Genomic DNA, 144,179 nt, shown 5'->3' with positions numbered 1-144,179 from the left:
CCTGGAAATCTTCCGGGCTATATCGCTATGGGCAGTGGAGCTCGTCCCGGAAAATTTCCGAGCATGCCACTCAGGGCTCATTCACACAGGCGCCGATGCGCCCGTGTTCCTGCATGATAAGACAGCCGCACTGCAGGTGCGGACGACTCTCCGCACCGCCAGAAGAAAGAACACATGACCGGCTCCATTGCAATGGATGAATGCAGATTCCTTTTAAGGCTTAACCCCTTGAGTGGCACGCCCGGAAAATTTCCGGGGCCGAGCTCCACTGCTCATAGCGATACTGCCCGGAAGATTTCCGGGCTATGTATCACTATGGGAGCTGCAGAGCACAATGCCACAAGCTGTGACAGTGTGTTCTGCCTGCACAGACCCACACAGAGCAGTGCAAGGGCTTTGAAAAACCAGCAGAAGATATTGCCGACATGTCGGCAATGTCCTGCTTTGTTTACAGGTTGCCATAGAGACCATCGGCTTGTCAGAAGCAAGCCGATGGTCTCTGTGGCAGGGAGAGCTGGTTGTTAGCTGTCAGAGGACAGCTAGGTACCTGCTCTTACAGCAGAGATCAGAGAAAACCTCCGATCTCTGCTGTGTTAACCCTTTACATGCTGCAGTCTATGTGACTGCAGCATGTAAAGGGTTGTCACTGCAGCATGTAAAGGGCTGTCACCATCGGACCCCCGGAATGTGATCAGGGGTCCTGATGGGTCCCTGTGGAAGTCCCCTATAGGGACAAAAAAAATAAATAAAAAAATAAAAAAAATAAAAAAAAAATAAAAAAAAATTTATTAAAAAAATTAAAAAAACACTTGTCTCCCTTTACTTTGTAAAAAATCAAAAAAACAATCACACATGTGGTATCCATGCGTCGTAATGACCCAGAGAAGGAAGTTAATACATTATTTAACCCCTTCATGACATGGCCCCTTTTTTTCTTTTTTCCCCATTTCTTTTTTTCCTCCCCCCTGTTTAAAAAATCACAACTTGTCCCGCAAAAAACAAGCCCTCATATGGCCGTGTCAATGGAAAAATGAAAAAGTTATGGCTCTTGAGACGCAACTGCAAAACTAGTTGAAATTCAATGATTAGACCATTTTAAAAAACCTGCCCTGGTGGGCACGACAGGGTGATAGGAAACCTGCCACTCAAGGGGTTAAAGGGGTTTTCCAGTGAAAAACTGTTGATGACCGATCATCGGGATAGGTCTACAATAGTAGATCAGCCGGGTCCGCTGCTCGGGACCCCCACCAATCAGCTGAGTGGGCACATGCTGTCAGCGCTTCAATAACACAGAGGTCAGAGTGGAATCCTCCGTGCCGACCTCTGTGTAGTGGGCGGCACTTATAACTGCAGGCACTGCTCTCATTGAAATCAGTGGGCACCGTGCCTGCGGTTATAAGTGCCGGCCACTATAAGGATGTCATTGCAAAGGCCTCCGCTCCGACATCTGTGTATTTGGAGCGGAAGTCTCCGCACTGACCTCCCATGTATTGGCAGGCACTTCTAACTTGTAACTGCAGGCATGTCTCCCATTGATTTCAATGAGAGTCGTGCCTGCAGTTACAAGTGGCGGCCACTACACGGAGGTTGGCGCAGAGGTCTCCGCTCCAACCTCTGTGTAATTGCGGTACTGACAGCATGTGTCCACTCAGCTGATCGGTCGGGGTCCCGAGCGGCAGACCCCGGCCGATCAACTATTGATGACCTATTCTGCTGATAGGTCATCAATAGTATTTCCCTGGAAAACCCCTTAAAGCCTTAAAGGGAATCTGTCACCTACTTTTGGACCTATAAACTAAGATTATGGGCTGATTCCGGTGATTTGAGTGATAGGGCTTAACTCCCCAGTCATTTCCTCGGTGTCAATGCGGTGTCAATTTAAACAAAATCGTGGCATAACTACAAGGATTTATGCTGAAAAAAGGCCTTTTAGTTGAAAAATATTTTTATCCATATATAATTGATTTCCAGATATGAGATTACTGGCATTATCTGGGAGAGGCATCATTACTTGAAGCATTAGATTTACGATTTATTATCCAAAAAAAGGAATGAATTTATTAAAAATAATCTATTAATTTGTACATTTTGAGCCCTGAGTCTGCTTCCCAGGCCTCTCCATCTGAAACAATACATTTGTCCAAATTTTTTTCCCATTGCTCAAAGCATTGTTATTGATGTTTTTTAGCACTTCTGCTGTTTTTTGTTTCACCTCCTCAACATCAGCAAAATGTTTTCCTTTGACGCTTCTTTTAACCCAAGCAAATAAAAAAAATTGCATGGAGCAACATTGCGTAAATACGAGGGGTGAGGCAAGGAAGTCATGCTGTTTTTTGCCAAAAATTGCTTAAAAGGGTATTCTGGTTACGCAAAGTTGCTGTCGAATGATAATCGAAAGTTATTTTGTGTCTATAGCTCTAAAAGCATTATCTTCTCCTGGCACTTCATAAGTGTTTATTCACAGGTTGCCCTGGATACGTCCTATAGGCAATCTAGCGCTATAGGTCGGGCGTGCTCAGTAGGAAGGACCAGGGATGGAGTTTGGTAATGTGTTGGATCTACAGTGCCCTTCACAGGTGATCAAGGGCAAAGTTACCTAATTAAGGTCTGATAAATTGCCCCTGCTTAACTTGCTGGGTTATTCCCAAACAGAGGATTCATTGCAGGAGTAATTGCTGCTAATAGTCATTTAACCCAAACAACAGAGTGACCATTGGAGCGTGGCGATGTGGGCTGGACTTCAAGTGTTTTTTTTTAAAGTGTGTGTGACTTAAAATTGGGTGACTTTAGAGTCAGGGGACTTTAGAAGGGAGTCACTTATATCTATTTACTGCCTCTTTGACTTGTTTAAATGACTTGATTTTTATCTGTACCATCCCCAATTACAATGTGCTCCATGATTGACACTGCCGTCCAGTGACATCTTGTGCCATGTATGCAGTCCTTGAAGAGCCGTTGGACGAAACGTGAGCATGTTGCGTATCTGGAAGCCTAAGTCTGCAGCTTGTAACTCTTAGATCCACTAGCAACCTGGAAAGTGGTTCGCCCATCACTGAGCCGGCACTCACTGGGGCAAATATGGGAATGGATGGTAGCATGGGAGTGCAGGATGATCAGGCAGCTAGCTGGGTGACAATTAGGAGGAGAGGTAGAAAATAAGGACAATTAGCATCTACCTCATTGGGTTTTTTTGCCTTCCCCTGGATCAACATTGGGGAGATAATAGGCTGAACTATGGACATTGGTCTTTTTTTCAGCTGTACACACTATGTTAGTATACATAAAAGTGACATATTGTTCTCGGCTACTTGTCGTATTTCTATTTCAGCATTTAATAACCCCTTTCCTCTAATAAAAAGTAAAATTTTAAAAAAAATTAGACAGAGGAAACCCAAGAATGAAGCAGCGCCTAGAGATTCAATGTGCTGCCTAATATCTCCCAGGAGACCATTGATGTAGATCATATTATAGATGAAGGAAGGACGTTAGAGGGACTGAGTAAAAGTCTAGATAGTTGTTTAAAAGGTTTAACCCATTCATAAGGGCTGACCTCAAAACAAAGGGCCCTTTTCTAAAAAGGACAAACTTTCTTTATTCCTTTCCCCAACAACAAGCAGCGAAGACAAAGGAGGCTGTTTTTGACCTCTCGCTCTTGAGCTTTGTTTGATTAACCCAGTCTGACAACAAATGGGTTAAAATGAGGCTGACATGTTACCACCGACAGGGCTGTATTACAGGCACATCTGCCATTCCTTCCACCTGTGCGAGATCCAGACTGGAATAGACAGTTGGATGAAATGAAATCTCCTCTTGTGCCATGTTTAAGGCTGAGGTGCTGAAATGCCCCATTCCTGGGTCGGGCTCAGCTTACACCGGCAGATGGGACATACTGTCCTGTGGTCATTAGATCATGGAGTAATCTCCAGCCACCTTGTACCTGCACACTATATTCCTAATACACACCACTACTTGGTCTTACTACCCTAACCAAACTATAAGAGGGTCATCAATGGAAAAATGGAAACAACGCAGGAACGTCAATCTGTTCTACTCATTTTGTAAAATAAATTATTTTTCTATTTTCTTTGCTCATTTACATATTCCACCGCGCTGTACAGATAGTCATTTAAGAGATTGCATGGTATGTAGTCTCTAATCTCTATCAATGGTGTAAATGGACTCATTTTCTGCTCACCCCATATACTGGCAGCTCATAATCATTTTAAGGCTCCTGATTGTTTTATCCATTTTCATATATGGATAGATCTTCCCGCCCCCCCATCAGCCGACCTCCCCCCAACATCTCCATATCAGTGTCTGGGACCATCATAACCCCAGACAGTATGCCCACTCTCTTGGGATCACATTGGATTCTGAGCTCTCCTTTACCCCCCCACATCCAAATTCTGGCCCGAAAACATGCCACCTACACCGCAGGAATATTGCTAAAATCCGTCCGTTTCTCACCACAGACATGCTAAAGACACTCGTTGTCGCCCTCATCCATTCCCGACTCGACTACTGCAATATCGGGACAATCCCTGATGCATGTAACTTCAGACGCGCCTTAAAAATGAACCTCTTCAAAGAAGCATAACAAACCTCCTGATCTAATCCCCCACCCCCACAATGAATGGCTGAGTGCTGCCTGTGATTGGCTGAGTGCTCAGCCAATCAGCACAGCCCTTTCAGGAGGCGGGGATTTTTAAATTATATTTCAAGTCCTTCCCCGAAAATCCTCGCTGCGGGGGTCGCCTGCAACCCACTGCTTTCAATGGGGCCTTCATCCTGCGGGGATGAAGGGAACCCCTGCCACAGCTGTCACAGATGTGGCAGAAGTCTGTGATGTAGTCCCTATGTTTTCAATGGGGCTAGCGCTGCAAGATTTTTTCACTGTGCTGTGAGGCTGCAGTGAAAAAAATGCAAATGAGTATGAAACAATTGAAAATCATTGGTTTCATAATCATCGCTCTTGCATCACAGGAAAAAATATCGCTAGTGGGTAGGCACCCTAAGAGTTCGAACTAAAATTGGCTGGATAAATTAACAAAAGTCTCGTCTGTGCCCAGATTTACCTTAGATCATACAATTGAAGCAACTAAATATATGATAACAAGATTTGCCAATTTCTGAGAAAACATTTTTATTTGCATATTTATGATATTTTTTAGGTCGGCTCACCATCTGATACACTATCCTACAACAGTGATTGGACACCCCAGCAGGAATCAAATTTTACCTTGTTTGTGAAGGACAGTGCAGAATGTTCTCATTTATTAACCCATTACAAAGCTATTGTTCTTAAAACAACAAAACCCATTATAAAGTGATTCAAAGTGTAAATAACCCCCCCTGACAGCGCGGCACACTGTTAAGAGTCAAGCTAAAGGGTAAAGCTACTTTTACACCAGATGACCTGTTGGCCGCAAGATGCTAGATAGATCGACCCAGCAAATCGTTCCTGTACTTTTACCCAGGAACAATTACTGCCAGTGAATCAAAGCAGAGCCCGCGGGGGATCGCTGTAGCCCACCCACCTCCATTCACAGTGAGCAGGCAGTTCATAAATGAATGACTGCCTGTTTACACGGGCCAATTCATAGTTCAGTTTTCTGCATGCAGAAACTAAATGAGGAGCGACCAACTTGTCGTTTGTCATTCAGTCAGTGCATACATTTACACGGAACGATAATTCCACTGATCGCGGGAATCTGGACAATTATCAACCCGCGTAACAGCCCCTTTAAGATATCTTTAAATGGGCCGATAGTCACCTGAATAATTGCTCAAATGTTTACACTTGGCCCCTAACAAGGCCCTGAGTAATAAGTTGTTCAATTATCGCTAGTCGTTCTGTTTCAGCCCAGTGAAATGGAACGCCTGCTGAGCGACTACTATGAGAGCCTCCAGTTTGCCGTGAATGGAGGGGGGCGAGCTGGAATGATCTCCGCCCATTCCATCTCCATTCACTTGAATGACTATTGTTCCTACGTAAAGCACAGGAACAATAGTCGCTGAAACAGCTTTTCACTGGGTAGTTGGGTAATGGAAGAACATTCTGGGGAGTGACGAATCACACTATTCCAGGTTCAAATCAGATGGACGTACTTGGGCATAGAGGATGCTTGGGGAATGCCTTTTGTCTGGGCATGTTGTGCCAACAGTTAAGTACGGTCTGGGGATGTTTTATGTGGCATGAGCTTGGTCTGTTGGTTGTAGTGGCAAGACCCATGAACACAGAGGCATATCTTGACATTCTAGATAATAATGTGCTGCCAACAAAGTGGCAATACTCTGGGAACAGTCAGCAATACTTGCAACAAGACAACACGCCTTGTCACAAATCCATCGTCGTTTTATGTTTGTTTGAGGATAGGGATGTTCCACAACTGAACTGGCTGCACAGAGTCCCCTCCTCAGCCCTCCTGAACATCTTTGGGACTAACTGGAACATTGGGTCAGGAAATATAAACACTATCCATTTTCTTTGAGAGAACTTACCAGATGTTTGCAGGATGAATGGAAGGAAATACCAGCTGAAGTGTAATAGATGTTAGCAGAAAGTATGCCACATAGAGTATCTGATATCATTAGGGCCAAAGAAGCCCCAAGTATTAACATATGTAAATAAATAATACTTTGCATTCTTGCTTGGGTGTCCAATTATTTTTGGTAAGAAAATATATATTCAATGATATTCCATGCCCCAAATCCTTTCAGGGGCTGAATTTCTCTAGGGCATAGACCATAGTAAGTTAGTAGTAATACGAACTCCATCAATGTGATGCCCACCATTTTTGCATTTATAAAAGGGGGTGCCAGATACCATTTCTAAATCCAGCCTTATTGGATAGTTGGAAGGTACAATGTGAGTGGGGTCCTACAGATCAGGAGGAACTCTATAGTGGGTGCTCTTGATGGCCACTACTTTGGTACTGGTGCATTATGTCTCCACCAGAAGTATGGGTGGAGGAGACATAAGTGTAGCTCGGTTGAGATGCAGGGGGATGGGTAGGTGACACCCACAGGTGCTGATTAGTTGATTTATGCTGTCACTTTCCCCGCTGGGCTCTCATCTGTTTTCCGAAACCCGCCTGCTGTCAGTGTCCCATCTCCGCTCCCATCTCCCCTTATGACCCCACTGTCAGTGTCTCATCTGCACTCCCGACCCCACTGTCAGTATAACCGCTAGCGCTGTCATCTGCGGCGGCGCTCCCGACCCGCTATGACTCTCCACCGCTGTGCTTCCGGTTCCACTATCGCTCTCCTCTCCGCCCGCCTCCAAGGGATGGATAGCCGGCTCACACCTCCATTCCCCACTGGGCCTCAGCCGCTGTATCCTGCTGCTGCAATAGCCGCTATGTTCAGCCGCATGGCCAAGGTAGAGTCAGACGCTGTCTTCTGCCGCTAGATGCATCATGCCACCTCCGTTGCCATGCCGGGTATCAGCTGCTACTGTCTTGTATATGGATCCATGGGGAAGTCAGCTGATGTCTTCAGCCGCGCTAGCCTGCCAGCTAGTAACAGTGAGGATGGGACAGCAGAGACCAGGAGCCAATCGGCAGAGGCGTGACCGGAGCTTCACCTCCAGCTAAGCCCGATCAAGCCCTAGCTTCCGGTGTTAAAATATTGCACCAAGACCCAGTTTGTTAACATTGTATGTTTAATTTTGTTCAATGATCCGTGCAGTTTCAACAGAATTCTTTAAATTTGCAAGTCCTTCAACTATATGCTTTCCAAAATATCACAAATTCTACAGAACCTATAAACCCATGGAGAGATGCAACCCATAAACAATTCAAATCAAAGGTTATTATCACACGTATGGAATAACACTTCTCAAGTCTCTAGTGAGAAATAATTATGGAAACCCCTGAGATGTGAATATTTACCTCCCCATAGTTTTTGGAGGACACATTGGATAAAACTGTCCTTAATTATTATGCAGTAAATGCTGTATGTGTGGACAGTGATTGCAAAGTTGGCCTATTAAAAGTACTCAGCTGACAGTTTTCTTAGTAGTAGATGACATGTTTATCACACCTTAGTATCGTAACACCTGAGCTGATATGGGCCACTTGTCCTTATTTATTAAACACGGCTAGTCAGACCACAAACAATGCCCAAGGTGGCTTATTAGTTAGCTCATTACCTTTGTCAGAGTTGCAACAAATGAGGACAACTGGTCTAATGACCATTGATGTGCACCCAAGAGTGCTACTACAGAGATGTAATTACTTATATGCTTTTGTAGAATAACTAGTAATGACTTTGACAGAGTTGTTGTTGACCAGTGGTGATCAAATATATACCGAGCCTGAATGTGTAATACATAAGTAATGATGATGGAGTTATAACATACTGCAGATTACTATAATGTATTAACCTATCATAGTTAAAGGGAAGCTGTCAGGTACTCTCTGCTGCCGTCAATGAGGGAAGCTGTCAGGTACTTTCTGCTGCCGTCAATGAGGGCAGCATAAAGTGGTAACAAACACGCTCATTCCAGTAGTCTTATGGGGAAATATTTAGTAGATTATGGGCACTTATATACAGTAGCCACTGGCGACAAATGAGTTTAGGTTATTCATGAGGCGCTGCTCGCCCCATCCACCTGCTGTGATTGACAATTTTGTCAACATGCAATGTAAGGGCAACTTCACATGGGTGATGCGATTTTCGCCTGCATGCGTCATCGGCCCAAAATCACATGAATGAGAGACAGCCACGACCAAGTCATGGCTGCATCTCTCGCTTTGTTGCCCGTTCAGACAGCTTGGCTGCATTGTTTATCCGCTGCAGTCTGGAATAGGGGGGCAGAGTTCAGCTCTGATAAACTCCCTCCCTCTCTCCACCCCTTGTTGGCTGATGGCAAAGGAAGGGGGTGGAATGGGTAGAGCTAGTGTTTTAAACTCCTGCCCCCTCTTCACCCCTTGCCGACTACCAGCAAAGTAAGGGGGCGGAACAGGGTGGGAACTAGTGTGTTAATCTCCCACCCCCTCGCTTTGCAGGCAGCCGGCAAGAGGCGGAGATAGGGAAAGAAGGGGGAGGGAGTTTAGCAGAGCTGCTGCTAAACTCCCTCCCACCTCCCATAGGAGTCTAAGGGACCGGCCGGCGTATTCTGGTCAAAAGATAGGTCCCGGCCGTAATGTGCACCATGTGCGCTATCTTTTCCAGTCCGGCCGATTTTACGCTCCAAAGAACTGCCCATCTGAACGAGTGCATTGAAATCCAATACTTCCAATGGTTACGATTTCCAGCCAGCGTTTTATCGCAGCAAAATTGGCGCAATAAAACGCTCATGTGAATAAAAGCTAATAGCTAGAAAAGTGTGAGATTACATATCTTATGCTTTAGGCCGCCAGCACATGGGTGGAAATCCCGCGGCGGGATTTCCCGCGGGATTTCCACCACTGAAAGTCTGCATAGGAGTGCATTACAATACGCACTCCTATGCAGACGGCCGCGGTTTGGTCGCGCGAAATCTCGCGCGGCAAACAAACCGCGGCATGCCCTATTTTTGTGCGGGGCACGCACTCACCCGGCCGCCGGCTCCGGTCTGCGCATGCGCCGGCTGCTCGGCAGCCGGCACATGAAAGAGCTGGGGCCGCCAGGCGCGGGTGAGTACGCGCTTGTCACTGCAGGCTCTCGGGTCGGGTCCTGCGGCGAGAATTCTCGCTGCCGGATCCAACCCGCTCGTCTGCAGGCGGCCTAAGGTAGATAGAAAATTGCTGCAGCTATTTTGGACAGTAGAAAATAGAGGTCAGAAATGCTATCTATTCTCCTTAGGGAGACGGTGAGTGAGGGGACTCAAAAGGCCATTCATGGCCCTCTGGGTAATATGCAAAGATTATTCCATCTCCTTTCTTTCTTTGCAAAATGGAGTGCAAAACTGACAGATCAGAGAGGTGGTAGAAAAGGACAACTGCAGGTAATAAACGCCCATTCTCTTGTCCCAGGACATGAACGCTCTTATGAATGCTCATTTACTTGACTGTCAGCCCATGTAGAGATGCACCGGATCAGCCGATGAACAAGCAAACATTTGTTCTTCGGCTGTTCAAAGCTATTGTGCAGACTAAAAATGAAAAAAAAAAAACATCCTCATTGCCGGGGTGTGTGCTGCCAAGAGCGACGAATCTCCATGCGGAACAAACAATCAAATAAACAACTGTTTGGTTCGGCCAGTGTGAAGGCTGGGTAGATAAGGACTAGACATGAGCGAGCATACTTGCTAAGGGCAATTACTCGAGCGAGCATTGCCCTTAGCGAGTACCTGCCCACTCGAGAGAAAAGGTTCGGCTGCCGGCGCGGGGGAGCGGTGAGTTGCAGCAGTGAGCAGGGGGAGCGGGAGGGGGGGGGGGAGAGGGATAGAGAGATCTCCCCTCCGTTCCTCCCCGCTCTCCCCCGCTGCTCCCTGCCTGGCGCCGGCAGCCGAGCCTTTTCTCTGGAGCGAGCAGGTACTCGCTAAGGGCAATGCTCGCTCGAGCAATTGCCCTTAGCGAGTATGCTCGCTCATCACTAATAAGGACTGATGTCATTGATCATTGCTCATCTACGAGAGCAGATCACTCCATGTAGAACAACTCTTGAGTCTCGGAAACCCCGTATGAGCCGCAGTGAAGAATATTCCAGAATATATAATGCCAGTTGTGTAGCTATGCTGACCATAAAACTCAAAATTGTAAAAACGAGCTGAAATGTATTTCATGAACTGCTGATCTAAGCAGCTGTCTCTATGTAAAAGAGCACTATGGCCGTAAAGACTGGGAGGTAGGGAAATATTGACTACACTCCAAGCCTAATAAAAGCTTTTAGAGCCCATTCCTTTTCCTGGCCAGCCTACATTGTTGTTAGAAGGCAACATAATCATGAAGCCACAAAGACAAAAACCAAAGCCCGGGGCGCATGCTGACACAATCACTCGTCCTCCGCACACTTTGCATCTTAATAGGGATTTACTAGGCTCAGCACGTGTGGAGCACACTCCCTCCATCAGCCCACCATGGGAAGGAAGAGCTCAATGATAATAGCACAGGATGTAGCTTCAAGTAAACAGAATGCCAAGCTGTGCATCGGGCCGGCCATTTACAGTCCAGATGTGCCTATCTGAATGCACAATATGTTACTGTATCGGTCCGGGCCACCAAATAAATCACCACAATGACACCGACAAAAAGAAACCAATCAAGCAAAAATTGGGAGAAGAAGAGGTTTTTGTTGTCTGTCCTGCAAACCCTTTAACTTGCTGAATTTCACGAAACTTTTTTCACACTTAAAATGTTAGAAAAAGTTAACCGAGCGATTTTGTAGGGTTTCTTCATGGCTACAAAAAAACTAGAATACAGCAGGGACTCAGTAATATCGCCAATCATCTACGAGAGCAAATCACTCCATGTAAAACAACTCTCGGGTCTGGGCAATCCCATATGAGCTGCAGTGAAACAAGTAACAGAATATATAATGGTAGTTGTACAGTAGAGATGAGCGAGCATACTCGCTAAGAGCAATTACTTGATCGAGCATTGCCCTTAGCAAGTACCTGCCCGCTAGGAAGAAAAGGTTCGGCTGCCAGCGGCGGGGAGCGGCGGGGGAGAGCAGGGAGGAACGGAGGGGAGATCTCTCTCTCTCTCTCTCCCCCCTGCTCACTGCCGTAACTCACCTCTCACCCGCGCCGGCAGCCGAACCTTTTCTTCCGAGCGGGGAGATACTCGCTAAGGACAATGCTCGCTCATCTCTATTGTACAGCTATGCTCAATAATATTGCTAATGTGCATTATTCACAGTATAGACTGTCTACTCTTCCACTGCTGGTATATATACTATTTGTGGGATATTTGGGTCATTTATGTTTCAGCTTTCTTAGTAGGGATCACAAACAACTGAGTTTGTCTTGCAGTGGGGATCAGCAATCCTATTGTCTTGATGACTGTGCAGATCCATGCACGACCCTGCTTACTGGCGCCTCATTTCTCTATACACACCGCACTCTTACAGAGACCACCTACGGCCTACGATTAGCCATGCATACAAGCCTCTGACCCGGCTAATCCTTCTCTGCCACTAAAGTCGAAGAAGCTGATCAGAGATCTTTAAAGAGACTATTTACCAAGTCAAACTGATTAATGCACATCCATATGTCCTGTACCGGCGGCATAATGCACAGTACCTCACTCACTTTTATCCCAAGTTTCCATTTTGTGAATCAAGTTATTTCCTCCACGATTGTCATGTTTTTGGGGTTTCTAAGATATATTACATGACTGTATATTATTTTAAAGTTACTTTAAGTTTTATTAGAAAAGGTCTTTACTTTAGGAAAGCAGTGACTTATAAGCAGCAAGCAGGATGGGGGGCTAGTTTCTAATATAGCTGTCCCTTGAGGCCTTATTGCATCAATGAAAAGGTTTCCAGGGTGGTGGGCAACAAGTGCATTGAAGAAGAGCGTAAGCAGGTTGTCTTGTTCAGGTAGTTGGCTTACATGCGCAGAAACTCCTATTCTAAGGCCCCCTGCACATGGGCAGAAATTCCGGGGCAGGATTTCCCGCAGAATTCCGCCGGTGGAAGCTGCAATAGAATTGTGTTAGCAAACGCAATTCTAGGCAGACGGACGCAATTTGTCCGCACAAAATCATGCTCAGAAAAAAAATCGCGGCATGCTCTATTTCTGTGCGGGCTAGCAGAGCCTCGCACAGAAATGTCACTCCCTGGCCGGTGGCTCCGCTCTACGCATGCGCCAGCAGCCGGCACATCAAAGAGCCGGAGCCGCGGGAGAGGTAAGTGCTGCGCTGGTCCCTGCAGGGGCTCAGGTTGGGTCCCGCTGCGAGAATTCTGGCAGCGGGATCTGACCCGGCCGTCTGCAGGCGGCCTTAATCAGTGTTTCTTCCCTCAAGTCCCCCAACAATTTATGTTTTCAGGATTTCCTTACTATTGCACGTATGATAAGTATTGTTAGTGCCTCAGAAACTGCTACAGGTGTTTCCTCAATAGAATATCACCAAATCATGACCTGCTGGTGGTAGTTAAGGACTAAAGTTGGCAATCATTGATCTATGCAGTAGGTGTTTCTGCACATAGAGATTTCTACTATGAGATAGCAAAAGTACTACCGTGTTTTCCTGAAAATAAGACACTGCCTTCTATAACTTTTTGCACCAAAAGAGGCACAGTGTCTTATTTTTGGGAGGTGTCTTGTTACTCACCTAGTAGCCGGCGTTCGGATTTGCTTGCGCTCGTCTCCGGCGCTGCTGCAGGCTTCCATGTAGTCTTTGGCGGTGACAGAGCATTTCTCCCTGGTAGCGGGGCTTGAATACCCTGTCACTAGCAAGCGATTGCTACGATTGGTTCATCAAGCGCGTCAGCCAATCAGAGGCGGCGCTCGATAAACCAATCACAGCCATTCATTGAATGACATCATTGAATGGCTGTGATTGGTTAATCGAGCACTGACTCGGCGCTCGATGAACCAATTAGAGCAATTGTTTGCTGGATCGCTACCAGGAAGAAATGCTCTATCACCGCCAAAGACTACATGGAAGCCATACAGCGCCGCCGCAGCCCAGCGCGAGGGACCCGAATGCTGGCTACTACTTTTCCCTGCAGTGTAGCTAGGGCTTATTTTCGGGGGGGGGGGGTTTATCCCCCCCCAAAAAAAAAAGAAAGAAAAAAATCTGGGTAGGGCTTATTATTGGGGTAGGTGTTACTTTCGTGAAAACACAGTGGTACTGAGCCTCACCTCAGTTTCTCCAACAACTTGCACAATGAATTTAAAAAAGGATGAATACATATGGTTAGTACAGAAGTGCCTTCTTCCTCCTAATACTCTCCTGTGGTGCCGCTAGCCTTAGAAATAGCAAGCCGTCCCAACGTCCAGTGATATAATCGGAAAGTATTTCATTTTTCCATGATTAGAACATGCTCACAATGCAAGTTGATAAAGTATGACCAGTGGAGTCGGAGTCATTCCACGGAATGGAATATCTTGTAAGAATGATTTCCCAAATATTATGCGATCATCTGATTAATTTGGTACAGAGGAGAGTTGGTTACTCCGTATGTTTTGTATCATAAAAGTCTTAATAATCAGATTAGTTCTTGTAAGAGACTCCATAATAACATGTTACTTCAATTCTTGCAGCCTCAGTTAGAGACACCCACCGGTGTCACATTAAGCTCCGCCTACTTATGAACACTTCATACTCTGGCTGGCCGAAACCTATCTACCTTATTATATATATATATTTGTTACACTTTTATAAGGCTTAAAGCTGTGGAAATCTCTTGTCCTGTATCATGTGTCATTATTCACTACTTGTTCCCACCCTAGCCCCGTAACATGTCTTCTTCTTTACCTTATATCTTTAGTATGTTAGATCCTAAAGTGATACAATATCTGGGTCTTCAGAGGATAAATGACGTCCAGAAGAACATCAAATGACTCATCCCAGTTACCACCACTTATAACACGAGGCATCTGTGTGCGATCCATCCTTGACCTTGACCACCTCGCAGACCTTCTTCTCACCACACTGCAGTTGAAGTATTTTCTGCCAACGAGTTTGCCCTTTGGGAGAACGTTTATTAACCTTGACTTGAATGTGGTCTGGAGCTGCCAGGCATGTATTATTCATCGTTATTCCACCCTCTAACCTCCCTCTCTATCTTTATTGATACAATTTACACCATACAATATTATCTTGAACTTCTGATCCACAAGCACTCCCCAGGTATTGTCCAATGGTTGACTCCAAGGGAGGGGGGGGGGGACTCAGAAAAGGAAGTCATATTGATTGAGACATTTTCATAAATTCTTTGTAGAACAGATTTACATAATTATATATCTGTTAGCTTGTGCTTGAAATATGTAGTAGAATTATATTTTATCTACGATTGCAAGAGCTACGGTATCAGTGTCCACTTTGGCAACATATAGGCCGCCTGCAGACGGGCGGAAATTCCACGGCGGGATTCCCCGCAGAATTTTCGGCTCTGCACGCCTGCATAGGATTGCATTACAATACGCAATCCTATACAGGCGCCCGCAGTTTGTTTGCACGAAATACCGCGCAGAAAACAACCCGCGGCATGCTCTAATTCTGTGCAGGGCTCGCAGAGCCCCACACAGAAACGTCACTCACCGGCCGCCGGCTCCGCTCTGCGCATGCGCGAGCTGCCCGGCAGCTGGCACATGAAAGAGCCGGAGCTGCGGGAGCGGGTGAGTTCCACGCTGCTCTCTGCAGGCGCTCAGGTCGGGTCAGGCTGTGAGAATTCTGACGACCCGGCCATCTGCAGGTGGCCATAGGGGGATGTAATAATAATCTTTATATACCGCCAACATATTCTGCAGCTACTGTATAAAACATTTAGGCAGGTGTGGAAAAAAATGCTGCAAAATAAGAATGCTTTCAAAAATAGAAGTGATAATAGTTTATTTTTGTTAATTAACAAAATACAAAGTGAATGAACAAAAGAGAAATTTAAATCAAATCAATATTCGGCATGACCACCCTTTGCCTTCAAAACAGCATCAGTCCTTCTAGGTACACTTGCATACAGTTTTTGAGGGACGTTTGTAGAGAGTTGTTTCAAATATTTTGGAGAGCTGACCACAGATCTCTTCATGTGACCCTGGACAGACTTGATGTTGAGATCAGGACTCTATGGGGACCATACCATCACTTCTAGGACTCCTTGTTCTTCTTTAAGCTGACGATAGCTCTTAATGACATTGGCTGCATGTTTGGGGTCATTGTCCTGCTGCAGAATACATTTGGAACCAATCAGATACTTTCCTGGTGGCATGACATAATGGGTAAGCATCTGCAGACACCATTAATCCTGACCAGATCCCCAACTCCATTTGCTGAGATGCAGGCCCAAACTTGAAAGGAAACTCCATCGTGCTTCACTTTTGCCTACAGACACTCATTATTATGGGGGCCTGTAATGGTAGTGCCATCTGGATGGTGGGCAACGAAACAGTTGGAGCTGCTTGTGCTTATTGGATAATCAGATGGTCCTCTCTACTGGTGGTTTGTTGAGGGTGTCCTGAGCCCGGTCACCTTGTGTGCGTGCCTTTACGCATCCACCGGTCCCAACACTTCCTAACAGTCTAGTAAGAATGGCCTAGGTGGCGGGTAATTTGTCAATACAACCATCCAGCTTCTCACAATACAATAATGTGACCCCACTCAAAATCTCCCGAGTGAAAACTCTTCCCTTCCGTCGTAGAGGCATGTCTAGTTGTTTACACAAGTGGAAAAAGAGGTCCACTACACACAAGGAGCCTCTGAGAGCCTTTTTTGTAGGCCAAGAGTTGAACCACTTTGAGGGCCTCAGGTGGCAAGACCATTCATCTAATGATGACACAACTCTAATCATTTGCATATTTACAGAAGATATAAGTACATGCCGAATTTTGCAGCAAAAGACAATTCCTTTTAGGTGTTTGATTGTTTTGACAAAGTGTGTATTTCAGATTTTGACTCATCGTTCCAGAGCACCTGCTGCCATGTTTCTACACTCCAGTCCATATGTTTTCATGCATAGTTGACTCTATTAGCCCTGTTTCTATGCATGAAGTCATGGCTTTTTGGCTGCAATTCTTCCATGAAGACCACTTCTGGCTAGACCTGTGAACAGTAGATGGGTGTACCTTGGCCCCACTGGTTTCTGCCAGTTCTAAGTGGATGACACTGCTGGACATCTTCTAATTTTGAAGGGAAGTAAGCATGACGTGTCTTTCATCGGCCGCATTAACCCTTTGCAATCCAATTTTGGATCCTGGGTTTCCTAGGGGCCGGGGCTTTCTCTTTCTGTCATTATACAATGGCGCCATCTGTTGGCTAGAGCCAGTACTGCAGTATGGGACATGCTGGAGAGGCCCCCGACAACAGAGCGGCCAGTAATCTACAGAAAGAATACCCTGCTGGATGTCTTCCGACATCGGAGCTGTACAGCCTTTAATCAGAATGTCTTTAGATGTCAGACAGTGGATTGGAAAGGGTTAAGTTTCCTTGGCCTAAGTGACTTGGAAGTCCAACCAGAGGCAGATTAACATTACCTACTTGTAGTGATGTCACCACAGCCCGTGCAGCGAGGTTACTCAATAATTTGTCATTAACTCTTTGAGAGTGCAATTGGGGAATGGAAACTGACAAATAGCTTCCAGGGGTCCACCACAAGAGGACTATCAGGTTGCATTGGGTACCTTTGGTTGAAGGAGTTGTAGAAGTTATGATTTTTTAATCACTGCTTAGAATATAATAACCTTTTTCTTTCTCAGTTGCCGGCCACTGCAGCCCTCTCCACTAGGCCTTGTTTCCACACTGTAGTGGTGATGTATGGTGGATGCAAAGAGCAACTATTTGATTATTGAACTCTCTGGTACTTGGAACACTACACAGTCATATTATACTTTATAGATATCACACCATTGGTAGGTTACTGTGTTGTTCAGCTTCTAAGGTGATGTGTGTGTGGGGCCCAATCCCTACGAAAGAGGTCCTAGGGCTCGCACGCACCTCTCAAGGGAGAATCAAACAAAGCCCTTTTGTGGATAAACTTCAGGAGATGGAAACCAAAGTTCTCTGCAGAAATTAGGGCCATGGGGAACTTTTGCTAACGAGCAAATTATAAGGTTTTTAGATGGCTTAGCCAATTCCAGCCATCTATTGAGTTGGATCGCCTTATAATATTGAAGCCTGTCTGACAGGTTTATTCCACCGTTTTTCCTCCTCTGGACCAACAGGCGATGTGGCAGAAAGTTTTCTAGACACAATAATGCACCATGCTACTTTATTTCATCTGAGATTTAATGCCAGATCTGCACCAGAGGCTGTGAACAGAGCCTGCGGGGCAGAGGTAAACATAGCATGAGACATACAGATGTAGCAAATGTTAACGCCTTCGCAACACGCGCCATACATGTACGGTGCAGCGGACCAGCAGTTCCCACATTGCATCGTACATGTATGAGACTGATATTATCAGGGGGCTCCGAATCTGAGCCCCTAGTAACTAGAGTAGGATCCCAGCTATAACTAACAGCCAAGGTCCCGTTGCAACCACCACAATGTGGTGATCCGAGTGATTTAACCCTTTAGATGCCACTGTCAATACAGACAGCATCTAGAGCAGTGGTGGCGAACCTATGGCATGGGTGCCAGAGGCGGCACACAGAGCCTTCCCTGCTGGCACACGTCGCCGTCAGCCGTTCACCATGTTAGTGAATACATACAGCTCTATAGATGGGAAAACAAAGTTTTGCCTCTCTGAATACAGCAATACAGAAAAATGTTTTTTTCTATGAAAAATGCTTTTATTGTCCCAAAGTAGCAAAATTAAAAATATATACAAATTAGCCAACAGCGTGAAACCTCCCACCCCCCAAGAAAAAAGTAATATCAGAATTGCGATTTTTTTTTTTGTATACCTCAGTTCCCAAAACTACAATAAGAAATTATCAAAAAAGTCACATGCATCCCCCCCCCCAAAAAAAATTATATATATATATATATACACACACACACACACACACACACACACACACACACACACACACACACAGAGGCGCGTAACTATAGGGTATAAGGAGGACCCAGGAGCCTTAGGGGGCCCATAAGGCCTCTCTTCTCCATATAGGGAGCCCAGTACTATGAATAAAGCATTATAGTTGAGGGCCCCGTTACAGGTTTTGCATTCAGGGCCAGGAGCTTCATGTTACAGCTAAATATATACATATATTATACACATATACACACGCATTGTACTTATATAGCATAGTGAACAGATTACATAAACAACAAGAAAACAATGCCAGAATTGCAATAAAAAACTGTACATTAACGGTAATAAACACTGAGTTTCATCTATCTGCTAACGTAACGGAAAAAAATATTAAAATCAAAAATCTGCAAGAACTTTAAAAATAGCACTTTTTAAAATGGGGTGATTTATGGGGGTTTCTCAGAATTGAGTTTAAAAAACTGAAAAAAATAGATTTTGAATATTTCCATCAAAATTGGAAAAATTGCCGCTACAATTCCACGCTCTCTGATGTCCAAAATAAAAGGATGCTTTAAAGATAGTATTAGCATCCAGCACACATATTATAAATGCTACTTAGTAAGCATCTGGTGGTGTGATTATCTCAGAATCTCTTGCATTCCAAAATATATAGGATTTGAAAAATGGGGCCTAGTCAGGAAGACCAAAACTGGCTGCAGGGGAGATAGGTTCACCTAACTACAATGTACACACAGTGCTGTGAATGGAGTTACCACAGTGCGCAGGTCATGTTAACTATTGCTACATCTGTAAATGCAGCCAAATTCACTTTTTTAGGTATACAACAGCTGAAAAAATATAATAAATAGAGATGAGCGAACACCAAAATGCTCGGGTGTTCGTTATTCGAAACGAACTTCCCGCGATGTTCGAGGGTTCGTTTCGAATAACGAACCCCATTGAAGTCAATGGGCGACCCGAGCATTTTTGTATTTCGCCGATGCTCGCTAAGGTTTTCATGTGTGAAAATCTGGGCAATTCAACAAAGTGATGGGAACGACACAGAAACGGATAGGGCAGGCGAGGGGCTACATGTTGGGCTGCATCTCAAGTTCCCAGGTCCCACTATTAAGCCACAATAGCGGCAAGAGTGGGCCCCCTCCCAAAAACTTTTACTTCTGAAAAGCCATCATTAGCATGGCATACCTTTGCTAAGCACCACACTAGCTACAACAAAGCACAATCACTGCCTGGATGACACTCCGCTGCCACTTCTCCTGGGTTACATGCTGCCCAACCCCCCTCCCCCCTGCACGACGCAGTGTCCACAGCGCACACCAAAGTGTCCCTGCGCAGCCTTCAGCTGCCCTCATGCCACACCACGCTCATGTCTATTTAGAAGTGCGTCTGCCATGAGGAGGAACCGCAGGCACACACTGCAGAGGGTTGGCACGGCTAGGCAGCGACCCTCTTTAAAAGGGGCGGGGCGATAGCCCACAATGCTGTACAGAAGCAATGAGAAATAGAATCCTGTGCCACCGCCATCAGGAGCTGCACACGTGGGCATAGCAATGGGGAATCTATGTGCCACACACTATTCATTCTGTCAAGGTGTCTGCATGCCCCAGTCAGACTGGTAATATGTACCTTAACAGTAACCGCGTTGGTGGTAATGTGGTGGTGACTGCGGACCTAGTAGCGCGGTTTTATTTTGTTGGTTTTCGGAATGTGGCCAGGATTAAGTGGGCCGTGGCGGGGGGATGGTGGGGGGGCTCTCTTGTAGTGTCGGTAAAGGTGAAATTCTTGGACTGCCACCAGACGAACCAATGCAAAGGCATTTGCCAAGAATGTTTTCCCTGTTGGAGGAGGAGGGGGATGTTTTTGAGGCACTACGTGTCCTCTCCACGTGTCCGTGGTTATATGCACCTTAACAGTAACCGCGTTGGTGGTAATGTGGTGGTGACTGCGGACCTAGTAGCGCGGTTTTATTTTGTTGGTTTTCGGAATGTGGCCAGGATTAAGTGGGCCGTGGCGGGGGGATGGTGGGGGGGCTCTCTTGTAGTGTCGGTAAAGGTGAAATTCTTGGACTGCCACCAGACCAACCAATGCAAAGGCATTTGCCAAGAATGTTTTCCCTGTTGGAGGAGGAGGGGGATGTTTTTGAGGCACTACGTGTCCTCTCCACGTGTCCGTGGTTATATGCACCTTAACAGTAACCGCGTTGGTGGGAAATGGCCTCGCCGCCATCATGTCTTTGGGTAGCCTCTGTTTCCACACCCCAGAGACATACCATTAGCAGCGGTATAGGCAGAGCCCATAATTCGTAACATTTCAGCCGTAGCATTAGGACAGGCCCCACTAACATATCACTAGCAGCATTATAGGAGGAGCGCAGTCTTCGTTCCATGTCAGCAATAGTAGCACTCAAGACAGGCCCCAGTAACAATTCCGAAGCAGCAGTATAGCGGGAGCGCAGTCTTCGTTCCATGTCAGCAAAAGTAGCACTCAAGACAGGCCCCAGTAACAATTCCGAAGCAGCAGTATAGCGGGAGCGCAGTCTTCGTTCCATGTCAGCAATAGTAGCACTCAAGACAGGCCCCAGTAACAATTCCGAAGCAGCAGTATAGCGGGAGCGCAGTCTTCGTTCCATGTCAGCAATAGTAGCACTCAAGACAGGCCCCAGTAACAATTCCGAAGCAGCAGTATAGCGGGAGCGCAGTCTTCGTTCCATGTCAGCAATAGTAGCACTCAAGACAGGCCCCAGTAACAATTCTGAAGCAGCAGTATAGTGGGAGCGCAGTCTTAGTTCCATTTCAGTAGCCTTAGTATAGCCAAGGCCCAAGTTACATTTATGTAGCTAAAGTGTAGGCCAACCCCACACACACTTCTGTACCATGAGTGCAGGCGAAGAACATACAAATTGCTATGATTACACTGTAGGTGAGGGCCCCAAAAAATTGGTGTACCAACAGTACTAATGTACCTCAGTAAACATTGGCCATGCCCAACCAAGATGGCAGGTGAAACCCATTAATCGCTTTGGTTAATGTGGCTTAAGTGGTAACTAGGCCTGGAGGCAGCCCAGTGTAACGAAAAATTGGTTCAAGTTAAAGTTTCAACGCTTTTAAGAGCATTGAAACATATAAAAATTGTTTCGAAAAATTAGATGAGTGAGCCTTGTGGCCCTAAGAAAAAATTGCCCGTTCAGCGTGATTACGTGAGGTTTCAGGAGGAGGAGGAGGAGGAATATTAGACACAGATTGATGAAGCAGAAATGTCCCCGTTTTGGATGGTGAGAGAGAACGTAGCTTCCATCCGCGGGTGCAGCCTACGTAATGCTTACGTATCGCTGCTGTCCGCTGGTGGAGAAGAGAAGTCTGGGGAAATCCAGGCTTTGTTCATCTTGATGAGTGTTAGCCTGTCGGCACTGTCGGTTGACAGGCGGGTACGCTTATCTGTGATGATTCCCCCAGCCGCACTAAACACCCTCTCCGACAAGACGCTAGCCGCAGGACAAGCAAGCACCTCCAGGGCATACAGCGCTAGTTCAGGCCACGTGTCCAGCTTCGACACCCAGTAGTTGTAGGGGGCAGAGGCGTCACCGAGGATGGTCGTGCGATCGGCTACGTACTCCCTCACCATCCTTTTACAGTGCTCCCGCCGACTCAGCCTTGACTGGGGAGCGGTGACACAGTCTTGGTGGGGAGCCATAAAGCTGTCCAGGCCCTTAAAGACTGTTGCACTGCCTGGGATGTACATGCTGCTCGATCTCCGCACCTCCCCTGCTACCTTGCCCTCGGTACTGCGCCTTCTGCCACTAGCGCTGTCGGCTGGGAATTTTACCATCAGCTTGTCCGCAAGGGTCCTGTGGTATAGCAACACTCTCGAACCCCTTTCCTCTTCGGGAATGAGAGTGGGCAGGTTCTCCTTATAGCGTGGGTCGAGCAGTGTGTACACCCAGTAATCCGTTGTGGCCAGAATGCGTGCAACGCGAGGGTCACGAGAAAGGCATCCTAACATGAAGTCAGCCATGTGTGCCAGGGTACCTGTACGCAACACATGGCTGTCTTCACTAGGAAGATCACTGCCAGGATCCTCCTCCTCCTCCTCCTCCTCCTCCTCCTCAGGCCATACACGCTGAAAGGATGACAGGCAATCAGCCGGTGTACCGTCAGCAGCGGGCCAAGCTGTCTCTTCCCCCTCCTCCTCCTCCTCATCCTCCTCATGCTCCTCCTCCTCCTCCTCCTGTACGCGCTGAGAAATAGACAGGAGGGTGCCCTGACTATCCAGCGGCATACTGTCTTCCACCGCCCCCGTTTCCGAGCGCAAAGCAGCTGCCTTTATGGTTTGCAGGGAATTTCTCAAGATGCATAGCAGAGGAATGGTGACGCTAATGATTGTAGCATCGCCGCTCACCACCTGGGTAGACTCCTCAAAATTACCAAGGACATGGCAGATGTCTGCCAACCAGGCCCACTCTTCTGAAAGGAATTGAGGAGGCTGACTCCCACTGCGCCGCCCATGTTGGAGTTGGTATTCGACTATAGCTCTACGCTGTTCATAGAGCCTGGCCAACATGTGGAGCGTAGAGTTCCACCGTGTGGGCACGTCGCACAGCCGTCGGTGCACTGGCAGCTTAAAGTGATGTTGCAGGGTGCGCAGGGTGGCAGCGTCCGTGTGGGACTTGCGGAAATGTGCGCAGAGCCGGCGCGCCTTTACGAGCAGGTCTGACAAGCGTGGGTAGCTTTTCAGAAAGCGCTGAAGCACCAAATTAAAGACGTGGGCCAGGCATGGCACGTGCGTGAGGCTGCCGAGCTGCAGAGCCGCCACCAGGTTACGGCCGTTGTCACACACGACCATGCCCGGTTGGAGGCTCAGCGGCGCAAGCCAGCGGTCGGTCTGCTGTGTCAGACCCTGCAGCAGTTCGTGGGCCGTGTGCCTCTTATCACCTAAGCTGAGTAGTTTCAGCACGGCCTGCTGACGCTTGCCCACCGCTGTGCTGCCACACCGCGCGACACCGACTGCTGGCGACATGCTGCTGCTAACACATCTTGATTGCGAGACAGAGGAGGAGGAGGAGGAGGAGGGTGCTTTAGTGGAGGAAGCATACACCTCCGCAGATACCACCACCGAGCTGGGGCCCGCAATTCTGGGGGTGGGTAGGACGTGAGCGGTCCCAGGCTCTGACTCTGTCCCAGCCTCCACTAAATTCACCCAATGTGCCGTCAGGGAGATGTAGTGGCCCTGCCCGCCTGTGCTTGTCCACGTGTCCGTTGTTAAGTGGACCGTGGCAGTAACCGCGTTGGTGAGGGCGCGTACAATGTTGCGGGAGACGTGGTCGTGCAGGGCTGGGACGGCACATCGGGAAAAGTAGTGGCGACTGGGAACTGAGTAGCGCGGGGCCGCCGCCTCCATGATACTTTTGAAGGACTCAGTTTCCACAACCCTATATGGCAGCATCTCAAGGCTGATGAATTTTGCTATGCGGACGGTTAACGTTTGAGCGTGCGGGTGCGTGGCGGCGTACTTGCGCTTGCGCTCCAACAGTTGCGCAAGCGACGGCTGGACGGTGCGCTGAACTACACTGCTGGATGGGGCCGAGGACAGCGGAGATGAGGGTGTGGGTGCAGGCCATGAGGCGGTAGTGCCTGTGTCCTGAGAGGGGGGTTGCATCTCAGTGGCAGGTTGGGGCACAGGGAGAGAGGCAGGGGTGCAAACCGGAGGCGCTGAACGGCCTTCGTCCCACCTTGTGGGGTGCTTGGCCATCATATGTCTGCGCATGGTGGTGGTGGTGAGGCTGTTGGTGTTGGCTCCCCGGCTGAGCTTTGCGCGACAAAGGTTGCACACCACTGTTCGTCGGTCGTCAGGCGTCTCTGTGAAAAACTGCCAGACCTTAGATCACCTCGGCCTCTGCAGGGTGGCATGGCGCGAGGGGGCGCTTTGGGAAACAGTTGGTGGATTATTCGGTCTGGCCCTGCCTCTACCCCTGGCCATCGCACTGCCTCTTGCAACCTGCCCTGCTGATGCCCTTGACTCCCCCTCTGAAGACCTGTCCTCCTGAGTAAGCGTTGCACACCAGGTGGGGTCAGTCACCTCATCGTCCTGCTGCTCTTCCTCCGAATCCTCTGTGCGCTGCTCCCTCGGACTTACTGCCCTTACTACTACCTCACTGCAAGACAACTGTGTCTGATCGTCATCGTCCTCCTCACCCACAGAAAGTTGTTGAGACAGTTGGCGGAAGTCCCCAGCCTCTTCCCCCAGACCCCGGGAACTTTCGAATGGTTGGGCATCAGTGACGATAAACTCCTCTGGTGGGAGAGGAACCGCTGCTGCCCAATCTAAGCAGGGGCCCGAGAACAGTTCCTGGGAGTGTTCCCGCTCCTGAGCAGGTGTCATTGTAGTGGAGTGAGGAGGCTGGGAGGAAGGAGGAGCAGCAGACAGAGGATTCAGAGTTGCAGCTGTGGACGGCGTCGAAGACTGGGTGGTCGATAGATTGCTGGATGCACTTTCTGCCATCCAGGACAGAACCTGCTCACACTGCTCATTTTCTAATAACCGTCTCCCGTGTGGACCCATTAATTGGGCGATGAATGTGGGGACGCCAGAAACGTGCCTCTCTCCTAATCGCGCAGCAGTCGGCTGCGACAAACCTGGATCAGGAGCTCGGCCTGTGCCCACACCCTGACTTGGCCCTCCGCGTCCTCGGCCGCGTCCACGTCCTCTAGGCCTACCCCTACCCCTCAGCATGCTGTATTACCAGTGATTTGATTTCACAGGCAGGAAATAAATTGGCGCAAGACTGCAGGCCAAATATAATTTTTTCCCTTTTTTGAAAACGAAAGGCCCCACTGCCTCTAGTGAATGAATAATCTAAGTTTAATAACTGTGCTGTGGCCCTGCTAATGTGTCACAGAACGTGAGGGTAGCAGAGTTATTATAACTCTGGCAGAGCAGGTATTTTTTTCCCAATTAAGGAAAGCAAATGGCGAAGCCAGCAGTAAAGTGTAGCTGGGTGCGTCTGATTTTTAAACGTTGCACACGCAGCCGACACGTACACACAGCCCTTAGGACGGACAGAGGCAGGACAAATAGATTTTTTTTCAGTTTTTTTCCACCAAAAGGCAGCACTGCGTATATTCAGTGAACATGAGAAGTTTAATAACTGTGCTGTGGCCCTGCTAATGTGTCACAGAACGTGAGGGTAGCAGAGTTATTAACTCTGGCAGAGCAGGTATTTTTTTCCCAATTAAGGAAAGCAAATGGCGAAGCCAGCAGTAAACCGTAGCTGGGTGCGTCTGATTTTTTAACGTTGTACACGCAGCTCACACGTGTCCACACTCCACAGGACGGACAGAGGCAGGTCAAATAGAATTTTTTTCACTTGTTTTACAAGCAAAAGGCCGCACTGCGTATATTCAATGAATAATAACTGTGTTGTGGCCCTGCCTACACAATTCTTTCCCTGTAGTATCAATGGAGGGTGCAATGCTCTGCAGAGGCGATTTTGAGAAGAAAAAAAATATGCAGCACAGCTAACAGCAGCCAGCACAGTACTGCACACGGTTAAATATGGCCCTAGAAAGGACCGTTGAGGTTCTTGAAGGCTACACTCACTCCTAACACTCTCCCTGCCTATGCAACACTTCTGTCCCTAATGCCGGGTGCAACGCTCTGCAGAGCCGATTTTGAGAAGAAAAAAAAATTGCCACTGCTAACAGCAGCCAACACACAGCTATCAGTGGCCCTAATAAGGACCTTTGGGGGTCTTGAAGCCTACACTAACTACAAATTCTTTCCCTACAGCAGCTCCGGTACAAACAGCACTGTCCCTCATCTAACTCACAAGGCATCTGAGGCGAGCCGCGGGAGGGGCCGACTTTTATATTCGGCGGACACCTGATCTTGCCAGCCACTCACAGCAGGGGGGTGGTATAGGGCTGGAACAACACAGGAGGAAGTTGTAATGCCTTCCCTGTCTTTCAATTGGCCAGAAAAGCGCGCTAACGTCTCAGGGAAGGAAGTGAAAGTAACCCGAACACCGCATGGTGTTCGTTACGAATAACGAACATCCCGAACACCCTAATATCCGCACGGATATCAAGTTCGGACGAACACGTTCGCTCATCTCTAATAATAAACCCTTATTTAGTATGAGATTGTTAGCACAATTTTCGCTATTCGATATACTGTGTGTTCCAAATTAGATAATATGTACAGGCCTGGAGAGCCTTTCAAAGACCACACGTCTGACCATCATGTGTCCCAAAACAGTCTGCCTTTATTCACGCGCGTAAAGTTTAAATAAAATTTCAACAGAGGAAGTGAAGTAATTTAGGATACAGTTACATTATTTAGTGAGCTGATAGGTCATTCTCAGAGGGAGGTATTTGTGAGGTAGCTTGTGATGTCATCCATCTGGGAGGAACTTCGGTGAGCATGCTCAGTTCATTCTTGAATTTGGTCTCATGAGAAGAACATCCTGTTTCTCCTCTCTGCTTGACCAAGAGACATTCCTAGATAGGTTTTTGCCCGTTAGAACCGGTTTGACCAGTTTATGGACACAGAGAACTGCTCCTCCAATTCTTGTGGAGGTGGGGGGGGGGTGATGTTCCCTTCCCCCAGAGGTTTACATTATAGACAAATATAGTATCTTTACAGTTGACAACAATACAGAAAATACATATAGGACATCCCCCACAAGATAAAGATTAGAGATGAGCGAGTATACTCGCTAAGGCACATTACTTGAGCGAGTAGTGCCTTAGGCGAGTATCTCCACGCTCGTCTTTAAAGATTCGGGGGCCGGCGGGGGATGGGGAGCGGCGGGGGAGAGCGGGAGGAACGAAGGGGAGATCTCTCTCTCCACCCCACCCCCCCCGGCTCCCCGTTGCAACTCACTTGTCACCCGTGCCGACCCCCGAATCTTTAGGGACGAGCGGGGAGATACTCAGCTAAGGCACTACTCGCTTGAGTAATGTGCCTTAGTGAGTATACTCACTCATCTCTAATAACAAACACCCATTATCTTTTATGCACAATGCTCTGTATTCGCTTGGCACAGACTAAGATAACTTTATTTGGAGAACTTCACTATACTTATTAACTCTTTTAATTGGGATGGATTCGAGGCAGCCAAGCTTCTTGTAGCTATTTTTCATGCCATTCAGCCAGTGACTGGAACATAGAACTTTACGCTGATCAATTAGTCATTGACCAAATTGCTGCTGTAAGAATGTCTCCGGGGAATGACTAACTAAAGCTCCAAATACTTTATGTAATGATGCTTTGTCCAAGAGTTAATAAAAGTCAACCTAAGGTTATTTTGTTTCACAATTCTTCTTAAAGGGGTGGTCTAGCGAAACCAAGTGGGTCTATACACTTCTGTATGGCCATATTAATGCACTTTGTAATGTACATCGTGCATTAAATATGAGCCATACAGAAGTTATTCCACTTACCTGCTCCGTTGCTAGCGTCCTCGTCTCCATGGTTCCGTCTAAATTCGCTGGCAGCTTGCTTTTTTAGACGCGCTTGCGCAGTCCGGTCTTCTCCTTTCAGCACGAGCCGCTTCAGTGTGCTCCCCGCTACAGCTCTTCTGCGCATGCGCAGATGAGCTGTCACTGCTCGGGAGCGCGCTGGAGCGGCCATTCTGTACCATCCTCTGTTAGAGGAAGGTGCAGAGCCGCCCAGCTGTCCGGAGAAGCCGCCCAGCTGTCCTGCCGCCCAGCTGTCCTGCCGTCCTGGTAAGTGATGGGCCGGGGGGGCTGCCGCTGCGCCGGGGGGGGGCTGTCGTCGCTGTGCCGGGGGGGCTGTCGTCGCTGTGCCGGGGGGCTGTCGCTGCGCCGGGGGGGCTGTCGCTGCGATGGGGGGGGGCTGTCGCTGCGCCGGGGGGGCTGCCGCTGCGATGGGGGGGCTGTCGCTAGGCCGGGGGGGGCTGTTGCTAGGCCGGGGGAACTAGCGCTGGGCCGGGGGGGGCTGTCGCTAGGCCGGGGGAACTAGCGCTGGGCCGGGGGGGGGCTGTCGCTAGGCCGGGGGAACTAGCGCTGGGCCGGGGGAACTGTCGCTAGGCCGGGGGGGGCTGTCGCTAGGCCGGGGGAACTAGCGCTGGGCCGGGGGGGGGCTGTCGCTGGGCCGGGGGGGCTGCCGCTGTGATTGGGGGGGGGGGGCGCTGCGCCGGTTACCTTCTGCCTGGCGGTGGGTGACTGGTCGGCCGTGTTCACTCCAGGGGTCCGGTCGGCGGCTGCGGGGCGTCTGGTTGCCATGGAGACACAGCTGGTAGCGTCTCGGGAGCGCGCACGTCGGGCTGCAGCAAGCGAAGGGAAAAGAGCCGGCGGCCATCTTGGGGAAACTTTTATAAGTTGCTGAAACGCTGGAACGGTAAGTACAAACCAGCTAGAAAAGTCATTTACAGGGGTAATTAGTAATGTTTGCTTAATTAGGGGGACTGGGCAAAAAAAAAAATTCACTGCTTCCTCGAGACATCTCCTTTAAGAAATAATTCTACATCTTGAGCCGTATTGCCCATAGCCGCTAATCTCAGATTTCACTTTTCAACCTCTGCTACACAAATACACCTTCCTACATATATCTATATCTGCATTTATACAGCACTGAATTACTAAAGTAGTATTGCATAGAAAGACCTCCATTATACAGAAGCTGAATTTTTAGTCCACCAGATCTTGTATATGTAAGGGACTCACCCAAATGGTTAATGTTGCCATAAAGACGGACTGGAGAGTTGGACCAAAATTGCCCCAAAATCTCCGCATGAGCCAAAATTTGCATACAATTTTGGTGCAACAGAACTGAGCATGATCACTGGCAACTAGCTAATTGGAAAATGCTATGATATAAAAGACAATTCCTGCAGCTTAGGAGGTGGGGCGGCATGCAGTAACTGTGAGAGAAAAAACAGAGAGATAGCTGAACTGAGTGGACATAGGACTGAGCTTGAGGGAGCTAGAGACAGTGCTGCCAAGACCGAGAGGAGCAGGATCAACCAATGTCAGCAGAGAGGCAGCAAATTGGAGTAAAGAGTAATGCTCCCAAGTCTAAAGAATGCTGCAGGTTCGCTTGGGTCGGTAGAAGTGATAACTCTCGTATATCCAATTGTAAGTGAGGCCAGCCTCAGCAAATATTCCAGGTGTGCACATCAGTAGGGTTAAAAATAGTTAGAAATCAGTCCTGCTGCAGTGGAATAGAGGCTCAACTGGGGAAATCAGACTGCTGATAAGTTTCTGTTTGAGACCTGGTCATGGACTGCAAGATTGTACCAAGGTGAAAATAGCATAGCAATTCTGGAAGTGTACAAATCTCAGATAAAAGAGACACTGTGATTAGAGATGAGCGAGCATACTCGCTAAGGGTAATTACTCGAGCGAGCATTGCCCTTAGCGAGTACCTGCCTGCTTGGAAGAAAAGATTCGGGGGCCGGCGGGGAGCGCTGAGAAATATCTGTAATATTGGAAATATCTGTAATACTGTTTGTAGTATGTGCTATATTACTGGGCTCCTTCTATTCCCTTATACAACTCTGTTTTATAGCTAATCCCAACTTAGGTACATGCTAACCCTTTGGAAACAAATCGTAACAGAATGGTTAGGCAGACTACAAAAGCAAGATATGACTATTATAACCATAGGGTCATCAGATAGTCCCCAACAGTGCCCAAACAGATGGCTGAGACTCAAAAGCTTGTTTGGCGAAATCACTTTCCACATCATTGACTGTCGCGCACCAGAAAGCAAAGCATTGCCAGCACGTGCCTTGATATTTGAGCGCTCCTGGCCAGGCTGCTGCCTTTTATTAGGTTATTCTCTATTATAGTGGCCAGTTCTGGTTAGTTTGTTGGAGAACATTAAATTACTTTTAGACTAAATAGGGCAAAACTTTCATTTTGCACACTGTGATGTCAGCAATGTCCATGTTCTGGTAAAATTTATAAATTACTAATGGTTTGGAATATATTTAAGGAATCCAATGTAATTAACGGAATGATTATCATGAATCCAAGTAGAAAACTAGGAATAACCTAAAATCTCCCTTTTTTAAATGCTCTGTCGTCTCTGTACTACCACTTAATAGCCTGGAGACCGGGGATATCCTGATGGTTTGTCCTCAGCCATGCAGATTATATTTCAGCTGTACATTTATATTGTTTATGTAGCTACAATTATATATTCTTACACTATAAGGAAAGATGCTTGTTGGTGTTTCTGCCCCCATATACATATCTATATTGATGAGTTGTATGGACTGTATGGCACCCATTAATGTTTATTGGGCCTCCAGAATTTAAAGGCCGTTGTAGATATTTTGCCTGTAGTTTCATATGTTGGTCGTGGTAGGGCAATGCTAGATTCAGGATGCAATGCAGCAGATGGAGTAACCAAAGTTATACAATATTGATTTACAAACACAGAAATAGAAGTGAACAATGGAACAGGAAAGAATAAGCAGTTGAACTTCCACCTTCGTCTATCTAAAAGACAATGTACTATCACCTCTAATGTAACAGTATCTTCTAAACAATATCATTGACACTATCCCAATATCATTGCAGTCTCACAGAAATCCAGGTAACAGAACATACATCACAGTTAGAGATGAGCGAGCATACTCGCTAAGGGCAATTATTCGAGCGAGCATTGTCCTTAGCGAGTACCTGCCCGCTCGCCTCTAAAGATTCGGCTGCCGGCGCGGGTGACAGGTGAGTTGCAGCGGTGAGCAGGGGGGAGAGAGGGAGAGAGAGATCTCCCCTCCGTTCCTCCCAGCTCTCCCCCGCCGGCCCCCGAATCTTTAGAGACAAGTGGGAGGATACTCGGCTAAGGCACTACTCGCTCATCTCTAGTGGATAAGTAAAACACTGCGTATACCCGCGAACACCGGCACATAATTTGATTTTAATAGCCATTTAAATCAGGGTAGGGGTAATTCCGCCACCCATGTCAATGAGCGTTGCCAGTATTTACGCAGACATTCAAGCGAAAAACACTCCGTCACTGTGCAACTACGTTGTGCATTTTTGCGCTTTCGCTTGTGTGAAGCCGCTCTTAATACAAAACCAATGACTGATATATATATAGGACTTACCATGTGGATTGAGAAACACAACAGGACTCCGAACCCACTGAGTGTCTCCAGGTAACCTTGTGAACCTTTTGACATTCATTGAGACATGTTATTTTAAGGCACTTACAACTGGTGCGTCCTCTGAGATCAGACTTACCTGGTGAGCACCTTTCTCAGATGGAATCGGAATTATACATTAGAAGAGGGGAACAACAACCCCTTCTGTTATGGAAATGGAAACCCAAAGAAATGACCAGAAGAGGAAACCAGAAGCTTTATCAAGGTCTTTGTTAGGGAAGGGTCCTGAGCTTTTGTTTCCCTGTTGTGTCATCGGTTCACAGAATACAAGCACTGTACCCTACCTGCCATTTGGAGGAGAAGACAATAACCTGCAGTTTCCTTTTATACCCTAAATAACTTCTCTAACTACCCCATATTGGGCACTGTACTCCAATCAGGATATCAGTAATACGATACTTGTACTCTAAACGTCTGCAGGTACAGCACTGTGCAAAAGTTTTAGGCGAGTGTAGAAAAACTGCTGCAAAATAAGAAAACTTTCAAAAATAGAAGTCTTAATAGTTCTTCGGTCAATTAGCAAAATGTTAAGTAAATGTACAAAAGAGAAATGTAAATCACATCAATATTCGGTTTGACCGTCTGTTGTCTTCAAAACAGCATCAGTTCTTCTAGGTACAATTGTACACAGTCAAAATAGTCCGGCGTGTATACGGTGACCAAAAAGATAGTTCTGGAACTGTTTTGGCCAATATACGCCGGCGGGTCCCACAGACTCCTATGGGAGCAGCGAAAGAGAAGGGAGGGGGAGTCTAACGCTGCTGCAAAGCCCACAGGTGCCTCTATATCGGCATTGGAAGGCATCCTGAGGATTTTGGCAGAGCGAGGGTTTTCCAGGGTGCGCAGTCATGTGAACAGACGAGAAAACACTGGCCGTGATCGCGGAAAAACGCTCCGTCGCCATTTATCCGCCCGTGTGAAAGAGTCCTAAGGGCAACATCTGCATGGAGGGGAAGGCCTCTTTCACATGAGTGTAAAAGGCACACCATATTAGCTGCACAAAAAAGAAAAAATTGCGACTAATAGAAGCAACGGATTCCTATGGAAGTATTCAGCCAAAATGATTTTAAGCGCATTAAAAAAAAAAAAAAAACAACAATCACACCTAAAATCATAGGACACGCGTGACTGAAATCCTTCACGCTGCAGGGAACTGCAGGTGCGGAGATAGTACCTGACCTATCTGTGGTGCGTGCTGCGCAGGACTTTCCATAGACTCCTATGGGAGCGGTATAACACACATCACGCGGCTGCCGATCGCGTGAACGGCCAATTTCACCGCTAATTAAGCTTGGGACCTAATAACTGGAAATCGACGTGCACGTTATTTTTCGCACAGTTAGCCGCGATTTTTGTGTGCAGGTAACTTTGGCGTGAATTTCACACTTGTGTGAATGAGACCAAAGGCTGTAACCCTGTGGACAGCCCTGGGAAAATAAGACAGCTGGCCCTTACTAGGCTTTACTAGCCAATCAATTCCACGGAAAGTGAGTAATATGCGCGCACATGTGATCAGGCACCTGAGCGCAAAAATGACAGTACTAAACGCCGGCACGTTCTCACCAGCCGGAGTATCACCATCTCAAACCCTTGTTCATGCACACATACAGTGAGCGTACGTACGGATATGTTCGTCTGTAGAAGCCCTAAATCACAGCTGTGGGGGGGATCAGTAATCCTCCTGTCCTACTGCATGGCTGTACTACAATACGAGGAAGGAAGACAGTGAACAAGACTGCCTCCTTGTGGCTGTCCAGCTAACTGCTACTGAGTTGCACTCCTGCTTACTGACTGCGCCACAACAGCAATTATAATCGATCGCCGTTCTTTTATCAAACACGTAAGGGCTCGCTCACGGGGGCGTATATGGGCCGCATATAACGCACGGATTTCTCACCTGCATATTTGCTGTTTATGGCGTATTTTATGCATGTACAGGCGAATTTGCTTCATATGCTAAATCTCCATAGCCTATATTGGTCTATATTACGCATCAATATAGGACATGTGGCGTTTTTTCATGTGTATCATTCGCTCGTGAAGAAGGTTATTGCGCGCTGAGACTGCCTTCACACTGGAGAGAAAATCGTGGGGTTTTCGAGCGATGCGAGAAAATGCAGAATTCTGAAGCCCACGCTCTTCAATGGCTTCATTCCCATCTGCGAGATCCGTAAATCACGGCGTGCGCCATCTTTCAGTGTTTTGCTATTTATTCTCACCCATTTTCCATATGGAACCTCCGCTTTTCCGCATCACAACGCACAAACTTTTGATGTGCCTTACAAACATCGCAGCTTTGAGGAGGTAATCAGGTGAAAAAAGGGCAGAAACCCCTTTAAATTCATCAAGGTACAATCTAAACTCGACCAAAACAGACTCTGAAGTAACCGCGTTGTTCGCAGGGGGGTCAGTCCAGTTATGACAGGAGCCAAGCCTTCTATTGAGCCAAGCCCTCTATGTCCATCACAGGACCATCTCAGACCCCATGAAGCACTTTGTTGCACTTCCCCTCGTTAGCTCCGTCACCAAATGTGCTTTTTAATCAATATTTTAGGGATTTTAGTGAATTGTGCTTAGGGGACTCTATATTATAATACAGATGACATATGTTCTGAGTTTATCGTATTGTTTCTTGACTCTGGTGCTCCTTTTCATTGATCTACTTCCTAAGGGCCCACTTACATGACCGTAGGTGTTTTCTGTGCACCCGTCGGCACCGCAAAAATACCTGAGGGCTCTTTCCTACGAGTGGATATACTGCAATGCCGTTTTTACGGCCGCTCTGTATAAGCGCCTGAATGGGCGATCCTCCATGATCGCTGCCAGCGTTTTGTCGTTCATTCACACACCTGCGAACATCGTTTTTAGTGAAAAAATACCCCACACCCTGGAAAACCCTCGCTCTGCCACAAACCTCGGGAGGCCTGTATAGAGGCACCTGTAAGCTGGACATTGGATGCTGCTTAGCTGCCTCTCCCTTCCTTCTCTTTCCCGGCTCCCATAGGACTCTATAGGACCCGCCGGCGTATATTGGCGAAAACAAAGTTCCAGAACTATCTTTTGGCTGAGCGTATATGTTCTATTTTACAGGCTGCCGACGTATTTATGCCTGCATTGGAAACTAATGCTTCACATGGGTATTGTATATGTTCCCAGGCGTGAAAACGCAGCGTATAAGCGCTCATGGGAATAAAGCCTGAACGACAAAGGGCCCGGAGCATATACTCCGAGGCCACAATGCCGTGGGGCCTGGGGAGACATTTCCTCTTCCCTCCCCGGCTCATCTCCTCCCTTTTGGACGTTTGCAATGGAAGGCATTGGGGCAGGGCTAAGCTCCAGCCCCACCCCACCTCTTGTACGCAGCTAGGAATGACAGTGGGCAGCGCTTAGCTTTGCTCCGCCCCACCCCCTCCCATTGCAAACAGCGGCCAGGGACAGAGAGGAGAAGAGAAGGGGAAGGGAGTTTAGCAGTCACGCTGCTAAACTCCCTCCGACCTCCCTTCTCTAGCAGCTGTCATTGGCTTCCTTAGGGATCTATGCAGCTGCCGCCGCTGGCGTGCGGGCACCCGGTTTGGTGCTTTTACGCCGCAGAGATACGTCCCTGTGCACTGATGCATTGTAATGCATCAGAGGAGCAGCATATTTCGGCTGGGCGTGAAAACCCGACCGATATACGCCCGTGTGAATAAGCCCTAATGTTTATACTATTTTGTAATGTTTATACTACATTGTATGAACTCATCAAAAGAACAGCAGAACATCGACAAGGTCTAGGATTATACAAGGCTGCCACCTAGTGGGAGAAAATGAGATGGCACCACATGCTGTAATGATTTGTGGAAAATATTTATATATATTTGGCAACTCCTATGAGCCCTTAAAACGGGCGAAAATCCCGCCAGTCAAAACGAAACCATTGAAAATCGTGCCCGCAAATTGGGAGGAAATCACCGTCATCTGTTTAAGCCCTGAGAGCAGTCGGCTGGGGAACAGCAGGGAAGGTTAGTAGAATGCTGCTCTCACACAGGCGACGTTTTACAGCATTTTCAAGTGCGTCCGACTGCATTTTTTAATAAAATAGAGTAGACAGCGTTTGAAAATCACCGCATTAGAGACGCTTCGCTCGACTGCCCATCCGAGAAGCCCCATTCATATCAATGGGGAGTTTTACAGCGTTTAGCGCATCTTTTGAAACACCGAGGTAAGCGCTGAAAAGACGCAGTGTGAGAGCGGCCGAAGGGCTCCTGCAGACAAGCGATTTGGCGCACGTTTTCATTCACACAAAATCGCTTGCACAAACTGCAGACAATCGAAGCCACTGATTTCAATGTGATACGTGACAAACTCAATTTTTGGGCGCGTTCGCACACCCGAGGCGCCATACGTTTCTATGCACTGAATTGCACAATTTTGCGGTGTTAATTGATAACACTGGGGACTAATTAGTCTGCACAGCCGTTCAAATCACAAAAAGTACAGTATATGGTGCTGCTATGCACGCAAAAGCATGTGATAGCGCTCCCTTGAAAGCGCAGTCACGTCGCGCTCCTGCGAGCGGATGTACGACTCCTCGTCTTCAGGAGCCTTATGGGTAGCTTCACACGACCGTGTTTGCGCAGGTATCTGCACATGTAAAATCTGTGCGAGCAAAACAGAGAAAATACTACCTACTGGCGGTATTTCAGTGGGTGCCTTCTCATGACCTGCTTTATTTTCCTGCGTTTTGCTCACCAAGGGCCCATTGAAGTCTGAAATGTGCAAATGCACAAGGGGAGGCATGAAACACTGCACAAAATTCAATGAAAAAAACACATCTAGACCTCGTTAGGTTAATTAGCCTTTTAATGCACGGAAAGGGTCTGTCACGAGTGCGCAGGAGCCGGGCCTTCATGCGCAAAGAGTACAATAATATGTGCAGACGTGTGCAAAAAAACCTCATCAAACCTCATTCATGCGCAAGCATGTTGCTCTGTAGCGAGTATTTTTGCCCATTTGCTCGTGTGAAGCCGCCCTAAGTGTCACCCCCTCAGACAGCAGTTTCTACGAGCCCATAAACTTAGTTTATGGGGCTCATGGGAGATAACAGGTTCCCTTTAAAACCATGTAACATTTATTGTAGCTAAGTGTACAAAGTGTTGCTGTTTTAACTTCTATTATATGGAGCCTGTGGATAATTGTATTTACCAAGTTGAGATTAATATGATACGTCCCTATACTAACTTCTGAACAAGCCGCACTGGGAGCTCCTGCCGTGCACCCCCAGAATCTGGGTAGTCCTGCACCCCCTGGACCACATCCATTTCCCAGGACGAAGATAAAGGTTTCTCTTAAGCGAAAGGAATGGACAGAGGAGTTTCCTCAATTGGGAGACCACCACAGAGGCCCACACCACCCGGAGCTCTAGTGTCGCCTACTTCGCCGCGGGCCAGAGGACTACCAGGATCCGTGGGCTTACAGCTGTCACTAGTACTTACTAGCTCACCACGGACCTTCTAATTGCTGGTGCTTCAGGAAGCGGGCTCTGCCAGGTCAAGACAGAGGCCCTGCTAGCCGTAGGATCCAGCGGGAGTCCTATGAGATGACGGTGAAGGGAACCGTGGGTCTCCCGCCCCAGGTGACCGGAGGTGGCGGCATCCCTGGATCCGCACTGTTGCTTACCTGTGGAGGCCTTCCAGAGAAGAGTAGAGGAGCTGTGGATCACTCCTGGAGGAATCAACATCCGTACTACACAGGAGGTGGTGAATATGGTGCACTGCACACTGACTTCTCATAAAGGCCACACTCACCTTGACCCACACCAAAAGTCTACCCCAACCCTCCAACCCACTTACCTAGCTGCAGGATCAGAAGAGGAATCCCATTTAATAATAATAATCTTTATTTGTATAGCGCCAACTTATTCCGCAGCGCCATCTAATAAAATAGACCCCCATTTGGAGAAAGGGGGTGAAGAAAAAAAGAGAGAAAAGAGAATATCCAGTAAGCTTATTCAAGCACCTTCCAGCCTCTACTGCCACCTAGTGGTTCAAGCCAATATAACATCCTACAGTAGTAGAGCAGATCACATCTCCTCTCATTCAGATTAGAAGGTTAAAAAGGTTGTCCAATATATAAAAGCAACAACACTTGGATAGACTCGGCTAATTTATAAATCACATAGCGGTTATTCTGACGGTATATTGAAACTGATATTGATTTTCCATATTTGGAAATTCTACACCAAAAACAGATCCAATGCCAATAGGGCTTCCTATGTAATTTAACCTCCCATACCCAGACAAAACCCACACAATTTTGTCCCCCGGAGGAGCACAACGGTTCAAGGAGTTCCAGTAACCATCTTTACAATTAGACTCTCTGACCCACTCGTCAGACACCTGACCACCCATGGGACTGCCTAGCAATGAGAAACGTTAACTTCCCTTTCTAAGCTCCTCTTCACTCTGTTTTAGGACCTGAACCCACGACCTCTTGTGTTCCAGTTGGCAGCTCTCTCTGCTAGGCCATCCAGGACTTGGACAGTCCCCTTGCTGAAACCTAGCCGTGTTCTGTATTTCCTGTATTACCCTCTTTTCCTGCCCGAGACCCAGGCCACAGCTGAATATGTTACGGAGAACCTAGCCAGAGGATTTATCCGTAAGTCTTCATCTCCTGCCAGAGCAGGTTTTTTCTTTGTCAAAAAGAAGGATGGATCGCTATGGCCTTATATTAACTATCGTGGCCTGAACGTGATCACAATTAGGAATAAATACCCTTCACCCTTGATCCCTGAGTTAGTGAGCGAGATGAGTGTAAGACAGCTTTCAATACCCGAAACGGACACTACGAATACTTGGTAATGCTCTTTGGTCTGGTTAACGCTCCAGGCGTCTTTCAGGAACTTGTTATAGAAATTTTCAGAGATCTCCTTCAGCAATGTGTCGTTGTGTATTTGGACGATATCTTGATTTTTTTTTCCCCAGATATACCCTCGCATCGGAGGCAGGTTTTCACGGTGCTCCAGCGATTAAGGGAGAATAGTTTGTTTACTAAATTGGAGAAGTGCGTTTTTGAACGCGAGTCGCTTCCCTTTTTGGGGTATATAGTCTCCAAACAGGGTTTGTTGATGGATCCTGAAAAAGTCTCTGCAGTACTGAATCCAGCGATTCCTGGGCTTTGCAAACTACTACCGACAGTTTATCCCACACTTCTCCTCCCTGACTGCTCCCACAAGTAAGAGAGCTGATACCAAACAGTGGTCCCCGGGGGCAGAGTCTGCTTTTCAAGCTCTAAAGGTAGCCTTCTAGTCTGCCTCTGTGCTGCACCAACTGAATGCTACAAAGCAGTTCTTTCTGGAGGTCGATACACTTCTTCCTCGGGTGCAGGAGCAGTCATACTGCAAAAAGGGGCATCTGGCAAGAAGATGACATGCGTTTTTTTCTTGGTCATTTTTCACGGCAGAGCGGAATTACTCTATAAGGGGCCGCGAGTTACTGGCTATCAAGATGGGTCTGGAATTTTGGCGGTATCTGCTGGAGGGAGCCTTGCATCCCATCGTAATTTACACCAACATCTGACATATCTTCAGACTGCACAATGGCTCAACCCCTATCAAACTCGGTGGGCCTTGTTTTTTGAAGGGTTTGATCTAATATTGCATTTACGGCCTGATGACCAAAATATTAAGGCTGACGCACTATCCAGAGCATTTGAATGTAACGACACTGAAGAGGCTCCACAATACATCATTGAACCTGTCAGATTGGGGACCATAGCTCCTGTTCGGGTTTAGGATATCCTGCCAAGAGGTGTCCTATCCTGGGGTCACTGTTCTAAATTAGCTGGTCATTCTGGGCAATGCAAGATTAGCGAGTTTATTAGCCGTCGGTACTGGTGGTCGTCCATGATAAAGGATATCCTCAATTTCATGTCTTCCTGTACCTCCTGCACCCAGTGTAAACCACAGAAACTGAGGCCCGCAGGGCTCTTGTGTCTATTACCCATACCGGGGATTCATGGCAGCATATTGCCATGGACTTTATTACAGATTTACCTTTGTCTAGTGGCTGTACTGTAATATGGGTAGTAGTGAACCGATTTTCTAAAATGGCCCATTTTAAGCCTCTGTCCGGTTTGCCGTCCGCCAGTCAACTTGCCGAGAAATTCATTGATCACATTTTCCTCCTCCATGGTTTTCTTAAGCATATTGCGTCAGATAGAGGTGTACCATTTACCTCTAAATTTTGGAGATCTCTTTGTAAATTGATGGATATATCATTAGACTTCTCTTCGGCTTATCACCCACAGTCTAACAGGCAGGTGGAGTGTACCAATGCAGATCCTGACCAGTTATCTCTGCCATTTTACCAATGCTCACCAGGATGATTGGGTCAGTCTTCTGTCCTGGGCGGAGTTTTCACTTAACCAGCATGTCAGCGACTCCACGAAGACTTCTCCATTCTTCATAGTGTATGGGCATCAACCCAGAGTTCCCCAGACATTCTCCACGACTTCCGAGGTTCCAGAGCAGCTTCTTCAGCAGAGAGTTTTGCAAAGATTTGGCGATTGACTTCTCCAGATTAACCAGGAGACCAAAGTTAATCTGAAGAAGTTAATCGCTTCCATGAAGAGGTTTGCTGATTGCGTCTGTCCTCCCCACAGTTTGTGCCAGGGGATAAAGTGTGGCTTTCCTCCAAACATATAAGGCTGAAAGTTCCATCTTATAAGCTCACCCCACGATTTTTGGGTCCGTTTAAAGTGTTGGAGAGAATTGATTCTGTATGTTACAGGCTGCGACTCCCACCCTCCCTGCGTATCCCCAACTCCTTCCATGTGTCTCTCCTTAAACCACTTATGCTCAATAGATTTTCCAAAAATCCCAGACCAGATGCCACTCAGGTTAGTTTGGAGAACATCTTTGAGGTGAATAATATTCTTGATGTTAAAAAGATCAGGAACAAAACCTTTTACCTAGTGGATTAGAAGGGTTACCGACCGGAGGAGAAGTCATGGGAGTCATCTGAGAACATTAATGCTCCACCTCGGATTCAGAAATTTATGCGGAGAACCGGAGAACCATATGTGAATGAACCTATTAAAAACAATGGGGTCCAATTTCTGTGTATTGCACGTGTAAATATGCTCATGTGAATGTGGCCTTAAGGTGACTTGCATTGGGGTAATTAACCATTTAAGGACCTAGCGCTGCAAATTTACAGAGCTTGGTCCTGGGCTTTAATCCCCCTTGATCGCAGGAACACGGCGTGGGATTAAAGCCTCTGCTGCTGCAATCAAGCAGGACGTCGGGTTGTCAGCTGTTTGTCACAGCTGAGAACCCGAAGGAGAAGGGAGAAGCTGTTTTTAACCACTTGTGCCTTTTTCTTTCCCGGGTACATAGCACTCAATGAGCGCAATGTACTAAATAGTGAAAGTGTAAGTGTAAATTCCACTACACGAGTCAGAAGCCCCTTGTTACAGCAAAGCTACAGGGTCCCAGCAGACCCTGATCAGCTCTGCCATTGACTATTGTCACTACAGGGGGATGTTTTCCCTGTAACTGGGCCTCCTATGGATGCATCTTCTATGGATACCCAGCTACAGTGGAAAAGTATATGATGATAAAAAAAAAAAAAAAACATGTGAATGACCCCCAGATGTCTTATATGACGTCATGGAGGACAGAGATGGTAAAAAAATAGTTAAAAGAATAAGTAAGAAAAAATTACAGAATAAAATACAAAAATAAACATCAAAAAGAAAATGACCCAAAGCTGACGCCAATCAAAACTGTTACTATATGCGCCCTGTAATCCGAAACCATACAGGTTATATATCAAAATGTCTGCAACAAAGGAGGAACCCGTTCCCATACTTTATTTTAGCGTAAATATACTAATTTAAAAAAGCAACTATAAATGTTAAAGAAAATCTTTTTTTTTTAGCTTTTACCCCCAATAAAACTAAAAAACGGGAAAAAAGTCAGTGGAAAAGATATAAAAAGAAGTAGCCCTATGTCATAGCAAATAAAAACGCAGCAAAAATAATTTTGGTAGCTGAATGAACAAAATAGGACAGTTAAACCACCACATGGGTAAAATCCCTAAAAGTGTCTGGTCCTTAAGGTACAAAACAGCCTGGTCATATATGGGATGTCACTGGCTGCTGCAGCCAATCTCAGACCTCCGCATTTTCACTCGGCTCAGCCCCAGCTCCTGGAGCGCCCACTGGCATGACCAGCCGGGTCCATCCCCATAGCCGGCGCCTGGAGTGTTTGGACTTAAAGAAAAATCTTACATTTTTTTCTGCCAGCTCCAGGGAAGGTCAGCGGGGGCAGATGTGAGCTCTCTCCGGCCTCCTGATACTGCCCCCGGGCACAGGTGCAGCCATCACCGGCTCTTCCCCTCTTCCACCCCAAGTAGTCCTGCCCATCCGCCCGTGGTGATGTTTCGTTAGTCCCCCTTTTGGACGCGGAGAGACCACTGGGGGATAGCAGCTGCCTTTAGTCCGCCTCCCTGGAACTCCAACCCAGCATGGGGGCCCTGGATTTTCCCCATCCCGGTTATCACAACCTGCATTTTCACTCGGCTCAGCCCCAGCTCCTGGAGCTCCCACTGGCATGACCAGCCGGGTCTGTCCCCATAGCCGGCGCCTGGAGTGTTTGGATTTCAATATTTTTCTTGGTCAGCTCCAGGGAACGTCAGCGGGGGCAGCTGCGAGCCCTCCCCTGCTGATACTGCCCCCGGACACAGATGCAGCCATCACCCCATTGCCATCACTGGCTCTCCCCGTCTCCTCTCTTCTACCCCCAGTAGTCCTTCCAATCTGCCTGTGGTGAGTTCAGAGATGGATTTTGACATTATTGTTTCCAGAGGCGTGATGTATAAGCCTTTACACTGGCAGTCGTCTGTCTCACTGAAATGTATTTAAGCCCACAAGGGCACTCCATCAGATACACTACATTTTCGCTGTTACAGGATAGCCTTTGTGTAAGGAGGATCTTTCCCCCTTCTATTGTAATTTCTTTTCTTCGGTGTGCAATAAATGAACAGCATTCGCATCAAGTTTTGTTACATTTATAGACTCTCTGATTAATTAACTAATTTCAAAGATCACAGCCTATCTAGACCTTTCAGGAAGACACACGACTGCCAGTGTAAGGCCACATATCCACTAGGACATTCGGGCCCGCGCAGATTCTCCATGCAAAATCCTGCAGCGGGTCCCTCCTTTCCCGCAGACATAAGGCCTAAAAATTGATTTTTCTTACCTGTCCGGATGCAGCGGATCTTCCCTCCGTCGCAGCCGAATCTTCTTTCTTCGGCCCAGCGGATGTACTAGGCACATGCGCCATGCACTCTTTTTTTTTTTTTCTTTTGAACTCCTGCTCTCCCGCGCCGGAGAGCAGAAATTCAGCAGCGGGCGTGCCGTGGATACGGACGGCTTCCATAGGCAGAAATTGGAGCATGCTGCGGGTAATTTCCCGCACATGAGATCCGCGTGGCAGGTAAAAAAAAAAAAAGACATCCGCAGGTATTTACTTACCTGCAGGTGTTCAATGCATCCCTATGGCCGCGGAAAACGGTGGGATATCACTATCCACGGTTAACCCACTGAGCGCCGGGTGAGTTTGGTTTCTCACTATTAGATTGATTTTTCTATTATTTCCTAAGGCGCATACCTCATTGTTTATTTCTCTCACTTAATTTAGGTGATATTCAAGGGGCACCATAACCTTATTAATCAGGTATGCCTAATTATTGTTCAACGCATCAGAGAAGAAAATGAGAAACACTCAGGTGATGTTTCCAAGCTCTTCTGTTTTATTGTTTCAATGCAAGAGGTTATATAAACTGGCATTCCCCACTAAGTAAACAATTCAAAGTCTATAGCATGTGTGATGCTTCCTTCTTAGTAAAGCATTACAAAGGTTAATTATGGCAAAGCTGCATGCTCAACACCTGGGCCCCTTTTAGTAAAATTATAATGTGTGTCTTTAGCACATGTACTTCTTGCTATGCACACGACACTACTGCATAAAATATAATTCAATACTTTCACAGAATGAAAATATACTTGTGCACAACCCTTAAATTGTGGTTGACAATTTAACTGGCATCAAATGTACGTTTATACAAATGAATGTACGTTTGACAAAGGGAGATGATTCCAGGCCTTAATCTTATCCATAAACTTTCATACCAATGGAAGCACATTGGCAGAATTATACTCTTGAGGCTTAGAAGATACCCCAACTCCCAAATATTTGAATTCTTTCACTATTTGTAGTTGTGTATGTTCCAATGAATAGTCCATCGGCAAGGGATCTAAAGGAAGCATTACAGATTTCCCCCAGTTAATAGGGAGATCCGGCATCTTATCACAAATGGACATAATAGGACCATTGATCTACTAAAATCACCTCTATGCAACAGATCATCTTTATACAGTGAGATATGTTCAATTTCTTCATACTGCAATCCAACTATATCAGGTGATTCCAGGGGCTCAATTGCTAAGGCAGAGATAAGAGGCGACAGGGGATGCCCCTACATTGTACCTCTCTCCAACACCATCCGTCCCGAAATGCAACCATTCACTCATCCTTGCCCTTGAATAGAGCAGTTTAACCCATGACAAAAGTTCTCTTATCAATCTGATCTTGTGAAGAACAGCCCACACAATTCCACTCTACCCTGTCAAAAGCTTCGGCAGCATCAAGTGAAAACACAACCCTGCTCCCACAAACCGTCTGAACATATAAACTACCTGCCTCGCTAAATACATTGGGTGTATATATACTTTACATATGGATTCTGGCTTTCAATTCCCCGTCATTGCTACAAGGCTTGTATAAAGAGTCTAACATTGACTTGCAGAAATGCTGCCTTCCAATAGGTGGCGCTGTAGAGGTATTGTTCCATCTCCCTTACTTGCATATTACCCAGAGGAGCATGGATGGTCTTATAAGTCTCCTCACTCACCTTCTAGCTGCTCTCCCCAAGGTCAAAAGATAGTGTCCCTGGCCTCACAGGCTTATTGCTAGCCAAGGCAGAACCCTACTGTACACTGATAAAGGGCAAACCCCCGAAAAACAGCTGTCTGTGTATGGATTCTGGCTTGGATTTCAATTCCCTGTCATTGTTACAAGGCTTGTATGAGGAGTCTAACATTGACTTGAAGGAATGCTGCCTTCCAATAGGTGGCGCTGCAGAGGTATTGTTCCATCTCCCTTATTAGCACATACTTTATTAGGAATGGTGGAGCTGTGCTCATTCCAGCACAATGGCTTATGCACACTGATTCATAGAAACCAATATGCCCATGTTAACTACCGCATACATGACACTAGTCACTGACTGCTATCAGTGGTACTAATATACTGAAAGCACCACAATCAATAGTGAGTAGATAAATGCTTACAGCATAAATCTGAAGCTAAAACATAGTACTAGACCTCCCCCCGACATGGTTCACCAGACAACTGCCATCCTCAGGGGTACATGGAGCTGTCCAAACAGTTTTCGGTGTGACACCAGGTGGAGGTGGTTTAGCAGGAACTCTATGAGCCCTTTCCACAGCAAACAAAACCAACAAAGCCTCTTCCCCAATAGTTTGATTCGGCCATCCCTCAAAAAAATTCTCATGGACGCACTCCTCCCACCTTTTCTTGAACCCCACCAGTTGAAATTATTTCTTCTTAGTCTATTTTCCAGATCATCTGCTTTATACTACAAAGTACGGATAAACTCCTCACATTTACTAATTGCATCCTGCATAGGCACATTTTTTTTCTTCCATTTCATTAATATGTGACTCTGCTTTAGACAATCTTTCAGTAACTTTCTGTAAATCATGTCTTGTAAATCCAGCAACCTCTTTCAGGCTACCAACCTGAGCAGAAAGGGCAGCCAAAACAGCTTTTAGACACCGCTAGAAAAACATTACATAAAGTAGGTTCATTATGTGTATCATTTTGCATATCCACACCATAGGCTTGTGCTGAAATGGCCTGCGTAATAGTATATGCAGAGGCAAATTAAGCAGATGAAGCATATAAAATAGGGCCATGTTTACCCATCTCAATCACAGGGTGAGATAACATATTAGGAGGGGGCAAATCCAGTTGTAGATGTTTCATGAGCATCTCCTTTCGGAGTTGAACAAGCAAATTCCGCCAACCTGGTCATTGCAATTCTGGTTAAACAACAGGCAGGCCTCACAACAAACCAACCTCAGTCACCACTGCTCCTCCGCTTCCCCATTATAGGAACCATGGTGCAGTACAACCAAAGTTCCAGGGACCAGCAAGGCAACCGGCACAGCAGAGTTAGAAACACAGCCTCATGAAGAAAGCCAAGCTAGCATGACAGGTGGGAGCTTTCCTGGTGTTTCCACTGCTTACATCAGGGTCTTGCAAATGTAATTTTCTTTAGTTTGTGCAGAGGAGAGAAAGAGGGGAGACCAGTGGCAACAGAGAAGATCTGCAATTCGCCTCTACAGCCCCCTGTCCCAGGGGAGGAGTGACATTAATTTTTGTTCATGTTACCACCCAAATAAATCAGAAAGCATATTTGCTCTCCTATTGTCCTGTATGGGGTTTTTCCAGAAAAGGAGTGAAATGATGAGGACTTCATCCTCTAATGGCTTCTCTACACTGTTTAACCCTGCAGATGCTGCAGTCATTGCTGAAAATTTTAATGTTTTTACAGAAGAAGAAAAAAAGTTTACCTGCATACATCAGGTGCTTGCAAATGTCTTTTTTTAGTGTGTGCAGAGGAGAAAGGGAGGGGATACCAGTGGAGACAGAGAAGATCTGTGATTCCCCCTTTACATCTCCCTGTCCAAGGGAAGAAGTGACATAAATGTTTGTTTATGTTATCACCCAAATCAATCAGAAAGCATATTTTACTCTCTTATTGTCCTGTATGGGTTTTTTCCAGAAAAAGGAGTGAAATGATGAGGACTTGCTCCTCTACACTGTTTAACCCTGCAGATGCAAAGTTTTTTTTACCTTTACTCAAGGCTTTAAAAATATTGAAAAAATGAACACACACAACTGGTATCGCCACATATATAACAACCTGTGCTATAGAATTTTACATTTATCAAGCTCAGAAAATTCCATAAAAATGAAATCCAAAATAGCCGTTTTCTGATCATCTCTCTTGCTTCCTCTAAGCAGGAATAAAAAATAATTTTGAAAAATCGCATATACCTTAAAGTGGTACGAATATTAATGACAAGTTGTCCCACAAAAGCAGGCCCGATACAGCTTTCGAAAGAAAAAGAAAAATACTATGGTCCTAGATTTTGGCGTCAGACAAAATTTTTTATTTTTTTTTTCACAAAAATAAGTCTTTATATTGTGCAAAAGTAGTAAAACAGAATAAAACCTCCATACACTGTGAATGCCACAAAAAAATAAATCACAAAAAAGAAATTGCTATTTTCCATTGCCAGCAGCAAAAAACAATAAATAAAAGTTTTTCAATACATTATATGCACCCGAAACGGATTCCCATAAAAACTGGGTCTGATCCTGCGAAATACAAGTTGTCATACAGCTACATTGATGGAAAAATAAAGTTATGACTGCCGGGTCACAAAAGGGAGAACGACAAATACATTTACAGGAGACATAAAATAAAAACCTACAATAAAAAAAGTGAGTTTTGGGGGGTTTATCCAGTTTTAATGTGATTTTTTTGGGGGGTGGGGGTAATCTGGAGGGCGATTGTTCCATCACTTTAGGGTTTTGTGAGTCCGGTCTAACATGAGAGCAACAACATAAAAAGATATTTATATACAATAGGTAAAAAATGACTAATAAAACACGAGCAAAACAAGTAAAAACACAAAGAAGCAGCAACATTGTTTTTATTTAAAAATGTATTATCAACGTACACACACAAATATACATATATATACACACACACATATATATATATATAAAATCAGTGAGAAACATCCCTGACTGTTCATATATCCTCGAGAACAATGCTTAAAAAAGCAAGAACATAACAAGCCCCTCAGGCCAGTGAATACACAGTGACAACTCTTAGGCCCAATGCCCACGGATTAGAATTGCGGATGATGCCCAGTTCAAGCCACTTGTAGGAAAACATGGCGTCCGCAGCTGAATTAAAGCATGCGGATTAGTTTTGCGGACCTTTGGGTGCAGGAATCAAACTACAGCATGCTCCATTTCAGTGCGGTTCCTGAACGGACGGCTTCCAATGAAGTCAATGGGAGCCGAACGACCTGCCGCCCGTCCGCAATGCCAATCTGCAGCCCAGGTTGTGCGGGAAAGCAGGAGTTTAAAAAAAAATATAAAAATTATTATATATATATATCTCAAACTCTACCGCACATGGGCAGTGGCACTTCCACTCACATCCGTAATAGAGAAAAAAACCTGGACGGGTGAGCAGGGTCCTCGGCTGCGCCAGGGTCCTCTCTCTATTTGGTCTCCTGTTATACGTGGCTTCCTGGGTTTGCCAAATGAAGGTCAGGGGATCCCTGTTATTTCGACCCCCCCCCCATGTTGGATTTATGCAAATAAGGAAGATGGAATAATACATCTGCAGCGCCACCTAGTGGATGGCAGCATTCCTTCAGATCAATGCCTTTATACAGGTCTGTAGAGTAATGATTATGCAATAAATGTCTGAAGCAGGAAAACGCCTTCAGACGCAGTGGGTTCACTGGATTTTTCATTTAAAAGGGTTGTTTGGGGTGTTTTCTATTGATGACGTATCCTAAGGATAAGGACAGGTTACCAATAGTGTATCTGCAGGGGTCTGCTGCTCGGTATCCTCGCTGGTCGCTAGGTCAGCTATCAGTGCTGGAAGCAGATAGCACTGTCAACCTTGCAGTGGCCCGGGTTGGTACTACATGTACGGCTCCCACTGAACTCTAAATCTGCAGCACGTCTACTTATGCTGTGCATTTGTCTAGTGGCTGTACTGTAATATGGGTAGTAGTGAACCGATTTTCTAAAATGGCCCATTTTAAGCCTCTGTCCGGTTTGCCGTCCGCCAGTCAGCTTGCCGAGAAATTCATTGATCACATTTTCCTCCTCTATGGCTTTCCTAAGCATTTTGTGTCAGATAGAGGGGTGCCATTTACATCTAAATTTTGGAGATCTCTTTGTAAATTGATGGATATATTATTAGACTTCTCTTCGGCTTATCACCCACAGTCTAACAGGCAGGTGGAGTGTACCAATGCAGATCCTGACCAGTTATCTCTGCCATTTTACCAATGCTCACCAGGATAATTGGGTCAGTCTTCTGTCCTGGGCGGAGTTTTCTCTTAACCAGCATGTCAGCGACTCCACGAAGACTTCTCCATTCCTCATAGTGTATGGGCATCAACCCAGAGTTCCCCAGACATTCTCCACGACTTCCGAGGTTCCAAAGCAGCTTCTTCAGCAGAGAGTTTTGCAAAGATTTGGCGATTGACTTCTCCAGATTAACCAGGAGACCAAAGTTAATCTGAAGAAGTTAATCGCTTCCATGAAGAGGTTTGCTGATTGCGTCTGTCCTCCCCACAGTTTGTGCCAGGGGATAAAGTGTGGCTTTCCTCCAAACATATAAGGCTGAAAGTTCCATCTTATAAGCTCACCCCACGATTTTTGGGTCCGTTTAAAGTGTTGGAGAGAATTGATTCTGTATGTTACAGGCTGCGACTCCCACCCTCCCTGCGTATCCCCAACTCCTTCCATGTGTCTCTCCTTAAACCACTTATGCTCAATAGATTTTCCAAAAATCCCAGACCAGATGCCACTCAGGTTAGTTTGGAGAACATCTTTGAGGTGAATAATATTCTTGATGTTAAAAAGATCAGGAACAAAACCTTTTACCTAGTGGATTAGAAGGGTTACCGACCGGAGGAGAAGTCATGGGAGTCATCTGAGAACATTAATGCTCCACCTCGGATTCAGAAATTTATGCGGAGAACCGGAGAACCATATGTGAATGAACCTATTAAAAACAATGGGGTCCAATTTCTGTGTATTGCACGTGTAAATATGCTCATGTGAATGTGGCCTTAAGGTGACTTGCATTGGGGTAATTAACCATTTAAGGACCTAGCGCTGCAAATTTACAGAGCTTGGTCCTGGGCTTTAATCCCCCTTGATCGCAGGAACACGGCGTGGGATTAAAGCCTCTGCTGCTGCAATCAAGCAGGACGTCGGGTTGTCAGCTGTTTGTCACAGCTGAGAACCCGAAGGAGAAGGGAGAAGCTGTTTTTAACCACTTGTGCCTTTTTCTTTCCCGGGTACATAGCACTCAATGAGCGCAATGTACTAAATAGTGAAAGTGTAAGTGTAAATTCCACTACACGAGTCAGAAGCCCCTTGTTACAGCAAAGCTACAGGGTCCCAGCAGACCCTGATCAGCTCTGCCATTGACTATTGTCACTACAGGGGGATGTTTTCCCTGTAACTGGGCCTCCTATGGATGCATCTTCTATGGATACCCAGCTACAGTGGAAAAGTATATGATGATAAAAAAAAAAAAAAAACATGTGAATGACCCCCAGATGTCTTATATGACGTCATGGAGGACAGAGATGGTAAAAAAATAGTTAAAAGAATAAGTAAGAAAAAATTACAGAATAAAATACAAAAATAAACATCAAAAAGAAAATGACCCAAAGCTGACGCCAATCAAAACTGTTACTATATGCGCCCTGTAATCCGAAACCATACAGGTTATATATCAAAATGTCTGCAACAAAGGAGGAACCCGTTCCCATACTTTATTTTAGCGTAAATATACTAATTTAAAAAAGCAACTATAAATGTTAAAGAAAATCTTTTTTTTTTAGCTTTTACCCCCAATAAAACTAAAAAACGGGAAAAAAGTCAGTGGAAAAGATATAAAAAGAAGTAGCCCTATGTCATAGCAAATAAAAACGCAGCAAAAATAATTTTGGTAGCTGAATGAACAAAATAGGACAGTTAAACCACCACATGGGTAAAATCCCTAAAAGTGTCTGGTCCTTAAGGTACAAAACAGCCTGGTCATATATGGGATGTCACTGGCTGCTGCAGCCAATCTCAGACCTCCGCATTTTCACTCGGCTCAGCCCCAGCTCCTGGAGCGCCCACTGGCATGACCAGCCGGGTCTGTCCCCATAGCCGGCGCCTGGAGTGTTTGGATTTCAATATTTTTCTTGGTCAGCTCCAGGGAACGTCAGCGGGGGCAGCTGCGAGCCCTCCCCTGCTGATACTGCCCCCGGACACAGATGCAGCCATCACCCCATTGCCATCACTGGCTCTCCCCGTCTCCTCTCTTCTACCCCCAGTAGTCCTTCCAATCTGCCTGTGGTGAGTTCAGAGATGGATTTTGACATTATTGTTTCCAGAGGCGTGATGTATAAGCCTTTACACTGGCAGTCGTCTGTCTCACTGAAATGTATTTAAGCCCACAAGGGCACTCCATCAGATACACTACATTTTCGCTGTTACAGGATAGCCTTTGTGTAAGGAGGATCTTTCCCCCTTCTATTGTAATTTCTTTTCTTCGGTGTGCAATAAATGAACAGCATTCGCATCAAGTTTTGTTACATTTATAGACTCTCTGATTAATTAACTAATTTCAAAGATCACAGCCTATCTAGACCTTTCAGGAAGACACACGACTGCCAGTGTAAGGCCACATATCCACTAGGACATTCGGGCCCGCGCGGATTCTCCATGCAAAATCCTGCAGCGGGTCCCTCCTTTCCCGCAGACATAAGGCCTAAAAATTGATTTTTCTTACCTGTCCGGATGCAGCGGATCTTCCCTCCGTCGCAGCCGAATCTTCTTTCTTCGGCCCAGCGGATGTACTAGGCACATGCGCCATGCACTCTTTTTTTTTTTTTCTTTTGAACTCCTGCTCTCCCGCGCCGGAGAGCAGAAATTCAGCAGCGGGCGTGCCGTGGATACGGACGGCTTCCATAGGCAGAAATTGGAGCATGCTGCGGGTAATTTCCCGCACATGAGATCCGCGTGGCAGGTAAAAAAAAAAAAAGACATCCGCAGGTATTTACTTACCTGCAGGTGTTCAATGCATCCCTATGGCCGCGGAAAACGGTGGGATATCACTATCCACGGTTAACCCACTGAGCGCCGGGTGAGTTTGGTTTCTCACTATTAGATTGATTTTTCTATTATTTCCTAAGGCGCATACCTCATTGTTTATTTCTCTCACTTAATTTAGGTGATATTCAAGGGGCACCATAACCTTATTAATCAGGTATGCCTAATTATTGTTCAACGCATCAGAGAAGAAAATGAGAAACACTCAGGTGATGTTTCCAAGCTCTTCTGTTTTATTGTTTCAATGCAAGAGGTTATATAAACTGGCATTCCCCACTAAGTAAACAATTCAAAGTCTATAGCATGTGTGATGCTTCCTTCTTAGTAAAGCATTACAAAGGTTAATTATGGCAAAGCTACATGCTCAACACCTGGGCCCCTTTTAGTAAAATTATAGTGTGTGTCTTTAGCACATGTACTTCTTGCTATGCACACGACACTACTGCATAAAATATAATTCAATACTTTCACAGAATGAAAATATACTTGTGCACAACCCTTAAATTGTTGTTGACAATTTAACTGGCATCAGATGTACGTTTATACAAATGAATGTACGTTTGACAAAGGGAGATGATTCCAGGCCTTAATCTTATCCATAAACTTTCATACCAATGGAAGCACATTGGCAGAATTATACTCTTGAGGCTTAGAAGATACCCCAACTCCCAAATATTTGAATTCTTTCACTATTTGTAGTTGTGTATGTTCCAATGAATAGTCCATCGGCAAGGGATCTAAAGGAAGCATTACAGATTTCCCCCAGTTAATAGGGAGATCCGACATCTTATCACAAATGGACATAATAGGACCATTGATCTACTAAAATCACCTCTATGCAACAGATCATCTTTATACAGTGAGATATGTTCAATTTCTTCATACTGCAATCCAACTGTATCAGGTGATTCCAGGGGCTCAATTGCTAAGGCAAAGATAAGAGGCGACAGGGGATGCCCCTACATTGTACCTCTCTCCAACACCATCCGTCCCGAAATGCAACCATTCACTCATCCTTGCCCTTGAATAGAGCAGTTTAACCCATGACAAAAGTTCTCTTATCAATCTGATCTTGTGAAGAACAGCCCACACAATTCCACTCTACCCTGTCAAAAGCTTCGGCAGCATCAAGTGAAAACACAACCCTGCTCCCACAAACCGTCTGAACATATAAACTACCTGCCTCGCTAAATACATTGGGTGTATATATACTTTACATATGGATTCTGGCTTTCAATTCCCAGTCATTGCTACAAGGCTTGTATAAAGAGTCTAACATTGACTTGCAGAAATGCTGCCTTCCAATAAGTGGCGCTGTAGAGGTAATGTTCCATCTCCCTTACTTGCATATTACCCAGAGGAGCATGGATGGTCTTATAAGTCTCCTCACTCACCTTCTAGCTGCTCTCCCCAAGGTCAAAAGATAGTGTCCCTGGCCTCACAGGCTTATTGCAAGCCAAGGCAGAAACCTACTGTACACTGATAAAGGGCAAACCCCCCAAAAAACAGCTGTCTGTGTATGGATTCTGGCTTGGATTTCAATTCCCTGTCATTGTTACAAGGCTTGTATGAGGAGTCTAACATTGACTTGCAGGAATGCTGCCTTCCAATAGGTGGCGCTGCAGAGGTATTGTTCCATCTTCCTTATTAGCACATACTTTATTAGGAATGGTGGAGCTGTGCTCATTCCAGCACAATGGCTTATGCACACTGATTCATAGAAACCAATATGCCCATGTTAACTACCGCATACATGACACTAGTCACCGACTGCTATCAGTGGTACTAATATACTGAAAGCACCACAATCAATAGTGAGTAGATAAATGCTTACAGCATAAATCTGAAGCTAAAACATAGTACTAGACCTCCCCCCGACATGGTTCACCAGACAACTGCCATCCTCAGGGGTACATGGAGCTGTCCAAACAGTTTTCGGTGTGACACCAGGTGGAGGTGGTTTAGCAGGAACTCTATGAGCCCTTTCCACAGCAAACAAAACCAACAAAGCCTCTTCCCCAATAGTTTGATTCAGCCATCCCTCAAAAAAATTCTCATGGACGCACTCCTCCCACCTTTTCTTGAACCCCACCAGTTGAAATTATTTCTTCTTAGTCTATTTTCCAGATCATCTGCTTTATACTACAAAGTACGGATAAACTCCTCACATTTACTAATTGCATCCTGCATAGGCACATTTTTTTTCTTCCATTTCATTAATATGTGACTCTGCTTTAGACAATCTTTCAGTAACTTTCTGTAAATCATGTCTTGTAAATCCAGCAACCTCTTTCAGGCTACCAACCTGAGCAGAAAGGGAAGCCAAAACAGCTTTTAGACACCGCTAGAAAAACATTACATAAAGTAGGTTCATTATGTGTATCATTTTGCATATTCACACCATAGGCTTGTGCTGAAATGGCCTGCGTACTAGTATATGCAGAGGCAAATTAAGCAGATGAAGCATATAAAATAGGGCCATGTTTACCCGTCTCAATCACAGGGTGAGATAACATATTAGGAGGGGGCAAATCCAGTTGTAGATGTTTCATGAGCATCTCCTTTCGGAGTTGAACAAGCAAATTCCGCCAACCTGGTCATTGCAATTCTGGTTAAACAACAGGCAGGCCTCACAACAAACCAACCTCAGTCACCACTGCTCCTCCGCTTCCCCATTATAGGAACCATGGTGCAGTACAACCAAAGTTCCAGGGACCAGCAAGGCAACCGGCACAGCAGAGTTAGAAACACAGCCTCATGAAGAAAGCCAAGCTAGCATGACAGGTGGGAGCTTTCTTGGTGTTTCCACTGCTTACATCAGGCTCTTGCAAATGTAATTTTCTTTAGTTTGTGCAGAGGAGAAAAAGAGGGGAGACCAGTGGCAACAGAGAAGATCTGCAATTTGCCTCTACAGCCCCCTGTCCCAGGGGAGGAGTGACATTAATTTTTGTTCATGTTACCACCCAAATAAATCAGAAAGCATATTTGCTCTCCTATTGTCCTGTATGGGGTTTTTCCAGAAAAGGAGTGAAATGATGAGGACTTCATCCTCTAATGGATTCTCTACACTGTTTAACCCTGCAGATGCTGCAGTCATTGCTGAAAAAATTAATGTTTTTACAGAAGAAGAAAAAAAGTTTACCTGCTTACATCAGGCGCTTGCAAATGTCTTTTTTTAGTGTGTGCAGAGGAGAGAGGGAGGGGATACCAGTGGAGACAGAGAAGATCTGCGATTCCCCCTTTACATCTCCCTGTCCAAGTCAAGAAGTGACATAAATGTTAGTTTATGTTATCACCCAAATCAATCAGAAAGCATATTTTACTCTCTTATTGTCCTGTATGGGTTTTTTCCAGAAAAAGGAGTGAAATGATGAGGACTTGCTCCTCTACACTGTTTAACCCTGCAGATGCAAAGTTTTTTTACCTTTACTCAAGGCTTTAAAAATATTGAAAAAATGAAAACACACAACTGGTATCGCCACATATATAACAACCTGTACTATAGAATTTTACATTTATCAAGCTCAGAAAATTCCATAAAAATGAAATCCAAAATACCGTAGCCGTTTTCTGATCATCTCTCTTGCTTCCTCTAAGCAGGAATAAAAAATAATTTTGAAAAATCGCATATACCTTAAAGTGGTACGAATATTAATGACAAGTTGTCCCACAAAAGCAGGCCAGATACAGCTGTCGAAAGAAAAAGAAAAATACTATGGTCCTAGATTTTGGCGTCAGACAAAATTTTTTTTTTTTTTTTTTACAAAAATAAGTCTTTATATTGTGCAAAAGTAGTAAAACAGAATAAAACCTCCATATACTGTGAATGCCACAAAAAAATAAATCACAAAAAAGAAATTGCTATTTTCCATTGCCAGCAGCAAAAAACAATAAATAAAAAGTTTTTCAATACATTATATGCACCCGAAACGGATTCCCATAAAAACTGGGTCTGATCCTGCGAAATACAAGTTGTCATACAGCTACATTGACGGAAAAATAAAGGTATGACTGCCGGGTCACAAAAGGGGGAACGACAAATACATTTACAGGAGACATACAATAAAAACCTACAATAAAAAAGTGAGTTTTGGGGGGTTTATCCAGTTTTAATGTGATTTTTTTGGGGGGTGGGGGTAATCTGGAGGGCAATTGTTCCATCACTTTAGGGTTTTGTGAGTCCGGTCTAACATGAGAGCAACAACATAAAAAGATATTTATATACAATAGGTAAAAAATTACTAATAAAACACGAGCAAAACAAGTAAAAACACAAAGAAGCAGCAACATTGTTTTTATTTAAAAATGTATTATCAACGTACACACACAAATATACATATATATACACACACACATATATATATATATAAAATCAGTGAGAAACATCCCTGACTGTTCATATATCCTCGAGAACAATGCTTAAAAAAGAAAGAACATAACAAGCCCCTCAGGCCAGTGAATACACAGTGACAACTCTTAGGCCCAATGCCCACAGATTAGAATTGCGGATGATGCCCAGTTCAAGCCACTTGTAGGAAAACATGGCGTCCGCAGCTGAATTAAAGCATGCGGATTAGTTTTGCGGACCTTTGGGTGCAGGAATCAAACTACAGCATGCTCCATTTCAGTGCGGTTCCTGCACAAACGGCTTCCAATGAAGTCAATGGGAGCCGAACGACCTGCCGCCCGTCCGCAATGCCAATCTGCAGCCCAGGTTGTGCGGGAAAGCAGGAGTTTAAAAAAAAATATAAAAATTATTATATATATATATCTCAAACTCTACCGCACATGGGCAGTGGCACTTCCACTCACATCCGTAATAGAGAAAAAAACCTGGACGGGTGAGCAGGGTCCTCGGCTGCGCCAGGGTCCTCTCTCTATTTGGTCTCCTGTTATACGTGGCTTCCTGGGTTTGCCAAATGAAGGTCAGGGGATCCCTGTTATTTCGACCCCCCCCCCCATGTTGGATTTATGCAAATAAGGAAGATGGAATAATACATCTGCAGCGCCACCTAGTGGATGGCAGCATTCCTTCAGATCAATGCCTTTATACAGGTCTGTAGAGCAAAGATTATGCAATAAATGTCTGAAGCAGGAAAACGCCTTCAGACGCAGTGGGTTCACTGGATTTTTCATTTAAAAGGGTTGTTTGGGGTGTTTTCTATTGATGACGTATCCTAAGGATAAGGACAGGTTACCAATAGTGTATCTGCAGGGGTCTGCTGCTCGGTATCCTCGCTGGTCGCTAGGTCAGCTATCAGTGCTGGAAGCAGATAGCACTGTCAACCTTGCAGTGGCCCGGGTTGGTACTACATGTACGGCTCCCACTGAACTCTAAATCTGCAGCACGTCTACTTATGCTGTGCATTTGGATGGTGGATTTCAGCCTCTAAACACAAAAGTTGAAACATGGTGCAAAACTGCACCAACTACAGATTTGGCCGCACTCCTCATTTTTTGGCTGCACACATAATTGGGATGTGCTGCCAACAAACATGTAAACAACTGGCTAATCACAAGTACCGCGTTTCCCCCAAAATAAGACAGGATTTTATATTAATTTTTGCCCGAAAAGGTGCTAGGGCTTATTTTCAGGGAATATCTTTTTTTTATTTACCAAGACTGCTTTTTTGAGGCCCTTCCCACTGCTCTGCAGAGCCCCGTCGCAGTTACCGCGGTCCTTGGCCGCACACAGAGGATCACTTCCTGATTACGAAATTCATAAATCCCGCCTCCACGAAGCGAAGACTGTGATTGGTTCTTTGAGCACCTCATTGATTGGTTCTTCGAGCACCATGGCTCAGCCAATCACAACCATCGCGTCATGGAGTCGGGATTTATGAATTGACTAAGCGACGGCTCAGCTAATTCATAAATCCCGCCTGCTCGATGCGATGGCTGTGATTGGTTGAGCAGCGCTCAAAGACCTAATCACAGCTATCACTTCCTGGAGGTGGTATTTATGAATCCCGTCACCAGGAAGTGATCCTGTGGGGGCGGTTGAGGACTGCGGGAACCACACTGGGGCTCTGGAGAGCAGCGGTAGGGACCTGGACTAAGCCTGCTGAGTAATGTATTCCCATTGCCTTTTTTAAATAAAATGTAACTAGGGCTTATTTTCAGGGAACACCGGTAGTATATGACTTCATGCGGCCATTCATTTGGGCGATACCCGTCCTGTGTGTAGGCTTTAACAATAAGTGCTGACTGACTTTATATTGTTGATCGGAGCTCATATGGGAATTGGTCTGCTTGTCTAAAGGGAACTCCATAAAGAACAGACAGCAGCATGAAGGTTAAACTGAGCTATCCAGGTTGTACCTGCAGCAGTCTGCAATGCATGCGAGAAGCATTTCCCCCTCATACACCGCTCCCGCGGGGGGCACATACTTAACACTCTAAGCTGTTCGTCATGTTCTGAAAAACAAAGGAGATATATTCTTTGCCCGGTTGGAGAAACGGGTCATCCCAATCCTGCCGCATGGGAAGGTGTTTCCACTGCATCAGTTCAGACATGGAAATGTTCTTCTCCGCCTTGTTGCCCCGATGACCCCTCCGAGGCCCGAAATTATCATCTGTAACATCACCTGAAACGAGAAAGCAATAACTCTGTAGATGACAAGTAACAGCTGATGAAACGAGTCGGTGTGGACCTTGTGATCGCCCGCGCAAGACATCCACCATGGTCACACAGGAATCAGAGGTTTTAGGAAAGTAGAGCTTAAATCACTGTATAGGGAAAAGTTTTTTCAACTTTCGAATATACTTAGTTTTGTATTCTTTACCGTTTCAATACTGCTGTCAGCAGTCAATGAATAGAAGTTATGTACATCCAGAGGCTGAAATCCTGTGCTGATCACATCCAGCTACAGGGGTCTAGCTATAGCGGGTGCAGAGATAACAGGTGTACCTGGACCCTGGTGTTGGCAAATGGTCTCTATACCACATAAAGGGACACTAGTATTATAAATGGCACATGGTAGATAAGGGGGTGGGGGGGCTTGGAAACAGGAGCTTCACGTTTCGCCTCTGTCCAGCTGACAAGGGTGCATGGCTTCCTTCAGTCTATCAGATCTCTGTCCTATTAGAAGCCATGTTAGTTGGACTTGACTAGGACAAGTCTCTGGATAAAAAGGAGAATGTTTGCATTCACTGACAGCAAGCAGAAATATGATCATTAACTGAAAAGGATATTAAAAAGTTGCAGAACTGTAAAATGCTTTTTTTTTGTCCGACTCGTATAAATGAAGCTTAAAGGGGTTGTATCCACATTGTACGGAGCGGGATTGAATCCAGATCCCGCTCCATACAAACCCCGAACCTCCATGACGCAACTGTACGCTCTGTTGTGTCAAGGGGTTAACACCGCTATAGAGGAAACACAGCTCTTGACGAGCGCAGCAGCCCCCTTCATTCTGAGGTTCTGCGTTGGTCCTGGTTGTCGAATTCCCGCTGATCAGGGAGTGATGGCAACTCCTACAGATACTGCATCATTCGGGGTACAGTGCCCGGGTCAGGGGGTGTACTACTAGTCCACTGTATAAGGACCCCCATACAGGCGGTTGGTGATCAATGTAAATGCCTACAGACCCCTGCTGACTGCTGGGTTGTACCTATCGATGTGTCACTCACAATCAGTGGCGATTCCCATAGGTTTACAGCGAATCAACCGCGGCGTGTAGGCGCTGTCAGCCAGCAAACCTTTGCCTTCTTAGGGCTCACTCAGACGTGTGTTTGCTGCGTATTACATGCTTATTTTTTACGCATGTACCGTGTTTCCCCGAAAATAAGACAGTGTCTTATATTAATTTTTGTTCAAAAAGGTTTAACTTTTTTACATGTATAGCTGCCTGGACACTATTTAAATTGACTTTTTTAATTAACTGTTGGCAGGGCTTAATTTTGGAGTAGGGCTTATATTTCAAGCATCCTCAAAAAGCCTGAAAAATCATTTTGCATCCTCAAAAATTCTGAAAAATCATGCTATGTCTTATTTTCAGGGAAACAGGGTAATATGCAGTTTGCTGTAGATACAAATGCGCCGTGCGTATTTACAGGATATTCCACGTTTCCATAGCCTATAATGGGCTTATTTCGTGCACCAATATCGGACGTGCCGTTGTTTTTTTTTTCATGCGCCTAATATGTGTATTAGAAAAACGCAGGTCTGATTGGTCCAATGTAAATCGATGGCCTTTTAGCGCCGAGTGATATGCTGTAAATATACGCCCTGTGAGCGCCCCTAAGGATTTTGCAGCAGATGTTAGGCGTTTTTGTAACCACCTGGCATCCCTTCGGGGATGAAGCGATCCTCCAGCAGTGGCTGTCAATCGTGATGGAGGATCGCAGAGCGTCTCCCATTGTTTTCGATGGGAGACCTGGCATCACACTCCCGTAGGATGCGGTGCGATGCTGCCGCCGGCCCCGTTGGAAACAATGGGCGAGACAATGCCCGAAGATAGGATGTGCCGCAGTTTTTTTCCTGCACTTTGATGTGGGAAAACATCGCTCCTGTGTTTGACCCCATCCAAAACTTGTGCGGGATTCGGGAGTCTCGCAACGCACAAATCTCACGCGATTTTCTCTCCTGATGCAGATATGCTGGGAATCACGTCATTCACTAGTGTTTGCTCCCATTCTGTAGGGAGGACGACGAGGGATCTCGCTGCGGGTGAAGTCATGGGTGTACCTGGATCACCTGTGTGTGCGCAGTCACATTCCAGCAGGTCGTGGGTTACGCAGTCCGAGTTTTCATGCAGAGTGAAGAGATCTCGGAGTTCGTCCACAGAAAATCGAATATGTTCCGACTTCTTGGCCAAATCAACCACCGCTCCGGAGAGCCCCTGCTTACTGATCTGCCGCTGGTAGATCTTCTCCTCTAAAGTACCTGCAAGAGAATGGCGGTGGATGGTCAGGGGTACATCTGTTTACCCAGCTAAGGGCGTATTCCGACATGCGTATATTGGCCGGGTTTTCACGGCAGGCCAATATACGCTGTCTCTCTCCGCAGGGGGAGGAGGCGGGCCCGGAGCAGTACACTGAGCTCCCGCCCCCTCTCCACTCCTATTTGCAATTGGAGGGGCGGGGCAGAACTTAGCTCCGCCCCCTCCCAATGCAAACAGCAGCGAGGGGCAGAGAGGGGGCGGCCCACCTCCTCCTGGCCCACCTCCTCCACCTGTGGGTAGAGACACAGCATATATGGGCCGGGCGTAAAAACCTGGCCGATATACGCACGTCGGAATAAGCCCTAAAATATAGTGGTTTTCATGCATGTATGATGCATTTTTTATACAAAAATGTGCGATTTACACCAGATTTACGTCCGTATTTCACACTGTGAAAAAAAACAAACATTTGGTTCCATAGCAAAATACATAAAAAGAAATGGACCGCGCTCACCTGGCATGGAAATCCGATGCATTTTTTCACATAGTCCTATAAAGTAATGGCCAATTCCTAAACAAGAACCCCCTAAGAATAGGACATGCCGGACTTCCTCAGGCCTCCCTCACACCGGTGTTGCTGAAAGTGCCGCGATGTAAATTGCTGTGTTTTACTTTTGTTTGGGCTGCAGCATCGCGCCGGCATTCAGCATGGAGGAGCACTAAACTCCTAAAAGTAGATCACGCACCGCCGGAAGATCGCAGCGCTAGAGCGGCTGTGTGAGCGGGCCCATTGAGAACAATGTTGTACCGCGATTATGGAGTCACACATGCAGTTTGCTTTTCTCGTACCGATTGTCTGAGGGAGAACAATGGCTGCGCGTTTCATGTTTGTGCAAGAATTCTGCAAAAATCCCCTACTGTTCTCTATGGGAGCGTTAAAAAAAACCCATCGCAATCACATACCAGGTGTGCATGCAAGTTCGGTGCACCCGCAGCGCCACCTATTGGAAGGCAGCATCCTTGCAAGACTTCTTAGACACGTCGGTAGGTCTCTCGCTAGCCAAGCCAGAAACCTACTGCATACTGGTGACGGGCAATCACTCCGAAACAGCTGTATGGTTTCTGGCTTTGGCTTACAATTCCCAGTCATTCTTACATGACTTGTCTAAATAGTCCAACATTGACTTGCCGGAATGCTGCCTCCCAAAAGGTGGCGCTGCTGAGTTATTGCTCCATCTATCCATTTGCATTGTTTGGGACACCCTGTATTGCATACACTTATACTGTACATAATCCATTACACCTGAAGAGGCTGTGATCCCACCCTTCAGGTGATAAGCTTACCTGTGGTCAGGAGGCGGTATATATGTACAGTACGCTGCTGACCGTCTCTCCATACACGAGCCATTGCCTGCAATGGAAAAGGCAGACTTCAACATTTAGTCATAGATAGGATGCCAATGTGATTATCTATAGACCAATAGGAATCTGTGCTTGGTGTAACGCAGACATTGCCCAGTTATTCTTTAATTCGCTCTACAGGAACTTCTTCAATGCAGTTAATAGGCCTGACCGAGGGCAGAAGAAGGGAGTGTGTGCGCAGAACTTCTCCCAGTGTTAATGGACTGCTGCTACAAGCACTGCAAGGCATAAGGATGGGAGAACAGCGACACCTGCTGGCGGATGTTCATATAACGCCACAATTGTCATCTTTAAGAGGAATGTATCGGGTTTATATTTCAATGTACCGCTGCCTGCGATGACGACGACATAACGGTTGGGGAAGTGCTAGACTATAATTAGGCTCAGCAGACAGAGTGAAAACTGCAGGATTACAGGATTTAAAAAAAAAAAAAAAAAAAAACAACAGCAAAAATTCGTTACTGTTTAACCCCTTAAGGACACGGCCTATTTTGGGCTTAGGGACACAACGGTGTTTGGCGGATTTTCATCTCTATTTTTCAAAAGCCATAACTATTTCATTTTTCCGTCACCGCGGCCGTATAAGGGCTTGTTTTTTGCGTAGCGATATAGACAATATTGTAAAAAAACTTTTATTTTTTTTTATAACAGGAAGGGAAAAACGCATCAATTCTGCCATAGATTTTTTTCTTTTTTACAGCGTTAATCATGCAGCATAAATGACACGATCCATTTTTTCTGCGGGTCGGTACGGTTACAGCAATAGCAAAATTGTTATTTTTTTTAGGTTTTTCCCCTTTTCTGCAATAAAAACCCTTTTTTTTTAAAACAATTTTTTTTCTAAATCTCTGCATTCAAAGTCCTATAACGTTTTTATTTTACAATGGACGGAGCTCTGGGGGGTTATTTTTTGCGAGACGAGATGTAGTTTTTATTGGTACCATTTTGGGGTACATATGGCTTTTTTGATGACTTATAACGTTTTTGGGAGGCAAAATGAAAAGAAAAAAAAAAGCATTTGCCTCAGTTTTTTAGGATTTTTTTCTTTTACCGTTTTTTGCTGTGCAGAATAATGTATTGTACACGTTGTTACAAATACAGCGATGAAAACATTTTTTGACACTTTTTATGTCCCTGTGGGGGACTTGTACAATCACACCTATGATCTCTACGATAAAGCATTACAGGACTTCTGTCCTGCAATGTCTTATCACTTGTTATAGTGATCATAGGCACTGGCAATGCAGGACTCCTGTAGCTGGCGTCCTGTTGCCATGGCAACTTGTCGGGCTTTCCGCAATTTCATTTAAAGGAGAGCACATAGAAGGCGAGTGAGGAGACTTATAAGCCATCCATGCTCCTCTGGCAAATATGCAAATAAGGGAGATGGAACAATAGCCCTGCAGCGCCACCTATTGGAAGGCATCATTCCTGCAAGTCAATGTCAGACTCTTTATACAAGCCTTGTAACAATGACTAGAATTGAAAAACAAGCCAGAATCCATACACAGACAGCTGTTTCGGGGTGTTTGCCCCTCATCAGTGTGCAGTAGGTTTCTAGCTTGGCTAGCAAAAGGTCTGTGACGAGGGTCAGGAACGCTCTCTTTTCTCCTTACGGAGAGCACCTAGACGGTGAGTGAGGAGACTTATAAGGCCGTTCATGTTCCTCTGGGTAATATGCCAATAAAATACATTTCATATAAATAAAGAATTTGTTTCCCATTTCAAATTTTATGACTGGGAGATCTGCCTAGTCACGATACATCCCTCATTCTTGTATGACTGTAGATTTACCATTCAGGGCTCCTATAAAGGTGTGTCCCGCCGACTGATGAATACAGTTTACATCTGACGTGCTGAACACAACGATCAGGATCGCCAGAGGTTATTTTTAATATCCTACAAGGCCCCAGCTTACCAAAAGAGGCAAAAACAGTGAAACATAAGAGCGAGCCAAAACAGCAGATCCTGCGAACAAACCTGTAGGTCATTGGCTGGATTCCAGTCAATGTCATAGAGAATGAGATGGCAGGCTCCCACCAGGTTCAGCCCCACGCCACCCGCCTTGGAGCTAAGGAGGAAGATGAAGTCCGATGAATACTTGCTGTTAAACCCGTCCACAATTTGCTGCCTGTGTGCGACCGGCGTCTGTCCATCCAGTCTGGTGCACTTATATCCGTGCTGCTGACACACGTCTTCCAGTATATTGAGGGTCTGAGTATAATGCGAGACCAGAACCACTCTGCAACATACAGCAATCCAAGAGTTAGTCCGAGACGGTTAAACCTCCTTATAGCAAGTAATTACATTACAATTTTGGAGCGTTATTTCCCCTACCTTTGTATTATGCCGTTCCTCTGTTATTCCTCCGGGAAATTAATGAATATGAATTTATGACAGCTGGGGGGTGGGGCGACCCTATATTGTCTGACCCCATCCAATCAGAGCTGTCAGTACAGGGACACGCCTCTTTCACAAGGGGGAATAGTAATACCTAGTTGTCAATTTATTCAGCAATATTTCAGGAGGAACAACAGAGGAACACGGCCGAGTTATGAGAAAGATGCTCCAGGATTGTTATTTTATGGGGATGCAAGTATTTACACGCAGATCCGTTTAGAGGGGTGGTAGGTCCTCGTTAATTACGGAACTAGGCTGGCTGATCAGCTCCCTAAGATGCCCAACATGTCCGGCATGCACCATCCTAGGAGCCTTCTGAGTTGTTTAGGACTGCTGACAGGGCCGACAAGACAAACGTTCTTGCAGCCTTGATTATACAGAATTACAAAAAGTCCTGTTTCTTATGCCGCCGGCTCACGGCCGGGTTGGATCCACATGCGGGATTCCCATGCGTACCTGTCCGGATTTTTTCTGGTCTGTGCTGCAGATGTGGCGGCGTCGCGCTGGCGCACATGGACAGTACAGATGACACCGCACCATCGCTAGACGATGACACCGATTCCGCAGCCCATCCACCGAGATGCTACGGACGCGCTGCAGATCGGACGGCTTACATGGACTTCAATGAAAGCCGCCCGCGCTAAAATAGGACATGCTGCGATTTTCCCTCCGCGAGCGGTAAATTGCAATTGATTTCCGCTCGTGAACAGGGAAAAGTGATTTTCTAAAGCTTATCTATGGGCAGTATTTGCTGTGGAATCCAGAGGCGGATGCCGGCTTCGAATTCCGCAATGCAAATCCACCCCGTGTGCACTGGGCCTTAGGCAGGCTTCACGCAGCCGAGAAAACTGCGTGAGATTTGTGTGTTGCGAGACGCGGGAATACGAACCCTATTCTTTTAAATGGAGTCATACACATGAGCGGAGTTTTCCTGCACGGCCCCGCAATGTGATGCGGGAAACGAATTGCGGCACGTTGTATCTTGCCGCACGTTCTCGCGTCGCAGCGCACAATGTTTTTGAAGGAGTGTGCCAGGTGAACGTGAAGCGATGTCTTTCATTGTTTCCAACTCTGCGATCCCTCTCCCCCGAAGTGATGCGAGGCGGTTCTGACATTCGGCCAGTTTCACATGCCTTGGATTCGATATGGTTTTCGCTGTAGACTCTGCGCCAAAATCTGTATTGAACATAATCATTCACATCCCGGCCGAACTTCACAAACTATGGAAAAGTTCCGGTGCAAAAAGTCGCCGACTGCCGATCCGCACAGATTCTGCATTAACGAACCGGTGATTAGCCTCCAATGAGACCGGTCCTTGTGAGGAGCGGCAGCAGCAGACATCCGAGTGCGGCCCTAAAGGTCTGCCACAGACCTTGTGCCAACATACACGTCGCAATGTACAAACCCAAGACATAGGGAGATAAGCTCAGCGGGAAGGACAACCTGCACTGCTTGGCCGCCGTACGGGCGCCTGTTGGATCAGGATTTGGCACTTTTTCTATAGTCACAGAATACAGATTACCCTTATCTACTCCACAGAGATATATAAAACACCAGTAGGAAGCCCGGAGCGGCGGCTGTAATATATATACATATAACATACATACACACAATGCTCCGGGCGAACCAACATGGGGGTCCCTTTGTTGTCTCATTCTCTCGGCTTGCGCAGCTCAGCGCTCCTCTTTGCTATTATATATTTGAGGATGTACCAGGATTTCGATAGACTTTAGGGCTCATGCCCACGGCCCGGGTTGGTTTGCGCCTGCGAAATCTCGCAGCGGAATCAGACCCGGAGCCCCCCAGGGACCCTATACTCACCAGTCCGGATCTGCCGCGAGCGTGTCGGCCGGCGAGCACACACAGTGCAGCACATGGCGCACCGGCACAGGAGTATGACGTTCCCACAGCACGGAGTATCGCCGGACAGGCGGCTTCTATTGACTACAATGGAAGCCGTCCGTTTGTTTTTCCGCACAAATTAGAACATGCTGCGATTCTCCCCCGTGAGCGGATAAATCGCTGTTAATTTCCGCTCGTGGGCAGGGGAGAATCGTTTTACACAGCAACTATGGACAGACATTGCTACGGAAATCATGGCGGGTGTCTGACCGCGGCGGTAATCCATCCGTGGGCATTCAGCCTTAGCTTGGAATTTGTGAAATCTAAATTTGCGCCACTTGTCTGTACGCGAGGCCTAATGTTTTTGTAGGTGATGAGGGAATGTGAGGCATAGCCTGTAGTGGTGCGTAATGCATATACATGAGGGCCGAGCTGTGCTGATAACAAACCACATCTGGGATAGATAGATAGATAGATAGATAGATAGATAGATAGATAGATAGATAGATAGATAGATAGATAGATAGATAGATAGATAGATAGATAGATAGATAGATAGATAGATAGATAGATAGATAGATAGATAGATAGATAGATAGATAGATAGATAGATAGATAGATAGATAGATAGATAGATAGATAGATAGATAGATAGATAGATAGATAGATAGATAGATAGATAGATAGATAGATAGATAGATAGATAGATAGATAGATAGATAGATAGATAGATAGATAGATAGATAGATAGATAGATAGATAGATAGATAGATAGATAGATAGATAGATAGATAGATAGATAGATAGATAGATAGATAGATAGATAGATAGATAGATAGATAGATAGATAGATAGATAGATAGATAGATAGATAGATAGATAGATAGATAGATAGATAGATAGATAGATAGATAGATAGATAGATAGATAGATAGATAGATAGATAGATAGATAGATAGATAGATAGATAGATAGATAGATAGATAGATAGATAGATAGATAGATAGATAGATAGATAGATAGATAGATAGATATGAGATAGATAGATAGATAGAGACATGAGATAGATAGATAGATAGATATGAGATAGATAGATAGATAGATAGATAGATATACACACAAACATTATATATATATATATATATATATACATATATATATATATACATATACATATATACATATACATATATATATACACACACACATACATCTAATCTTACATCTTAGCCTGATGTGTGCAGTTTGCTAACAAGAGATCTTTGCCCTCATGTATATGCATTACATTTTTCATCTGATATATATATGTATATGATGGAGAGCACCCCTAGCAGAGTGAACACAACTATAACAAAGATCAGACTGGCAGAGAAAGAGCTTATTTCAACCGCGAGTCCGTAGAAACACTAAACTTCTCTTTAGAAAGTACATCTCCATGCCAGCACACCATAGACAAGCCTGGTATTAGCGTTCTTAAGGCCGCTCTCACACAGCGTTTACCAGGCGGTTCAAACACCCACTAAGCACACGTCCCAAGCCTCCATAGACTTCAATGGGGCTTCTCAGACAAACGTTTTAGCAAATTGTTTGTAAGGAGCGGTGGCGTGTCTTCTTAAGGAGAGCACCAAAAGGTATGTGGAGACACCTTGGGGGTGAGTGGGTCGGAGAGCACCCAAAAGCGGTGTGGGGACACCTAAAACGTGAGTGAGGAGACTTATAAGGCATCGCATGCGGCTTTAAGGAGACCTACCAAAACAATGCACAGGGCACTACTTTACTGTACATTAAAGTGTGAGAATCGTTTTTTAACCCTTTCCAGTCCAATGTCGGGCCTGCCCCGACATCATCATTTTCCTCCACAGCTCCGATGTCGGGGCAGGCCCCACACTGCAGTGCTGGAGTGGATCTGCACCCGATCGTCAGACACATCGGGTGCAGATGCACTCCTGCACTGGTCCTCATCGAGGACCCCCGAGGAGAAGGCAGAAAGGGTTTTTAACCTTGTCTGCCTTCTCCTTTACACATTACATAGCGCTCAATTAGCTCTATGCAATGCATAGAGATTCCGGCCGGCGATCATGTGACCGCCGGTGTCACCAGACCCCCAGCTGTCACATGAACGCCGAGCCGGGGGCCTGCACCGTGGGGGAACCTACTTACCTGTCCGGTGTCTTCCGCATTCTCCCTTCTGTCTCCGGGCTCGGCGATCATGTGACCGCTGGATGCCACCTGACCCCAGCGGTCACATGATCGCCGAGCCGGGAGGCAGAGGGAGAATGCGGAAGACGCCGGACAGGTAAGCAGGTCCCTCCACGGTGCAGTGAACACCTGCACCCTCCTGAACTCTGTCAGTTCAGGAGGGTGCAGGGAAAATGAATTTTTTCTCACCCATTCTCCCCAGCTCCAATTTATTTGGAGCTGGAGAGAATGGGTGAGAAAAAATAAATGGATTGAAAAAGGGTTAATGTCTTATTTCTAGGCTGAGAGATGACTACTTGGGCGTTCTAGGCCTAAAGCCCAAGACTGCACTACTGAGAGAGTCTGCTTTCTGCCAGTTGTAATGTTGCCATGGAAACCTTGTATAGATTTAAAAATTATAATAGGCAACAATCGCTACATGTATCCAAGACCAGTCACCAGGAAGGGGTCGTGTTGTCAGTAGTGCAGCCTCAAGCTTTGGGCCTATAACTTCCAGTATTCATATCCCAGCAAAGAAGGTAGAGCTTAAAAAAAAATGCATTTCCTATATTTAATGGACACTGACGAGCTTTTACTAAGGCGGTCCTGGCAAGTCTTCTTAATCTGTGAGCCGCTCACCTCTCTAAGGGACTGCGCTCCTTTATAGCAACTAACAGTTTGGTTAAAACCTGCAGTTTTCCAGATTCAGGCCCAGAGACTGGACTAGTGCTATAATCATGGGGAAAGAGTTGGGCCAAGGCTTCATAGACGCTCCGCTCCTCACAGCCCGCACCGCTGCTTTTATCCTGAAAGAAGAAGGATAGTAAAGAAGTTAGAAGATCTCCAAGTATTTCCTAAGAAAATGAAACTCCTGCAACATGTGATGATCTATTATCACTGCCGGCATCACTGAGCTCTGGATCCAAGGATGTACAGACACACATTGTTCTCCAGTGGATCACAAAAAGGAGAATTCACAGAAAAGCTGCCCTGGCCGAGATCTTGCGGCCGGCCCTGCGTGACATTGGCTGAATGCTTGGCAACAACCTGTCACTGACAGCACCAGGCACTACCTGTCTCAGCAGAAGCACAAACGGACCACTCCCCTGAGGCAGCGGCCACACAATGATAGCTCCTCTGTCCTCCTCCTACCGTAAGGGGGCCTTCACACTTGTGATCTTGATATCGCAAGCTCTGACTCACAACCTGAAGGTTTCGGGTTCAATCTCCGCTTGGTTCAAGTAGCCGGCTCAAGGTTGACTCAGCCTTTCATCCTTCCGAGGTCGGTAAAATGGGGTAACAAAAAAATTACCTGAAAGCGCTGTGGAATAAGTCCCTGCCTCCAATATCACATGTCAGTGAGTGACAAGTATGTGAACCTTTGCTTCCAGCATCTGATGTGACTCCCTTGTGCAGCAATAACTGTAGTAGTTATTGATTAGTCGTGCACATCCGATTGGAGGAATTTTGTCTCATTCCTCTTAACGAAACAACTTTAGTCCTCTTATGTTGGCGGGTCCCCCGCCCTGCTTTTTTCCTGTCACTGCAGAAAGCCCGAGTGGTCACGTCTTACAAATCCCTTGCTGTGTAACGTGTCTCCCCCCCCCCCCACCACACACACACACACACACACACACAGCTGCTCTTTCCTAGACAGGAGAGCAGACTAGGGGAGGGGCTGATAAGTTTACTCTAACAGGTTTTGCAAATCTATCAGTCCTCCAATCTGCAACTCCTTGAAAAAGAATACAAGCAACTAGAAATTTGAAAGACAAAAAGTCTTCCAAAGAGACACTGATTAACCCTTTGCAATCCAATTTTGGATTCAGGGTTTCCTAGGGGGTTTTCTCTTTCTGCCATTATACAATAGCGCCATCTGCTGGCTAGAGCCAGAACTGCGGTATGGGACATGCTGGAGAGGCCCCTGACAACAGAGCAGCCAGTAATATATAGTAAGAATACCCTGCCAGACATCTTCCAACATCGGAGCTGTACGGCCTTCAATCAGAATGTCTTCAGATGTCAGACATTGGATTGGAAAGGGTTAAAGAAAAAAAAGAAGGGGGTGCAAAGGTGTACATAACCTTTAAATAAAACATGTCTCCCACTCACACCTGATTGTCATCCCAGTGATTAAAAACACCTGACTAAAGGCCCATTTAGACAACGATTCTTGCTCAAAATTCGCTCAAAGCCATCTTCTGAGCGATAGCCGTTGCGTCTAAATGCACGGACATCGCGCAATTTTCATGCACGAGTCATTTTTCGCTCAATTCTTGTTTTCTAGGATTGAGCAATGAACTCTTAGCAGCGATGCAGGCTGTTATCGCAGTCGGCAGCGCTGATAAGATTCTTTCAGCTCGTGTCCTACTTCTAAGTGTGAAAATTAGGTCAAATATAAGCAGAAAATTCTGAAGGGATCACAAACTTTCAAGCACCACTTTTACATGCAGCAGTCAGGATAAGGCTGCTTAAATGCAGTGTAACTTCAGCTCTGCTCACAACAGATTCTGTGTCTACAATGGTGGAGGGCGGCATATCTTACGGTATAGCTATCTGGGGGGGATACATTACTAATAGGCTTCCATTATAAAAACTAACAAACCTACAGATGTAGCTAACGTAATGCATTCTATTGGAATGTGTGAAGCTGGATGGTCCCATCGACGAATTGCCCACCACTGGCCGTTCTGACCAGACTATTAGGAGGTGTTGGGACCAGTGGATGTGTGAGGGTGCGTACAACCGGGCTCAGGACAACCCCGACAAATCACCAGTAGAGAGGAGCGTCTGATCATCTATCAAGCATGAGCAGCTCCAATTATTTTGTTATCCGTCATCCAGAGACAGGAGGCGCTATTGTTACACCCCTGTGCCTGACGGATCCATTTTCAGGTGCTTGGCTGAAGGACATTTGGTCTCACGGCGCCCATTGCATGTCTTGCCTTTGACCCCCACCGTCGCCTCCGATTGCAGTGGTGGTGTTAATAACGAAACTAGACTGCTGCAGAGTGAAATCGGGTTGTCTTCTGCGATAGATCCAGGTTTAGTTTGGGCACTGATGTGTTCGTATCTGGAGACCTCGGGGTGAGCGCCTCAATCCTGCCTTTGCTGTGGAGCGGCATACTGCCCCCTGCTGGTCTGATGACCTGGGGGCATCGCATAAGACAGTCAAGTCTCCCCTAGTAGTGGTATGAGGCACAATGACAGCTCAGCGATATGTTCAGGACATCCTGCAGCCACATGTGTTCCTCTCATGGTGGCTTCCAGCAGGATAATGCTCGGCCGCACACACACAAGGGGGTCCCAGGAGCCCCCACAACACTGTCACACTTCCGTAGCTGCCCAGTCGCCAGATTTATCACCAATAGAACATGAATGGGACCATCTGGGACACCAACTTCGACAGCCAACGAGTGCACGATCTAGAGTCAGTTACAGCAAATGTGGAGCGATATGCCGCAGAATAGCGTACAGAACCTGTATGCCTCCATGCTCATCTGTATCACATCTAGCATCCAAGCTAGAGGCGGTATAACAGGGTACTAGTGCCTTCATGCTGGCCTGTATCACATCTAGCATCCAAGCTAGAGCCGGCCCAAAAGGGTACTAGAGCCTCCATGCCCTCCTGTATCATATCTAATATCCAAGCTAGAGGCGGTATAACAGGGTACTAGTGCCTTCATGCTGGCCTGTATCACATCTTGTATCCAAGCTAGAGGCGGTACAACAGGGTACTAGAGCCTCCATGCCCGCCTGTATCACATCTTGTATCAGAGCTAGAGGCGGTACAACAGGGTACTAGAGCCTCCATGCCAGCCTGTATCACATCTAATATCCAAGCTAGAGGCAGTACAACAGGGTACCAGAGTCTCAACGCCGGTCTGTATCGCATCTAATATCCAAGCTAGAGGTGGTACAACAGGGTACTAGAGCCTGCATGCCCGCCTGTATCACATCCTGTATCCAAGCTAGAGGCGGTACAACAGGGTACTAGAGACTCCATGCCCGCCTGTATCACATCTTGTATCAGAGCTAGAGGCGGTACAACAGGGTACTAGAGCCTCCATGCCCGCCTGTATCACATCTTGTATCAGAGCTAGAGGCGGTACAACAGGGTACTAGAGCCTCCATGCCAGCCTGTATCACATCTAATATCCAAGCTAGAGGCAGTACAACAGGGTACCAGAGTCTCAACGCCGGTCTGTATCGCATCTAATATCCAAGCTAGAGGTGGTACAACAGGGTACTAGAGCCTACATGCCCACTCGTATCACATCTTGTATCCAAGCTAGAGGCGGTACAACAGGGTACTAGAGCCTCCATGCCTGCCTGTATCACATCTAATATCCCAGCTAGAGGCGGTACAACAGGGTACTAGAGCCTCCATGCCAGTCTGTATCCCATCTTGTATCCAAACTACAGGCGGTACAACAGAGTACTAGAGCCTACATGCCCACTCGTATCACATCTTGTATCCAAGCTAGAGGCGGTACAACAGGGTACTAGAGCCTCCATGCCAGCCTGTATCACATCTAATATCCAAACTAGAGGCGGTACAACAGGGTACCAGAGTCTCAATGCCGGTCTATATTACATCTTGTATCCTAGCTAGAGACAGTACACAGGGTACTAGAGCCTCCATGCCCGCTTGTATCACATCTAATATCCCAGCTAGAGGCGGTACAACAGGGTACTAGAGCCTCCATGCCCGCCTGTATCACATCTAGTATCCAAGCTAAAGACAGTACACAGGGTAATAGAGCCTCCATGCCCGCCTGTATCACATCTTGTATCCCAGCTAGAGGCGGTACAACAGGGTACTAGAGCCTCCATTGCCCTCACGTATCACATCTTGTATCCAAGCTAGAGACAGTACACAGGATACTAGAGCCTCCGTGCCCGTATCACATCTAATATTCCAGCTAGAGGCGGCACAACAGGGTACTAGAGCCTCCATGCCCACCTGTATAACATCTTGTATCCAAACTAGAGGCGGTACAGCAGGGTACTAGAGCCTCCATACAAGGGGTCAGTTCTCAATATTAAATTATCCTTTAGCTCCAATATTGTAATCTCTTACTTATATCAATGTTACAATCACACAGGGAAAGTTTTATTTAATTCTCATAACTCTATGTGCTTGATTTTTGTTTTTGACAATGAGTGTATATGGAGTATATACAGGTTCCCTTTTCATGGAGATCTCTGTATACAATAGTGCAGCAAATGACACTATACCATACAGGTGAATTAGGTATAAGGACCTCCAGAAGCCCAATGCAGGCCAGAGGGACACCCTTTTGGCCTCTGATGCATAAATAGTGTATAGGGCCTATGGATACAATTGCCACATGTGCCAGAAGAGCTCCTGCTACATAGGTCAGTCAGTGAAAGGCAAAAGAGAAGTCAACATTGTAATTACTGGGGAGGTAAAGGGAAGACCCTGCTGTGACTACTAGGAAGCTGTGATGAGGGTGGGGCGAGACAAGTTCTCAAGTATCCAGTGGTTCGGAATGTTTGTCACTTATTAGAGACCCGCTGCTATTTGTACACCCATACATGTACAACATCCATGACTGCGGTACATCTCACACTGACCTGGATGGTTTTATAAAGCAAACATGGGTGGTTACAGAGTTTCTTCAGTGCCCCGATGCACACGAGGTGAGGACTGCCCTCCGCCGCGCCTTGCAGGCAGCACTTGACTAGGCGAGAGTTCAGAAGTTTCTTGTAAAGTTCCAGCTGGGGTGCGGAGGGTTTGCAGAAAACAATGCTTTCAATTTTAGGAGGGAGGAATCTATTGATAACCTCCTGGGTTCTTCGCAGTATAAACAGACCCGTTAGACGCCCGAGTTCTGCCGCTCTTTCCTCTCCTAATTTTTTTTCTTCCTAGAAAACAAAACGCATTTACAAAAAGATGTTTTTAAATAAATTGGAAATGATACTTGTTTGTGAAGACTTAAAAGGATTGGAGAAAAAAGGGGGTTGTTTTTTTAACAGCGCCCCCCTTGCCCATAGGTTGTGTCTGGTATTACAGTTCAGATCCATTCAGCCAGATTCAGACGCTGTAGATCTCAGATGTGGGAACCTGGAAAAGACTCCTCATCTAACTGCAGATCATATAAAAGCGGATGCGACTTCTGCACACACTTACTTTATTTGCTGACGGCTCGCGGGATCTAATGATTGGTTCCTCATAAATCTTTCTGTAAGTGGATAGTGAGCCGAGGATTCCTGGATTAACAAAGTCGATCAATGCATAAAACTCCTGGAGATCGTTCTGAACCGGCGTGCCTGGAAGAGAGTTCATTGCTACTATTTGTATCGAGCATTGGAAGTTACAGGAATATATATGACTATGGCCCCCCGCACACGGGCGGAAACTCCATGAGGGGGTTTACTGCAGAATTTCCGGCCGTGCCCACCTGCATTACAAAATGCAATCCTGGGGCAGATGGCCGTGATTTGTGAAAACACACGGGGAAAACAAATCGCTGCATGTTCTATTTCTGTGCGGGTCTCACAGAGGCCCGCATAGAAATGTCAATGGTGACGGGCCGGCTACGCTCTGCGCATGCGCCGGCTGGCCAGCGCATAGCAGGAAGCAGAAGACACCGGGAGAAGGTGAGCCACAGGCCTCTACAGCGGCACAGGTCCGCATCCCGCTGCGAGAATTCTTGCAGCGGGATCCGGCCCGGCCGTCTGCAGGCGGTCTATGTGGAAGTGGACGCCAGTGGATGTAAACTATTACTAGTGAATGTGCTCACTGAAGTAATCAGTACTCTGTACGACGTTCACTGGTGATCGTGTTGCTATAGAACGGTTTAGACAATGTAAGAGATGAACATTACGTGCAGCTGGTTTTTTCTCCTCTACTTTTTTGTTTAACTATGGGATTTGGCTGTGGGATCTTCTATTCTCACACACAATACACTGCAATACTCCTGTGTTGCAGTGTATTATTGCCTGCCAGTGTCATCAGAAAATGGCCTACTGTATAAATCAAGTTTTTGCTTCAAGAATTGTTTTTTATTTTTGATGTCCCAGTCTATCTTTGTGCAACTTTCACACCGACCACAAAGCCTAATATTAGGCTGAGACTCTCTGTTCTGCAGAATAAATGTTGGCGCAGTCATCTCATTAACATCACACAGAATGAGGATGGCAGCTAACAGATAATATATAGATAACACAGGATCCACAAATTAACAATAGGTGATGGTCACGGCTCACCTCCTCTCCCTCCCTGCACAATGACCTCTGCACAGGTCACAGAGCATGCCCACAACCCTCTCAAATAGAATAAAATGGGTCCCCTCCTGTCCATTGTATGAGGCTGCTGTAAAGCATCTCTAAATGCTGTTAACGGCGTCTCAGGCAAGATGGCGGATGCATACAATTGAATGAAAAAAAATCTACAATCAGAAAATCTGTCATCCTCCTGACTGTATACTTGTGGTCTGTAATTTATTTAGGTGACTAGAGCATACAGAAGGTAATGGCAGTGTCTTCCCAGCAGGCAGAGATGGTACTGGCTCTAAACTGGTCATGTGATGCTATGCTGATTCAGAATGGGACTGCTAGAAGAGCACAGAGGAAGAGAAAGCAGGAATAAATCTCAGAAACAGGATGGTGCCCAATAAGTACCAGACAGGAGGCAGCACTGTATGGAAGTGACTGCAATATTCATAGCAGATGTCCAGAGTGTGACAGAGAATCAGGTGAGGGGGATGGCAAAATGTCCTTTAAGTAGACTATAAGCAGTGTGGAGATCAACCATGTTTATGGTAAGACTGTAGTCCGTATGAGATAGGAAGAGTGCTGGAGGGACACTATGTTTCCCACAGAATGCTGTCCCTTCATGTATCAGACCCAGAAAATATCTCTCATCCAGGAAAATCACAGACTGGTAGAGTTGGAAGGGACCTCCAGAGTCATCGGGTCCAACCTGCTCAGTGCAGGATTCACTAAATCATCCCAGACAGATATTTGTCCAGCCTTTGTTTGAACACTTCCATTGTAGGAGAACTCACCACCTCCCATGGTAACCTGTTCCACTCATTGATCACCCTCACTGGCAGAAAGATTTTTCTAATATCTAAAAGCTGGATAAGATACAAAGAATCCAGGAAGTATGGTTTCCCTAGCGGAGCATAGTCTGCTCTGGACTGGATTGTTGTGGAACAACGGGTAGGTTGGCAGTGGAAACCGTTGCTCCCTTACTTGGCTTAGTACAGGGTTTTCCGGTGCAGCTGTGAGGAATCGGCTCCTCATGGAGCTATAGGTTGGGGCACTCAGAGCACTGGGGGGCTGAAAGCCAGAACTCCCCTTCCTCTCAGGAAAAGAAGCTACCACATAAGGTATTGAGAATATGGTATTGAAGGTTTGACAGGTGGTTGGTGGAAAGCCACCGGTACAGTCAGGTTGACAATTATTTATTTAGTGCTGGGCAACGGGGTTTTATTTTCTGTACGTGCCTGAATATAAACGGCTATATTTTCCTGCATTCTGGCTGCCAACAATAAAGCCCCATCTGATCTGTATCCTGGTGTCACTGTCCGCAACCACAACTTGCCCACCGCACTGCGCTAAACCTCCTCATCAGTCTTCAGACCCGGGCTGTCGTAAAACTCAAAGGGCTATGTACAAGTAAGCCAAGGCGAACCTGACCTGCTTGACTGTCCTGCTCTATCATAAGAATTGCCCTGTAAGCAACTATAATAAAACATACATACTGTATATGAAAATTGCTAATCGTGATGTAATTCTCTGACACATAGGGAGCCGCTAAGGCGAAACGCGTTAACAGAAAGGCTTGCAACAAATAGAGAAAAGCTACCAGACAAGATGATTCTTCTGCTGCAAGACAAACTGCTGAGCGCTGAAGTGGTTTTTATGGAGCTGTTCTTTAGACGATGGCCCTCGTCGCAGATGATGAGGTCAAAGCTCAGATTCTGCAACGGCTCTAAAGAGCGTAGTAACATCTCGTAGCTGATGATGAGCACCAAGTACAAGGGAGAAACAAGGAATTCTTCCACTTTGTGATCCTGGAGAGAAAGACACAAAAAGCTTCATTGCTACTATGATCATAAAAAGCCTAAATACTAGAGATGAGCGAGCATACTCGCTAAGGGCAATTGCTCGAGCGAGCATTGCCCTTAGCGAGTACCTGCCCGCTCGAGAGAAAAGGTTCGGGTGCCGGCGCGGGGAGTGGTGAGTTGCGGCAGTCAGCAGGGGGGAGAGAGGGAGAGAGAGATCACCCCTCCGTTCCTCCCCGCTCTTCCCTGCAGCTCCTTGCCCGCCGCCGGCACCCAAACCTTTTCTCTTGAGCGGGCAGGTACTCGCTAAGGGCAATGCTTGCTCATCACTACTAAATACGTCACACAAAAAGTGTCAAGGAGAAGCTACCATCCCTCCCCAAAGCTCAGAGCCCCTGCCCATGGCACCACTGGGTACATACAGTACAGGTGCGACCAATGTCCGGATGGTACTGTGTACATGCATTCAGGTGCAGAGAGAATTTTTTTGTTTTACCTTCTACGGTTTTATTTCTAAGGCCAGCCTCACAGATAACTCAGCAAAGTTCCGCGACTTTACTTTCCTGTTTGGAGGCCTCTGACAGCAACTTTGAGAGCATGCAATCACTGATGAGGTGCGCTAAATGCAGAAAATGGAGCAGACAGCGCTTGAAAATCGTGGGGCTGGAAAACGCTCGAGCGTGTCTGAGAGGCTCCATCGAAATCGATGGAAGCGTTTTGAACGCCGCGGAACTTCTTCTGACCACTATGCTGAACCTTACAAAATTAGTTATTTTGGGAATATCTTAAGGCCGGGCTCACGGCAAACATATCTGGCAGCGTGCGGGCTGCAAGGTATATGTGCACAGCATGCAGCCATGTACTATCTTTAAGCATAACAGGCGCCAAGATAGAACATGCTGCGATTTTTTTTTTGCGCATGTATTTCGCGCAAGTCGTGTCAGCGGCAACATGGTCAGCTTTGGGTTAATGAGGCCGGTTAAACATCTGCGTTGGATCCTCCAGTCGGAGGTCCATTGCAGATTTGTCTCAATACGCGGTTAGAAAAAGCATGAAGTGTTTTTTTCTTCCGTAAATAAGCGGACGCCTGAGTGGAAACCAGGCGTTCGGCGCTCTTCGGTTCTGTCCTAAAACTGAGCCGTTTGGACATAGGGATGCTCCTTTCCCGCTTCCCGAAAGAAGCAGGAAAACGGACCCCAAGCGTAGGTGTGAAACCACCCGTACGGATTTACATAGACTGATCGAAATCCTACAGAGAGGCCATTATTACAGGGATGATCATCACCTGATCAACTGCAAATACTCTCATTCTCTCGGTTCCCAGCCACTTCTGAAATTCCTTCCTCCAGTTCTTAACCAGGCTCCCTGGGGTAACAATCAGAGCTTTCTTCAAGACAGGCTTCCCTCCGTACGGACCCTGGCGAAGAAGAGTCCAGATCAAAGAGATGCATTGAAGAGTTTTGCCTAAGCCCATCTCATCAGCGAGAATAGCTCCAAACTGCCCGCTGACCCTGTGTGAAGGAAACGCGATAATTAAAAGGTGCTGTCCAGTTTAGGAAGCCCATTTACATACATCTTACGAGGGAATGCTGCCGTAAATCTATGGGGTCTCATGTTCGGGACCCTCATCTCTTACCTCATGCCCATTACACATTCGTAAAGGAACAGAATCCCTTCCTTTTGATGGGGTCGTAGGTGGACCACCACATATGGATCCACCACCACATCGACAACGGGATAGCCGCACTTATTGAACACTTGTTGGTGATACTTCGATGGTCTTGGCATTACTATGGAGTCTTCAGGAAGAGAAAACAAATCACTAGGAGGAAATACCAGTTTACGACACGGAAGTTACATTCTATATACAATGTTCATATGTAGCTTTATAGATACTTTGTTTCCATCCCCATTCAAAAAGTTAAATTCGTTGCTTTCGAATTACCAGAGTGCGAGTGCAGTGCATTGTGGGAGCTCGGATGAGAATTACACTGAGACCTCTGCTATACCTTGTATACTTGTAGAAAACATAAAGCTTACTTGTCAGAGGAAGGAAACTTTAGGACAATCACATAACGGTGTATATATAAGACTGGAGAAAACCCGAAGGAAGTAACCCAAAAGTCAATACAAAAAGGGGGTCAAAATATTAGCTTTTCAACTTTTTATTAAAATTGGAACAATTTAGCCTCAATAATCTCAGTGACAGGATAGCTGGACTCAGGGGGCATAACTATAGGGGATGCGGTTGCACCCGGGCCCAGGAGCCTTAGGGGGCCCATAAGGCCTCTCTTCTCCATATAAGGAGCCCAATACTATAAATAAAGCATTATAGTTGGGGGCCCTGTTACAGGTTTTGCATTGGGGCCCGGGAGCTTCAAGTGATGTCTCTGTGCAGCATGGTTTAGGTATGGGTACGGGTACAGATACTGATAGGGGTTGGGGCAGCTCACCTTTTGCATCAGGGCCCCTGAGCCTTTAGTTACGCCCCTGGCAGGACCTATGGCGTGTATTCCACCCCCGACTGCAAGAATGCTCTTGCCATGCTGCCCACAATCATGTCCTTAGTCGTATTGACTATATATTCAGATCCCGCTTCCTTATTCCCAAAAATTGACTCCACAGAATTCCTTCCTAGAGGAGTATAGGGTCATTTGCCAATTCGAATGATTCTGAGAAACCCTGGTCTAGTTGTCCCTAGGAGATGGCAGATACATCTGTTCTGGCTCTCACTGCTTAGCCCAAATGATCGTATACCGGACCAGATCCAAATATATTATGAGGCACAGAGGCCGCTTTAGATCCTCAATCTCTTATTACAAAAGGCTGTGGCGCGAGAGGGAGAACTCTTGGCAGAACAGCGTCAATCACTGGAGAGAGAATGGATTGCCGATCCCTCTGACGCTAAAAGAAACAGATGCTTGCAGATGGGCAGCGATTATTTGAGGGAGAAGGCCCAAAGGAATCTCTTTTCACCCGCTGTTCCCGGATTACATTCCTTTTGTTCTGTCGGCGGGGCTGACAGCAGAGAACAGCTGATACAATGCAATCAGCTCTACCCAGGGAGAACACAGCGTGCTGTCCTGCTTATCAGCTGTTCTGCTGAACGACTGTTTTCAAGCCGAACTGAAGACCATCGTTGGGCAGAAAACTGAAAGATAATCATTGTGTGTAAATATGTCTATCACTCGAAAGACGGCTTTTGAGCGATAATAGTTGTCTCCAAATGGGCTTTTACTTAGCAGACATAGTATTTCCTGAGCTACAAGACACTCATAAATCCCTATTAGACTCCCGTATTACGATGGAAGACATTAAGGAGGCAATGAAGGATATGGCTAAGGACAAGACCCCTGGACTGGACGGTCTGCCGTTGGAGGTCTACCTACAATATAAAGAAGGAATCGTGCCACATTTGCTTTCTTTATATAAATTTATGTTTGAGATGGGCCATCTCCCGGAATCGACGTCAGAGGCTGGTATAGTGCTCATTTTAGGACTGTGGCTCGTATAAGCCCATCTCTCTAATAAACACTGACTATAAAGATCCTTAAGACGCTCGATTCTGTTGAGTTGCCATATTTAATAGAGGTACTCTGGAAATTTGGATTTGGGGACTCATTTGTTAAGTGGATCTCTATTCTGTATAGCTCTCCGGTAGTCATGGTAGTGTTGAATGGCCTGACTTCCACCTTCTTCTCCCTGCATAGTGGCACCCGACAGGGCAGTCTGCTTTTCCCCCCTCATAGAATCATAGAATGGTAGAGTAGGAAGTGGCCTCCAGGGTCATCGGGTCCAACCCCCTGCTCAGTGCAGAATTACTAAATCATCCCAGACAGATACTCACGACCTCCCATGGCAACCTGTTCCACTCACTGATCACCCTCACTATCTAATATCTAATCTGTGTCTCCTCCCTTTCAGTTTCATCCCATTGCTTCTAGTCTTTCCTTGTGCAGATGAGAATATGGCTGATCCCTCTGCACTGTGACAGCCCTTCAGATATTTGTAGACCGCTATTAAGTCTCCTCTCAGCCCTCTTCTGCAAGCTAAACATTCCCAGATCCTTTAACCGTTCCTCATAGGACATGATTTGCAGACCGCTCACCATCTTGGTAACTCTTCTCTGAACTTGCTGCAGTTTGTCTATGTGGTTTTTAAAGTGGGGTGCCCAGAACTGGACACAGTACTCCAGATGAGGTCTAACTAAGGAGGAGTAGAGGGGGATAATGACCTCACGTGATCTAGACTCTATGCTTCTCTTAATACATCCCAGAATTGTGTTTGCTTTTTTTGCTGTTGCATCACATTGTTCACTCATGTTCAGTCTATGATCTATTAGCATACCCAAGTCTTTTTCACATGTGCTGCTGCTTGGCCCAATTCCTCCCATTCTGCATATGCTTTCTTCATTTTTTTTGCCCAGATGTAGGACTTTGCAGCCATTTATGACCACTCTGAGTACGATCTCTCAGCCAGTGGTGAATCCACCTAACAGTTGCCTTGTCAATCCCATATTCGGTAATCTTTTCAATAAGTATGGTATGAGATACTTTGTTGAATGCTTTACTAAAGTCAAGATCAACTATAGATACCACATCTTCCTGATCAACCCAGTCGGTGATTCTGTCATAGAAGGAAATTAGATTAGCCTGGCATGACTTGTTTGTTACAAACCCATGCTAGCTCTGGTTAAATTACTCCATTCTCATCCAAGTACTTGCATACATGCTGTTTAATAATTTGTTCAGAGATCTTCCCTCTCCTGTTTGCTATTGCCATAGAGCCTTTGGCTCTAACGATTCGGCAACATGTATCACGCAATGGTGTTGAAATCGGATCTAGAGAGGATAGGACAGGTTTGTACGCACGATATAATACTATATACACGTCACAACCTAGGTACACTTTACCACTGGCTATTTCTCTGATAGATGGTTTGGGGAGATTTTCAGGCCCACACATTAATTGTCATAAGTCCACCTTTATGCCCCTGAGACTCGAGGGTTGCCGGATGGGAGAAGTATTCTGCAATCCTCAGGTCACTCCTCAGTTTAAATATCTCAGGATCTATATCTGGGAATTACCACATTGGAGCATCTATATATTTATGGGGTATTAACCTCCTTTGAAAAGTTGCAGCAACTTTACCAGGACTGGCTTTTATAGATTCTTGCAACTCCGACCCGTTCTTGCGACAATTCCCAGAACCCAGGCAACCTTCCTCTCTATACCCCCTGATAGGCATAATGCACACTCAAGGCCCCAGGAGTCTGAGGTCGGTGTTGTATACCCATCTACTGCACTCCAAAATGTCTAATATGCCAATGACTGTGATGGAGAGAGCTCATCTCTTCCCTCACCGGTGAGAACTGGGATGCCATAATGTCTTCATATACCATGGTATCACCAGCTGCAAATAATAAATTAACGCAATTGCATATACTTCATCAGTGCTATCTAGGCTCTATAAAATGAATAGGGTATCTACCAACCAATGCCACGGCTGCCTGGCACCTGGCACAAGTTTTAATAATTTAATAGGGCGCTGCCCAGACATCTACGCATACTGGGTGGAGGACAAGGAATTCTTAGGCCAGCTAACGGGAATACCGGTTCCATTTGACCCGGCCATAGGTTTGCTGGGTATTTTGGATGTGGAGCACTGGCAATTCCATGATCGGGGATTTCTTACTAAGGTATTGTTTCTGGCCCGCAGGGATAGCTTTACGTTGGATGGACAGACGACCCCCATCGCTGTCAATGTGGCAGAATATGCTTAATTTCACCCTGCTGTATGAAAATATAGTCTATAAAAACAGAAAGTGTCCGGAGAAGTTTGGTATGGTGTGGTTGGACAGGTACAACCTTCACACGGGGTCTGTCCCAAAGTTTACAGAATGGAGCGGTGTCTAGGTCTGCCCACTGATGTGGGCGCCGACTACTGAACTCTACTGACACCGGAGACAATTGAACGAACACAGTGTATTTATATATGTGCTGTGAGCGATGTACTTGTGTATCTTTCCCTTAATCTTGTGGGGTTTACGATGCAAAGTTATCCATTCATGTACTGGATGTTCATTGGTCAATAAAACGAGTTAAAAAAAAAAAACAATGTAAACTTATTAAAATCAGAACAATCCTCCCAAAAATGTAACTTTTTTTTATTGTTGAGGTTTCATTTATGTCTCCAGTACATGCAGTTGATGTATAACTGAGGTTTCTTAAGTGCATTTTAACCGCTTAGTGGCATAACTCATTGTGGCCATTGAGAGGTTTTCCAGGTAGCGCCCGTCGATATACATCGGGGGCGGAGCGGATACGCTGTTCAGAGCCCTGTGCAGTAACTGGCGGCTTGTAGTTCCAGACGTTCCTCTCAATGAAATTAATGGAAGCTGCGTCTGTAATTACAAGCGCTGCTCCCATTGATTTTATTGAGAGCTGCGCATGTAATTAGAGCAGCGCTTCCGCTCCGACCCCGGTGTATACTGGCGGGCGCTACCAACTGAAAACGCAGCATTTTTAGGAGCGCACGTGTGAGCGGGGTCTTATTTCTTCTCTCCTGCACTTTTTATCATCTATCTTACACCACATCATAAATTAGCTGATAAAAAGGTGCAGAAGAGGAGGGAGCAGAGGAGGTCGTTGTTCCCCTCCGGCTGCCATGGCAATGGGTTTTGAGACCTCGTTCTTTGAAAAACTTATTAGATGCTTTAGTGAGCACGGCCTGTATAAACATCCAGGATCTGCCATTGCAACAGAGAAAAGCGGTTGCATCTCCCCGTGCACTTACACATGGGACAACACAGCCTATTCCCATTGCCCAAGCATAGGTCAGTATGAAAATGGGATTTCAGGATTTATGTATAAAAAAAAATGAGTATTCCTTTGTGATGCTCTCTCATACTTGAATTGAAACATTTGTTATGTACAGTACATAAACCGTATCCAGACCACTGCTATGTCCGCACTTCAGGAGAGCTGCAGGACTAGAACAATGCCTGAGTCTGGTTATCAGAAGTTTCAGCCTGTTGCAAAAAGTTGTGTACTTGTCTCTCCCGATGGAACAAATCCTGATGTAAGCAATCTATTTCCAAACTTACGTCTATATCTTGTGTATGTATGTATGTATGTGTATGTATGTGTATGTATGTGTATGTATGTATGTGTATGTATGTATGTGTATGTATGTATGTATGTGTGTGTATGTATGTGTGTGTATGTATGTGTATGTATGTATGTGTATGTATGTATGTGTATGTATGTATGTGTATGTATGTATGTGTATGTATGTATGTATGTATGTATGTATGTATGTATGTATGTATGTGCGCATGATATTAAAATAAAGAGTCAGCAGACATTGGGAACATTTAGCTTGGCATACTTGGTGCGCTGGGATCGTGTCGGGGTCGGCAGTTCTGGATCTCTCTTGATGAGCCGCTTTCCTTGCTTCTGTCTTTCGCTGGGTTGGTGAAGGGTTTCAGTGGGACGTGATCCGTAGGTATCTGGGTGGAGGCCATCACTGCTGCGTGGAAGCATCTGCCGCTGGTGTAATCTTCTGCTGACACGGTGCCCATCACCTCAATCTCCTTCCCACCAATCATCAATGTGTGGCCTTCTTCCAAACCCTCCAGATCCTTCAGCTTGTACCCGGACCCTGGGAAGAAAACCTCTATATTCATACAGGTAGAAACCACTGTGCCCACTATACTGAATAAAGTGGCCGTAGTGAGTGGTCTATCACCGAAGACATGGCGTAAGGGTGGCTTGGCATGACCATATTAGCGCACACAACACAGATAATGGAACCCATTGATTTAAATGGGATCATCCTCATGAGCGTGTTGTGTGTGCGTGAAAAAAACGCAGCAGGTCCTATCGTGTTTTTACGTCCTGTAGCAGCAGGACATGTATGAAGGGAGATCACGCGGTGATCTCTCTCCGTACATTGCGGGCGCCAGCTGCTTATTACAGCCGACATCCGCCGGCAACAGCTTCGATAAGCCATGCAACTCATCAGAGCCGTTAAGCCTTTAAATGCCCTGAATGATGTTTGGGGGCCCCAACAGCCCCCCCGTGACGAGGTTGCAGGGAACCGTGCGAGTGTCATGGCACCCGGGCCCTTCTGAAAGGCCCCAGGGCCATCATGGCAGAATGCATATCAAACCGTCCCAGTGGGGTGGCTTGAGAGACTGCCTGCCCTATCGCAGTAGGATGTCATGCAATGGCATTATCATATTGCAGGAGCGATCAAAAGCATCACAAGTTGTTTTCCCCTGTGGGGAATTAAATTTAAAAAAAAAAAAAAAAAAAAAGGAGAAAATAAGATCAATAAACTTTACTATTAAAAAAAAAGTTTTAACCCCCCCCCCCTCTGCCATATTTCTTATTAAATAATCTAAATAATACAACAAAATACATATTTCTTATACATTGTGGCACCCGTGAAAGTCCGAACAAAGTAACGCATTATTTACCCCGCACTGTGAACGTCCTCAGAAAAAATAAAACAAGGAACGCCAGAAATGCGCTTTTTTTTGGACACCCTGTCTCCCAGAAAAAAATTTAATAAAAAGTGGTCAAAAAGTCATATGTATTCCAAAATGGTACCAACACAAACTACAGGACGTCCCGCAAGAAATGAGCCCCCGCACAACTAGGTCGACAGAGAAATAAAGAAGTTATTGGATACAGAAGATGGCGGTAGAAAAGAATTTTTTTTTAAAAATCATCTTTAAAAAAAATACGATAAAATACAAGTAGTTCAGTAGTAGAAACAAGACGCACTGAAAGATGGCGGAATTTCATTTTTTTCCCATTTCTCTCCACTTGGAATTTTTTTTTACGTTTTTCAGTACATTATATATACTACCATTGAAAAATACAACTCGTCCAACAAAAAACAAGCCCCATACAGCGATCTCGATGGATAAAGGAGTCATGATTTTTTTTGAAGGGAGGGGGGGGGAAGCGAAACCGGGGGGAAAAAAAAACTTGGTCACTAAGGGGTTAAGAGCCATTTACACGGGACGATTATTGCTCAAAATTCGTTCACACGAATGACACTGAGCGACAATCATCCTGTGCAAATGCAAAAAAAAAATCATTCACTGTTCATTCACGTCTCGTTATCAAGGAGTTTCAGTCAACATAAAAACCCATTGCAGGATCGCGGGATTCCCGCTGCGTGTAAACGCTCCCTGATCAGCGCTTCATACAGAATGAGAGGCCCGCGATCCAGCGGTGATCTCTGCCTGTCTAAACGCTCTGCACAAGCGCCAACAACCTTAGCGGTGACATCGGCGCTCGTGCAGACGTTTAGACGACTGTCGTCCCGTGTAAATGAGGCATTACACTACAGTGAATAGTCATCAGCTAAACATTCCAGTTACAAACGCGGCCATCGATGTATTTAATGATGTGCATTGACGAGAACAATGGCGCACATTATAGCAGAAACCTACACTAGCTGGGAGCTGCATAGGATTCTATCTGGCACACGGAGATGCCGCCCGATGCAACTAATAATGTATTACTGAACACGCAAACCTCTTAATGAGTTCGCTGGAATTAGCCTGGAGCAAAGTTTACTTACTGGCGTATAAAATGCTGGTTTTAGTGAATAGGCCCCACTGTGCCTGAGAAAAGTCAGAAGGACTTGCGGTCATCAGAATTTCTCAGCACTGCAGCCTCAGAACATGCTCATATATGCTACTAGCTGAAGTACCCGGCTTCACCAGAGTTAATCTGGAACAGGTGTTTATCTGTTGTTCGCATGGAAAATTTTACGAAGTCATGATTACTTCAGAGGAACCGAGGGATAAAATATGTATATACAGAGGAGTGCAAGATTCTCCTCAGACTGCATGTACTGATGCCCCTCTGCAGAATGTGCCACCCCTCCCACTCTCATCACTTTTTACACTTAGAGGTAACGACACGTTTTATTCAAATTTAACCTCAGACTGGAGGTTACAAAGTGTAAACACAGAGGAGCGTTATATTCTCCTAAGTATATACGCACGGAGGGGAGGCAGATCCCCCTGGGTATATACGCACTGAGGGGAGGCAGATCCCCCTGGGTATATACGCACGGAGGGGAGGCAGATCCCCCTGGGTATATACGCACGGAGGGGAGGCAGATCCCCCTGGGTATATACGCACGGAGGGGAGGCAGATCCCCCTGGGTATATACGCACGGAGGGGAGGCAGATCCCCCTGGGTATATACGCACTGAAGGGAGGCAGATCCCCCTGGGTATATACGCACTGAGGGGAGGCAGATCCCCCTGGGTATATACGCACTGAAGGGAGGCAGATCCCCCTGGGTATATACGCACTGAGGGGAGGCAGATCCCCCTGGGTATATACGCACGGAGGGGAGGCAGATCCCCCTGGGTATATACGCACTGAGGGGAGGCAGATCCCCCTGGGTATATACGCACGGAGGGGAGGCAGATCCCCCTGGGTATATACGCACGGAGGGGAGGCAGATCCCCCTGGGTATATACGCACGGAGGGGAGGCAGATCCCCCTGGGTATATACGCACTGAAGGGAGGCAGATCCCCCTGGGTATATACGCACTGAGGGGAGGCAGATCCCCCTGGGTATATACGCACTGAGGGGAGGCAGATCCCCCTGGGTATATACGCACGGAGGGGAGGCAGATCCCCCTGGGTATATACGCACGGAGGGGAGGCAGATCCCCCTGGGTATATACGCACGGAGGGGAGGCAGATCCCCCTGGGTATATACGCACGGAGGGGAGGCAGATCCCCCTGGGTATATACGCACGGAGGGGAGGCAGATCCCCCTGGGTATATACGCACGGAGGGGAGGCAGATCCCCCTGGGTATATACGCACGGAGGGGAGGCAGATCCCCCTGGGTATATACGCACGGAGGGGAGGCAGATCCCCCTGGGTATATACGCACGGAGGGGAGGCAGATCCCCCTGGGTATATACGCACGGAGGGGAGGCAGATCCCCCTGGGTATATACGCACGGAGGGGAGGCAGATCCCCCTGGGTATATACGCACGGAGGGGAGGCAGATCCCCCTGGGTATATACGCACGGAGGGGAGGCAGATCCCCCTGGGTATATACGCACGGAGGGGAGGCAGATCCCCCTGGGTATATACGCACGGAGGGGAGGCAGATCCCCCTGGGTATATACGCACGGAGGGGAGGCAGATCCCCCTGGGTATATACGCACGGAGGGGAGGCAGATCCCCCTGGGTATATACGCACGGAGGGGAGGCAGATCCCCCTGGGTATATACGCACGGAGGGGAGGCAGATCCCCCTGGGTATATACGCACGGAGGGGAGGCAGATCCCCCTGGGTATATACGCACGGAGGGGAGGCAGATCCCCCTGGGTATATACGCACGGAGGGGAGGCAGATCCCCCTGGGTATATACGCACGGAGGGGAGGCAGATCCCCCTGGGTATATACGCACGGAGGGGAGGCAGATCCCCCTGGGTATATACGCACGGAGGGGAGGCAGATCCCCCTGGGTATATACGCACGGAGGGGAGGCAGATCCCCCTGGGTATATACGCACGGAGGGGAGGCAGATCCCCCTGGGTATATACGCACGGAGGGGAGGCAGATCCCCCTGGGTATATACGCACGGAGGGGAGGCAGATCCCCCTGGGTATATACGCACGGAGGGGAGGCAGATCCCCCTGGGTATATACGCACGGAGGGGAGGCAGATCCCCCTGGGTATATACGCACGGAGGGGAGGCAGATCCCCCTGGGTATATACGCACGGAGGGGAGGCAGATCCCCCTGGGTATATACGCACGGAGGGGAGGCAGATCCCCCTGGGTATATACGCACGGAGGGGAGGCAGATCCCCCTGGGTATATACGCACGGAGGGGAGGCAGATCCCCCTGGGTATATACGCACTGAGGGGAGGCAGATCCCCCTGGGTATATACGCACTGAAGGGAGGCAGATCCCCCTGGGTATATACGCACGGAGGGTAGGCAGATCCCCCTGGGTATATACGCACGGAGGGGAGGCAGATCCCCCTGGGTATATACGCACTGAGGGGAGGCAGATCCCCCTGGGTATATACGCACTGAGGGGAGGCAGATCCCCCTGGGTATATACGCACGGAGGGGAGGCAGATCCCCCTGGGTATATACGCACGGAGGGGAGGCAGATCCCCCTGGGTATATACGCACGGAGGGGAGGCAGATCCCCCTGGGTATATACGCACGGAGGGGAGGCAGATCCCCCTGGGTATATACGCACGGAGGGGAGGCAGATCCCCCTGGGTATATACGCACGGAGGGGAGGCAGATCCCCCTGGGTATATACGCACGGAGGGGAGGCAGATCCCCCTGGGTATATACGCACGGAGGGGAGGCAGATCCCCCTGGGTATATACGCACGGAGGGGAGGCAGATCCCCCTGGGTATATACGCACGGAGGGGAGGCAGATCCCCTGGGTATATACGCACGGAGGGGAGGCAGATCCCCTGGGTATATACGCACGGAGGGGAGGCAGATCCCCCTGGGTATATACGCACGGAGGGGAGGCAGATCCCCCTGGGTATATACGCACGGAGGGGAGGCAGATCCCCCTGGGTATATACGCACGGAGGGGAGGCAGATCCCCCTGGGTATATACGCACGGAGGGGAGGCAGATCCCCTGGGTATATACGCACGGAGGGGAGGCAGATCCCCCTGGGTATATACGCACGGAGGGGAGGCAGATCCCCCTGGGTATATACGCACGGAGGGGAGGCAGATCCCCCTGGGTATATACGCACGGAGGGGAGGCAGATCCCCCTGGGTATATACGCACGGAGGGGAGGCAGATCCCCCTGGGTATATACGCACGGAGGGGAGGCAGATCCCCCTGGGTATATACGCACGGAGGGGAGGCAGATCCCCCTGGGTATATACGCACGGAGGGGAGGCAGATCCCCCTGGGTATATACGCACGGAGGGGAGGCAGATCCCCCTGGGTATATACGCACGGAGGGGAGGCAGATCCCCCTGGGTATATACGCACGGAGGGGAGGCAGATCCCCCTGGGTATATACGCACGGAGGGGAGGCAGATCCCCCTGGGTATATACGCACGGAGGGGAGGCAGATCCCCCTGGGTATATACGCACGGAGGGGAGGCAGATCCCCCTGGGTATATACGCACGGAGGGGAGGCAGATCCCCCTGGGTATATACGCACGGAGGGGAGGCAGATCCCCCTGGGTATATACGCACGGAGGGGAGGCAGATCCCCCTGGGTATATACGCACGGAGGGGAGGCAGATCCCCCTGGGTATATACGCACGGAGGGGAGGCAGATCCCCCTGGGTATATACGCACGGAGGGGAGGCAGATCCCCCTGGGTATATACGCACGGAGGGGAGGCAGATCCCCCTGGGTATATACGCACGGAGGGGAGGCAGATCCCCCTGGGTATATACGCACGGAGGGGGAGGCAGATCCCCCTGGGTATATACGCACGGAGGGGAGGCAGATCCCCCTGGGTATATACGCACGGAGGGGAGGCAGATCCCCCTGGGTATATACGCACGGAGGGGAGGCAGATCCCCCTGGGTATATACGCACGGAGGGGAGGCAGATCCCCCTGGGTATATACGCACGGAGGGGAGGCAGATCCCCCTGGGTATATACGCACGGAGGGGAGGCAGATCCCCCTGGGTATATACGCACGGAGGGGAGGCAGATCCCCCTGGGTATATACGCACGGAGGGGAGGCAGATCCCCCTGGGTATATACGCACGGAGGGGAGGCAGATCCCCCTGGGTATATACGCACGGAGGGGAGGCAGATCCCCCTGGGTATATACGCACGGAGGGGAGGCAGATCCCCCTGGGTATATACGCACGGAGGGGAGGCAGATCCCCCTGGGTATATACGCACGGAGGGGAGGCAGATCCCCCTGGGTATATACGCACGGAGGGGAGGCAGATCCCCCTGGGTATATACGCACGGAGGGGAGGCAGATCCCCCTGGGTATATACGCACGGAGGGGAGGCAGATCCCCCTGGGTATATACGCACGGAGGGGAGGCAGATCCCCCTGGGTATATACGCACGGAGGGGAGGCAGATCCCCCTGGGTATATACGCACGGAGGGGAGGCAGATCCCCCTGGGTATATACGCACGGAGGGGAGGCAGATCCCCCTGGGTATATACGCACGGAGGGGAGGCAGATCCCCCTGGGTATATACGCACGGAGGGGAGGCAGATCCCCCTGGGTATATACGCACGGAGGGGAGGCAGATCCCCCTGGGTATATACGCACGGAGGGGAGGCAGATCCCCCTGGGTATATACGCACGGAGGGGAGGCAGATCCCCCTGGGTATATACGCACGGAGGGGAGGCAGATCCCCCTGGGTATATACGCACGGAGGGGAGGCAGATCCCCCTGGGTATATACGCACGGAGGGGAGGCAGATCCCCCTGGGTATATACGCACGGAGGGGAGGCAGATCCCCCTGGGTATATACGCACGGAGGGGAGGCAGATCCCCCTGGGTATATACGCACGGAGGGGAGGCAGATCCCCCTGGGTATATACGCACGGAGGGGAGGCAGATCCCCCTGGGTATATACGCACGGAGGGGAGGCAGATCCCCCTGGGTATATACGCACGGAGGGGAGGCAGATCCCCCTGGGTATATACGCACGGAGGGGAGGCAGATCCCCCTGGGTATATACGCACGGAGGGGAGGCAGATCCCCCTGGGTATATACGCACGGAGGGGAGGCAGATCCCCCTGGGTATATACGCACGGAGGGGAGGCAGATCCCCCTGGGTATATACGCACGGAGGGGAGGCAGATCCCCCTGGGTATATACGCACGGAGGGGAGGCAGATCCCCCTGGGTATATACGCACGGAGGGGAGGCAGATCCCCCTGGGTATATACGCACGGAGGGGAGGCAGATCCCCCTGGGTATATACGCACGGAGGGGAGGCAGATCCCCCTGGGTATATACGCACGGAGGGGAGGCAGATCCCCCTGGGTATATACGCACGGAGGGGAGGCAGATCCCCCTGGGTATATACGCACGGAGGGGAGGCAGATCCCCCTGGGTATATACGCACGGAGGGGAGGCAGATCCCCCTGGGTATATACGCACGGAGGGGAGGCAGATCCCCCTGGGTATATACGCACGGAGGGGAGGCAGATCCCCCTGGGTATATACGCACGGAGGGGAGGCAGATCCCCCTGGGTATATACGCACGGAGGGGAGGCAGATCCCCCTGGGTATATACGCACGGAGGGGAGGCAGATCCCCCTGGGTATATACGCACGGAGGGGAGGCAGATCCCCCTGGGTATATACGCACGGAGGGGAGGCAGATCCCCCTGGGTATATACGCACGGAGGGGAGGCAGATCCCCCTGGGTATATACGCACGGAGGGGAGGCAGATCCCCCTGGGTATATACGCACGGAGGGGAGGCAGATCCCCCTGGGTATATACGCACGGAGGGGAGGCAGATCCCCCTGGGTATATACGCACGGAGGGGAGGCAGATCCCCCTGGGTATATACGCACGGAGGGGAGGCAGATCCCCCTGGGTATATACGCACGGAGGGGAGGCAGATCCCCCTGGGTATATACGCACGGAGGGGAGGCAGATCCCCCTGGGTATATACGCACGGAGGGGAGGCAGATCCCCCTGGGTATATACGCACGGAGGGGAGGCAGATCCCCCTGGGTATATACGCACGGAGGGGAGGCAGATCCCCCTGGGTATATACGCACGGAGGGGAGGCAGATCCCCCTGGGTATATACGCACGGAGGGGAGGCAGATCCCCCTGGGTATATACGCACGGAGGGGAGGCAGATCCCCCTGGGTATATACGCACGGAGGGGAGGCAGATCCCCCTGGGTATATACGCACGGAGGGGAGGCAGATCCCCCTGGGTATATACGCACGGAGGGGAGGCAGATCCCCCTGGGTATATACGCACGGAGGGGAGGCAGATCCCCCTGGGTATATACGCACGGAGGGGAGGCAGATCCCCCTGGGTATATACGCACGGAGGGGAGGCAGATCCCCCTGGGTATATACGCACGGAGGGGAGGCAGATCCCCCTGGGTATATACGCACGGAGGGGAGGCAGATCCCCCTGGGTATATACGCACGGAGGGGAGGCAGATCCCCCTGGGTATATACGCACGGAGGGGAGGCAGATCCCCCTGGGTATATACGCACGGAGGGGAGGCAGATCCCCCTGGGTATATACGCACGGAGGGGAGGCAGATCCCCCTGGGTATATACGCACGGAGGGGAGGCAGATCCCCCTGGGTATATACGCACGGAGGGGAGGCAGATCCCCCTGGGTATATACGCACGGAGGGGAGGCAGATCCCCCTGGGTATATACGCACGGAGGGGAGGCAGATCCCCCTGGGTATATACGCACGGAGGGGAGGCAGATCCCCCTGGGTATATACGCACGGAGGGGAGGCAGATCCCCCTGGGTATATACGCACGGAGGGGAGGCAGATCCCCCTGGGTATATACGCACGGAGGGGAGGCAGATCCCCCTGGGTATATACGCACGGAGGGGAGGCAGATCCCCCTGGGTATATACGCACGGAGGGGAGGCAGATCCCCCTGGGTATATACGCACGGAGGGGAGGCAGATCCCCCTGGGTATATACGCACGGAGGGGAGGCAGATCCCCCTGGGTATATACGCACGGAGGGGAGGCAGATCCCCCTGGGTATATACGCACGGAGGGGAGGCAGATCCCCCTGGGTATATACGCACGGAGGGGAGGCAGATCCCCCTGGGTATATACGCACGGAGGGGAGGCAGATCCCCCTGGGTATATACGCACGGAGGGGAGGCAGATCCCCCTGGGTATATACGCACGGAGGGGAGGCAGATCCCCCTGGGTATATACGCACGGAGGGGAGGCAGATCCCCCTGGGTATATACGCACGGAGGGGAGGCAGATCCCCCTGGGTATATACGCACGGAGGGGAGGCAGATCCCCCTGGGTATATACGCACGGAGGGGAGGCAGATCCCCCTGGGTATATACGCACGGAGGGGAGGCAGATCCCCCTGGGTATATACGCACGGAGGGGAGGCAGATCCCCCTGGGTATATACGCACGGAGGGGAGGCAGATCCCCCTGGGTATATACGCACGGAGGGGAGGCAGATCCCCCTGGGTATATACGCACGGAGGGGAGGCAGATCCCCCTGGGTATATACGCACGGAGGGGAGGCAGATCCCCCTGGGTATATACGCACGGAGGGGAGGCAGATCCCCCTGGGTATATACGCACGGAGGGGAGGCAGATCCCCCTGGGTATATACGCACGGAGGGGAGGCAGATCCCCCTGGGTATATACGCACGGAGGGTAAAACAGATCCCCCTGGGTATATACGCACGGAGGGGAGGCAGATCCCCCTGGGTATATACGCACGGAGGGGAGGCAGATCCCCCTGGGTATATACGCACGGAGGGGAGGCAGATCCCCCTGGGTATATACGCACGGAGGGGAGGCAGATCCCCCTGGGTATATACGCACGGAGGGGAGGCAGATCCCCCTGGGTATATACGCACGGAGGGGAGGCAGATCCCCCTGGGTATATACGCACGGAGGGGAGGCAGATCCCCCTGGGTATATACGCACGGAGGGGAGGCAGATCCCCCTGGGTATATACGCACGGAGGGGAGGCAGATCCCCCTGGGTATATACGCACGGAGGGGAGGCAGATCCCCCTGGGTATATACGCACGGAGGGGAGGCAGATCCCCCTGGGTATATACGCACGGAGGGGAGGCAGATCCCCCTGGGTATATACGCACGGAGGGGAGGCAGATCCCCCTGGGTATATACGCACGGAGGGGAGGCAGATCCCCCTGGGTATATACGCACGGAGGGGAGGCAGATCCCCCTGGGTATATACGCACGGAGGGGAGGCAGATCCCCCTGGGTATATACGCACGGAGGGGAGGCAGATCCCCCTGGGTATATACGCACGGAGGGGAGGCAGATCCCCCTGGGTATATACGCACGGAGGGGAGGCAGATCCCCCTGGGTATATACGCACGGAGGGGAGGCAGATCCCCCTGGGTATATACGCACGGAGGGGAGGCAGATCCCCCTGGGTATATACGCACGGAGGGGAGGCAGATCCCCCTGGGTATATACGCACGGAGGGGAGGCAGATCCCCCTCGGTATATACGCACGGAGAGGAGGCAGATCCCCCTCGGTATATACGCACGGAGGGGAAGTAGATTCTCCTCCGTATATACGCATAGAGGGGAAGTAGATTCTCCTCAGTATAAAACACACAGAGGGGAAGTAGATTCTCCTCAGTATATACACATAGAGGGGAAGTAGATTCTCCTCAGTATATACACATAGAGGGGAAGTAGATTCTCCTCAGTATATACACATAGAGGGGAAGTAGATTCTCCTCAGTATATACACATAGAGGGGAAGTAGATTCTCCTCAGTATATACACATAGAGGGGAAGTAGATTCTCCTCAGTATATACACATAGAGGGGAAGTAGATTCTCCTCAGTATATACACATAGAGGGGAAGTAGATTCTCCTCAGTATATACACATAGAGGGGAAGTAGATTCTCCTCAGTATATACACATAGAGGGGAAGTAGATTCTCCTCAGTATATACACATAGAGGTGAAGTAGATTCTCCTCAGTATATACACATAGAGGTGAGGTAGATTCTCTTTCGTATATGCACAGAGGGGAGGTAGATTCTCCTCAGTATATACACAGAGGGGAGGTAGATTCTCCTTAGTATATTAACATAGAGGTAAGGGAGATTCTCTTTCGTATATGCACATAGAGGTCAGTTAGATTGTTGTGCCAAATTTCACACTTGTATGACACCAGGAAGTAACATTACATGGCGGTGCACTTACTTTTGCGAGTAGCATTGAATAATCGAGTTGTGACCCCTTTACTTTTCCTATTTGGGACCTAAAGAATGGTCGTGTAAAATTTCAGGTTTGTACGACATCGGGAAGTTAGAGAATTAGTGGCAAATCAGTCAGTGAGGGCTGTTCCCCTTTGTATCTATAGAAATCGCTTTTTTTCTGCTTCAAGAATAACAGAAAACGACTTGTGAGTGAGTCAGTATTCACTCACCTTTTCCGATATCTTTGCCTTCCATGTCCTTTAAGGTCACCGATCTTCCTTTTGCAATGAGAACGGCATCTCCTTCCCACTTCTTGTGCTTCTTCTTTGAAGCTTTGCACCACACTACACTGAAGTACTTTGCAGGATGGCTCGGCTCTTCCTCTTCACTCCTCCGATCTGTAACCGGGCTTCCCACACGGAAAGGAGCTGCAGACCCTAAGAAAATAATGGATTCAGTCGTCAATGGAGAATGGTCACAACATCAGTAGAGCGGGCGGCTTCACACACACTGCGGCAAGGTGATAGAAATTCACCTTTTTGGACCCATAACTACAGTACTTCTTAAAAATGTATAAAACAGTGCATTGTTCCTTTTCGATGCTTTAGCTGAAGGATAGCACCTATTCTGCCTCCCAATGCAGCCGCCTCCAGAAATGTTTTCTTATCCAGTGGGGGAGGCAAGAGAAGAAGGTAAAGTCTTGGGTACCGGCCATAGACAACAGAAGGTACAGAGTCGGGAAAGTCTTCAGACCCCTTCACTTTTTTACATTGTTATATTTTGGCCTTGTCCAATTTTTTAAAAAATTATCTTTTTCCCCCATTATTGACAAATTGACAACAGAATGCTAGAAATCTTTGTACATTTTTTTTTTTTAAGGAAAAACGAACATTTTGAATTGACGCAAGTATTTGCAAATCGATTGTAATCATTATCGGCTATTCTATAGAATGATTGGACAAGCACAGTCGGCTTTGAAACTCCCCTTGTGTTCCCGGACTCTGCGGCCGCACACCCAATCAGAGCTCCTTGAGCTCTCGAGTTTGGGGGGCGACTCTTACTCAAATACCCCTTAGTGAGGTGGAGGGTAAATGGAACAGCTGCCTAGTGCCGCTCAGTTAATTCTAGTGGGGCTAATGGAAACCACTAACTCCAAGTGTTTGGCCATCTCTGGCACTCCTACTGGAGGTGAATGGAGCAGCACCGTGCATGCTCAACCAGCTCTCCATTCAACCTGCTCCTCATTCCAGGGGGTTTAGGGAAGGGCACACCGTTCTTGGGGCTCTTATCGGTGAGACCCCTATAAGACTCTTACTACCTCTCCTGTGAGTAGGTGGAAAAGTCAATCTTGGGAATACCCCTTTAAGGCCACGTCCGCACACCTCCAAACCCACCATGTGTGAATGAAGCCTCGGACTGGGGCAGTTTGGACAGTCTTGCAACAAGTGTAGAAAATAGCAGCATTTTGATTTTGCATAAAAGTTGTTCCCGCCCCCCCAAAAATAGTGTCAAAACCACGTGTGGTCATCTTATTCTTCCTCTAGCCAAATATTTTTTTCTTTTTGCAGCTCACATAAGGTTTTCATTCTTCCAACGAAGGCTGATCTTCATATGATGTAAGAAAAGTTTCACTACGGCTGCCTGTCCCACGGGCGAGTTTGAATTGCGTTCCGCGGGGAACGCAGTTCAAGCTCTCCATAGCATTGCTTTTCCCCTGTCCACGAGTGGAGAATCATTGCGATTCTCCACTCACGGCCGGCAAATCGCAGCATGCTGTGGTCAGTCTATTAGATAAGGCTGACAGCGGAGATCCGTCTGCCGACTCCTGCTCCCGGCTAGTGGCTCCCGCAACGCCCGTGGACAGGCAGCCTACAGTCACAGATTTGGGAGCAGTACTGGCAGCCCGATCATCACCTGGCTGGTGGATTAAGAAAACGACTGAATTACCAAGAAACCTTTCCAAGAAGATCTTCAGAACATCTGGCAAAATAGAAACAATTGACAAATATGTAGTACTTGGCGAACTTTACCCAGGAGACATTGAGGTCTAGTGTAGAGATTTGCTCAGGTTTTATCCAACGTGATTATTTAGAGAGACATGCTGAGACTTGTGTGCGGCACAATGCATTCTGGGTGACGGTGTTCAGAATACACGATACAAGTGGGATTACTGCGGACGCACAGGGTATACTGGAAGACTTTTCACTATGCCAAGGAAGAGCATTTGCTGAAACTGAGTAGCAGGTACATTAAGTGATCGATGCTCAAATCTACATAAACTGACAAAAAAAAAAAAGACAAAAAACACATCTGCCTCCCACCCTAGACAACTTTAGAGGGGTTGGCCTACTGTTAGCTATGGATGATCTGTCCTTGGGATATCTCATCAGTAGCAGATTGGCAGGGATCAACCTGCTCCCCCCCCCCCCCCGACACAAGGGAACAACTGGTCGCCAAGGGAGCCCAGGCGATGGACCCCCATGAATCTGCTAGTGATTATCCTTAAAGGGGTTGTCCCGCGAAATCAAGTGGGGTTATACACTTCTGTATGGCCATATTAATGCACTTTGTAATATACATCGTGCATTAAATATGAGCCAAACAGAAGCTATTCACTTACCTGCTCCGTTGCTAGCGTCCCCGTTGCCATGGTGCCGTCTAATTTCAGCGTCTAATCTCCCGATTAGACGCGCTTGCGCAGTCCGGTCTTCTCCCTTCTGAATGGGGCCGCTCATGCCGGAGAGCTGCTCCTCATAGCTCCGCCCCGTCACGTGTGCCGATTCCAGCCAATCAGGAGGCTGGAATCGGCAATGGAACGCACAGAGCCCACGGTGCACCATGGGAGAAGACCTGCGGTCCACCGTGGGTGAAGATCCTGGCGGCCATCTTCGCAAGGTAAGTAAGAAGTCACCGGAGCGCGGGGATTCGGGTAAGTACTATCCGTTTTGTTTTTTTTTTAAACCCCTGCATCGGGTTTGTCTCGCGCCGAACGGGGGGCTATTGAGAAAAAAAAACAAAACGTTTCGGCGCGGGACACCCCCTTTAAGGAAAAACAATCAACAGATAGAAGTGGGACAACCCCTTTAAGGAAAAACAATCAACAGATAGAAGTGGGACAACCCCTTTAAGGAAAAACAATCAACAGATAGAAGTGGGACAACCCCTTTAAGGAAAAACAATCAACAGATAGAAGTGGGACAACCCCTTTAAGGAAAAACAATCAACAGATAGAAGTGGGACAACCCCTTTAAGAGCAACTGGCTGCCAAAAACAGTCCCTTACAAACAGACATGATATGGGTCTTTGCAAGAACATTTAAGAACAACCATTTTCATCATAACCTGCAAGTTTCCTTTATTCTCCTGAAAATAAAGATATCTTACAGACGGGAATTTTCACATTGTCAAGAAATTAATAAAGTTATTTCACTTCAGAATTACAAAAGCAGATACACCGTAATACAAGGATTTGTTGTCATTCCTGGAATGAGACACATAAATATATGAAATACATTAGCTTACAAAAAACGTCATTTATTACCATATTTTCAGAAAATTGTTTTTGCCCATTGATCAGATTACATTTCATAGCGGTTCTGCAAGGATGGGGCAGACTGTCAACGAGGCGCCGGCGACAGCTCATCAGTCTGCCCCGAGACACAAGGCTCTGGTAGCATCCATGGAAACAAGAGCGGCGTGCCGGCAGCAGATCGCTGTGAACTAGTCTAGAGACGGAGCTCTCTGCATAGGACTGCGCGCCTCCTCCGTGGGAAACGGGGAACCAAAAGGGGATTGTACAAAAGACGGGATGTGGAGACCGCTCTTCTAAGGAATCAGAGGACTTCTTAACAGTAAATTTTAATTCCAGCTTTAAAGTAACATTTCACAACACCCCACTGTTAGAGCCAGAGTTGTTCTCCAGTTGTTCGGCTACATTCAGGATGTGTGTTGGAAGTAGTCCCCGACGTCTGCCACGACTCATATGTTGACCATAGTGGTAAACAAGTTATACAGAAAAGGTAGACTTTTTTTGTGTTGCCCACTGTATAGGATAATACAGTCTACTGTGCTGTCCTATACAGCAGAATACTCCAGCCTCTTATACCTTGTGGGCCCCATTCCCCCAATACCGATGGTCAGGGGCCACATTCCCCCAATACCGATGGTCAGGGGCCACATTCCCCCAATACCGATGGCCAGGGGCCACATTCCCCCAATACCGATGGTCAGGGGCCACATTCCCCCAATACCGATGGTCAGGGGCCACATTCCCCCAATACCGATGGTCAGGGGCCACATTCCCCCAATACCGATGGTCAGGGGCCACATTCCACCAATACCGATGGTCAGGGGCCACATTCCACCAATACCGATGGTCAGGGGCCACATTCCACCAATACCGATGGTCAGGGGCCACATTCCACCAATACCGATGGTCAGGGGCCACATTCCACCAATACCGATGGTCAGGGGCCACATTCCACCAATACCGATGGTCAGGGGCCACATTCCACCAATACCGATGGTCAGGGGCCACATTCCACCAATACCGATGGTCAGGGGCCACATTCCACCAATACCGATGGTCAGGAGCCACATTCCACCAATACCGATGGTCAGGAGCCACATTCCACCAATACCGATGGTCAGGAGCCACATTCCACCAATACCGATGGTCAGGAGCCACATTCCACCAATACCGATGGTCAGGAGCCACATTCCACCAATACCGATGGTCAGGAGCAACATTCACCAATACCGATGGCCAGGAGCCACATTCCACCAATACCGATGGCCAGGAGCCACATTCCACCAATACTGATGGTCAGGAGCCACATTCCACCAATACTGATGGTCAGGAGCCACATTCCACCAATACTGATGGTCAGGAGCCACATTCCACCAATACTGATGGTCAGGAGCAACATTCACCAATACTGATGGCCAGGAGCCACATTCCACCAATACCGATGGTCAGGAGCCACACTCCACCAATACCGATGGTCAAGAGCCACATTCCACCAATACTGATGGCCAGGAGCCACATTCAAGCCAAATACGTTAACATATTCAACCTAAAGAAACTAAATCCTGACGTTTTAACCTGCAGATAAATATTTGACATTTGATGCAGTGTTATTACATCTCTCTTCTGGGGATAAGACAGCTCTGCAATACTATTGACAATGGCAAGCCATGAGGACCATGCGCAGTACTGCGAGCCCGGAAATGGAGGGATCCACGCGGACACCGCTGCCAAGAAGATCAGATAAGCAGGACTTGCTGGCTATGGGAAAGGGCAGATTCTGGGCAGATTTGCATTGCAGAATCCGAGGCGAGCGTCCGCCTCCAGGTTTCCGCAGCGAATAGCGTCCACAGCATGCTATGGGAAAAGTGATTCTTCTTGCACATGAGCAGAAATAAATGGCAATTCCCGCTCACGGAGAAAAGGAGGGAAAAGAAAGAAAAAATAGCACGCTTTATTTTTGAGCGGACTCCTCGAACAGCTTCCATTGAAGTTAATTGAAGTCATCCGACCCGCCGCCCTTCCACAATTAACATTGCAGAAAGGTTGTGGGCACCCGCGTCATCGCAGGAAAATCTGTGCTGTGCATGTCCGACGGCGAGCCGTCCTGAGCATCGGCAGTACAGAAAGAGAAGACGACTGACAGGTACGCAGGGTCGACGGCCGCGGTCAGGGCCGGATTCTGCATGCGGGACTCTGCCGTGTGCAGGAGGCCTAAAGCCCACAGCAAATATGTCACCTATGAAGCTGACCTTAGGGTCCCTGGAGTGAGACGTCGTGCAAACAATGACAGTCGCTTGCTTTAACCCTTTCCAATCCAATTTGTATCCTGGTTTTCCTAGGGGGCTTACACTTTTTCTGCCATTATACAACAGCGCTATCTGCTGGCTAAACCCAGTACTGCATGAGGTGACATGTTAGATAGGCTCCGACAGTAGTGAGGCTGGCAATATACAGTAAGAGAACCCCGACGAACGTCTTCCAACATCAGAGCTGTACAGCCTTAAATCATAATGTCTTCAGACGTCAGACAGTGGATTGGAAAGGGTTAAAATGCCATCCGTTTACACACGCAGATCTGTTTCCATTATTTTGTCACTTGCTCGTTGACCCGAACGCCGGTGTTTCAAGGGAGTGAATGAACGATTGTCTTTACAAGTAATGACAGAATGAGGATTTGTGAATTAGGCGAACTAATTATTGTCCGTCTAATCGTTGACCGCGTTTACACTGAAGGATTGTTCTTCAATCTCACGGACCCCTCGTTAAAGTGCACCAACAACTTATGCCAGATGAGATCAGGTCAGCGGAGGGCACATGCCCATTTGCCAGAAAACTTTTCGACTACTGACATCCGCATCGCTTGCAGAATTGGCCTATAACTATTCAATGTGAACAGTCCTTAGGGGTGACAACCTGCCACATCCGACAGCGGAGCAGAGATAGTTTGTTGTCTGTTTCCAGGGGCAACGAGTAGAATTTTGTAAGCATGTGTGAATTGAGAAAGCAACCCAAACCTATCCAATTATGTAATCCGTTATATCAATGTGTTCTGTACATTTTTCTGCTCTGCAGAGGTGAAGCCATTGCTAAGGAAACCTGTATTCACATATGCATAGAAGAGGTGGCTGCGCCTGCACTGTTCTCTTTAGCCGTTTCCATTATTAAATCCTGCTTTGTACAGACTTTACAAAATAATACTTTCTTCTGTGCCGCCCTTCTGTCCTAAACACCGTGTTCGGTATATCTCTTCTGCTCTTTTCCGCAGCGGTGCACTATGTATGGAAAAGCCATTCTATGCTGCAGACGGCTTCTCCCTTCACAGCGCCGTTCCCCACTGGACCCAACGCACTGTCATGGTATCAGTGCATTGGGTGGCGACATATAGTACTGTACACCCGATGCACTGATACCCTGACAGTGCATCGGTTGTGGCGGTCTGCCGGCGCATAGAACAGCTTCTCCATACATAGTGCGCTGCTGGGGGGGGAAGCAGCAGAGGCAGAAGAGATATACTAAACAGTGCTGGGAACAGATGTAGGGCACAGAAGAAAGGATTATGTTTGGAAGATCAATAAAATAGCCAAATCAGGCTTTATTAATAAAGTAGTATAATGGGAACAGCTGCACTAGAGAACAGTGCAGGCACAGCTGGAGCGCCCTCTCCTGGTATGCAGTTAAGTGAATATGGATTTCCCTAGCGGCAATTTCTATCTGCAAAGCACAAGAGGGATTGTCAAGGAAAAATGTATAGAATAGTCTATATAAAAAAAAAACACTATAGCAAAAAATGCTTCATATGGCTTACACTATACATTGTAATGACAGCTACGCTCTAAGGCCGGCTGGGTACTTCCCGTCCGGTGCAGACACGTTAGGCCCTGCTCACACTGTGGAAAACTGGTCGCAGATTAGAAGCAGAATCTGCACCCCATTGCTTCTAATGGGACTCTACGCCATAATCTATACGGCGCAGATTTGAAATCCACATGTGGAAACACAACCGCCATGTCACTTTGGATGCAGATTCCTTGCACGGATCTGCCCACCGAAGACTTCCAATTCCGCATACGGATCCGCAGCCATACAACTGCAGGGCTGTGATAGAACTCTACAGCTCAACTGCAGTTTTTACAGGCGGAATCCATGCAGAAAAGCTCCACATCGTATTCAGTCATGTGAACGAACCCCTATAAGATTCTTTAACCCCATTTACACGCAACGATTATCGCTTAAAATTCGTTCAAATGATGGCATATGAACGATAAATCGTTGTGTGTAAATGCTACCATCGGCCACTCTTCTGGCAAGCTTAAAACCCATCATTCAGCCCGAGAGATAATAGGGACCGCATACTGTGTTCTGCACAGGAGCAGCTGATTGCATTATATTCAGCTGACAGCCTGTGCCAGCACAAAGGAGCTGATTGCAGAGCTCAGACCACCTGCTGTGTTCTGCAAGCAGCTCAGGGAGGCTCACTTACATGCAAATGAATCTGATAAAGTGCTAATGGAAAATAGTGTCCATTAGTACTTTATGCAAAATGTTCACTAGAACTATCAATCTTTCGGAAGATTGTCTTTGCGTGTAAATGAGGCTTTTGTAGCAATCCAAATCATTCTAGTGTCAGAAGTAGTAGTGCAGCCTGAGGCTTTGGGCCTTTAACGTCAAACAATGATATCTCAGAATAGAAGATATTAAAAAACTTAAATATTAAAGTGACTTTTTCTTTAGAACGTACTGGTGGCTGGCCTTCCCAAATGAATTACTACAGGTCTCCAATATATGAATTCACTTAAAGCACACTAGTCAGCAGTTACATTTTACTTTGTCAAATCAACCCTGTTGACGATGGATGTGCCCCAGGCTCGCTGAGACTTACAGTACAATCACAGTCCAATAACCAAAAATCACAGGAGGCGCAGAGTCTACAAGTTACTATACTCCGGCAGGTCCCGCCTTAACCTCAGCGCCTTAAGCTTCTCAACCTTAATTTTCGCTTTCAGCAGTTCCTCTTCTAGATGCTGCCGCCTCTTCAGGCATTCCCTCTTCTCCTTGATGTAAAGTCCATATTGCTTCTGGTTGTGTAGGATGATCTGATGCTCTTTTTTGACCAACTGAAGGGTCTCTGGGCTGCAAGCGCAGGTCGTTCTCAAGCGCGAGCAGTTCTGACTAAAGCATTCCTCTATCCTCGGAAGTGGCGGCGACATGGACAAATTCATATCCACGGAGGAGAGCGAAGGAGACGCCGATCTATCCAAGGTGTGTTCAAAATCCAGGTCCTCGGCATCTTCGGAGGTCACCTCCGGCCGTGCCGGTACGAGTAAAGATGGAGGTGGCTTCACGTCGTCATCGTCTTGCTCCAGCTCCACGGTGACGGCCGATATGTGATCCGGTAAAGGTGGTGGCAAGAGATTGTTTATAGATTCCGGCTTTGTATTTTTCGCTTCACTGAAACGAGAATAAAAAGATGGATTTGATCCTTTGTGCGTCTCTACCAGTTATCGATATAATAGGCGATCACTGGATCTAGATTTTGGTAATCCGAACCCAGTCAACACATGGTTAAATCAGCCCCCACCATGCTTACATAGGCAGTATTCATATCTGGGAAGTAAATTGCCCCGGCACACCCAACAGCACAGATAGCACCAACCCATTCAGTTAAAGGGGCCGTCTAATTAGAAAGACCAGTTGGTAGAAGCTAGAAAGTCTACAGTGCCCTAAAGGCACCAGAAGTGGCACCTATAAGCTTCCTCCTTGTTCTGGTGGACCCCGACTCATTCACGATTGCCCATTAAAGCGACCCTCTGGTTTCAGGACAAATTTCGAATCCCGGACCGGGGAGGGTGGGGTGGGTTTAGGTTACCTGCAGTAGTACTTCTCCACCGGTTCTGGATCGCGATCTGGTTTTGGGGCCAACCAAGATGTCCGATGCAATCTTTAGACTACCTAACCCCACAGTGCACTGCTGGTATTAGCCTGCTAATGCACGAAAACTGGGCCCAGATTCATCAGATCGGAGGGGCTACAGAGAAGTTCAAGTGCAGCCAATATAGTCCCTTTCCCCTTCAATCCCGGAATCGAATTTTGTCCTAAACAGGATGGAGGCCATAACTGACAACTCAAACAGTAGCACGAAATCACGGAAGACCTGCTAAACATACCCCTCTTCACCCAGCCTGCAGCAGTAACCCCAATATTGGTAGATTCCTCTACATGCTGTGCGCAAGTTAGATGGGAGGTCCGCTACTAGCGAGTAGTCCCGGGCATTCTTCATTGTATGATCCTCAAGCTATTTGACGGTTCACGTATGGTGCTAGCGCCAATGCAAGAAGAGCCCGGGGAAGGGTTGGGATCACCTAAGCGAAACCCCAGTCCCAAGCGCCGGTAAAGGACTGTCCATAGGATGGTTATAACAATGTACATGTGGCAGATTTCGCGGTTACCGCTATGGCCCGAGTGACGAGGCAGGTATGTTTAGCATGTCCTCCGTGTCAGCTTTCTGGCTGGGTTACTAGTTTAATAGCCAAAGATACATTAAAAGGCCGTCTGACAGTGTATGTGGCCTGCACATAATGCTCCACAAATTCTGTACCCTGGTACAACCCCTCTATCTCCTATCCATAGGATAGGGAACAACTCTCACCATGGAGATCCCTGCCGTGCTCAAAAATCAGGGGTGCCGTGTCCCCCTCTTCTCATCACTGCGGGTCACTTCTGCCCCCACAGTGATGTCAGAATGAATGGAGTGCCCCCGTGCATGTGTGGCCGGTGCTCCGTTCATATCAATATGACCCATACTCCCTTCTCAGAGTCGGTGGGGGGCTCACGAAGGTATCCCCATACCCTGTGGACAGGGGGTAACGGGTTATCCTGCTACAACCCCTTTAACACTGATACATTGTAACAAACTTGTAGAACTAATGCTTTGCTAAGAAGTAGAGCACTCAGCAATCCACAGCAGTCCATAGATATCAATGGAGTGAGTGGCAGCGCAAATGGTTAACGGTCACTCCATTCCGAGGAACCACTTTATGATCAGTAGGGGGCACAGCAGCCTGACCTCACCCATCACACATTTATCCCCTATACAGAGACAATCCCTTTATGCCTTACTAGTATCCTCTTCATGAGTGTTATCGGGTATCATTAGGTGTCAGGGACTGAAGATTGGTTGTGACCTACGGGAATTTATAGGGGGTGACAGACGCGGGACAAGATATATGCCGCAAGCAACATAAATGATCGTTTCTCCTCCCTTTAAGGATCACCGTCCTGATGCTAAAAATGTGCATTTTATGGATTTCTAAAAATACACATGAGCTGCAGGGGACGGAATAAATGCTTGTAATCCTGGAGCATGGACAGCGCGGGAGCCTCCTTGTCGTCCCCCCACCGCCGGCTGAGAATAGCAGCAGCTCACAGGGATTGGCTTTATATTCTAGGACTGGAATTTCAGGTTGGGACTGGCTGGGGGATCTGCTTATCTGCTTAGCTCACCTTCTAACCTTCTGCTCCTTTGCATCTGAATGGGTTGGGCTGTGTAGAGAAGCACAAGCCGCCTCCTCTATGAGCACTGCAGTCTATCCCATACCGGCGGGCGCTCCACCACCAGTTATGGCCCTTTTACACGGAGTCGCCCATTCCCGTTGGCCCGAATGAATGAGCTGATGACATCATCACCAGCCCGTCCGTGCTCGGGCGGCGTGTTCAGACTGCACGGTTCTCGCTGAGAATGGCGCAGTCCTCTTTCACTGGCCGTTTGGCGTTTCACATCCCTATGTGTAACGCTGAAGATCAATGTTTAAACGGCACGAGCCGCTGCTGATTATTATGACGACTGACACTGAATGTGCGCAATTCCCGGCAGTCGTCGGCTCGCGTTTGAACGATTAATGTTCCTTCTAGCTTTCCCAACAATTCTGCGTTTACACAGAACAGGGATTTATTACGAGGCCGATTAGACATTCAGGAGCCTGGAAAAGTTGGGTGAAAAGCACCAAACCGGTGTAATATGCAGCAGTCACCTGTACAGGTGTCTGTGTAAATACAGGTGTGGCTTTCTGGGCGCAGCAAGCGAGATGTGCAGCCGCCGTTCTGGTTCAACTCCGTCCTTAGGGGAGACCAGCAAAAATACTGGAACCACCAGATCTCGTACTTCAGACCCCAATGATGCCAGCAGACTATAAGTCACCCGTAAATCGCTTGGCTAAGCAATTACACCGTAACGCCCCCTGTCCACGGGCGTTGCGGTATCCTGCGGCAGAGACACGGAGCAGGAGCCTGCAGACGAATCTCCGATGGTCAGCCTATCTGACAGATAGGCTGACTACGGAGAATTGCGGCAATTCGCAGCATGCTGCAAACTGCCAGCCGCGAGCGGAGAATCGCGATGACTCTCTGTTCATGGACGCGGGGCCGGTGCTTTCCATAGCAACGCTATGGAAAGTTTCAGACGGCGCGATTCGCCGGCAAAATCACATCCGTAGACAGGGGGCCTAAAAGTGCGCCAAGTCAGGACTGACACGAGCGGGTCGGATTCCGTATGCAGAAGGCACGCAGTAAATTCCGGCTGTGACCCGGCGTACGGCACTAGCCTCTATTGGGTATGCCCATGGAGGCATGCAGGCGGTCATGCGCACTACAGGTTTTTTATTGCCCGCATAGTCGCTTAGTAATGGCGCGGGTACTTGCAGCCCATACAGAATGCCAATTCCGTATGGGCTGCGGGTCGCACGCCTTTCCTGACATCAATGTAAGCAGTCGGCGGTAAAATAGAGCGGGCTGCGAATTTTCTTCCGCTCGCGTAATCCGTGTGGGAAGGAAAGAAAAAAAAAAAAACATGCCTTTCAATGCCCGCGTTTTACTGTGCCATCCGATCTAGACTGGCCTTAAAGGGTACCTTTAGGCGATTGCGATTTCTCTGCGCTTGCGAGCAGGTTTTCACGCAACACAAATGCCGTGGGAGTGTGATGCATGTTCCCATCGCACCTGCGGTACAAGGCGGGTGCCATACTTCGCCCCCTCTCCCAATCCCCCCTGATGGGTTACAGCCCGTTCGAACCAACTATTTATAGTGACCATGTGACTGGTTAACCCCTCCGCGCCCGGCACTTACTGGTTGGCGGCTCCGTTGACGACGCTGCCGAACTGCGGGATGATGTCGAGCAGCTTCTTGGTGGCCTCGGTCAGCGTGCTGTCGCCGCTCTTGCTCTGCAGCAGCTCCTGCTTGCCGTGCTCCTTCAGCCGCTTGTAGAGGGTGCGCAGGCCCTGCGGGGTGCGCGGCGGCCTCCCGGGGCCCATGGCGTTGTACTTGTCGGCGATGATCTCCCAGCAGTTGTTCTTCTCGATGATGACCGAGTGCTTGTTGGTGTGCTCCTCCAGCACCCCGATGTACGGCCGCACCAGCTCCAGCAGGTCCAGCTTCTCGAACACCGTGAAGTTGCACGATCGCGCCTTCATGGTGAGGCCTGTGGCCGGGGCGCTCACGATCAGGCTTAACTAGGTTAGTCCCGCTCAGGCCTACGCCTACAGGGGAGGGTTTAGGAAAATTCCTCCGGCTTAATCTGACACGGCTCCAGCAGGAAGGCTGCTTAAGACAGGCCTGACCTACATAAGGAGCTGAAGACAAGGAGGGCCGGGAGGGGCCGGAGAGCACCGGGCTGGGGATCACCTCTGCTCAGGCACCGGTCACTGCACGCACTACTACTCTTTAATTAACACAGCTGCGGGGAAGAGATAAGGCGGCAGCTAGAACACGCGGCCATGGAATTATCCCCGGCCGTCACAAAACCCCCTTTAGTGGGGCCCCGTCTGCTTGTGTTCAGGCTCGGCTCATTTGCATAATGCTGGTCCTGCTGTCAATCATTGGCTCGGCAAGCTTAGGTCCCGCCCAAGGCTCAGACTTCACTGTAAACTCGGCTTCGCTGTGCCCCGGAGGATTGTGGGAGGGCAGCGCGAGCCTCAATGGGAAGTGGCTGATAGCAGCGAGCAATATACTTAGGGAAGAGTTACTGAAAGCAGTAGTGAATCAGAGCTTTATGAGAGCAGATCACAGGATCAGATCACTTTCTGATGGGTGACCCCATAGAAGGAAGGGGCTGCAGTACCGGGGTCCCCCTTAAAGGGGCATAATGATATCAATATCAGATCCGTGTCTGAAGAGGCCGTGGCACTCAGGCGAGCGCTGCACTCACTTCCTGGATCTGCGACCTCACGGTCATTGGTCCCGCGGGTAGCTTAGGCCGGGCTTGCATCACTGCGTTTCGCATTGTTGCGCCTGTGAGAGGCATGCAGGGAGCACACAATGTCATTGCTGCAGGCCGCCTATATCCATGTACTATCTTGGAGTGTGTAATATGCGCCAAGATAGACCATGCTGCGATTTTTCTTGCGCGCAGGTCATGTGAGCGGTAATATGGCCACCGATGACAGGTTGGTACAGAGCATTCCGTGCGTGGAACACGCTGTACCGACACGGACGTGTGAGCCCAGCCCCATTCAAATGAGTGAGATTAGGCTGCTCTACCAGGACCAGCCACTAAGAAACGTACAGTGCTGCGCCTGGTATGCAGGGAATAGACAGTGCCAGCGGGGGACAACCACCAGTCTGATACAGACCAGTCCTGAGATGGCTCATCCGTATCCGACCCACCTAGAGCCTGGACTGGGCAGCAATAATTGACGCAGAATCTGTAAAAGTTCTGCAGCACAAAGGCGGCTTTACAACCCGCAGCAGAAGCAGTGATACAATTGACACCACAGCTTTGAATTCCGTGCGGCACGTCAGTTTCAGCGCGTCTTGGCCGCAGCGGACTGTTCGCAGCGTGTGAATGAGATTATGCAAACCTCGTCCGCTTAGTCTCAGGCTTAAGATTGCAGGCGGAAAGACCACACAGAAATTCTGCAGCCATTCCGCGCCGTGTAAACCCAGCCCAACAGTAACACCCTCCGGCCTCCGTGGGGCGGCGTGACCCAGCCCAACGGTAACACCCGTCGGCCTCCGTGGGGCGGCGTGACCCAGCCCAACGGTAACACCCGTCGGCCTCCGTGGGGCGGCGTGACCCAGCCCAACGGTAACACCCGTCGGCCTCCGTGGGGCGGCGTGACCCAGCCCAACGGTAACACCCGCGGCCTCCGTGGGGCGGCGTGAACCCAGCCCAACGGTAACACCCGCGGCCTCCGTGGGGCAGCGTGAACCCAGCCCAACGGTAACACCCGCGGCCTCCGTGGGGCGGCGTGAACCCAGCCCAACGGTAACACCCGCTGGCCTCCGTGGGGCGGCGTGAACCCAGCCCAACGGTAACACCCGCTGGCCTCCGTGGGGCGGCGTGAACCCAGCCCAACGGTAACACCCGCCGGCCTCAGTGGGGCGGCGTGAACCCAGCCCAACGGTAACACCCGCCGGCCTCAGTGGGGCGGCGTGAACCCAGCCCAACGGTAACACCCGCCGGCCTCAGTGGGGCGGCGTGACCCAGCCCAACGGTAACAGCCTCCGGCCTCCGTGGGGCGGCGTGACCCAGCCCAACGGTAACACCCTCCGGCCTCCGTGGGGCGGCGTGACCCAGCCCAACGGTAACAGCCTCCGGCCTCCGTGGGGCGGCGTGACCCAGCCCAACGGTAACACCCTCCGGCCTCCGTGGGGCGGCGTGACCCAGCCCAACGGTAACAGCCTCCGGCCTCTGTGGGGCGGCGTGACCCAGCCCAACAGTAACACCCGCCGGCCTCCGTGGGGCGGCGTGAACCCAGCCCAACGGTAACACCCGCCGGCCTCAGTGGGGCGGCGTGAACCCAGCCCAACGGTAACACCCGCCGGCCTCAGTGGGGCGGCGTGAACCCAGCCCAACGGTAACACCCGCCGGCCTCAGTGGGGCGGCGTGAACCCAGCCCAACGGCAACACCCGCCGGCCTCCGTGGGGCGGCGTGACCCAGCCCAACGGTAACACCCGCCGGCCTCCGTGGGGGCGGCGTGACCCAGCCCAACGGTAACACCCTCCGGCCTCCGTGGGGCGGCGTGACCCAGCCCAACGGTAACACCCTCCGGCCTCCGTGGGGCAGCGTGACCCAGCCCAACGGTAACACCCTCCGGCCTCCGTGGGGCAGCGTGACCCAGCCCAACGCTAACACCCTCCGGCCTCCGTGGGGCAGCGTGAACCAGCCCAAAAGGTAAAAACTAGGTGCTTTAGCTGCAGGTTTGTAGAGAAAATGTGCAGCGTAATGAAAGTACCAGCATAGTAGAAGAGACTGTAACGTCATCACTGCAGATGACACCCGCCGGCCTCTGTGGGGAAGTGTGAACCACACAAATCAATCCAATTGCAGGAGTACAGCTTTTTGTGGAAAAACTTGCTTTTTATTTTCTTATCCATAAGAAAATAAAAAGCAAGTTTTTCCACAAAAAGCTGTACTCCTGCAATTGGATTGATTTGTGTCTGTCAGAGCCAGAAGTAGCTGGATGGCAATCAGCTTGTAAGTATACTTGCTAGCGGAACTGAGGTGTGCAGCACATGAAGACAAGGTGGGGCTTTTTATTGTTTGCTTCTTATGGAAGTGTGAACCCCCTGCAACTTGTACATACGATGCAGCCCCCCAACAGTTATTAACGGGGTTAAGCCACCATTACATGTTATCCCGCTATGCACGAGATATGGGATAACCTCTCAGCGGGGTCTTATCACTCATTAGTGGGGCTGACAAACCCCCGGGTGCACGCCGCTGGAGTATCTGCGCAGGTCCTATGAAAGTAAACGAAGCATCAGTGTGCGACCAGCACTGCCATTCAGTCTCCTCACTGCTGGCGATGCAATAAACTGTATTCCAGTAGGGGCAGTAGTCAGTAGCAGAGCTGGTCTGCAGCTTTACCATGGCAGGGGGCACCCGGCAATCACCGGGTCAAACAGCACTTCCGCTTTCTCTATTCACTCCCTAGCGCTCGGCCCTGGTCGGTTCACAGTTAATAGTGTGCCATGTGGCCGCACTGCATACTTTTTACCGCAAATTTCCACAAGATGGTAATGCAGATATCGGCTGTGCTTTTTTTGTGACTTTTTTTTTAACCCCTATAACGCTGGAGGGCGTACAGTTACATCCTGGAGGTTCGGTGTGTGTATGGAGGGAGATCGGGGGTCAATCCGGCTCTATACAATGTGGGTGCCAGCTGTTTCTTACAGCTGACACCCACCAGCAACAGCCCTAATGAGCTGCGGCGCTTATCAGAGCTGTTAACCAATTAAATGCCGTGACAAAGCTGGCAGAAGTCGGCGTGGATTTGCTGGCTGCAGCATGTTCATTTTTTTCCCTACTGCGGCCGTGCTCTCCTCTATGGGAGCGCCGACCGCAGTGGAAAAGCGTGCGGCCGGGCCGCTTCAAAACCCGCAGCCAAGTGCCTTGTGTTTGGAAGCAGCCGATTCCCGCCGGAAATCTCGTGTTTTTTCGCTATGGCAAAATGGCCTGGAATCCGCCGAGTGTGAACCCAGCCTAAATGTCCGATCTATGAAAATAATGCATTATTTACAGCGCACAGCAAATGGCATCAGAAAAAAAAGCAGCAGAATTACGCTTTTTTGGCCACCCTGTCTACAAGATAAAAATGTAATAAAAAGCAGTCAAAAAGTCCTAGGTACTCAAAAATGGTACCAACAGAAACTACAGAAAATAATTGTAAAAAATTAAATATCTTTTGTGGGGGGAAAAAAAAGTAGTGCAGCAAAAGAAAAAAAACAAAAACCTACATAAATGGGGTATTGCAGTAATTGTACTGACCTATAAGACTCCCCCCCCCCCCCCCCCCAAAGACCCCATACTCTCCTCTCTGAATTCGCTGTGCGCACCCAGCCTGCCGAACCGGCGCGCACGTGCAGTACAGCGTGTGACACACCGGCAGTGCGGGATGACGCTCGTAGCGGAAGTATAGAGTGACGGCCGGCTTCCATTGACTACAATAGAAGCCGGCCGCGCGTTTTACCAATGGCAATTGGAGCATGCCGCGGTTTCTTTGACGCTGCAGAATCCCGCAGTATGAACATTAAGCTTTTAGGTTCAATAGAACCTAATAGCTGCGGCATAACACCGCGTATTTCCATCGTGTGAAATGCGGCAGAAATCAATCTGTGTGCATTAGCCCTAAGGCCTCATGTCCACGGGGAAAATTAGGCCCGCCGCGGATTCTCCATGTAGAATCCATAGTGGCTCCCTCCTGCCCCGCGGACATGAGGCCTAAAAAAATCAGAATAAACTCACCTGTCCGGACGCTGTGGATCTTCCTTCCTTCGCGGTCGGATCTTCTTTCTTCGGCTCGGCGGATGTGCTCGGCATTCCGGCAGCGTGCCACGCGCATGCACCAGGCACATCCGCCGGGCCGAAGAAAGAAGATCCGGCCGCGAAGAAGGGAAGATCGACAGCGTCCGGACAGGTGAGTTTTAATTCAGGCGCGGGTGTTCCTCGGATCCGGACGGCTTCCATAGGCTTCAATAGAAGCCTGCGGGAGCCGTCCCCGCGGGAGACCCGCACCTAAATGGAGTATGCCGGATTTTTTCCCGCATTCGGATCCACGCCTGAAGGGAAAAATGACATCCGCAGGTATTTAACTACCTGCGTGTGTCCAATGCATCCCTATGGGGCGCGGATCCGTGTGCGGGAGAAACGCTGCGGATTTTAAATTAGAATTATGCCGTGGACATGAGGCTTTAGGGTATTAGATGGCTCCCACAAATTACAACAGTGGAGGGTATAAAACGTTTGACCAAATAAGACGAGAGTCGGAATTGTCGCATTCGCAATTTTATAAGTATTTGCAGTAAAGATACGCCTACCAGGTGGAGAGGTCACGGGTATATACCCGTATACGGGAACATACAGATCTACAGAACCCGACTGCAGCTACACATACATGGGAGGCAGATATTGGCCCAATAGAAGATACGCAATGGGAGGACATTTTCTGCAAATGACCCCCAAACTCTCACTTAGTGAGTCACAATTATTCCTAATACATAGGGGGTATCGCACCCCTGCTTTTCTGGGTCTGCGGGACGAGTTGTATTTTTAATGGTGCTATTTAATGTACCGTATAATGTCCTGAAAAACCTTTTAAAAATTCTAAGTACAGAAAAATGGAGAGAAAAAAAAAAATGCTATTCCGCCATCTTTCATTGGCTGGCGCAGCACTCGATTAACCAATCAGAGCATTAGTTTCCTGGAGGTGGGATATTCAAGCCCCGCTTCCAGGAAGAACTGCTCTGTTTGCTTGAAGAAAGACGTGGCAGCCTGCAGCAGTGATGGAGGTGAGCACTAGGACCGCAACGCCGGCGGTAGGCGAGTATTATTAGACAGACCCTGAAAATAGGACACCGTGCCCATTTTAAAGCAAAAATTAATATAAGACAGTGTCTTGTTTTCAGGGAACCATGGTAAGACAGAATACACTAGTAATAAGTCACACAAAAACAAATGCCCTAAAATACATACTTTTTTATTAATAAAGTATATGCCATAAAATCCTAAAACCAAATCGGACACGAACAGGTAATACAGGCAGGACACCCCCAAATATATAACCAATATCAGGAATGTAATCCATCGCCAAGTGCATAATAATCAAAACCAATACCGCATAAGGCGTTTGAGATGGAGTACATTCCTGATATTGGTTATATATTTGGGGGTGTCCTGCCTGTATTACCTGTTCGTGTCCGATTTGGTTTTAGGATTTTATGGCATATTTCTTAATGTATGTATTTAAGGGTGCCTTCAGACGACCCGATATACGGCGTCCCTCTCTGCAGGGGGAGGAGGCTGGAAGAGCCGGGAGCAGCGCACTGAGCTCCCCCCCTTAGCACTATTTGCAATGGAAGGGGCGGGGTGGGGCGGAGCTAAGCTTTGTTATTTAGCTCCACCCCATCTTGCCCCTCCCATTGCCAATAGTGGAGAAGGGGGGGAGCTCAGAGCACTGCTCCTGGCTCTTCCAGCCTCCTCCCCCTGCAGAGAGGGACCCCGTATACCGGCCGGGTACTGATATACGGTCGTCTGAAGGCTGCCCTTAGGGATATGTTTTTGCATCTTTCCTGCCCGATCTGGAGACACACAACCATACAATAGTGGATACAATGACAGAACCGTACGACACCCCGTTAGTACCATGCATGGCCACTACTAATTAGGATAGGACCCATGCACAATAATTACTGGGCGCCACTGCAAAATAGAAGTCCACACTACAAGAAGTTACAGTAGAGCCCTCCTTGTCCTACAGATGGCACCTTGGCAGCTCGAGATTTCCTGCTCCTACTATGGGTTTTTTTTAACGCAAATGATCACATGGTTGTACAGCCGGACTTGCGCACCCAGTTTAGGCCCATTTTACACTCATTATTGTTTAATTAAACTAAGAACCACTAGAGCCCGATACGTGCCGGGAGCCTCTAGTACATCTTATCTATACGTAGTGCTTTATTTCGTGGTGTTACTATGGCAACTGGTGTAAAGCTGCAGAGCGGCCCCTGTTCTCAAGTCATGGAGATACAATACTGCCTCAGCCCAATCGTGGCGTCAACTTCGTTTTCAGTAAGTCGTCTATTAGACTGCTCATGTTTGGGTGGGATTCACCACAATACGCTTTTCCGTAGGAAAGAAAAGATTATTTTTTCCTTGGGAAATGTTTTCTAGCACATCGAGCCCGCAGGACGTCATGTTGTAGGGGCATCCTTGCATCTGTACTCCGCCATAGGGGGCTTTTACAGGAAATACTTCTCAGGCCAGCTAATCGGCCTGTGTAAAGGGAAATGAAGCTATGGGAAAGTACATTTGGGAGCGGTCTACCTGGTGCTCCATTTTCTTCTGAATGGTCATAGAATCCTAGAATGGTAGAGTTGGAAGGGACCTCCGGGGTCATCGGGTCCAACCCCCTGCTCAGTGCAGAATCACTAAATCATCCCAGACAGATGTCTGTCCAGCCTTTGTTTGAACACTTCCATTGAAGGAGAACTCACCCCCTCCCGTGGCAACCTGTTCCACTCATTGATCCCCCTCACTGTCTAATATCTAATCTGTGTCTCCTCCCTTTCAGTTTCATCCCATTGCTTCTAGTCTTTCCTTGTGCAGATGAGAATAGGGCTGATCCCTCTGCACTGCGACAGCCCTTCAGATATTTGTAGACCGCTATTAAGTCTCTCATTCGCAGATCCTTTAACCGTTCCTCATAGGACATGATTTGCAGTAGAACAAGTCCTCCAGTACTATTAGTGGAAACAGCTGCGCAGAAGTGGCCAAGAGCTCCATCGAGTATCCAAATAAGCCAGTTCTCCAGACAAGAGACGTCGATACAAAAATCTTTTTTTTTTCAGGTCTCATAAATCTTCACCCAGTTGAAGCGCAGGGTCATTAATAAGAGACACAATACAAGATCTTTTTTATTGTCACCTCTTGTCTGAAGTCTGGCGCCGCGCCGGATCTACATACTTGGTTGCACAAGTCCCATCAGACCTTGTCGCCGATGCGCTGTTTCGGTAACTATTGCCGAGCCTCTTCACAGCCGACGTGTGATTGAGTAGAAGTCCAGAATTACAGGGATACTTTAAATAAGTGTTTGGACTTGGCCTCGCTGCTTCCTGGCTGTCAGAACTTCTATAGATGTCCATGATTCATTTAGGTCTTGCTTTGGAGAGGAGACGTTGCTTGCTATTTTTGCACCAATCTGGGTTATATAAAAGTTAGCGTTTATTTTTTAAGTTTTTATTTAATTTTTTTTAAGGGAAAGGGGATCAAAGCAAAATAAAATACAGAGATTATTCCACCATTTCATTCGTTTAGCGCGCGGCGTGAATAAACAATGTTACGCGGAGGCCAATATTGAAGGTTTTGCTTCTTATAGAATATTTTTTCTTTTTACAACTTTCTCTTTCTAAAATCTGCTGCAGGAGTAACGTTATCTGTCTATGCGAACACAACATACCCGCGCCTGAAGGTACTTTTACCCGTAACGATTATCGTTCACCGGAGCCGACTGAACAATCTGTGTTTAAACCGTACGAGCCGACGATTATTTATGTGCTTGGATGAGCAAATTAATTATCATTCGTGGTTCGATGGTCGGCCATGTTTACACGGAACGTTCATCATTCATTTTCACTGGTTTGGACAACAATGGATCCGTGTAAAAGAGCCTTTACGTGTATGATCATAGGGCAGCCCTGGATGCCTCCAAGGCCCAGACTATCATTGGATTACCATTGGCCCTGAGGACTAATAGTGGAGCCGAGAGGGAGGTAATAAGTGGATTCCCCTCCTTATGTTTGCATCATCCGTACAATCGCAGCACTCGGTGCTTTTAGACAAACAGATTTATCGTTTGAACGAGGGAAGGACATCAGTCAGTGAGAAATGTAGATAGTGGCATGTAAAGGGTTGATAGAGGGAGCGTGCTGTAAAGTCATCGGTCTCTTGCGATGTAATCGCGGAGAGCCCGATGGGTTGCCATGGCAACAGGATGCCAGATACAGGCATACAGCTTTGCCAGTGCCTGTGATCGTTAATACAAGCGATAAGACAATGCAGTACAGAAGTCCTACAATGCCTTATCATAGCGATCATAGGCGCTATGATGCAAGTCCCCTACAGAGAGATAAAAAGTGTAAAAAAACTAAATTAAAAAAAACACAACTTGTGCTTTTTCGCCATATTAGAATATATTTTTTACAATTAAAATACCACATATTTGGTATCCGTAATGACGCATAAAATAAATTGAGCACGCTTTTTATCCTGTACAGCAAGGAGGGTAAAAAACAAAAAGCAAAATAAAAAAAAAAGTGTTCAAAAAAGCCGTATGCACCCCAAAAGAGAACCAATTAAAAAACTACAGCTCGTCTCGCAGGAAATAAGCTTCGTCCATGGAAAAATAAAAAATAAAAAGTTATAGGACTTTGAATGCAGCAATTTTGAAAAAATAACTAATAAAAGGGCCGCGTCCTTAAGGGGTTAAAGGCTCGGTAGCTGGGAAATGAATTCCCTGAGAGACCAGCACTGCAGCTGCTAATCATAACTGCGCTCCGGCGGGTTGTCGTCAGGCTGTGTGCCAATGATCCCCGAGTTGCACACATGGAGTTACGAGGCTGCAGCCAGTGGTGTAGATGTACGGCATACATCAGGAAAGGGTTAACGACTACTTGCATTCTGTATTTACATGTTAACACGCCACACAGGGAATTTGGTTCCTTCAGTCCCGCTCGCCCTTATTTGCAGAATTTCTGTAGATCCCATCATCTTAAATGGGAACCTTGGCTTCAATCCGCATAAAGTATCCAGAACGTAAATAATGAAGTGTAGTCCTTACCGTTCAGCGGCCTAAATCTGGAAACAGCAGCAACAGCGGCCGTGTGGGTGGTGACTGCGGCTCCTCCAGGACATGGCAGCGGATCTCCGGGGCTTCCTTCACTGGTTTCTGAAGATGCCTTGTCATTCTTGGGCTTTACCAGCAAAACAGAAAGGATGAAGATTATTATTATTGTTATTATTGGGATTCCAAGAGGAAAATCATCAAATAAATTAATGCTTGAAATAAAATAATGAATTTGAAGTGTAGAACGCTGCCGACGTGGATGTGGGTTACGGCATGTTGTATTTCTGGGTAACATATGGGGTGCAGCACAGATGAGACACAAGATCCTGGATGAAATAGCTCAGCATCTAGGAAAATGCTGGAGGGCAGATCAGAAGCCAAATGGATCCCATGATAGACAACTTGTTGCAGTCGTTGGTCAGAATTTGGCGTTCCGTTTTCCGGCTCTCATGGTGGAACAGGATGCATCACAATTGTGTCAGCCTAGCCCCCTAAAACAGGTCTGTATTGTCCTAAAAATAAGGACCACCATCACTAATGTACTCTTAACCCCTTCACGCTCCATGATGTACAGAAACATCATGGAAGTGGATGCGGAGCCGATCCCGCTCCGTACAGTGTGGGTGCCGGCTGCTTCATACAGCTGATAACCACCAACGGCTGCGATCAGCATTCATGCTAATCACAGCTGTCAATCTTTTAAATGCCACGGTCAATTCTTACAGCGGCATTTAAATGCCCCGATCGGAGTTCGGTTGCCATGGCAGTTAGGCGCCTTGTGTAAGTCCCCAGAGCTGCCATTGCAGATTGCCTATCAAGCCATGCCTGTCGGGTGGCTTGATAGTTTGTCTGTCAAATCGTGATATGATGTAATACTATGGTATTACACCATACTGCAGGAGAAATCAAACCATCGCAGGTTCATGCCCCCTGTGGGAAGTAAAGTAGAAAAAAAAAATCAGTTTAGAAAAAAACCTTTTCCCATATGTATAAAAAATGGAATAAATAAAAAAAGCCTAGCCCATGTGGTATCACTGCATCCATATAAGTCTGATCTAGCAAAGTAAGGGCCCATTAGACAACAATTAGCACTCACAAGCAGTCTTGAGCGATAATAGTGTCTAAATGTGTCCATCTTTCACTGTTCGGCCGAATAACGGTTTTCAGTTCTGCTTGAAAACAGTAGTTCAGCAGAACAGCTGATAAGCAGGACCGCATGCGGTGTTCTGCCTACGGAGAGATTATTACAGCTGATGACTGCAGAACAGCTGATAAACAGGACTGCAGGCTGTGTCTGCTGTCCATGGTGCCGAATTCTCCACCGGGAGCTCGTGGCTGAACAATGGAGCTACCCCGTTTCCCCAAAATAAGCTCTACCATGATTTTTCAGGATTTTTGGAGAGGCTTGAAATATAAGCCTTACCCTGAAAATAAGCCCTGGCTGCTTTACATTGGGAAAAAAAAGGAATACGTTACCTAGCGGGCTCGGTCCAGGTCCCTCCTGCTGTTCTCCAGAGTGCACCTTATGGAGATGGGATTTATGAATTGGCCAATCAATGCTGTGGCTCAACCAATTTATAAATCTTGCCTTCACTACGCGATGGCATTGGTTCATCAAGCACTGCATTGCTTGGCTGAGCAGCGCTTGAGAGCCAATCAGAGCCATCGCTTCCTGGAGGTGGGATTCATGAATCTCATAACCAGGAAGTGACCTTCTGTGGGTAGCTGAGAACTGCAAGAAGCGTGTCGGAGGTCCGGAGAGCAGCAAGATCGAACTCGACTGGAACTGGAGTCTGCTAGGAAAGAATAAGACATCCCCTGAAAATTAGACCCATCACTTTTTTTAGGGCAAAAATTAATCTAAGACAGGGTCTTATTTTCAGGGAAACACTAATTATAGAGCTCAGACCTCCTGCTGAGTTCTGTAACAGCTCCCAGAAGCTCATTTGCAGGCAAATGAAGCTAATAAAATACTAATAGCAATTAGTGCCTATTAGTACTTTGTGCAAAACGATCGCTGATCTTTCAATCTTTTGAAAGATATTTGTGTGTAAATGGGCCTCATCACATTATTCACCCCATGTGGTGAACGTCATCAGGAACAGAAAAACAACACACCTCAGAATTGAGCTTTTTTTGGTCACTCCGTCTCCACGAAAAAGTGATCAAAAAGTGACATATACTCCAAAATAGTACAAATAGAAACTACAGGACGTCCCACAAAAGTGATCCCTCACACAGCTATAATAAAAGTTATGGCTGCAGCGTTCGCTCGCTCACACAGGCAAATCTGTTACCTATTGTTTGCTCGCTGAGTCGTCAAAATTCACTGAGCGGCTGAATGCGAACAGCTGAGCGATTGCTGTTTATACGCAAACGATTATTTTTATGCCTACAACAAATGAGAAGTGAACAAATTCTCGTTCGTCATACAATCATTGGCTCTGTACGGCCCCGTCCATGGCAGGGATTTCGCCGGCGAATCACGCTGGCTGCTATGGAAAGCACCGGCCTCGTGTCCATGAGCAGAGAATTATTGCGAATCTCCGCTTGCGGCCCACAATTCACAGCATGCTGCGAATTGCCCCTATTCTCCGCGGTCAGCCTATCTGCGGAGAACCGTCTGCCGGCTCCTGCTCCCGCGGCTAAAATTTGCCGCAGGATATCGCAACGCCCATGGACAGGGGGCCTTACACTGAACGATTAAAGTTCAAATTCGCACGAGCCAAAGATTTTTGGAAAAATAATCCCTCCGTGTAGAAGGGCCCCCACACCTCAGATCGAGTGTTCAGCTAACAGCTATTCCCTTCCTCCATCTCCCAAATACACCTGCACAGCCTCGCCGAAAGTGATCCCATTAGGGAAAGGGAAAAACTGCTAGCAGACACCTCTGGCAGCAGATTACCTCTGAGGATTGGGCATGCCGAAATCCAGCATCCTCAATCCTTCTTCCCCCTCAGGTGTGCCGTGAATTTCTTTATGCATGTTCTAGCTATGTCACAGTCTTACGATCTCCCACAATGCTCAGCAGTCTTAGGCCAGCTGTACACGGGAGAGACGGATTTTGCATGCGGGATCCTGCAGCAGCGATCAAAGCAGCGCAAGTTGTGGTCCACTGTGGGGACTTTAAAAAAAAAAAAAAAAAAAAAATTTAAAAAAGTTTTTTTTAATTATTAAAAAAATAAAAAGTAATAAACGTTTACAAGAAAAACCCTTTTGCCATATTTATAATAAAAGAATTGAAATAGTAAAACCAAAAAACATATTTGGTACGGCTGCGTCCGTCAAAGTCTGATCTACCAAAGTGACGCATTTACCCCGCACAGTGAACGGCGTCAGAATAAAAAGAAAGAACACTAGAATTGCGGGTTTTTTTGGTCATCCTGTCTCCAAAGAAAAAAAATGTAATAAAAAGCAGTCAGAAAGCCGTCTGTACTCCAACATGGTACCAATAGAAATTACAGGACGTCCCGCAAAAAGTGAGCTGCTGCACAACTATGTTGACAGAAAATAAAGTTATGGCAGCCAGAAGATGGCGGCGGGAAATAAGTGGAAAAAAAATAACAGTACAAAAAAAAAGGTATACATTTAGTATCGCAGTAGTCGTACCGACCCATAGAACAAAGTCACATTATTCTGTTTCAATTTGTGCGCCGTAGGAACAAGACGCCCCTAAAGATGGCAAAAGTTCTTTTATTCCCATTTCACTACACTTAGAATTTTTTTTTAAGAGTTTTTCAGTACAGTAAATGGCACCATTGAAAAATACAACTCGTCCTGCAAAAAACAAGCCCTCATACAGCAGCGTCAATGGATAATAAGGCTGGGTTCACACACGCCGGAATCCCAGCGGAAATCTCGCAGTTTGGCTGCAGCGAAAAACCTTGAGATTTCCGCCGGGAAAAGCGCTGCTTCAAATCCCACGGCACTTAGCCGCGGGTTTTGAAGCGGCCTGGCTGCACGCTCTTTCGCTGCGGCCGGCGCTCCCATAGAGGAGAGCACGGCCATAGCGGAAGAAGAAAAAAAATGAACATGCTGCGACCGGCAAATCCACGCTGCAGCGCCAGCTTTGCCGCGGCGGATTCACCGTCACGTGTGGAAGAGATTTCTGAGAAATCTCGTCCACATGGCTGGCTTATCCTGGGATTAGCGGCTGCGGGCGGATTTGCCGTGGCGAGATTCCGGTGGAATGGCCCAGTTCTCCCCCAAGAGGTGACTGTGGGGAAGACGAACCGGGCAAGTTCAACACCCAATCCTTTTGTTCTGAGGAAAGACAGGCTGCTGCCAGAGGTGTTTGGCGGTGGCTTACTCTCCCTTCCCGTCAGCATCGAGCACACATGGCTATGGGGGTTGTGTCCGTAGGAATAGCTGTCGGCCACAACCAATCGGCCGACAGCCATAGAAGGTGTAGGGAGCACCCTTAGTCACGAATGGAGAGGAGAACTATGAGAGGTAAGAAAAGTGATGAATCTGCCAAGTTGTAAAACATTGTAGGCGGGTTATCCCACGGATTGCCACAAGGACCTCGTGAATCCTAGCGGACAACTGCAGACCTGGGAGTCATTACCTTTAATGTGGTAGCCACATTTCCTGCAGCTTTACTCGGAGATGTATTCACTTTAACAGGGGATACGAAGCGAGGCCTTTTAGTTGCATTTCCAATGAGGCGTTGGCTCGGCGCCGCTGATCGCCTCATATTGAGGCTATCTGAAATAAATAATGGCACGCTGTTAAACTGCAGCAACAATCACACAATGATTCACCGCTGCGCCGCTGATATTTTTCCTCCCGTCCAATTCTAATGTTTCCACGTTGCGTTAGCGGCGCCTGCAGCTGCTTATCTTCCTTGCTCATAGAATAAACATGCCCTATGAAGTTCGTAGAGAGGGGGGCCTGTGCTCAGAAAACCCCTCTATGTGTCAGAACGGAAACCCGCCTTGTAAGAGGGGCTCCTGCTCCAGTGGACCCGACATCTCCAGGAATTTACATGGTTGGTAATGCAAGTCTTAGTAGATTATTATATGCTACAAATAATATTCGTTTTTACTTTGGCAGCAGTGCTGGGTGACAACCGAAATACTGACCATGACAGCCGCACTCGCCGGAGACTCCTGGAAGAGCTGGCACATCTCCTGGGTGCCCCACGTATTCACCCACCCGTGGGCTGGATTCACACGAACGTATATCGGCTCGGTTTTCACGCCGAGCCGATATACGTCCTCCTCATCTGCAGGGGGGGGGGGGGGGGAGGATGGAAGAGCCAGGAGCAGGAACTGAGCTCCCGCCCCTCTCTGCCTCCTCTCCACCCCCTCTGCACTATTTGCAATGAAAGGAGGCGGGGTGGGGCGGGGCTAAGTTCCAAGAATTAGCCCCGCCCCACCTCTCCCCATACTGACCGAAATACTGACCATGACAGCCGCATTCGCCGGAGACTCCTGGAAGAGCTGGCACATCTCCTGGGTGCCCCACGTATTCAATGGTCAGCACTGCTGATTTACAGCACTGGGGGCCTGGGATCAAATCCCACCAAGGATATCTACATGGAGTTTGTATGTCCTCTGTGTGTTTGTGCGGGTTTCCTCTACACATCCAAAAAACAAAACAAACAAAAAAAAAAACACATACTAAGGCTGGGTTCCCACGGCACAGAAATCTCACAGAATGTCCACCGCAAGACCGCACAGAAATTCCGTGAGATTTCCGCAGCGGAAGGCCGCTTTACCACCCGTCCATTTGGCATGGGTATGAAGCACCTTTATTCTGCAGCGGAAACGGCGATACAAGTGACTATCATGGATCTGAATTACGCGCTGCATGTCAGTGTCCGTGCAGCTCATGGAGGAGACTTCTGCAAATCTCATCCACTTTGCGGCTTAGTCTCAGGCCTCATGTCCACGGGAAAAATAAGGTCCGCGTGGATTTCTGCTGCGGATTTCCACAAACGGATGCACTATTAATTGTCTTTTTTTTTTGCATGTAGGAGATCAATTCAGATAGAGGACGATTGAGCCCACCCGCGTGTGATCCGCGTTAGGATGAAGCATGCTGCGGGTTTTTTTCTGCACGCGAAATCCACAAATCACTTAAAATTCCAAGGGATGCAAAAAAATATTGCCATGTAGAGATTAAAAAATATTTCTTTTTAAAACACAAACCTCATGCGATTGTAGCCCTAAAAATGTTTTTTTTTAGGCAAAAATCCAGTTGATGACCTGAAGAATCATCAATAGTGTTTTGTCTGGAAAACCCCTTAACCCTTACCAATCCAATTTTGGATTCAGGGTTTTTCAAGGGCGCTTTCTCTTTCTGACGTTATACAACACCACCATCTGCTGGCTAAAGCCAGTACTGCAGTATGTGATGTGCCAGAGAAGATCCGACAGCGGAGCGGCCAGAAATACACAGTAAGAATACCCTGTCGGACGTTTTCCCACATCGGAGCTGTACACGCTTCAATCAGAATGTCTGAAGACGTGGATTAGAAAGGGTTAATATTATCTCCATCCGCGCACGGATGTTTGTATTTCCCGCACCGTCGCTTAGCGATGACGCGGGTACCCAGAGCCTATATGTAATATTAATTGCGCATGGACTGCGGGTCGGACGCCTCCACTGACTTCAATAGAGGCCGTCTGCATGGATTCTGCGGCAAAATAAAGCACGCAGCGATTTTTCTTCCATTCGCAGAATACGCCGCTCATATCCGCAAGCGTCAAGGAGAAAGCAGAACGACGCGCCTTCCAACGCCTGCGTCTTGCTGTGGAAAGTCCGAACAGACGGCAATCGCAGATTTCGCCATTAATCCGTTTATGTGGGACTTTCCCTTAAAGAGTCGCAATTTGTTTTGCACAAAACAGTCAGTTTTATAGATTTATGCCCCCTGTAATCTTTGGGGGGGAGGGGGGGTTTGATTACTTTAGGGGTGCGGTCCGGGGTCTATACGTTTAGGGGTCCTAGAGTTCGGGGCGGCAGATTTGGGGTCTGTAATCATTTTGAGAGGTGTGGATTGGGGTAAAGTGTCGTATATGGAGCCCCCTATAGAAACGGGCGACACAGCGGGGAGATTTAGGACATGGTCTAAAATAAAGAAGCCGTGCCAAACCGAAAAACATAGAGGGGCTCGCCTGTAGGGGCGTGAACGACTGAACGGCAAACAATAACAAAAGAAACAGAACCGCTCGCAGCGCAACAAAAGCTGCGCTGTGATTGGTTGCTAGGGGCAACGAAGACCTTTTTCTTCTAGACAGTTTGGTAATTCTGCCCCATATATTGCGCAGTCACCCAGCGCCCCGCTTTATATTACGCCATCCTGGATGTCTCTGCTGTATGGTTATCCCACCTCACTACAGTACTGGGATAATAATGGCAGTCACCCAGCCTTCCCGGACTCTGACTAGAACCAGACAGTATCCCTATGTGACGGGAAGGATTACAGAGGAAGCCCATGTAGACTCCATACTCACAGCCGCAGTCAGCCCTCAAACCTACCTCTCTCCCAGCATGCACTCCGACCCGCCAATTCCCTCCACTATATGAAAGGCAGCGAGTGTTAAGGCTTTGTTCGCTAAATAAAGTTTATTGAATACAAGAAAGAAAAAAAAAAACAATCCGAGTCCTCTAGTTGCTATAGTAACGAGCTGCCGGGAGAGTTGAGGAGAGGGAAACATAACGCGGCCTCTGGTTACCATAGCAACCAACTGTGCCACTTGTTACTATAGCAACTGGCAGCACGTGCTGCATAGCGGCTCATTGATAAAAGCAGGAGAGTGAACTAATGAGTTGTAGGGCTGTAGTGGCGGGAGAGCCGCGGACACTGAGGGGCGGGGCACGTGAATATGACTGCTGTAATGAGAAAATGGCCTTCAGAACGTATTTGTACTTGTTGAGGAGGAGGAGGAGCGAGTCTTGGGGCTCATTCACACAGGCGTAGGTGGAACGTGCTGCGGTCTAGCTGCAGCGGTTTACAAATTGACAACCGTACGCTCCGGGGCCGGCAGAGACCGCGTATGGACTGCGAATGGCCGCATACCTCTCGCACACGGACAGCACAGTGCGTTCAGAGCGGGGATGCGTATGAAAACTCTGTCCATATGCAATGCATTACGTAGGGACAGCGTATCATACACTGCCCATGCGAGGTATAGCACTCATGCTGCGTGATACGGGGGCAAATGGCGCCTGCTGCCATTTATTTCTCTTGCGTAGCGATACGCAGCGGCCATTGACTGCATTCAGTGCTTGAGATACACGTGTACCCAGTGCGCGGTGACAATGCGCCCGTGTAAACGAGCCCTTACAGTGCGTGGGGATGATGGTAGTGCGGCGCCGTGCTGCACATGAAGACATTGGCGCAATCAGACATTCTCTGTGATTGTAAGGTTGATGTGAGGGATTACAGTGTCAGAGCAAATGGGTCACTAATTGCGGAAAACACTACTTTTGAAGGGAGGCTCTAGTACCCTGTTGTACCACCTCTAGCTTAGATACAAGATGCGATACGGGTGGGCATGGAGGTTCTAGTACCCTGCTGTACCGCCTCTAGCTTGGATACAAGATGTGATATGGGGGGCATGGAGGCTGTAGTACCCTGTTGTATCACCTCTAGCTTAGATACAAGATGCGATACGGGTGGGCATGGAAGCTCTAGTACCCTGTTGTACCGCCTCTAGCTCAGATACAAGATGTGATACAGGCTGGCATGGAGGCTGTAGTACCCTGTTGTACCACCTCTAGCTTAGATACAAGATGTGATACGGGCAGGCATGGAAGCTCTAGTACCCTGTTGTACCGCCTCCAGCTTGGATACAAGACGTGATATGCGCGGCATGGAGGCTCTAGTACCCTGTTGTACCACCTCTAGCTCAGATACAAGCCTCTAGCTCAGATACATGATGTGATACAGGGGGCATGGAGGCTCTAGTACTCTGTTGTACCGCCTCTAGCTCAAATACAATATGTGATACGGGAGGGCATGGAGGCTCTAGTACCTTGTTGTACCAGCTCTAGCTTGGATACAAGATGTGATACCAGCGGGCATTGAGGCTCTAGTACCCTGTTGTTCCGCCTCTAGCTTGGATACAAGATGTGATACCAGCGGGCATTGAGGCTCTAGTACCCTGTTGTACCACCTCTAGCTCAGATACAAGATGTGATACCAGCGGGCTTTGAGGCTCTAGTATCCTGTTGTATCGCCTCTAGGCTGGATACAAGATGTGATACGGGCGCGCATGGAGGCTCTAGTACCCTGTTGTACCACCTCTAGCTTGGATACAAGATGTGATACAGGCGGGCATGGAGGCTCTAGTACCCTGTTGTACTGCCTGTAGCTTGGATACAAGATGTGATACAGGCTGGCATGGAGGCTCTAGTACCCTGTTGTACCGCCTTTAGCTTGGATACAAGATGTGATACAGGTGAGCATGGGGGCTCTAGTACCCTGTTGTACCGCCTCTAGCTTGGATACAAGATGTGATACAGGCAGGCATGGAGGCTCTAGTACCCTGTTGCACCGCCTCTAGCTTGGATACAAGATGTGATACCAGCGGGCATTGAGGCTCTAGTACCCTGTTGTACCACCTCTAGCTCAGATACAAGATGTGATACGGGCAGGCATGGAGTCTCTAGTACCCTGTTGTACCGCCTCTAGCTTGGATACAAGATGTGATACCAGCGGGCATGGAGTCTCTAGTACCCTGTTGTACCACCTCTAGCTTGGATACAAGATGTGATACCAGCGGGCATGGAGTCTCTAGTACCCTGTTGTACCACCTCTAGGCTGGATACAAGATGTGATACAGGTGGGCATGGAGACATACAGGTTCTGTATAGTATCCTGCGGCATATTTTTGCACATTTGCTGTAACTGAGCCTCTGGATTATGAAAACTCGTAGGCTGTGGAAGTTGGCATCCCAGATGGTCCCATACATGTTGTGTTGGTGATAAATCCGGTGACCGGGCAGCCACGGACGTGTGACAATGTTATGGAGGCATTCCCCTGTTTTACATGGGCAAGAAAATCATATGATTTTCACCAACTACGATCATAAAAAAGCAGAATATGAAACCAATGATTCACAACGGTTTCCTTCCCATCACCGATGTTTTCACTGATGCAATGTTGACAGAATACACATTTGCAGCATGCCCTATCTTTCTGCGATGTGCGATATTTAAATGTTATTTATTTTTTTAAATCTCCCATGTTTCCCTATTGTGCCTCCTTTTTATCGCAACGCAACGCAACAAACGTGCGTTGCAATGTGATTTTAAAATTAGAAAGTCCCATTGACTTTTGCGAAAAAAAATGCGGCAGCAATGCGGGATTATTTTCCCCAAAAAAACATAGCTGACGCTCCAAAATCGCAGCAACAAAGACGCGATTTTGCCTTGATTTTCATACGGCAAAATCGCTTTCGCCCGTGTGGAACTAGCCTAAAGGTGTTATTAAACAGGCAATTAATAGTCCCAATATACATTCTCTTGCGTTGCGCAGTAATTTGTTGAGGATTCTCCATGCAGAATCTGCTGCATTTGAACAATGCCTTATGGGGAAGACGCAATAATATGGGGGCATTTACAGGTGCGATTTTTCTCTCACGGCGCTGCGAGAAGCAAGGCAAGAGAAAAATCTCAGCATCTCTTATTTTTGGGTAATAATAACACCCATTCTGCCTTATGGGAGCTAAAAAAAAAATTGCAGCACGCTCGTATAGACATGCAAGTTTCATGCGAGTATGATCCGATTTATTATTTTTTTATGCGTGTTTTTCACGCATGGGAAAATTGCAAGTGCTGTGATGTCAATGCAATGCGGTTTTCTCGCAAAACACATTGCACCCGCATACAAATTGCACCTTTGCAGGAGTCCTCTTGCTCTCATAATGGAGATTCACGCACAGCATATTTTTCTGTTGCGGATGTGGATACAGTAAATCCGTACGTGTTACATGCGAGTATGGATGTGGACACAGTAAATCCGTACGTGTTACATGCGAGTATGGATGTGGATACAGTAAATCCGTACGTGTTACATGCGAGTATGGATGTGGATACAGTAAATCCGTACGTGTTACATGCGAGTATGGATGTGGATACAGTAAATCCGTACGTGTTACATGCGAGTATGGATGTGGATACAGTAAATCCGTACGTGTTACAAGCCAGTATGGATGTGGATTTGCCGCAGCCTTGCTGCATATTTCACCCTTTGCAAAGATCAAAATCACATAAGCAAATCTGCAGCAAGTCCACATCAAAATGCTTCTAGGAAAGAATACCTCTATAATACAACATCCAACGCAGCGTGCTAAGATTTTTTTTGACAGATTCAGTAAAAAACAAAATTGTGTTTTTCCGTTTGACTCTATAAAATCAGAAAAATACAAAAACACTCAATCCAGTTTACCCCATACCAGAATCGGGATGCGCGAAGTGTGATGCATCACATGCCTTAAAAAAACAAGCAGCAATCAATGTAAAGGAATAATCCTTCAGGCTTTATTTGATATGTTACTTACCATTAACTAGTCTCAAATACGGTAGAGCATTGGTGGTAAACATTATGAGGACCTTTTAATGCAGCCCTTGACTACATCCTAGGGCAGTGGTGGTGAACCTATGGCACGCGTCACCGTCGCCAGCACTGCTGGCTGCGCTGATCCCAGCGCACACCCTGACATTAGTGTGCACCCAGGAGATCCTCCTCCCCTGAGTCTTCTCCTCCTTAGTTCTGCAGGAGAGCACAAGAGAGGAATCATTCCGAGTTCACACGTCAGTGTGCACCCGGGATCAGTGCCGAGAAGAGGAGGAGCGGTGCTGACTACAAGGAGGAGGTAAATATATACGGGTTGGAGAGGGCTATTACTACTGGGGCTATTGAAGGGATTAATATTACTACTGGGGCTACTGAAAGAGTTAATATTGTTACTGGGTCTTCTGAAAGGGTTACTATTATTACTGGGGCTACTGAGAGGGGTTAATATTACTACTGGGGCTACTGTGGGGAATAATACTACTGAGGGGGTTAATATTACTGGGGCTACTGAAAAGGTTAATATTACTGGGGCTACTGTGGGGTTATTATCATTACTCGGGCTACTGAATGGGGTTAATATTACTACTGAGGGGGTTAATATTATTACTGGTGCAGTACACCATCCTGTTCCCCTCCATAAATGCCATACATGTTTGTCTTATGTAGATGCACTGTTGAAAGCCTGTCTTGTCAATTCCAGTGTGTGTGTTGCACAGCTGCGGCGCTTGAGAGCTTACCTCTTCATAAAATCATTGCCTGCCTGTAAATGTATCAGTCTGTCTTGTCATGTGGTGTAAATGAAGGTATAAATAGGAGTGCTTGAGAGCAGGAAAGGGGGTTCCATCTTCACTGTAGTTCCAGCTTGTCTTCTACAACACAGAGCCATATGGAAGCACCTTCAGCTTCCTTGTGGTGAAGATGGAGGAAGAGGAGAGATATCCCGTAGGGAATGAAAACTGGATGTGAGTGGAGTGAATCCCAAAACTTAAGAGAGAGCACTCGTAAGTAATGCTATAAGAGAAACCAAGTGCAGAGGTACTAATTTAGGTTTTCTGCGCGGCTGTCTAAAGCCAGGATCCCCGCATAGAGGTATGCTGCTAAGAGACACCCATGCGTCTCCAGTGTGGGGTGCAAATCTTAAAAGTCATTTATAATACTGCCAGAGTGTTTGTGGAGTGACCCCTACCACCTTCCTCCTCCGGAGTGCTCCCTGTCCAGGAGCGGTACCTTACAGATTACGTGGACTGTAGGACGGTTTTTATTCTGTGTTTCCTCTCTGAGCCCTTCAGTTGCCTACACCGTATATACTGTACCTAATTTATCCTGTAAAATTATTATATACAGTTTATTCAAATAAAGTTTATACCGGGCACTAACCGTTAATGGGGAACCAGGGTATTCAGAATCCATGTCTGTGATTATTCTCCGTTACTACCCCCATCCTCCTGTTTATTGGCATTTCCTATCCTAGGGGTGCAGGTATGCTCTGACCTTGGCTGTGTGTCATCCCTCAGGAAAAGGAGCCAGGTAAGTGCCGCCGTGACAAGCCAACACTAAACCCTTCCAGCTCCCCACGTAAGTCAGGTGTCGGGAGTGCTCCTCTGGGGTACTGCACTGGGGCTGAAAGGGTTAATATTACTGGGGCTGCTGAGAGGGGTTAATATTACTACTTGGGCTACTGTGGGAATATTATTACTACTGAGGGAGGTTAATATTACTGGGGCTACTGAAAGGGTTAATATTATTACTGAGGCTGCTGAGGGGGTTACTATTATTACTGGGACTACTGTGGGGTTGTTATTATTATTACTCGGGCTACTGAGGGAGTTAATATTACTACTGTGGGGTTATTATTACTGCAGCTACTGTGGGGTTAAATTTTGCTACTGAGAGGGTTATTACTGGGGGTAACTATTGCTACTGAGGCCACTGTGGGGGTCACTGTTACTACTCGGGCCACTGTGGGGGTCACTGTTACTACTGGGGCCACTGTGGGGGTAACTATTGTTACTGAGGCCACTGTGGGGGACACTAACTACTGGGGCCACTGTGGGGGTCACTGTTACAAAAATACAGTTACAAAAAACTGTCAAAATCTGCACTATTGCTGTGGATTTTGACAAGAAATCAGTTGCGTATCCACAGCTGATTTCATACCATGCAGCGCTCCCCCTCACCTCATCCGAAGGCTTCCCACTGTCGGCACTCCTCAGCGGCCTGGTCAGGTGAGGCCACTACAGGTTACTGGGGAGCACTGACAGCGGGAAGCCTAGGGAGGAGATGAGGGTGAGCGCCGCATAGCATGAAATCAGCTGCGGGTACGCAACTGATTTCCAGTCAAAATATGCACCAATGGTGCTCCAATACTCCAGCTAGGAAATAAAACACAGGGCATTCCTCCACGTCTATTTTGAACACAGCCCGTCGTTTTTATAATAACAGAGGTAAAAATCATACGCTGAGATAAGCCCCGCCCCCTGACAAGTTGGCATTTTGCTATAAATAAGTGGGTTTTGGGTGGCAGTTTAGGCACTCTGTCCCTGAAAGGTTCGCTGTCATTGTCCTAGGGAAACACATAATATTCACATCCTTTTAGCAGAGAGGTGGCCACAGATATGCAGTCACTGTACACTCCAATTATGGGAGATAAGTGTTACGGACAGCGAACCAACCGGTTTGGCTTAGGGCTAAACCTATTGGCATTATCCTTTCGGTTTGGCGGTATTCACCCTTTAACCCCGGTACAGGGATCTGGACTCCGCTGCAGGAAACCAAGTAAGCCACTACCTCTTGTGAGGGGACACAAACGACATGACTAATAACAAATAATGTTAAAAAAAATTTGCCATAGCAAAAGAGCCCCTTGTTTCACCACAGTGTCTGACCACTGCGCCAAAGTAATAGTTTTTCTTAAAGGGAACCTGTCACCTCTTCTGAGGCAACTAAACCGCCTACACCTCTACAACATGGGAATATTGCTCATTCCCAAAGTTATTTTGTTAAAAAGATACGGATTACTTACCGGTAGTCCCATTTCCAGGAGTCATCATGACGGCCCCATTTACATATGGAGGTTGCCCTCTGACCCAGGTAGGGACAGGAAGAGTTTAAAAGCACCTCCCCTTCCACCCATGCTTCAGTGACTTACAAATTATTACGGTGGACAATGTTTACTAAACCAAAATGTACCTTTATTCGGTCATATTTACATTGAAAAGAACATAAATATTCAATAAGGGAGGGAACTATGGGCTGTCGTGATGACTCCTGGAAATGGGACTACTGGTAAGTAATCCGTGTCTTTCCAGGGCGTCATCCCGACGGCCCCATTACGTATGTAGTATACCAAATTATACGTGGCCCTAGGGCGGGACTACTGCCTGAAGGACTTTTCGTTCATAGCCCAGGTCTTTGACCGACTGGACGTTAACCCTGTAGTGTCGGGTAAATGTATGTATGTATGCTAGACCAAGTGGCTGCTGTGCAAATTTGCTCGGCAGACGTCTGGCCTTTTTCTGCCCAAGAGGAGGAGAGAGAGCGTGTGGAGTGGGCTCTAATTTTCCCCGGAGGATCGAGACCCCAGGCTTTATATGCCTCTCGGATGGCAGTCTTGATCCACCTTGCGATGGTGCTCTTAGATGCCGTCTTTCCTTTTGCCGGCCCCTGAAATTGGATAAAGAGGTTATTATTTTTACGGAAAGAGCGGGTAGCCTCTAGATACGCTAGAACGGCTCTCCTAACGTCTAGGCTATGAAATTCTCGTTCTTTTTCATTGCGGGGATTTTGACAGAAGGAGGGCAGAGTAATCGTTTGCTCCCTATGGAATCATGACACTACCTTCGGTAGGAAGGCTGGGTCCAATTTGAAGGTAATCCTGTCATCTTGTATTACCATGTATGGTTCAATACAGTATAAGGCTTGTAAGTCCCCTATTCTCCGAGCCGAAGTTATAGCAACTAAAAGGGTAACTTTTAGCGTGAGTAGTCTCAGGGAAAGTTGGGAGAGGGGTTCAAAGGGGGGTTGGCAAAAACTATTTAGGACTATATTTAGGTCCCAGGTAGAGAAAGTTTCTCTAACAAAGGGTCGAAGTCGTTCTGCCCCTTTGAGAAACCTACGCACCCAGCGGTGTTCTGCCAAAGGGAAGTCTAGGTAGGACTCTAGTGCTGCTGTATGAACCTTAAGGGTTCTAGGGCTAAGGCCTTTCTCTAGGCCTGCTTGTAAGAATTCCAGGATTACAGGTATGTCAATCCCTGGGATTTCCCCTGGCTCTATTTTGCAGAAGTCTGTGAACTTCCTCCAAATCCTATCATAGATGGCTGTCGTGATAGGTTTACGGCTCTTTGTCAGGGTAGTAATTACTTTATGGGAGAGTTCCTTCCCACGCAGTATCATGCTTTCAGCATCCATGCTGCTAGATTCAATTTTTCGACCCCCGGGTATGTTAGCAGGCCCTGGAGCAGGAGATCTTCCACGGCTGGTAGTAGGAGTGGACCCCGAATAGTCAAGGCTTTTAGCAGGGGATACCAGGGCCTTTTGTCCCACATAGGGGCAACTAGTATAACTGACACCCCGCTGGTTTGGATTTTCCTGAGGGTGTGGGGGATCAGTGGGAAAAGGGGGAAAGGCGTAGGCTAGGTCCATGTCCCAGCTTTGGGATAGGGCATCTACCCCGCACGGATTGTCTCTTGGATTCAGTTCACAGATATAGATAAAAATTAATAACGTTTATTGAGTTATTTAAAAGGACGTGGGTTTACACTAACATGAACACACACACAAATAAAAGACAAAAACAAGAAAAAAACAAAGACTAAGACCCTGGTTTAAGGTAAACTGGGAGATTCAGCTCTTTGATGATAGAGAGGTAAGTATATTTATCCCTTATGGTGTATGATTGGATAACCTTACGGGATTAATATGGACATAGCTTGTTGAGGAGTGGGTGATATCCAATACATCAGATCTGGATATATCGTTCGTACTAGGATATCCTCAAACCAAGTGTGTATATGTCCCTATTAAGAAAGAAATATCAATCTAGACCTCTATTTGTATACTGGATCCCCAGTAGTGCCACATTAGTTTAAAGGTTGTTTTTAGCCGGGGTCTGGTTATAGTGCACTATGATAGTATTATTGGCCAGATCCCACAAAAACACACTCTTTCAATGCCAAAATTGGCTTTGGCGTACGGCAGATGTAGGTCTACCGATTAAGCGTTCGCCAAAAGGTAATATAGTGGCGTCTAAGAAGTAGACTTATGCTCGGAGATAGACTCAAATGCCAAGATTGGCTTTTGCGTTTGGCAGGTGTAGGTCTACCAATTAATCGTTCGCCAAAAAGTAATATAGTGGCGTTTAAAGAGTAGACTTATGCTCGGAGATGGGCTCGACGCGTTTCCCTACCCAATTTTTTGGATAGTTCCTCAGGAGCAAAAGGTACGTATACCATCAATACAACTTTAGTCCTTTTCCTGTGGACCATTCAAAACCAGGGTTGGTGAAAGAGAGAATTTCTCAACGGTAAATTGATTCTCCGATGAATAATATCACCGGTTTCTTGTTAAAAGAATGCCACAACATATATAGTATGCATTCCCACTATTTCTCTTCTGTCTAGGTATACCCCTCAAATATCCACATTGGCTGTTAAGCCGATCGGTTATTGGATACAACCGTCGGTCCAATCAGTCAATAAGTGAAATAGACTAGAGCCAGGTAACCATTGGTGTATATCAGTGGCTCAGCAGGAAATCGTCCTAGTCTGAATTAACACCGATACGACCTTGGTTTTCTATATATCTGAATGCTCAGTCTTTTAATTAGGCTATTGAGAGGTTGCATAAGCAGGGTCCCCACAGGTTAGTGAATGGCACCTGTTTTATCGGTGATATGGCTATCTGTCAGTTTCTACATAGCCAGAGTACCACACGATAATACTACTGCAATGTTCAGAGGGCAGATAGCAGAAAAAAACCCAATTGGCAGTTACAGGGTTAACGCTCGGCAGAGCAATTGTAGTTGTAATTACAAGCTCAGCAAAGCAATTGCAGAAAAAGCCTAGACAGGAGGACAGCACCACCCCTAGAAATTAGCCCCATCCACAGTCAGATGGGACCTGGGTAAGTGGTCCAAATAGGGAGAGCAAAAGATAATGCCTGCGGCTCTGGTGGTGAGCGGCCGGCTATAAGGTGGTGAAGCTAATGTCAGGGGTTTTAAAGGGATCACTCCTCCTCTAGAAGGGAGGAGGAAGGACTGGGTGGCCTATCAGAGCCTAAGGGGGGCGGTCCCATCCGTACTTATATACTACTCAATATATGTATCTGTCAGATATAGTTATGTCTTGATTTTCCAGCACTATAATTAGAGCAGGGTTAACCGGCGACCGAAACCGCAGAATCGCTGCAGTCGATCGCCATTGCTGCCACCCGATCACTCTCCTCGCTGGCGGTGTTATCACTTCCGCGTTCCACCTTGGAACGCTCAGCATGATGCGTGGATTACGTCATCACGCTAATGGGACGCCCTTTGGTGTAGCGCGGTGACGTCGGTAGCGTGCCGCGTCACCGTGGGAGTGGTCGAAGCGGGACGTGCGAGGCGACAGCGCTCCATGTCGGAACGCACCGTACGCCATGCAATTACGTCAGCACGTCGAATGGGCACCAGATCGGCAGTGCCGCAGCTACGCCACCGATGCGTTCCAGACCGGAACGCATCACGTGTTGCGCCGGCTCCGTCACCACCGCTGATCTCAAACATTTGGAGAGCGCTATTGGCGACAAGCTGTCTCATATAGTGGGCGGAGCAAGCTGGTCCAGGTGAAATAACGCTATAGCTTATAGTAAGTTGTAGAGAGTATATATAGAGGCGGAGTTACTGATGTTAATCATAATAGGGAATATAGGCTATGAGTACAGGATTCCCTAGTATTGTTACTAAGTTTCCAGATATAAACCCCTTCTTTGCATCATAATATAATAATTTTCAGCATTAGCTTAGTCAGATGTAAATCCAATTAGATTACATTGATGCTTATTTGATATGTCAGAGACTATAGATATAGGTGCCTAATAGTTGAATATACATGGACAATGCCGTAGGGTAATACCTAACTATGTCAATTTAAAGGTCCAGTAAGTAATCATATTTTGAGGAATTAGGTAGTCAAAGCTTATAGAAAACAGTTGAAATTAAGAATTGCGTTGAGGCCGTCCGGTTTAACTGTGTTTAATCTAAAGATCCAACTGGCTTCCTTTTGCAGGAGTTTTTTATCAATATTCCCGCGTCTTGCATTGGTTCGTAAAAGTTCAATGCCTTGAAATTTTAGATCTTTCACTTCCCCATTATGGACATCGCGAAAGTGATCTGCGAGTGGGGTCGATTCACCGCGACAAATATTGCCCACGTGCCCCAGGATACGCCGCCGGAATTCTTGGATGGTCTTTCCGACGTAGTTCCTGGGGCACGGGCAAGACGCCATATAGATAATGTTACGTGTTCTACAATTTATAAAATCACGATGTGCCCCATCGTACGCCAATCTCTACCTGGGCTGGTGGGAGGAAAAGTTCGTCTATACCAACAACGAGTGGTCGGACAAAATTATATTATGGCTACGCTTTATAGACGATATCTTGATTCTATGGGCAGGCACCGAAACATCTCTTCAAAGTTTCATAAATACACTTAACATCAATGACTTAAATCTGAAACTGACAGCAGAGATTAACTTGGAATCGGTAGCCTTTCTAGACCTATGGGTATCTAAAAGAGAGGATGGTACCATCTCCTCCACACTTCATCGAAAGACAACAGCGACGAATAGCCTTTTAAAATGGGATAGTCACCACCCATTTGCCCTTAAACGCGGTATCCCAAAAGGACAGTTCTTGAGGGTTAGACGGAACTGTTCTGATGACCACGAGTTTGAACAGAAAAGCATGGGCCTAAGACAAAGATTTCTGGACAGGGACTATCCATGTAATATCATCGAAAGTGCATATGAACACGCAAAACAACAATCAAGACAGGATCTGCTTGTTCATAAAACAAGAGAAGAGACTCCGATATCAAGGATAATTGGAACCTTTGATACTGACACATATAAGGTGCGACAAATACTCCAACATTATTGGAGTATAATTAAAAACGATCCGGACCTCACAGAAACTTTGCCATCTGATCCGATGATCACATTCCGGAGAGGACACAACATCCGGGATCATTTAGTGAAGAGTCATCTGACAACAGAACCTAAAGAGAACTGGCTTACTAGTCAGAAACCGTCCGGGACCTTTCCCTGTCATAACTGTGTCGCTTGCAAATTTATTCTCAAGACTAACACATTCACGAGTGCAAGCACAGGCAAGATTTATCAAAACCGTGATTTTATAAATTGTAGAACACGTAACATTATCTATATGGCGTCTTGCCCGTGCCCCAGGAACTACGTCGGAAAGACCATCCAAGAATTCCGGCGGCGTATCCTGGGGCACGTGGGCAATATTTGTCGCGGTGAATCGACCCCACTCGCAGATCACTTTCGCGATGTCCATAATGGGGAAGTGAAAGATCTAAAATTTCAAGGCATTGAACTTTTACGAACCAATGCAAGACGCGGGAATATTGATAAAAAACTCCTGCAAAAGGAAGCCAGTTGGATCTTTAGATTAAACACAGTTAAACCGGACGGCCTCAACGCAATTCTTAATTTCAACTGTTTTCTATAAGCTTTGACTACCTAATTCCTCAAAATATGATTACTTACTGGACCTTTAAATTGACATAGTTAGGTATTACCCTACGGCATTGTCCATGTATATTCAACTATTAGGCACCTATATCTATAGTCTCTGACATATCAAATAAGCATCAATGTAATCTAATTGGATTTACATCTGACTAAGCTAATGCTGAAAATTATTATATTATGATGCAAAGAAGGGGTTTATATCTGGAAACTTAGTAACAATACTAGGGAATCCTGTACTCATAGCCTATATTCCCTATTATGATTAACATCAGTAACTCCGCCTCTATATATACTCTCTACAACTTACTATAAGCTATAGCGTTATTTCACCTGGACCAGCTTGCTCCGCCCACTATATGAGACAGCTTGTCGCCAATAGCGCTCTCCAAATGTTTGAGATCAGCGGTGGTGACGGAGCCGGCGCAACACGTGATGCGTTCCGGTCTGGAACGCATCGGTGGCGTAGCTGCGGCACTGCCGATCTGGTGCCCATTCGACGTGCTGACGTAATTGCATGGCGTACGGTGCGTTCCGACATGGAGCGCTGTCGCCTCGCACGTCCCGCTTCGACCACTCCCACGGTGACGCGGCACGCTACCGACGTCACCGCGCTACACCAAAGGGCGTCCCATTAGCGTGATGACGTAATCCACGCATCATGCTGAGCGTTCCAAGGTGGAACGCGGAAGTGATAACACCGCCAGCGAGGAGAGTGATCGGGTGGCAGCAATGGCGATCGACTGCAGCGATTCTGCGGTTTCGGTCGCCGGTTAACCCTGCTCTAATTATAGTGCTGGAAAATCAAGACATAACTATATCTGACAGATACATATATTGAGTAGTATATAAGTACGGATGGGACCGCCCCCCTTAGGCTCTGATAGGCCACCCAGTCCTTCCTCCTCCCTTCTAGAGGAGGAGTGATCCCTTTAAAACCCCTGACATTAGCTTCACCACCTTATAGCCGGCCGCTCACCACCAGAGCCGCAGGCATTATCTTTTGCTCTCCCTATTTGGACCACTTACCCAGGTCCCATCTGACTGTGGATGGGGCTAATTTCTAGGGGTGGTGCTGTCCTCCTGTCTAGGCTTTTTCTGCAATTGCTTTGCTGAGCTTGTAATTACAACTACAATTGCTCTGCCGAGCGTTAACCCTGTAACTGCCAATTGGGTTTTTTTCTGCTATCTGCCCTCTGAACATTGCAGTAGTATTATCGTGTGGTACTCTGGCTATGTAGAAACTGACAGATAGCCATATCACCGATAAAACAGGTGCCATTCACTAACCTGTGGGGACCCTGCTTATGCAACCTCTCAATAGCCTAATTAAAAGACTGAGCATTCAGATATATAGAAAACCAAGGTCGTATCGGTGTTAATTCAGACTAGGACGATTTCCTGCTGAGCCACTGATATACACCAATGGTTACCTGGCTCTAGTCTATTTCACTTATTGACTGATTGGACCGACGGTTGTATCCAATAACCGATCGGCTTAACAGCCAATGTGGATATTTGAGGGGTATACCTAGACAGAAGAGAAATAGTGGGAATGCATACTATATATGTTGTGGCATTCTTTTAACAAGAAACCGGTGATATTATTCATCGGAGAATCAATTTACCGTTGAGAAATTCTCTCTTTCACCAACCCTGGTTTTGAATGGTCCACAGTAAAAGGACTAAAGTTGTATTGATGGTATACGTACCTTTTGCTCCTGAGGAACTATCCAAAAAATTGGGTAGGGAAACGCGTCGAGCCCATCTCCGAGCATAAGTCTACTCTTTAAACGCCACTATATTACTTTTTGGCGAACGATTAATTGGTAGACCTACACCTGCCAAACGCAAAAGCCAATCTTGGCATTTGAGTCTATCTCCGAGCATAAGTCTACTTCTTAGACGCCACTATATTACCTTTTGGCGAACGCTTAATCGGTAGACCTACATCTGCCGTACGCCAAAGCCAATTTTGGCATTGAAAGAGTGTGTTTTTGTGGGATCTGGCCAATAATACTATCATAGTGCACTATAACCAGACCCCGGCTAAAAACAACCTTTAAACTAATGTGGCACTACTGGGGATCCAGTATACAAATAGAGGTCTAGATTGATATTTCTTTCTTAATAGGGACATATACACACTTGGTTTGAGGATATCCTAGTACGAACGATATATCCAGATCTGATGTATTGGATATCACCCACTCCTCAACAAGCTATGTCCATATTAATCCCGTAAGGTTATCCAATCATACACCATAAGGGATAAATATACTTACCTCTCTATCATCAAAGAGCTGAATCTCCCAGTTTACCTTAAACCAGGGTCTTAGTCTTTGGTTTTTTCTTGTTTTTGTCTTTTATTTGTGTGTGTGTTCATGTTAGTGTAAACCCACGTCCTTTTAAATAACTCAATAAACGTTATTAATTTTTATCTATATCTGTGAAGGGTTTCAAAATTCATATATAGATTTCTATACCACTGTGGTCTCTTGGATTCAGCGAGTAAAAGTCAAAGTCCCGGCACTTTGAATTTTTCCTCGTGGCGAACAGGTCTATCTGCGGTTCTCCCCACTGGCAGATTAGTTGGTCGAAGACTCGCTGGTTCAGCCCCCATTCTCCTGGAAGGATGCTCTGTCTGCTCAGGAAGTCGGCAACGACGTTTGTGGACCCTTTTAGATGGATCGCTGAGAGAGACAGCACGTTGGATTCCGCCCAGCGGAGTATCTTTATCGCCAGTTGTTGCAGGTGTGGGTGTCGCGTCCCCCCCTGGTGACGAACAAATGACAGAGCTGTCATATTATCGGTTAGAATTTTGATATGCCTTCCTCTTATAAGGGGTTCTGCTGCCTAAAGGGCCTCCCAGATTGCCCTTAATTCTCTGAAATTTGATGAGCGCTTAGCTACTTGGGGGTCCCAGATTCCCTGTAGATTTAGGTCGGCTACTTGCGCTCCCCATCCTGTTTTGCTGGCATCTGTTGTGATGGGTACAGTAGGTTCTTGCGACCAGGAGGTACCTTTGCTTAGGTTCCTCTGCGAGGTCCACCAGCGTAGGGACTCTTTGACTCGGACGGACAGGCTCACCTTCTTATCCAGGGATGTCTGCTGTTTGTCCCAGTTGGCAAGGATGAATCCTTGTAGTTGTCGAGTATGGGCTTGTGCCCATGGGACTATCTGAATGCAGGCTGTTAGAATGCCCAGCACCTTCATTGTTTCTCTGATAGAAACCGTCGTAGCCTGACAAAAGGAGGTTACTCTTTGGATGAGGTCTTCCTTCCTAGATGATGGAAGCCGAGATTCCTGGATGTGGGAGTCTAGTAATACCCCCAGGTATACCTTCTGTGTACCTGGGTTCAGGTCGGACTTTTGTTTGTTGACTATCTACCCCTAAACTGTTTAGGGTAGACAAGACCATGGATAGGTCTATACGTATAGTCTTTTCTGTCCTTGACACTAGCAAGAAGTCATCCAGATATGGTAATATACAGATTTGGTTCCGTCTGAAATAGGCTACCATCTCTATTACTATTTTTGTGAACACCCGAGGGGCGGTGGAGATTCCGAATGGGAGGGCCGTAAATTGATAATGCTGGATCCTGTCACCCTCCCGCAAAGCGAATCTCAAGTACTTGTGATGGACTGCAGCTATTGGGACGTGATAGTATGCATCTTTGAGATCTATAGTGCACATTACACTATCCCGGTCTATTAGTGAGATGATAGATCTCACTGTTTCCATCTTAAATTTTTTGTATGACATAAATTTATTTAGTGCCTTAAGGTTAAGGATAGTCGTAATGGAACCGTTTGGTTTTTTGATTAGAAATAGGGGGGAATAGAATCCCTCACCCCTTTCATGATCAGGGACTTGTGCAATGACCCCTAAGTCCTTGAGTTCCTGTACACCCTCTATGAGGTTCCCTTGTTCCTGTAGGGACCCAGGGGAGGTTATGAGGAATCTCCTGGGGGGTAGAGAGTGGAACTCAATTCGGTACCCTGCTTCAATTATTTGGAGTACCCAGGGGTTAGATGTTATCCCCTGCCACTGGCTTAGATAGCCCGCTAATCTACCCCCTGTTTGTTCAGGAGAGGGTTGAGCTTCCTTACCCCGACCTCCCTTGCGGTACGACCATCTTTCAGTCTTCCCTTTTCCTTTAACTTCGGGAGGTGGCTGGCGTGTCCTCCTCGGAAAGGATGGTTTCCTGAAAGGTTGTCTGTCGGGAAGGGTCTTGCTCTTGTCGCCGACTTTCTCTAGGATTTTGTCCAGGACGGGCCCAAACATGCATTCCCCTTGGAAGGGGATGGTGCAGAGCTTATTTTTGGATGTTATGTCTGCGGCCCATGTCTTCAGCCATAATGCCCTTCTTGCTGAATTACTAAGGACTCCGGTTTTTGCACCGTATCTCACTGTCTCCGCTGATGCGTCAGCCAGGAAAGCGGTAGCCATTTTTAGGAGGGGAAGACAACTGGCTAACTCCTCTCTGGGGGCCCGATCTTTGATGGAGGCTTCCAGCCTGTTTAGCCATAGCACCATGGATCTGGCCACTGAAGTTGAGGCTATGTTGGCCTCAATGGTGAAGGATGTTGCCTCCCAGGCTTTCTTCATTAATCC

The 144,179-nt window shown here is 47.6% G+C and overlaps 2 protein-coding genes across 5 annotated transcripts; both read right to left on the bottom strand.

Annotated features, from left to right (window-relative positions):
• Window positions 1-57,495: 57,495 nt before the first annotated feature.
• LOC136578518 (DNA repair and recombination protein RAD54B-like) lies at window positions 57,496-126,844 on the bottom strand. 4 transcript variants are annotated; one of them, XM_066578641.1, is made up of 15 exons: window positions 126,769-126,844; window positions 123,848-123,987; window positions 119,275-119,407; window positions 96,650-96,856; window positions 84,890-85,162; window positions 79,136-79,298; window positions 78,785-79,010; window positions 77,301-77,508; window positions 74,616-74,755; window positions 74,060-74,350; window positions 69,098-69,264; window positions 64,019-64,280; window positions 61,961-62,027; window positions 60,421-60,618; window positions 57,496-58,318 (listed from the first exon to the last, which is right to left on the bottom strand). In XM_066578641.1, exons 2-15 carry the CDS (start codon window positions 123,974-123,976, stop codon window positions 58,122-58,124), a joined length of 2,661 nt encoding a protein of 886 aa, XP_066434738.1. In that variant the 5' UTR covers window positions 123,977-123,987; window positions 126,769-126,844; the 3' UTR covers window positions 57,496-58,121. The 4 variants fall into 4 exon arrangements, with proteins under 4 accessions (XP_066434738.1, XP_066434737.1, XP_066434739.1 ...); XM_066578640.1 differs by lacking the exon at window positions 126,769-126,844 and having other exon boundaries at window positions 123,848-124,493; XM_066578642.1 differs by lacking the exon at window positions 126,769-126,844 and having other exon boundaries at window positions 60,430-60,618; window positions 123,848-124,493.
• FSBP (fibrinogen silencer binding protein) lies at window positions 104,754-109,614 on the bottom strand. Its single transcript, XM_066578645.1, has 2 exons — window positions 109,066-109,614; window positions 104,754-105,395 (listed from the first exon to the last, which is right to left on the bottom strand). Exons 1-2 carry the CDS (start codon window positions 109,407-109,409, stop codon window positions 104,873-104,875), a joined length of 867 nt encoding a protein of 288 aa, XP_066434742.1. The 5' UTR covers window positions 109,410-109,614; the 3' UTR covers window positions 104,754-104,872.
• Window positions 126,845-144,179: the final 17,335 nt, after the last annotated feature.

Source organism: Eleutherodactylus coqui, chromosome 9, assembly GCF_035609145.1.
Source record: "Eleutherodactylus coqui strain aEleCoq1 chromosome 9, aEleCoq1.hap1, whole genome shotgun sequence".
NCBI classification, from domain to species: domain Eukaryota; kingdom Metazoa; phylum Chordata; class Amphibia; order Anura; family Eleutherodactylidae; genus Eleutherodactylus; species Eleutherodactylus coqui.
Note: the sequence above shows the minus strand (reverse complement) of the source record. Positions and strands in the feature narration are given on the sequence as shown.

Bases quoted from the DNA above. Each gene is read 5' to 3' on its own strand.
- FSBP (XM_066578645.1), bottom strand. From the start codon at position 109,409: ATGAAGGCGCGATCGTGCAACTTCACGGTGTTCGAGAAGCTGGACCTG. The intron at 105,396-109,065 runs GTAAGTGCCGGG...TTCTCGTTTCAG, and splicing joins GTCAACGGAGCCGCCAACCA to TGAAGCGAAAAATACAAAGC.
- LOC136578518 (XM_066578641.1), bottom strand. From the start codon at position 123,976: ATGAGGCGATCAGCGGCGCCGAGCCAACGCCTCATTGGAAATGCAACT. The intron at 96,857-119,274 runs GTAAGGACTACA...TTATTTTCTTAG, and splicing joins CAGATTTAGGCCGCTGAACG to GGTCTGCAGCTCCTTTCCGT. The intron at 60,619-61,960 runs GTAAGCTTATCA...ATTCTCTTGCAG, and splicing joins ATACCGCCTCCTGACCACAG to GTACTTTAGAGGAGAAGATC.